Genomic DNA, 121,896 nt, shown 5'->3' with positions numbered 1-121,896 from the left:
TTGGATTTTTTCCACCTATTTTAGACAGGTTTACTCAGTAAGATAGATAATACAACAAAAGATTAAAGAGGAAGGAGAATAGAATAAATATATTATACACTGCCTACTGTGTACCAGCACTATGCTAACTGCTTACAAATAAATATCCCTTCATAAACAGCTCCTACCAGCTGTCTTCTTTGACCTCTCCCCTCAAACTGTTTTCATCATTCAAGGTTCACAGATCACCATTTTAGAGTTAAGGAATCTGAAGAGACTTCAAGTGTCTTATAGATGAGAAAATTTAAGGCCTAAAGAGGTTGCCCATTATTACATGAGTATAAAGTATCACATCTAAAATTGAATCATCAGTCTTTTAAGTCTAAATCAAGGTTTCTTTCCACTATTCCACACTACCTTTCATTTGCTTTAAAGAAGGCTATAAGAGCAGGTAGGTGGCACAGTGGATAGAGCACCAGCCCTGAAGTCAGGAGGACCTGAGCTCAAATCCGAGCTCAGACACTTAGCACTTCCTAACTGTGTGACGCTGGGCAAGTCACTTAACTCTAATTGCCTCAGTATAAAAAAAAAAAAAAGAGGAGGAGAAGCCATCTACTATGACTATGCTTTGTATTTGTGCTTAGGGTCCCTTCTCACCTTTTCATCAATGGTCTATGATTATAGCTGAGATGGTTCAGCAAAGACATGTGAATAAGAGAAAGACTGGGGAAACAGAATGTCCCAACTTAAAAGCAGAATGGCATAATAAGAAAACTCCTTTATTTTTTGTGGTAAATCCTGGTTTGAGTTCTGGCTCTGACATTTTTTAGTTACGTGATCTTGGACAATTAAAACTTCTTTTTGAACTTCCATTCCTTCATCTTTAAAATAGGAGTACCACTCACAACTATCTACCCTAAGAATCATGATTGGTATTAATGATTAAATTAAAAATGAGGCGGTAGGGAGAATAAAAAAAGAAAAGGTGACATAAGAGATTTCCAGCCTGGGCTCAAAAGGAAAATCATGATATTATCTCAGAATTAGGGAAGATGGAAAGTGCCATGTTTGGAGATAAATGAGGATAAATAGGTGAAAAAATTGGAAATTTGTATGCACAGTCCTGGTTTCAAAACCTGGGCTTGCCATTTGACTTCCTTTGTGTCCATAGCCTGTTTTGACATCTGAAAAATAACAAGATCGAATCAGATGAATCCCAGGCCATCTAAATCTAAATCTGATGTAAAACCCTATAATCTGACTACAATTCCATGTTTAACAAAGTCAGGAACCAAGAAGATGATGCTTTATTGAACACTAAGGAACCAATGGTAAAATCAAGGAAAACTGAACCAGTCATAATACACAATACAATGATCCTATTTGAACACCTGATACTCACCTGTAACACATATGAAGAAAAGATATTTTAGAGATAGGTCCCACCAACCACTAATAACTTAGTTATTGTGACTGATACACCAAAAATAAAATGCTACAAGAAAATTTTGAAAACTTAAAAAAAATCATGAAACTCCAGTTTAAATTATGTTTTTATTTATGTGAAAATTCTACAAGTATTATTAGCATTTGAAAATGAGGTTTTAAAAAAAAGTCAAGTCACTATGTGACAAATTACAGTCATCTGACACATTAACTTAAGTAAAAGCCAATAATCATGCAAATTGGCAACAGGGGGGAAAGATTTAAGTAAAATTTTATTTTTTATATAACCTTAAAATTCATTCTTAATCTACCTTTTGTGAAGTATAACCAATTTCTCATCAAAATCAAACAAAACCTTAAGGAGTTAAATACTATTCCTGTTACATGCATACAGTACTCCTGATCATATTCAGGATATATAAACATTTAAATCATAAACTAAGGCCTCAATATTTTCTGATTCAGAGATTTAATGAAATGCCTTTGGGGGAAAAAAACTCACTTTAGTGAAATTTTCTTCAAAAGAAATTATGCTATAAAATATAATAAATAATTATATTAAAATCACAACATATTTTACCACAAAATCAGACACAATTATGATAGAAAACATTAATATTTTACTTTAATATGTGTCATCTGTAGGAAGGAAAAATTCAGATAAGTTATACAGCAAATTTGATCCAAATAAAGTTTTAACTTCAGAATATTTCAGATTATGGGAAATTTTTTGTAATTATACAGGGCTATTTCTCCAGCTGTGTATCACGAATATATTAAAAGGTGAAATACAGGCACTTGACAATAAACTATGCAAGGCATAAAGATCCTTACTGGTCACGGTATAACAGAACTCCCAATAAGAAGAAAAAAGTAATGGCATTTCCTGACCTCTCTCTCAGCTAAAGGATTGTTATACAGTCTTCAATTGAATCGATTCTACAATCTTGTATCAGTATTAGCTGAAAACATGTCAAAACACTGCTTTCCTGATCTTAAACTTTTTAAAATAAACTATGAAATAGATCTATGAATTATGGAATACATCCTTATGTGATTTTAGCATACACTGCTGCAAAGATGCTGGAAACAAAAAACAAATATCAACTTATTTACCTGAGGCAAATTATTTTTCTTTCTTAACAAGGCAAATTAGTATAGTATTTAAAAAGCTTTCTATTACACTACGAACAAAAAACCTAATTAAAATTATTTCATGTCCATTTTCAAAACAGCATCTTTCTGAATATTCTTATCAAAGATCATATTTTTCCTAAAATTCAATATTTTTTTGGAATTCTTTACATATTTAAGAATTTTACTACCAGACATGTTTGAATATTCCATGGAGATGTTAATTGGAAAAAGTCCACTTAAATTGAGCTGAACAGAACTATATTTGCATTGTGTGGTTTACAGGGTATAATACAATAATGTTGATAAACTGAATATTTTAAAGCATATAAGGGCCTCCTGAAAAAACCCCAAGGAAAACTATTCTTTACCAATAAAAGCTATGACTTTTTTCCTTCTCGAACAAGTTGGTAATTCAGATAAAAGAGATATCTAAGAATCCCTGGTGAAGTGGCATATTGCTAAAGACACCTGACATGAGCAAGCACATAGTTAAAGACAACAATAAAATTTAGAGATTTAAAACTTTTTTTTTTACTTCAAGAAATAACTTCATAGTGATAATAATGGATCAGCCACATAAATTATTTTTCTGCTAAAAATAGGCATTTTTTTAACAAGACAAGATATAACTAACACCCTTTACATTAAGAATATCATTTTGAGAATTAACCCCAGATCTGTGGTTATGATAGAAAAAGAGGCACTTTCAGTTTTTATATACAGTTTGAAATCTGTAATGAACAGAAGTATATCAATTTAATTTCCAAACTAAAATTAAAAGTACCAAGACATGTAGTAAGCACACATTCTTTTTCATTCCTTAGTTACCCTGACAACACAAAAACACAGTGACTTTTTAGAATAAATAATTTAAAAATAAAGATCAATATTTAAAGTCAAAAAGGAGAACTAAGGAAAAATAAAATCAAAACAAAGCCAAAATCATTACAATTTATGTGCAAACTAGAAACTATTTCTCCACAGGCACTGCAAGAATATATATATATATATATTTGGATATTTTTGACACTCAATTATAACTTAACTTTCTGATTTAACTGTTTAATCAAGTTTTTTTAAAGGTAAAGTTTTAATTTTTTGCTAAATTAAATAAATTTTAGCCTAACCTCTGGAAGACTTATTGACTGCACATTTCTAACAATGGAAGAGAATTGTACAACTGCTACAGTCTCATATTACATACAACATACAAACAGAAACAGAATGACTAATTAAAAAAACAAGGAAAGATTCTCAGATAATAAAATCTGGCATGAAAAAAGTTTTGTGGCAAATTACAAATCAACACTGGCTTTTTAGAGAAAGTTCATTCAAAATTAACATCTGTAGCTTTAGAAGTCTTGAGATTCCAAGAGCCTAGAAGTTTCTAGATAAGGCAGTCAACTTCAAAACCAGTGTATACATTCACAAAGGAAATACAGTATTTTTGGTTACTTCAACAATCTGACATACTGGAAAAATCCAAATGTGAAAAATAGGCACAAAAGAGGTTTTCTATTCTTTTTAAATGAAGAAAGCAGATGAATCATCTGTTGATATACTAATTTAAAATAATAGAGAAAATATTTATAAGAATCTGAACAAAATTAAGCATACAGGTGCAATATTGAGCAAATTTTGGTTTGACTATACATAAACATCAAGGTACATTTTCATTTATGTAGTATTTCAAATTCCTATCATTCTAATTCTTCCCAGTTATCAGTAAGATTACCTTTGCTTTGCCGTCTAATGCTGACCAATTTCCCAGCTGATTTGATACTCCATCTGGAACTGTTTCCTGAGCTAGTCAGGTTGGTGTATTTTGTGGAACCTTTAGTCTCATCTTCCCAACCTGGCCAGGAGAGATGGTCCCTAGAAGAGTCACCTAAATCAGTGGCTGTATCTTCAAGTGTAATCTGAGGTGGCTCCCATCCCTCGATCTCATCTGGTTTCTTGGATTGCATATTCTGTTTTAAAACCAAACTGTCCCAAAATCCAGATTTCTTTTCAGTCTTCATATCTTCTTTTATTCTTAAATTAGTTCTGAGATAGATTAAAATGTTAAATATTGAAAACTGTCCTCCAAAAAAACTTTTGATATTTTTAACTTCCAATTAAACCAATTTTTTTAAATTTAGACATATAAAATATTAGGTAATTTTTAACTGAGGGAGCTACTAAAACCATTTTGAAAGCATTCTTCAAAAGTTTAATTTACAAAATTAACATTCCCAAGCAATCTAAAATCCAATACCAAAAATTAACAGTTTATCAAAATTTATTAAAGGATTCGTAACCAAAAGATTAATAACTAGGATAGAGAAAAGCAAAGCAACTCATGAAGAAAGACTATTTACTAAAGTGTTGAAAGATCACAACCTGCATAGACAGAGGGAGTGCCTACTTTGATTAAATTGTTTACAACTATAATAAAACTAAGATAAATTGTCATGAATTTAGCATTTTCCTTATTAATAAAATTAGATTCCCTCCTATGACTTAAAAAAAAATGTGAAAGTAACTGGACTTCCAATTACATTTACAAGAAAAGAAAATAAATATATTTTAAAGTAAAAGAACTATGGCTCCTCTAAGTTAAAAGATAATGGATCAAAGGTCAATTTTAGGATGGCAAATGGAAGATAGGTTAAAAACAACAGGAGAGGTGTCAAATACATGTTCCAATACGGGTAACAATTTTGGCCCTAGTTGGATTAAAATGTAATTGGAAAATAGTAAAATAAGAATGCAATAGAACACAGATAATATTAATATGGCTTCTTCCAAGCCAATATGTGATCCATGAGGACCTTTATGTTTAGTTTAGTGATCTCTGTTTCTATTTGACTATGAAACCATTACCTTTATATAATTCACTTTAAAGGACTTAAAAATCTAAATCAAACTCCACTTAATTTCATTAACAATTTCCATGAAAAAACACTGGGGGCAAAGAACAGGGCATGGATTACATAATATTATGGTACAAACTGATAAAAACTTATCAATAATTTCAAAACACTATTTGAAGAGTCAGCTACATGGCACAGTGGATAGGCGCACCAGCTGTGAAGTCAAGAGGACCTGAGTTCAAATCAGACCTCAGACATTACTTCTTCCTAGCTGTGTGATCCTGGGCAAGTCACTTAACCCCAATTGCCTCAGGGGGAAAAAACACTATCTGAAGTATGACTACAAAAATATAGATTACATATAAGACTAATCAAGAGGTGAGACTATACAATTTTCAAAAAGGATTTGCAGCTAAATGTCTTTAACTAGGATTCTTCCTCAGCAAGTTTTATAAATGGTTTTATTTTCTTCAAATGCCTAATTCAGGAAATCATCTATTCCACAAAGTAAACTATAATTAGAATTGGGGAAAGGTTCTATGACATAAAGAGATTAAAAGACTTAAAAATTATTTATCATCTTGCCTATCAACAGGACTTCCTGAAACCAGCTCATACAGAAAGGTCAAATCACCTTAGCCAGATAAAGTAAAGTCAAAGAACAAGTAAAAGTCATTAGAACAAATAAAAGTACTTCCAAGTAATTAATCTTTTTAAAATGTACCTATTGGTATTACCAATGTAATATACTTATAATTTTTTGTCATTAAAAATCAATTTAAAATTATATATGCATATAAATATATCTATAAAGCTACTAAAACTTAAAAGTGCCTAATTCCTAATGTAGTTCAACTTATTTTCTGATGCTCATTTTATGCTTGAGTATTACTCTTGTTGCTTAAGTTAAAATTCAAGTTTAATAACTAACTTCAGGAAGTGACTTTTTTATAACAAGATAAAGTTTTCAAAATGATGTCAAACTGAATGCAATATTTGTTTAAAATACCAAGATTTTTTAAATAGTCCAATTAGTTAATTTAAAGAAATATGAGGCAAAGAAATTCTGAATGGCTTACAGTAAAACTACTAATTATAATATCATAAATGTAGCTAATTTGTTGGCTTATGCAAAAATAATTCCTTAATTTCTTAAAAATAAAAAAATACTACCACTTGTAAAGAGTTAATAGGAGGCACATGGATAGAGCATCTAGCTTTGAATCAGATAGATTTATTTTGATGAGTTCAAATCTGGCCTCAGATATTTTTTAGCTATGGAATCCTATTTAAGTCACTTAATTCAAGTTTGTTCTCAGTGTCTCATCTGTAAAATAAACTGGTGAAGAACCATAGAAGAGTCAGATATAAACTCAAACAACCAAACAATAAAAATTTCTTCCAAAATGCTTGAAAATTTAATATGCAAATACATTTTACTATAATTATACTAAACACAATAAATCATTTTCTTTATTCATTCAAGTTGGTTTCCCTGTCTTATTCTTTCAATGTTCAATGTTTTTTGACAATGTTTTTACTACTTACCCTTTAAACTTTGGAGATTTGCATTTTTCTAGTAGTTGCTGTTCATCATCTTTATTAAACATTGAGGTCACTTCTTTCCAACCTCGGAAACTGGCTCCCTGAACCTAGTAAAAGATTTTTTAAGAGACAAAAAAATCCTATAATATGAAATAATAAGCGAGCAGGTCAAAATTTTACACATGCTTTTCTACCTTATCCTAAGTTTTATAGCATAATAGTGACAACTAAAGTCATATTTGAATGCCTCATCATGGCACAGAGTTCTGATGGGCTATGTCTGTAGAATATTGGTATGGTTGAATGAAAAAAGTTTTTACAATGGGAGCCAAAGTATAGACAATTTCTATTGACTGAAGACCAAACTTAGCTAAATTTGAAGATACTTAATAACAGGTTACCAACTATTGATTTGGGAGATGGAGACTTTAGCAACTTATGAAAAACTCATGGAGGCAAAATCAAGATGGCAGAGTAAAGGCAGCAACCTAAGTCAACACTTACAACATTCTCCTCCAAACAACTTTAAAATTACATCAAAAATTGAATGTTGGAGTAAAAGAAGCAACAACAGGTCAGGATGAAACATTTTTCCAGTTCAAGACATGTCAGGAAGTCAGCAGATGAGGTCTATGACACATGGGTGAGAATTTGGCCTAGAGCACACACAGGGACACAGCATCAATTGTGGGCCTTAGTGATGGCTGCCATTGTGGCAACAGCAGCTTCTAGGGCTCTCAGCTCAGAGACAGTAAAGGAGGGATGAAGCAACTGGTCAGATTTCACAACTTAATAAGGAAATGTTTAACATTATTGTACATGTATAACCTATATCTAATCACTTGTTATGTTGGAGAGGGGAGAAGAAAGGGAGGGAAGGAAAAAGCATTAAAGCTCACAATCTTACAAAGATGAATGTGGAAGATTATTTTTACATCTAATTGGAAAAAAATAAAATTCTATTAAGTTTAAAATAGAAAATTACAATATATCCTAAGCTGACACTGGGCACAGAATCGGGTTGCATTGTCCATATGCAATTCTAAACATCAAGAAGAGTATCAGTACTTGAAAGAGCACAAAAACAGAAATATAGCACAATTTCCAGGCAGAGGGGAATACTAGTCCCTATAGCTGCAGAAAAAAAGGGACTTTTTCTTGATAAAGACCAGAGAACAGGCCAAATAAATAGTGACAATACCCAACCCTAGATTATACCATTTTGAAAGCAACAAAAAACATACAGACTCTCAGAACTAGCTCTGAAAGCATTAGCACAAAAAAAGTCTAAAGCTTGGAACAGTGCTCCACTTTTAATCCAGGAAAAGCTCAACTTAAATATAAAGTGAAAAGTCAAGAAATAGGCTGGAAAAATGAACAAACAACAAAAAGGAACCTAACATAAAAAACAACCATGGTAACAGGGAAAATCAAAAGAAAACAACAATGTGAAAACAGCTACATGCAAAATCTCAAGGGGGGGGGGCGTGAGGGGGAGTGGTGAATGGGGAAACAGACTGTAAATTGGGCATAATGCCAATAAGAATTCCTGGAAGAGTTAAAGAAATAAAAGTAGCAGAGGAGAAATTGAGAAAAGAAATGAAAGTAATGCAAGAAAGTTTTGAAAAGAGACTCAATAAACTTGATAAATACTAAAGAAAATAATACTTTAAAAAACAGAATTGGTCAAATAGTAAGAGGGACAAAAATTCACCAAGAATATTTATAGCAAAATGGGTCAGATGGAAAAGGAGGTACAAAATTTCATACCTACAGTAATCTCCTTAAAGATCAGAATTGGAACAAATGGGAAAAATATGTATAAAAGCTCAATGGAAAAATAATTCCTTAAAAATTCTAATTAAACAAGTGGAAGCTAAGAAACAATGAAACAATCAAAAGAATGAAACAATAGAAAAAGCATGAAATATCTCATCGAAAAAACTATAATAATCTAAAAAACTGAAGCTAGAAAAATTTTAAATTATTGGAATTTCTGAAAGTCAATAATCAAAAAAAAAAACACAATAACATTTCAAGAAATTATAAAGGAAAACTGCCCAGATATCTTAGAATCAGAAGGTAAAATAGAAATCAAAAGAATTTACTGATCAACTGCCAAAAGAGATCCTAAAATGAAAAATAACAAGAATACTACAACCAAATTCCAGTGTTCCAAGGTTAAAGAGTAAATATGTCAAATATCCAGAAAGAAATCATTCAGATATCACAGAACCAAAGTAACTAAAACTAGATTTATTAACTTCCTGTTAAAGAAGTGGAGAGGTTACAATATGATATTCAAAATCCAGAGGAACTAGGATTAATCTTAATTTACAATTAAGAATACCCAACAAAACTGAGGATAATCCTTCAGAGAAAAAAAAAAAAAATGAGTGTTTAATAAAAGAAGCCTTTCAAGCATTCCTAATGAAAAGACCAGAGTTGAATAGAAAATTTGACATCTAAATAAATACATGACACAAGAGAAGCATGAAAAATCAAAATGTAAAAAGTCTTTCTAGGGACAGCTGGGTGGCGCAATAGATAGAGCACCAGGCCTGAAGTCAGGAGGACTTGAGTTCAAATCTGGTCTTAGACACCTAACACGTCCTAGCTGTGGGACCCTGGGTAAGTCACTTAACCCCAATTGCCTCAGCAAAAAAAAATAAAAATTTAAGTTTAAAATTTAAAAAAAAAAAGTCTAAAGTTAAAGTGTTTACATTCCTATATATGGGAAGATGATACATGTTAACTCTTTTTTTTTAATTTCACACTTAATAATATTTTATTTTTTTCCAATTACATATAAAGATAGTTTGCAACAAAATTTCTAAGATTTAAAGGTTCCAAATTTTTAGCTCTCCTAATTCCCTACCCTCTCCCCAAGACATCAAGCAATGTGATATAAGCTAAACCTGATATATGTAACTATCACTGTGAGAGCAGTTAGAAAGAATCTATATAAAAAAAGGGCATGAGTGTGTGGGTTATGTTGAGATGATCTAAAAAAATTTTAAAAAATGAAGGGGTGAGAAAGATATATACATGAGAGACGAGGAAGACAAAGGAAAATTATCTCACATGAAAAGGGTATGCAAAAAAAAAAAAAGAAAAAAAAAAAAGCTTTGATCTAAGAGGGGGAAATGGGAGGGAGATGACTGGGCAACAATGATCCTCACTCTCATTGAAACTGATTCAAAGATGAAACACACACACACACACACACACACACACACACACACTCCTTTGAGTATAGAAATATTTTACCAAAAAGAGAATCAGGAAGTAAAGGATGGGAAAAGGTGACGGACAGTAGGAGAGATGACAAAAAAAGAGGGCAGATTAAGAAAAACCAAAATAATGTAGTAGTTAGAAGCAAATTAGACTTTAGAGGAGAGACAGAATAAAAAGAAAGAAAACAACAGATAGGGGTAAAAATAGGATTGGAGGGAAATATACACTTGGTAAACACAACTGTGAATTTGAATGTGATAAACTCATCCACAAAACAGAAGCAGCCAACAGAATGGATTCAAGACAATTAAGTAATAAGAAACATATATAGCCCAAATAGCAGAGAAGCCAAATTCTTAAAGGAAAAGGAAAAGGAGTTAAAAAAAAAAAAGTTAAAAAGTTAAATGAGTACAAATTTATTAGTGGAGGATCTCAACTTCTCTTTTAAGAACTAAGTAAATCTAATCAAATAATCCCAAAGAGATCATTAAAAAGGGAAAAGTTCCTATATGTAGCTCTTTTTGCAGCTCTTTTTGTGGTGTCAAAGACTTGGAAATTGAGGGGATGCCTATCAACTGTGGAATGGCTGACAAGTTGTTACATAGATTATGATGGAATGCTATTGTGCTATATAAAATGATGAGCAGAATGGTTTCAAAAATAACCTAGGAAGGAAGACTTTTACAAACTGAAGCAAAGTAAAATAAGCAGAACTAGAACATTGTACACAGTAAAAGAAATATGATACAATAATCAACTGTGAAAGACAGCTACTCTGATTAACACAGAGATCCACGACAATTTTGAAGGATTTATGATGAAAAATGCTTTTCATCCAGAAGGAGAACTGATGAAAGCTAAATGCAGAATAAAGTATAAAGTTTTCACTTTTTTTTTTCATTTTCCTTGATTTTTTAAACGTGGCTAATATGGAAATACATTTTGCATGATTTCACATGTATAATTGATGTCAGGCTGAAGGAAAGAAAAGAATTTGCAAATCAAAAAAAATTTTAATGAAAATTAAAAATAAATGCACGTCTGAAAATTTAGGCATAGAAGAAATGTGACAGTATTTAATTAGAGCATAAAATGTGACTTAAAAAATGATTAAAGGAAAAAAAAATCACTGTTATGTACCCTCCTAAGCTGTAAGTATTTTAAGGACAATACCATATTGGATTCAGTCCTTTGCACACAAGGATTATGAGAACTGTCGATTCCTTTGGGGAAGGGGCTATGTCTTATTTCATCTTTGACTCCCAATTTATTGAATACAATGGCTGTCTTACAATGTTTTTAATAAGTTGTTCATTTAATTGAATTAAATGTTCATCATTGAATTAAGTGAATTAATTGAATTAAATTGATTAAATTTGTAAGATAAAGCAAATAATGATTACTAATCTTTCTGAAAGGTTCTTGCAAAATAGAACCGTTCCAACAAAGTAAGACTACACAAGTAGGCTTTGATCATTTTGAAGATTTAAATGATAAGCAAAATTGTACTTCAGACATTATTTGGGGGAGACTTTTTTCTTAAGTAGCTCCTGAAATCCACAAATAATTCCGCCCATAAGTGTATGGTAGTATCATTTTCACTTTTATGCAAAATTTATTATAAACAAAATTATAAAACCAAACTGGTTGGCATTCTGAAGTATAGCATATCTCATGGTGTGTATTAGAGTCTAGGTATACAATACAAACTACACATACTTGACATTTAACACAAGAATGACTAATATTTTATTTATATGTTTACATGTTACATGTTTTAGTATGTTGTTAAATTTGTTCTATATTAATTTGTTTTTATTATTTATGTTATAATTTATAAGTAATTATCTTACTCTTTGGCTCTACAGATACCATTACTTTTCCATGACTGATATCAATAAGAAGTAGCCACCACTTCATATAAGGGGCTTACCACATGGCATAATTAATTGAAGAAGATCAGACTTTAGTTAATTTTTCAAATACTTAATGAGAGCAGTATACATCATTGTATCACACAATTAACTATTCATTCATTCTTTCTTTCTTTCAAAAAGTTTAAGAGACTACTACTATGTGCAAGTCCATGGTGGTAAGAATATACCCCTAAAATAGTTCTTGTCCTCAAGGACCTTATATTATTTAAGGCAAACAACATGAACACATATGAGTATTTGGAAAATATATACAAGATAAACAAAGAAAAAATGTAATGGGAGAAGAATTGCACAATAACATAGCAGGGTCAAAAATTCATCTTATAGCAAATGACACTTTGATGATATCCGACATGGCACAGATGAAAGGGAAGTACAATCTAAGCATGGAAGATATGTTATGCAAAGGCATAGAAAAAGGAAATGAAATGGAACATGAGGAAAAGCTCCTTGAGTACCTTACATTCAAATAAGGAAATAACACATCTTTAATTATATTATAATTCAAGGTGGAGGGATAGAGCACTGCTGCTGGAGGGATAAATAAAGGTTCCATGTATATAGTGACATTTGAGTTGCGTTTTAAAGGAAATGTAATTCTAAAAAGCAGATGTAATGCATACCAGTCATGGTAGAGCACAAGGGCAAATGGATACAAGAGATGAGATTAACACATGAAGAATAGCAAAAAGGTTAGTTTGACTAGAGCAGAGTACAAGAGCAGCAAAATACAAGGTAGAAGGTATGTTGCAAAACCAGGTTATGAAAGATTTTTAAAAATAAAAAGTTAACTATAGTATATTCGATCCTAAAGACAAGAGAGATACTTCTCGAGTATGCCAGTATCTTGGTAAAACCTCTAATTTTAAAAAATCATTTTGGCAGCTATGAGAAAAAAATAAATAGGGATGAACTTGAGATATGAAACTCATTAGAAAGCTACTATAATAGACTAAATGAAAGGTGACAAGGTGCTGAAAAGGATGTTGATCATGTGAGAAGAGAAAAAGGAAACGAAGCAATTTTAAAAATAAATATATAATAAAATGAAAATATGTTAAAATATAATAAAAAAATAAAATTTAAATAGCAGTATTTGGCAACTGATTGTATATGTGGGATAGAGTGAAAAGTTGAGGACAATATCAAGATTGTAAATCCGAATGCTTGGAAACATGGTGGTATCCTTCATAGAAAAGAGGTAAGATTTGAGAGGATATTTTTCCTCTCAATGAATTTTGTTTGGGACATGTTGAAGTTTAAAGGTCACCAGGACATTCAATTTGAAATGTCCAACAGGCAATTAGAAGTATGTGTGACTGGTATCAAGAAGACATTTGAGGAATAGATTTGTAGTCCCAAGAAGTCATCTGCATAGAAATCATAAGCCCATGGGAAGTAATGAGGTCACTAAGTGAGATGAGTTAGAATGGTCTTTATTGTTAATTTCTACAAGTATAGTCAAGTCAATTATTTATTAAGTGTTTCTATGTATCAGGAACTGTGCTAAGCACTGGAAATAAAAATACGAATAGAAAGGAAAAGCAGTGGCTACCCTTGAGAAGCTTACAAACAGAAAACTGTGAGGGAATATTATTATACTGTAAGAAATAATGAATACAATGAACATAGAAGTACGGAAAGATTTAATATAAACTGATGCAATAGTGAAGTTAAACAAAGAAAAGAAAATAATATTCAAAATTCAACAATGTAATGGAAAAACCATTGAAACCACAATGGTAAAAAACAGCATGAAACAAATAAAAACTGAATATTATAATCATGAACTCAAACAAATGTGAAAAGAGATCTCTTCCCACCCAAATGAGATATTTATAAGATATTTAGGAGTAGGCACTTAATAAATGCTTATTTCCTCCCACATTGCAGAGGTTATAGGCCCAAAGCTGTGAAACACTATGTTTTCAGAAATGTTTTTGATGTATTTATTGGTTTGACAACTTTTTCTTTAAAAGAAAAAAAAAATCAAACACATCTCTGAGAAAGGATATTTTGGAGAAAATGTAGGTGACATAAAAACAAAATCTATCACTGTAGTTTTATAAATAAAAGAAAGCAAAGGTTACAAAATTACAAAGAACAAACGTAAACTCCAAAGAAGAGATATAAGAAAAATCAGTATGGATTCACAAGTATCAAACTACATATATTTTCCATTCATTGATTGGTTTTCTTGGGAGTTTTTTGTCTTCCTCTTTTATATTTTCTTAAAAAAAAAAAAATACTTTTTGTTATATGGAATGGCACTCTGAGAAGGCAAAAACAATTTTAGATGATTTAAAATTTAAAATTTAGATGATTTAAAAACAAAATATATCAATTTAGTGTTTGTGATATTCCAAGATCTCATAAACAATCCTAAGTGGAGTTTGTGAGGGCAGTGTCATTGCTGTTCTTACCAACAACCCTTTTCCCCATCCCAACTCTCTGAGCTCTGCAAGTTATTGAGTTGGGTTTGGGTCTGAGTAATAGTAGACTATCATTAGAATTAGCTACTTAGTTCACTGTGATAGAAGTCTAGGTTTTTGTTCTGTGGTTTCTTCCCTGATTGTTTCTATAGGATTCAGGATGGGTTAGAAGCTGTAATTGATATCCTGCTCTGTTCCTGAGGACTGAGTCACACTGCTGGTCCTTACTTCCAAACTTGCTCCTCTTTAGATATATTGCCTAAAGCCTTCAGTAGCTGCTTACATCAAAAATCCATTAAGAAATGAATAATATGTGTCAGAGTTGTCAGTAGCTAACTCTTCCCACTGTGGTATCCCAGGATGGATCTGGGACCTCCTATTGTCCAAGTGCCCATCCTCTCTCTGGACATGAGTGCTTGGAATGGTTTTTCCTGACCAGACTCTAACCCCAGGGTCTACAGACCTCTGGCTTTTTCCCAAATAGCATTTGGTTCGATTTATTTTCTAGATCTTTTTGGAGTGGTTATTTTAGAAAAAGAGAAAGTGGAGAAGCTACAAAAATATAGCAGGAAAGAAGTGGATCAAGTCAGACGGTCCTTGGCTTACATTCTGGATCTGCCAATTACTTCTTAAGTTATTATAGGCAAGTCATTTATGCTTTCTGTACCTCAGTTTCCTCATCTGTAAATGAAATTGTTGGACTAAATGTCTTTAAATATCTTTCAAGTTCTCAATCTGAGACTCTGATTCCTAATGCTAAAACCAATATATAAACACTTGACCTTCTAATGTACTAAGTCATATGGGGCATCATGATCTGCATATATACAGCAATGAAATTATGTTCTCCTAAAGTCAAGTAGATACAATGGCAACACCTTCAAGACTTCTTCCAAAATCATTTATTTAAAGGAAAAGAAAATCAAATTGGGTTGTTTTGTTTTTGTCTCTTAAATCTCTGGCATTATCAGTTTCCTACTCTATAACATAAGTATAATAGTACCAACCTCACAGGGTTGTTGTGAGAATCAAATGAAATAATATGTATATAAAGCACCTTACAACCAAATTGATTTGGGAGTTCCCTGACAAAGAGTATCTTGCAAGGAATTTAACAAGATGATCAAGGAAGTCTCAAATCAATTTGATGACTCTCCAACAAGCAACTTGATAAGAGCATGAATCTTTGTTGGGAGAAGACTAGTATCTTTTGATTGTGATGGGATTGATTGGTTTTAGCCCTTGCCTTGTACATAGTGTTTCACAGCTTTGGGCCTATAACCTCTGCAATGTGAGAGGAAATAAGCATTTATTAAGTGCCTAATCCTATTTAATCTTACAACAAATAATGGTTCCCTGTAATGGGCTGAAGCTCGAGTTGATGCACTGAGATCCCAAGCACATGAGGCTAAATAGTAATTGGACCATACTCTATTAATATATATGCTTGGAGAAAGAATGGCCCCGCCCACTCTTTGTGCAAGTCCTGATGTGTGGTATAGGAAATGACGATTTTGGTCCGTGGAGGCAGAGGGGCGGCTGGCTTCTGGTCTGGCTGGCTTCTTGAAGCAGCTGTTGACATTGCTAATCCCCCTTCACCTCTGATCCCCCTTCACCTCCGATCCTTCTTCACCTCTACTGAGAATAAAGATTGAAGATTTTCCCTTAACCTGAATTCCTAACTCAGGCTGATTTTAAAATACACAGTCATCACAGTTCCCTAGTGATATAATGATTGGTTTATACTCAGTATACCATAATGATGTAATTGTAATAGAGCATATAAACAGGGGAGAAACTGAGCCAGACACAGACTTGTCTTGGTGGCTCTCCTATTTCCTCCATTGAAACAAAGACCCATTCCAAAGGGCCTCTAGAAAGCTAGCCAAGTTCCAGGTGAAGGAGACAGACTGTGAAGGAGACAATAAAGACTTTTGGACTTTATCCCTGGCTATTCTCGAGGTGATTATTCTGCTGAAAACAAGGCTGGTCCCAAGACCTCCAGAAAGCACACCAGAACACTACACCCTTCTGTTATATTCTTTCTTTTGGAATTCCAAAATGGAATACAGTAGAGAATACTTCCAAATTATTAAAAACTGAAACTTGCAAAAAAGAAGCACCTGACTGAGTAAACTGAGTTTAACCAACATTCCTGAATATTTTCTGCCTTTTTCCTTTTCTAAACGCAGGTCAGCGACTAGTAATCATGATAATATATATTTTTAGCCATGTAGTCTATCTAAATGTGTAATTCCAAAGTTAAAGAGTTCCTGAGATCAGAAGTTCCTTTCTCAGAGAAGTGAAAAGATTTCAGTCAGCTGATCAATAAATATTTACTAAAACTTGAAAAATTCTTTACAAGGAGAGAAGGAGAGGGGAGGGGAAGTCAAACAGGTTGTTTGAATGATATGTATTTTTCTATTTGCTCATGGGTATTTTTCATCTGAAACATTTGTTGTGATACGTGAAAATAAAAAGGTTGTCCCGTACATGATACTATATCATACAATGAATACCTGTACTGTACTAGAAATATGGTAGAACCTGTTATCAACATCTGAGAAAATATAAATTTTATCCAAATTTCCACTAAGTTTTATTCTGTGAACAAAACACCAACCAAAGACAGAAAATGTCTCTTTGGATCAGGTCATCAGGGTCAAACCTAGTCTATGTGAGACCAGAAGTCTAGACATGAAAGGAAAGTGGAACATCAGAAAATTAGAAATGATCTGATAACCTCCAAAAATGTTCTATAATTTCCTTTAAAATTAAAAATGTTTCCAATACATGTTATTGCATTTTGCTGGATCTGCTTTCCTACCCCCCCCCCTCTCTTTTTTTTCTTTATTAGAACAGCTCTCTAGGATTGTTTGGGGAAAAGAGACAGGATAGAAAATGGAAGTGATATAAAACAAAAGTTATCAGTGTCTTGTTCTTTTTGAATAAAACACTTCATTTTCTATCTATGAGCATTTTCACTGTCTCCTCCCTCACCCCATTTCCCAAACCCACGCCTGAAATGTTTTCCTTCCTGTTTTTTCCTCCTTAGTCTCAGTTAAAGTCTCAGCTAAATTCTTCCCTTCTACAATGTTTTTTCTCTTATTTCCAATTTATTCTACATCTATTCATAACGATAGACAGATGTGTACATTTTTTTGTACATAGTAATTTTTACGTCTCTCAATCAAAATTAAATGACTTTGCCAGGTTCACCCAGCTAATAAGTGTGAACCCAAATTTGAAATCAGTTCCTCCTGACTGCAGGGCCATTGGTCTATTGACAGAAACTAATTAGCTTTCCCTTCTCCCATTTAATTGTGAACAATTTTTTTTTCTTTTATCTTTATGTGTATGCTTAGCCCTTAGCACACTGCCTGATACATAAAAAGTGTTTAATAGATGTTTAGTGATTAACAAAAAGCAAAATGTAATTAAAATATCAAATGACACAACATAAAAACCTACAGAAATAAATTTAAAATATTCATAAAAAATTCATTCATTTTATTTTAAAAGTTATGTCCTTACAAAAAAGTTTTAATTTTTTATAATTCTCCAAACACCTGTAGATTCTGAAAATGCAAGTGGAACATGGCAAGTAAATAAATGTTCTCTCCCTCCACAGAGGTGGGCAGAGAACTGGCAGATAAGAATGGGAGAAAATAAGAGGGGAAAAAAGGGAAATGACTGGATTTTTAAAAATCTAAGCCCTTCATTTTTCAGATGAACACTAAGGCCCAAGAAAATAATTTTATTTGCTGTAAAATAATTTTACTTATTGTGCCTAAGGTCATATACTTAGTTACTGGCAGAGGTCAGACTTACATGCCACGGTTTTTGGCTTTCAATACAGTGCACTTTCAACCATACCAGATATTCTTCCTCTTCACTGTAAGAAGTCAAAACAATTGAGGTAAAAATGAGAACTGTTATCACTGGTTGAAGTCTGAACATTGCACATAGGAAAGTAGGATAGCCTAGGGCTAGGATGACTTGAATTTTCAATTTAGTTCATTTAGCATTTAAGCACCTGTTTACTAAATCCTGGGCTAGATACTGAGGATATAAAAACAAGATTGAAATAGCCTGTCCTCAAAACAAGCTCACATTTTCACAGTCTACTGCAAGTAAACAACATATATATGGATGAATAAATGCAATGTAATTTCAGGACATAGGAACCACTAATACTAAAGAAATCAGGAAAGACACCTTTAAAGGGAGCAGTATTTAAAATTGATCTTGAAGGGAATTTGTAGTATTCTAAAAGATAGACTGATTGGGGAGAACATTCCTGACATATACAAAGGCATGGAGATAAGAGACAAATTGTATATGAAAAATAGCAAACAGAACAATTTAGGTAGAGTACATACAAAGTAACATGAGATCATTCAGGAAATGGCTTTAAATGCCAGAATAGTCTGAATTTTATCTTAAGAGGAAAAGAGACATTGAAGCTTCTTGAGCAAGGGAGTAATATAGTCAAACCCATGCTTTAAGAATGTCAACTTTGGCAGCTGCATGAAAACAATTTAAAATGGCAAAGACCAGAGGCAAGGAGACAAATCAGGAAAATTCATCTAAAAACTTGTATTGGGTGATTCTGAAAGAAATCCAAATAATAATAGCTCACAATCACTTTTTATTTTGGCTTTTCTCACTTAAGTTAATATACAAAGATATTAGCAAATTTTCAATTAGGGTCATGTTTTGAATTTACACTATTAACTCAGAGCATCCACTTACTTGAAGAGCAATCACATTTACTTTACTGCCAAGAAATGCCACCAAAGGTTTAGATTCTTCAATTTTGCAAGTAAGTGTGAATTATAATAAATTAATATTTACCAAAAAGGCATCCAGTGTCAACAAATATTTTACCAAATGATAGCTCTAGGTTATTAGGCCAAATCTTTCATAAGAGAATTGTAAAAATATTCCCAAATAAATAAATTTGCTAAGAGCTTTTCTGTGAGTCTAAATTTTAAGACTACAATTACTTATACATACAATCTTTCAGTATTTTAAAAATAAAATTTCCATTTGGACACAAAATAATCTCTCCTATTTAGAACCTTGGGGTTTAGGAATACTGAAATTTATCCAGAATATTTCAAAGACACTTAAAGACAGAGATAATTTGCCATGCCTATCCCTCCCCAAATATTTTCCCCATGCACTCGTAACTGTCCAAGTTAGTTTTCTTCAAGGACTTTTTCTTTTTTTTTTTAAATAGCTTTTTATTCTCAAAATATATGCAAGGATAGTTTTCAATATTTACCCTTGCAAAACCTTGTGTTCCAGATTTTTCTCCTTCCCCTACCCTAACCTTTTCCCATAGATAACAAGCAATCCAATATATGTTAAACATGTACGATTCTTCTATACATGTTACCAACCATTTATCATGCTGCACGAGAAAAATATCAGATCGGAAAGGGAAAAAAGTGAGGGGAAAAAAAGCAAGCAAACAACAACAAAAAAGATGAAAATATTATGACGTGATCTACATTCAGTCCCCACAATCTTCTTTCTAGATGCAAATGGATCTCTCCATCACAAGTCTATTGGAATTGTCCTGAATCATCTCAATTTCACACACAACTCTAAGATACCACTACACACCTGTCAGATTGGCTAAGATGACAGGAAAAAATAATGATGATTGTTGGAGGGGATGTGGGAAAACTGGGACATTGATTCATTGTTGGTGGAGTTGTGAACGAATCCAACCATTTTGGAGAGTAGTTTGGATCTATGCTCAAAAAGTTATCAAACTGTGCATACCCTTTGATCCAGCAGTGTTACTACTGGGATTATATCCCAAAGAGATTATAAAGAAGGGAAAGGGACCTGTATGTGCACGAATGTTTGTGGCAGCCCTTTTTGTAGTGGCTAGAAACTGGAAACTGAATGGATGTCCATCAGTTGGAGAATGGCTGAATAAATTGTGGTATATGAAAATTATGGAATATTACTGTTCTGTAAGAAATGACCAACAGGATGATTTCAGAAAGGCCTGGAGAGACTTACACGAACTGATGCTGAGTGAAATGAGCAGGACCAGGAGATCATTATATACTTCAACAACAATACTAGATGATGACCAGTTCTGATGGATCAGGCCATCCTCAGCAACGAGATCAACCAAATCATTTCTAATGGAGCAGTAATGAACTGAACTAGCTATACCCAGAAAAAGAACACTGGGAGATGACTAAAAACCATTACATTGAATTCCCAATCCCTATAGTTATGCACACCTGCATTTTTGATTTCCTTCACAAGCTAATTGTACAATAATTCAGAGTCTGATTCTTTTTGTACAGCAAAATAATGTTTTGGTCATGTATACTTATTGTGTATCTAAGTTATATTTTAACATATTTTAACATCTACTGGTCATCCTGACATTTAGGGGAGGGGGTGGGGGGGTAAGAGGTGAAAAATTGGAACAAGAGGTTTGGCAATTGTTAATGCTGTAAAGTTACCTATGTATATATCCTGTAAATAAAAGGCTATTAAATAAAAAAATAAAAAAAAAAAAAAAAAAAAAAAGTTGCTACACATACAAATGAAAAAAAAAAAAAAAAGAGTCACACAGAACTTTTTCTACAAATAATATCAATAATATACTACAGATACTTTCTATAAATAATACTAATATAATTACAATTATATGTGATACTTTAAATTATCAGAATATTTAAAGACAAGTTCCTAAAACATCTACTTAAAGTATCTAACTACTCTGGAATATCAAAAAGTGTCTCCCAGGGCAGCTCAATAAAAAAAATTATTGCTTCAAATCTACCTAGCAAATTGACTTCTTAATATGAGACCGAAGATCTGGTATATTTTTTCAAAGTCATGTGTGAAAGGCAGATCCAAGATAGTGCTAAGAAGCAATGTAGTGAGATCTTCTCCATAAACAAATCTAAACAGAGCTAGAAAAGACACAAGACTGAATCTTGATGGAGAAATAAATGAAGCAGTCTTTTGGACACTGAAAATGGGGTCAAGCCAAGTGGATACTTCATAAGTACTTCAGCTCCCAGGCAATGGCTATACACCAAGGCAAGTAGAGGTCTCAGACCCATGTTTGGACATCTCTTAATCCACAATGGAACACTGTGACAGGGAGAGAAGCCAAATGATAGTTTTGTTGCCCATGATCAGAGAATGATAAACTGCTTAATATTAATGTATATGAAAATGAAACTTTATCACTATCAGGTCTATTTTATAGAGGGAATCGAATTAGACAAGATCTATATGTAGCTCTATTATGTCTTGATGTGTGACATACTACAGAATGTAAAAGGAAAAAAAGGAAAGGAAGGTTAGAGAAAACAACTAACATAATTAGAATGTTCAAACAGACATTTATATAAGGAGGGGAGGGAGAAGGGAGGAAGAAGGGAGGCATGGCTGACACCTGAACCTCATTTTCACCAGAACTGGTCACAATATGGAAGAAATGCAAACTCATAACTGGGTACAGAAATTATTTTCACTCAACAGTGAAATATGAGGGAAAGAGAAAAGGGGGAACTAGGAGGAAGGCAGATTAAGGGATAAATTCTAAACAAATTTTAAAGATGTATTAAAATATTTATAAACTTTTCGAGGTGGCAAAGAATGGGAATCTGAGCTGCTATCCACAAAATCTGAGGATGAATGAGCAAGTTATGGTTGGTAACAAGGTAGAGTATTATTGTTCTGAACTTCTATCAGCATAATGACCAACCAGGATTCCAGAGGACTAATGATGAAACATGTTGCCCATCTCCAGATCCAGGTGAAGAACTCAAAATGCAGAATGAGACAAACTTTTTTAAGATATGGCCAAAGTGGAAATTTCTTTTAATTTAATTTAATTGGTAATGGGTATTGTTTTTCTTACATTTTCAAAGGGGATGTGGTGGGGTAGGGTGAGAAAGGTGAGAAAGCTAATCTTGGATGATTAAAATAATTAAAAAAATAAAAAAAATAAAAAACACCTGAGGAACTCTGCTCCACACAATGACTAATCACAATTCCTGAGAAATAATGTTGAAAAATGCTGCTCACATCTTAACAGAGAGGTGCTAGACTAAGACTTCAGAGCACAGATTTAGATGTCTTCTTTTTTAGATATATAGCCAATGAGAAATTTTGTTTTGCTTGAATATATACGTGCTTATAAAAAGATTTTTGTTTTGCTTGCTTTCTCAATGCTGACAGGAGAGAAAGAGGGGACAGAACTTAAGAGAAAAAGTTCATCTTTGAACATAAAATGATAGAGCTTAAGTGCAAAAATGTAATGGATGTTGCATAGTTAAAAGATTTAGTAAAACTCAAAAAAAAAAAAAAAAAAGAGAGAGAGAGAAAATTCCTGAACTGTCTTCATAGTGTTATTCCTTTACCCTGCCAAGTTCAATTCCCTTGGAGCCCATCCTTAAATTCAATCTCAACTGTGTATATGAGGTAAAAAATACAAGACATGATAGAGACCATGAATAATCTATAATAAAGTATCATGAGAAACGTCAGTCAAATCAATGAATGGCACACAGTTATATATAAACTTTATCTCTGGATATATTAAGATAACATTACAAGCATATAACTGGGTTTTTTTAAAACAGGTTTCTGAATTTATCTTTCTATGAGTCTTAATCTTAGTTATTAAATAATTTGTGATTTAGATGTGACAAGTTCAAATCGCAGTCGTACTGTTTATTCCATGTGACCTTCAGACCAATCACTTCACCTTTCTGGGTCTCATTTTCTTCAACTGTAAAATGATGGGGTTGGATCTAATGACCTCTAAGGTCCCTTTTAGCTCCAAATCTTTGATGCTAACCTTAGAAAATAGAAAAATGGGAACAGAGAGTACCTCACTAAATTTATAAGGGCAACAAAAGCTACCTAAAAAATCAGGCAAATGGTACATGTGGCTGATTATATCAAGTTTGAGCAAAGTAATGCAAAGGCCTTTTTAATGTTTCTCTGCCCCATTCTTCCATCTGATAAACACCACTATTTGCTATGAATTAATGAATTAAAGCTATACTGAAATTCCAGAAGCACACAGTAAACCAATATATAATACAATAGACTTAGCCATTTACTTAATTAAATTTAGAAATGGAACAAAGTTGGGAACCCTAGCAATTTCCACCTTGCTTCATTATCCCCGAATACTAACAAACAGTAAAACCAATGTTTGAAATTGTAATATTGGCATTAAGCTCTAAGTTCTGGAAAGATTGCTTACATTCAGGTGGAAGAAGTTTGTACCACAAGTCAATTTTTAAAATTTAACATTCTGCACATAATTTTTTCCCATGAAAAACTCAGGATCTGGGAAACTTCAAATGAACTTCAAACTAGTTGGAAAAGGATAATGAGACTGTTATGTAAAATCATTTTGAAAATATAAATGCTAAACATATACTTTAACATATTTAAAAAAAGAAAATATAAATGCTAGTTACTAACACATTGTTATTGAAAAACTACATAAAATTCACAAAAACCAAAGCAAAGACATCTTTGTGTAAGCACTGAAGTGCATTATACCTCAGATATTTGTTCATTATAATTTTCACTAATACTTAATCACTTTATTAATTATTCACTAGATACTTTTTTCTTATAAATACTACTAATTGACTTATAATTGCTTTAATTTTTACACTAAGGAAAGTGAACAAAAACATGCATGATTCAAAACTAACATATTATACAATACAGGTTTGATTTAATAATCCAATAATTTACTTCAAGCACCTACAATAATTACTAAAAGTCAAATCCTTCTAATAAGGCAGGTGGAAATATTTTTTTTTTTTTGCATTTTTACTTGAACCCACAGACCTTAATTAGTTTCCATGGCTAAGCACTTCCTAGCTGTTTGAAAGCAAGCCAATCATTTGCCCTTTCTAGCTTCTATTTCTCCTTTTGGGAAATAAGGATAAATATTCTTAAACTACCTATCCCAGATGTGGGAAGGAAAAATACTTAGAAAACTTTTAAGAGATTATATAAATAAATGTACAATTTGTATTATCCATGTCACTTAAAAATCCTGTAACACTTCTCTATGACCATGGTCAGAGTCCAAACCTGCACTCTCATCTCATTTCATCCCACTAATAACACTAAAACATTCTCAGGCTGACTATTTAAGCATTGTCATGAGCATTCTGGAGCTTTGTTTAAATGTTTTCATTTTAAACATCTTGAAATCAGCAAAACAAGGAGAAATAAGTGTCAAGAAAACAAGTACCTAGCACTCTCAAGACCAAAAAGAATATTCAGGAAAAGAGATTGAAAAAATGTTTTAAATAATTCAACAGCCCAGAAAATAAAGGATGGCTTTGGCTTTAAAAAAAAAAAAATCGTCTTTTGATTAAAAGGGAAAGGCAAATTAAAGTACAGAAATAACATGAAGCACTCACATTTGGAAATTGTTTATAATTTTCTAAAACAAAGTACAAAATTTCTATCAATGACCATCAAAATAAGCAAGCTTCCAATTTTATAATCAGCTCTGTGCTTTGTCTTCTTAAAAACAAAAAAATATTATTTTGAATAATAAATATCTTACAAGTCTACAGTGAAGGAAAAACGTACATGGTTTTAAAAGATATATGGAACCATCTTATTATTCTAAGTTAAAAAAAAAGTCTTCCAAATGAATACTGACAAAAAATTTCAGAAATCCTGAATCACCAATTATTGTATCATATTTTAGACAAGGACTATAACAAACATTGAAATTTTCTGTATATTTTCACCATCCCTAGGTAAGACTCATCTTCAAACTAGACAGAAGATATTTATTTTATATTCCTTATTTTAAAGCAAAAAAAAAAAAATCACATATTAGCAAGTTTGATTTTTAAAAAAAGTAAATCCACATCCCATGATTTGCAACAGTAACAAAAATTTTTATTCTACATGTAAAATTCTTCTAAAGCTTAAAAAAAAAAGTTCATTTCAAAAGAAATGGATAAACTATACCTAAATTATAATCACAAAATTTCAAAAGTGAAAAAAATATTTGAAGAGGGGCAGCTTTGGTGCAATGTGTACACAGAGCACTGGCCCTGGAATCAGGAAGACCTGAGTTAAAAACTAGCCTCAGATATTTATTAGGTGAGTGACCATGGGGCAAGTACTTAACCTAACTGCCTTCTCCTCCGTTTCTAAAAACAGGGTAAACTAAGGAAGTATACATTTCCTTAAATAATACCTTCATTGATTTTAAAGATGTTCCACAATCATTTATTTATATCATAAATATAAGAATATATTTCTTTCTTCCATTCACTTACTAACACTTCAAACTTAAAGAATGTTTTTAGTTGTATATTAAAAGATTAAAATTTTAAAAACCTACCATTAATTTGAATTGTATGCTTTGTTAAATTAAAAACAACAAAAACAAAAACAAAACCTCAGTTCAATATAACATTGTGGGTTGTTATTTTTTTTTTAATCCAAGGTCATAATTTTACGTTTTACTGAACATAGACAAGAAAATATTTGTAAAGGAAAAAAGCTGGAAGAGGCTTTTAATGAATGTATATTAATTTAGTAGAGGTAAAATAATTATAGTTAGTTAAATATTTAAGTAAAATAATTAAAGTTAAAAATAATTATAGGAATTAAATAAGACCGACATTTTCTCCTTGAGAAAGACTGCTTTCTATGACACTTCTATTGTACTGGTACTCAAATTGATAGAATTTTTAGAAATAGACATAATCTTAGAAAACCTCTAATCCTACTCTAAGAATCCCTTTTTTCTTTCAAATCTAGATCCAGAAATACCTCAAGACTTTCCTGATCATCTAGGAACTAATGTCTACTAGCATCCACAATATTATCATTTATTTTTCATAATTTTATATATTTCCCCAGTTGAATGTAAGCTCTTTAAAGACAGGGACTCTTTCTAACTCTGGAGACTATTTACTTAGCACAATGCCTAACACACAGTAAGTACTCAAACATCCATTAAGTATCTACTATGTGCTAAGCACTCTATCGGGTACTGGGTTTAGAAACTACAAAACAATTTCTATGAAACTTACATTCTAATGGAGAAGACAGACGAGAGACATACAGAGAAAGAGAGAGAGAGAGAGAGAGAGAGAGAGAGAGAGAGAGAGAGAGAGAGAGAGAGAGAGAATGTGCAGCCTCAATATAAAGTGAATAATTATAGAAGAAAATGAGGCCTATTGGGATTAGAAGATCCAGACTTTATGACTAGACATTAAGGAATGTTAATGTTACTTGACTGGCACATTTTATTCATGTAAAATAAAGGGGATAAAATTTCAGGTCCTTTTTATCTATAAACCCTGTGGACCCCAAAGGCTCTGCTACCACTAAAAAACATGTAATTACATTCTAAGGTCTTTATCTAAGTTCTCTATTAAATTTATAATAACTACACAATATCATTTTTAGATGATGCTTTAAAGTCTGCAAAATGCTTTCTTCATAATAACCCTATAATAAAGTGTAACAAAGTGTTAAGTATTATGATCACCAATTAATAGAATAAGAAACAGAGGCTGACAAGAGTTAACCCACTTTCCCAGAGACATGATGCCAGTAAGTATCCAAACTGAGATTTGAACTTCTTTCTTGTATCAATACCAGGACTCTTTGCACTAAACAATACTCTCTTTCCCTAAAAACCAAGTTGCTGCCAAATTCTCACTTTTTCTGACAAACACTACTGATAGATAATGGGCTATACATAAAGACAATATAAAAAAAAGTAAACTATTACTTTAGAACCAGTATTTACTTCAGGCATTATTATTGAACAATGAAGTAATAAATTGAAAGAATTTTCAGCCAACTCTTCTGTTTTGCTTTCAGGAAAAAGTTATGTCATTTTGGTCTTAATTGTCCAGAAAATGCTACAATTTCCCACTTTACTTTGCATCTGTAAACATGTCAATTAAAAAAAAAAATACTGTTTGGTAATTGTCACAAAGTGAGTCAGATATTTTGCTTGCACTATAGCAAATTATTCACCTCTCAGCACTGATTTTTTATTAGAAAAAAATATATGATATTGATAACTATATTCATATTTACCTATCACTAGAAACATTAGAAGTAGAATGATTACAATGTACTTTAGGACTTGATAAATTTATCTTTTCCCTCTTCTACTTTATTTTGATCAGTTTTCTCCATTCTTGCTAAATTAAAAAATGCAAGTAAACTGCTATAAGCAGAGATAATCAATTTGTTTCAGTATGAACCTGAATTCCTCATAAAGTATAAAATAAAAATGAAGACCTATACAAGAAGTATCATGTGAAAAGGGAAAAGCAAATATGCAAATACTTACTTTTGTGGCAAGTTGAGACACTGAGGAGGTAATTTCATCTTGAAGTAACTGTTCCTTGTTCTTAAGAAAAATAAATTTTTAAAAATCAGAAAATCGAATAGGAAATAGTTTTTCAACTAAAAATATTAAATAAAAACATTTATTAAATCTACTAAACTTAATGATAGATTCTATCACAACAATTCCATGGGAAATTCTACTTTTGTAATAGAAATGTTTTAATCAAGACATTATTTTAAAAAAAGCTTAAAACACAGTTGTGATCTTAATATTCACAATGGATGTAGAATTACATAAAATTCATAAACATGCAACTTTTCCTTATGTAGTCAGGAAATTTCACTTACAAATATAAAAGCAATCTTTAATTTACAAAAATAAAGGAATACAATGGTCTTGAGAATCAGGATACTTGCCTCCCTGAATTACCACTCTCAAGGATATGATTTACCCCTAAAGTTAGCTCCTGATATCCACAACAAACAAAAAGGAGGCCCACAATTAAGGCTGCACCACAATACAATATAATGTATTCTCAAGGTAGTGTAGAGAAATTATAGTCCTACCTCTTATTCTAACTCATGGGCTAGTCTCTCAATTAGTCTATATCCTACAAAATGAGGAGATTTTACTTCTTAACATGGGTAACAAAGAAGAGGCACAACTGGACAGCACTTGTTCTGAAAATCTAGGGAATAGCTGAACACAAATTCATAAGAGTCAGCAAGCATATTGTGGCAATCAACAAAGCCAATACAATCAGGACTATGTTAAGAGTCATCAATTACAGGATCGGGGAGATTATATTACTTCTGTACTGTCTTTTATCAGACCTCATTTGAATTACTGTGTATAATGTCCTATCTGGAGGCAGCCTTTTGTTTCAGTTCAGTAATCACCAAAGAGTAGCCAGGTGATAAAGTCCAAATCTTTTATTGTCTCTTTCAAAGTCTTGTCTCCTTCATTGGGGCTCAAGTAGTTTTTCTGGAAGCCTATCTCTCTCCTTGGTTCCGAGAGCTTGAGCTCCCGCCTGCCTTTTCTGGCTTCTGAATCTCCCTGTCTCCAAAGGTTTGTGCTTTAGCCTCCAGCCACTACAAAAGTGAACGATGGAATGAATCTGTCTAAGCCTCAGAGAGCTTCTAGTGCCTTGTCCAGAAACTGGCTCTGGGAGCTTTTTGCTTATATGCTGTAAACTGCATACTAACCAATCATTACATCACTAAGAAACCATTATTTGTTATAGGATTAAATCAATGCTAAACTGGATTTAACCACTGTCTCCTCAATTCCATTTAGTACCTTGTTTCAAGTTCTGGCCCATAACATCTCCTTGTAGGATTAAATCAATCATACTGAATCATGCTAAATTAGATAACTATTGTCTCTATCAATTCCACTGGCTTAGTATCTTTTAAGAATCCTTTGTTTCAAATTTAGAGTTCTGGCCCATAACAACTCTGTTCAGTTCTGAATGCCATAGTTTTAATAAGGATATTGATAAGCTAAAGAATGTAATAAAGGAAAAGGAATCCAAGATAGTAAAAAGTCTTGCACTCATATTAAATAAGAATTGATTAAATAAAGTGAGTATATCGAACTTGATTAAGAGAAGACTCAGGACTGCCTTCAAATTTTTCAAGCCTAATAACAGAGAAATGATTGCATTTTTTTTTTATTTTGACCTAGATAGCAAAACAAGAAGAGTAACTAGACTTTAAAAGAGGTAAATTTAGGTTTTCAACCCAGAAAAAACTTAACAATTAAAACTAACAAAAAAGTAGAACTGGGTGCCTCTACAAGTGCTAAGTTCCTCACATCTTGTATATCTCTTTGAGCAAAAGCTTAAAAGAACTTTTTATGTATGTTATGGTAAGAATTCCTTTGGCAGGTTGACTGAACTCCATGGCTACTGAAATCTCTTCCAAGTGTCAAATTCTGTGATTTTAAGACTTGATAGTTTGTGAAGTCTTTTTAAGAACTAACATCTAATAATACTACAATGCTTTAGTAATCCCTACAACTGAGAATAAACATAAGAATTCACGAAGTCAGTTTAACAAATAAGCGGGTGTCCAACCAACATGTACATACAAGTTATTGATAAAGACTATGGGGAAATCCAAGTGTAGACTGTAGATTGTCCCCATTATTAACCAACATACCTTCATATTCACTTGTACTTCTACTAAAAAAGAAAATATACATGGTAGTAAATTACTTTCCTTTATCCCTTGTCTGCAAAATGAATTTTTTAGACTAAATGACTAACATCCTTTCCAATATAAATGGATGATCTACGAATTGACAGTGATTTCCTCAATCTATCCATGACACACAATCATCTAACATGCATGTTATAAAAAATATCTTGACTTTACAAACCATCAAATCATGGAATCACAGAATTTGAAAACTCAGAAGGGATGTCAAGTAGCCAGAGTTCAATCTATAAACTTAAGGAAACAATGAGGTTCCCCAAAGCTGATAGTAATACTTTCATTCCTTCAACTGTTTTTTGTATAATGCAATATACTTGCACTACACAAAAAACAAAGTTTTTTCTGGGCTGAAAATACAGTTAAATGTATTTATAAATTATATCATCCAGTTTTAACAAAATTAATCCTAACAAAATGGACAAATGGTTTAAAAGACTCCCATGCAGACAGAGTGAGTTGAGGATAATTCCATCAATATGAGCACAAGACAATAGTAGAACTGACATTTTTCCTAACCTTAGTACAAGTTCTTCATGAACTATATTATATAACAAAAAATTAAGTTTAACATAGTGACCTGAACTGTACGAGTCAAGTCCGAGTATCCTTAGGAAAAAGCCAACAATGATGAAAAAGACTGCCAAAGGAAAAAAAGATTCAATAAAATTGGAGATAAAATAAGCCTATCTATTCAGGCCAGGACTGCATAAGACAATAGCCAGACTACTGTTTATTTTAAGGACCTTTAAGAAGATCTGAATCCATTAAGCCATATAACAGGGTACAAAACTAATTGCCAGTAGGTGAATTCATAAAGAGGCAGAAGGGCTGAGGAACCTGGTTCTAACTTGGGACCCTCTAGGAAGCCTGAAATCAGTGCAATCTCTGGTTAGAGAGCCCTGAAACCAGCATAAACTCAAATCAGGTCCTGCTGCCAAGGGACATAGATAGCTCCCAGTAGGCTACTTTGAAAGGAGACAAAAGGTCTAAGGCTCCTGGGCAGCCTGCACCTGGAGTACCTCCAGAAAGCCTGATGCTAAAAAGAGTAATGATTAAAAGGAATAAAATTAATTCTTGAGCAGAAAATGAGAGCTAGGAGGAAGAGGCCTGTTCTTATATCGGTCCAAAATCAGACATAAGTAAAAACAAAGGATTAAAAGGGTAGGGAAGGGGAACAAGAACCCAACCAATCCCACTGTATCACGGTATATACTTAGTCATCCCATCCAAGAATCTGGGAAAGGATATAAAGTCCCAAATCAGAAACAAGGCTGAGACAACAAGTAAAAAGACAAAAGAGGTAAAATCAAAAAGTAACTCCACAGTAAGTATAAACATAAGCTAAGGAGGAAAATAAAAATTTGATTGGTCAAAATGACTCCAAGAAACGATGACAGACTCAAAGGAAAAAATAAAAAATACATAACTATAAATCTTGAGGAAAGGATAAATTGAAACAGAAAGTAGAAAACTTCTCAACAGTGGATACTTGAAAAACAGAATGGAGGAAACAGAACTCAATGATTCAATGAAACATCAAAAATTATTAGGATAAATTCAATAGACTAGAAAAGTCTAAAAATTTGTAAAGTATTCACTACAAAAACTTACCTGGAAAATAGGAAAAGAAATAATTTAAGAATCACCAGGATTCCTGAATTGTGTGACGAAACAAAAAATATGGATATCATATTTCAAAGGCAATAAAAGACTACCCAGAACTAATAAGAGCCCAGAGTGCAAAGTAAAAATGTTTTTAATTCACTGGCTACCTCTTAAAAGAAACCTCAAACTGAAAGCACCCAGAAATGTCATTACCCCAAATTTTCAGAGCTTCCAAATTTAAAAAAAAAATTCTATAAGCAACTAAGACGTTCAAACACCAAGGAATAAGAGGCAAGATAATGCAAGATTGTATTGTAATGACAACAAAAAAGAGAAATTTTTCAAATACTCAAAAATGTAAGGAAATAAAGGTTTATAAGCAAAAATAGTTTATCACTACAAAGATGAATATAACTGTCCAGTAGGAGAAATGGATCTTTAATAAACAGAAGACTTTCAAACATTCTTAATTAAAAGGTTAGACCCAGATAAAAATCAGTCAGTTAACAAGCATTTATTAAGCATTATGTTCCAAGAAATGTAGTAAGCACTGGAAATACAAAGAAAAATGCATTCCCTGTCCTCAAGGAGTGATTGTCCTCAAGGATTCAACACAGAAATAACTGGGTATATAGAAGACAAATGCAGAGTAGTTTAAAGATAACCTGAAAGAAAAAGAAGTTTCAGCAACTGGTGGGGGAAGACAAGGAGAGGGGAAGAATAAGGAGAATCCACAACCACAAATCTTCTATGGAAGAAGATAGGTTTTGAGTTCAATATTTAAAGAAGCCTGAGAAACTAAGAGGCATTAGTGAAGATGCAGATTACTCCAAACTTGGTATAAAGCTGGTGAAAAGCCATTGAGGTAGAAGGAGTGTCCTATTCAAAGAACTGTAAATAGGCTGGACTATAGAATATTTGGAAGGGAAGTAAGGTATAAGAAGACCGGAAATGTAAGAAAGGGCTAAGTTATGAAAGATTTAAAAGACAAACCAAGTAATTTATATTTGATCCAGAGGGTAAGATAGGGAAGCCAATTATTAGGCAAGAGGGATAATGTGGGAAAATTGATGCTTACCTTCACAGCTAAATCCAAGGTGGATTAAAGCAGAGCTTCTTAAACCTTTTTTCCATTCAACCCTTTTCACCTGAGAAATTTTTACATGATTCTGGGTACATAGGTATATAAAAAAGGCATAATAAAACATTAATGTTCATTCTGCATACCTCCACATTCAGTTATGAACCCCATATGAGGTCACAATTTACAGTTTAAGTGGTTTGGGATTAGAGTACAGAAGAAACTTGAAGCAAAGAGACCAAATAAAAGGCTAGTGCAGCAGTCCAAATGAAGTATTAAAGAGTTTGAACTAACTAGACAAGGCTATATGAGTAGAAAGAAGGGAATGTATTATGAGAGATAGTGAGGTAAAAATGATTCAGAGACAGAATGGATACATAAGGTAAGAGAGGGTAGAAAGGATGAAACAAATCACAGCCTTGGGTGACTAAGGGGAAAAGTGGTACTCTTAACAGTAATAGGAATCAGAAGAATGTGAAGAAGGGGATACTATAAATATGAATTCCATTTTGGACATTTTGAGTTTGAGATGCAATAAAACATCCAGTTTAACATGTCCAGGAAAAAATTAGAGATAGGTAATTATCCCTCAGCAGAGATAATTCAGCTGGATAGATAGATAGATAGATAGATAGATATAAATATATATACAGAAAAGAGGGGGCAAGGACAGAACCTTGTTAGACACCCACAAATAGGATATATGATATGGTTTAAGAATAAACAAAGGAGACTGAGAAGAAATGGTTGAACAGAGAGGAGGAGCTGGGGAGAGTAGTGCCACAAAAATCTAGGAGATAGTGATCAACAGTGTCACAAGCTACAAAGGTCAAGTAGGGTAAGGATTAAGAAAAGACAATTACTAATTTTAAAGCGGATACTTTCAGTTAATTATAAGGTCAGAAGTCAGATGGCAAAAGGTTTAGAAGAGAAATGGAAACACCAACTTTAGAAGCTTTCTGAAAAAGTTTGGCAGCCAAAGAGTCAAGATACATATGAATAGTGGGCTAGTTCCAACCAAGTAAGGACTTTTTTGAGGATGGGGAGAGACAAGGGCAAAATATCTGAAATGTCATCACAGGAGACCAAAAACAACAACAAAACCCTAGAAGGTAAAGAAAGTTGGAACAAGCTATTCAACTTAGTCATTTTGAAGAAACTAGATGATTATTAAGTACTCACATTCTAACAGACAAATGTGTCTTCAGAAATCTCATTCCTTTCAAGGGTCATAGGTATGGGTATGATTTTGTTGTGTTTCCTTGATGTTTTTTCAATTAATCAATAAGTATTTTTGTTAAGCATTTATTACATGCCAAATACTTTCAGTTATAATATACACTAAAACCAAGTTAGAAAAATATAATAAACAGAATTTAAAGTATTAAATCAAGATTTTTTAAAATAATGAAGTTACTTAATCACACTACTAAAAAGTATTTCATCTCATCACTTAAAAATGTAAATTTTGTGCATTTTATAATACACATATTAACATAGTACATTATTTAATCTACAAATTAGCATATACATATTAGTGATGTGGAACAGGAACTTTAATCAGTCCTGCCTCTATGGTCAGACCTTTAATCCATTCATTGTTACACATAGACCTAGGCCAATAAGTATGTCTTGTTGAGCATACTTAGGACAGAATCATGCATCTATGGCAACTGTTCTTACCTTCTGCACAAACTAGTTTGTTCTCCATTAGTCCTTTCCTTGGTCCCTCCCTAACTCTTCCCCAACTCCCTACACTCCACCTTTTCCCTGACTTTAAAAATTCACATCCCTCAAAACATAGTTGCTTAATCATATTTGATTTAGTCCCTCAGCCATATCCTATCAATAAATGGCATCCTTTGTGGACTGTGATAAACATTGCTTAAATCCTTCACATTTCAGACAGCTCTCCCATCCCTGGTACCTGGATACTTCATATACCTCATACTCTTTATTAGGGATACAAGATTTTTTTTTAATTACTAATGAAGCATGATCTAACCAAGGCACCTAAAATTATCCCTTTCCTCAAAATTATTTTATTTTTCTATTGTGAAAATGAAATTTAGTTTCAAACTTAAACGTAAACGTTCATGAAATTGGTGGAAATAAATGGCTGCTTTAAAGAAATTTTGCTTTATAGCAAACATTGCTGGAATGTATATCTAAAAAGCTAAAGATGGACATGGCTTCAAAGTATCATTTTGAATAAATTCAGCTTTTGAAAAAAAATAATAAAACATTCTACAAATATTAGTACTCAATGAATAAAAAGAAGTTAACTTGTGACCAAATACAAATGTATCAAGTTCTAGAGGTAAAAGTCAGGTTCTCCTTACCACAAGGCCCCAACTGAGAGTTAAAATACTGAATAAAGTAAATCTAACTTTACTAGTAAATACTAAGTTTGGATATTTTATCTTTGTACATAATGACAAAACTATTGTCATACAACATTTTCCACTAACTCACAAACTAATAGTCATAGATTTTTTTTTAAATATCTAAAATGGAAAAAAAAATAAGGTTACATTCCTTTTGAAAAAGCCCAGCCTATTATGACTTATACTATTCACATAGAATGTAAGATTAAGGGTACTCATTATTTAGTTTTTAATCTTGTATCCTCAGGGCCTACTCAGCATATCATCTGAATATGATAGGCATTTAATAAATACTTGCTAACTAATACTTAGCAAGAATTAACATCTCTTGAACCAGACTATTTTCATGTACTTTCCAACTTCCTTACATTACTTATATTATTTTTGTTTCCAGATAAATAAAAATGAAATGCAAATTGTCAGTCAAGACATATAGTACAGAGGAAAGAGTACTGAATTTGGAGTCACAGGACCCAGGTTAAAATTCCCCTTATGATGTTTACTAGTGTTTGACCTTTGGCAAGCTATTTTACCTCATTTCCTCAGTTTTTTCATTTGTAAAACAAAGTAGTTAAACAAGACAGTCACTGAGATTCCTTCCAATAGTAAACCTATGATCCTATGACATCACATAGGTTTTCAAAATACTATACCATTTTATAAAAATCCTCACTCCCAATAATTATCTTTCTAAATGAAAGGGCAACATTAGTAGTAGTGACATCCTGGGCAAGGAGAATGATAAAAATAAAGTTAAGAGAATTTATTATACTTTGTTTCATCTCCAGTTCACTAAAATTTCAATAAGCTAGAGAGTTTTTAATAGTACTTGACAAATATAAAGCAGTAAAAATTAAATCAGGTGGAATTTTACAAAGAAAAAATTAGCAAATAAACCCAAGGGCACAGAGAGAACAGTACAGAATGCGTGGCCTTGTCTGGCAAGGAAAAAAAAGATTTGAGAATTTTTATTTTTTATGAATGCTGAAACTTTCTCCCACAAGCAGTGTATCACTAAATAGCTGTATGACCCTGAACAAATCACTTCAATTCCTTTTGAGTCTCTGTTTCATCATCTATAAAGTGAGAGAACTGGATAACCAAGATTCTTTAGGGTTCTATGATTTATGACTATTCTAAACTTAACACAGATATGGAAAATATCATATCTATATAATGTGGTATATGAATAAAATGTAATCTTATAGTAATGCAATATATATAATAATTTGTTTCATAATAATGAGAAGTTTGATCTGCAGATCTTGTAATTAAATGATACCAAATAAACTTTTCAACTATATATATGTATCATCTATAACTTTTGGTAGGTTTCAAAGAAATAAAATTCAATTCACAAGCTTGATGATGGCATATATTGTTACTAACTTTTACCAAAAATAGTGTCACTTACTCATTCTGTTTTTTTTTTTTTAACAGGCATCACCTTTGGGGTACCACAGCTGACAAAGCCTTTTAAATTTCTTCTTCACTATTTCTTAGTCTGAACACTTCTCAATGTTTAATAAGACAAAGTTTCTTTAAATAACAAATGGGGTGAAAGACTTCATTTTTAATATACATTATTTAATATACATTATACATAATATATTTAATATATTTTTATACATTTAATAATGTAATTAAATACATAATATATTAATATACATTAGACTCAGGGATGCCATAGAAGAAATTTCCTAAAATTCTTCTGTGATTTACATTTATTTTCAGATTCTGATTTTAAAATTCAAATCGTTTCACTTGTCTTTAAAAAAAAAAAAAACTTTCAAATTGAAATTTTTTTTTAAATTATACTTTTTTATTCATCCCATTTTAAAGTTCAGTTTTCATGCAATTTAACAGACTAGTTTACCCAAATGAGTATAGTTTGGAATGTTTCAAAATTTAGTACACAGAATAATTTTCATCTTAAAAGTTACAAAGTTGGCACAAGTAACTGTCCTTTGAATATATTTTTTGTATCTAGGTAATAGAAATAAAAAACTTAAAAGAAATGCCTATTTTTAAAGTACCTAAAGCAACCTAGCCATAACATTCCTTAGGAACACACAAATAAATGTTCTTTTGTTTAAATAAGTCTGTAAAGTGATTTTAAAAAGGACTAATTTAACAAGTGCATTAAAAGTTCTTTATAAATCTATGCACGAGTGTTACTACTGGGATTATATCCCAAAGAGATTATAAAGAAGGGAAAGGGACCTGTATGTGCACGAATGTTTGTGGCAGCCCTTTTTGTAGTGGCTAGAAACTGGAAACTGAATGGACGTCCATCAGTTGGAGAATGGCTGAATAAATTGTGGTATATGAAAATTATGGAATATTACTGTTCTGTAAGAAATGACCAACAGGATGATTTCAGAAAGGCCTGGAGAGACTTACACGAACTGATGCTGAGTGAAATGAGCAGGACCAGGAGATCATTATATACTTCAACAACAATACTATATGATGACCAGTTCTGATGGAGCAGGCCATCCTCAGCAACGAGATCAACCAAATCATTTCTAATGGAGCAGTAATGAACTGAACTAGCTATGCCCAGAAAAAGAACTCTGGGAGATGACTAAAAACCATTACATTGAATTCCCAATCCCTATATTTATGCACACCTGCATTTTTGATTTCCTTCACAAGCTAATTGTACAATATTTCAGAGTCTGATTCTTTTTGTACAGCAAAATAACGTTTTGGTCATGTATTTATTGTGTATCTAAGTTATATTTTAATATAATTAACATCTACTGGTCATCCTGCCATCTAGGGGAGGGGGTGGGGGGGGTAAGAGGTGAAAAATTGGAACAAGAGGTTTGGCAATTGTTAATGCTGTAAAGTTACCCATGTATATATCCTGTAAATAAAAGGCTATTAAATAAAAAAATAAAAATAAAAATAAAAAAAAAATAAATCTATGCATGTCTAATTTTGACTACAAAATCAGATTTTTAAAAAAATGCAGTTTCATTATGCAGACTCTCCTATAAAACTCAGATAAACAAGGAAAGGAAGCAGAGATGAAAAGAACACTTTGACTTTTGGAAAATCATCTTTTATCAGAAGTCTCAAGAAATTTCAAATAAAATTCAAGTTTCTCAATATATTACTCCTCATTGGTTATTAGTAAGTTAGAATTTAATTATTGGCAAATATTGCTTAAAGCAGTAGGACTAACATTTTGGAAGTAATGAAATCCCTCAAATAAAGTAGATCACTGATAAAAAGAAAGACTACATATATATCAAAATATTTATAATATCACTTTTTTTGTGATAGACAAGCAAAAAAGCAACAAATATTTATTAAGCTCTTGCTATGTGTCAGATAAAGTACTAAGCACTGAGGATATAAAGAGAGTGTAAGTATTCAAATGACTAAATAAAAAGTCCCTATTATGAAAGAGAACTAAAAATGTTTGTCTAGTACTATTCTCTAGTTCAGCATTAAAATACCAACCAGACAATTTCTTCTAGTGTCTCTGTATTCTTTCATTTGGTAAGAAAATCAACTTTCATGCATGATTCTGAGATAACTCAGAATCCTGTCTTTAAGGAGCTTATAATGTAATACGGGAGATAACATGCAAATAAATATATATATGTATTATACATACATATATCAAACACATATAATTATACTGCATAAATCAAATAATATGGCAAGTTATATTATAGGATGAATAGGAAATAATTAACAAGGGAAAGACATTAGAATTAAGAAGAGTTGGGAAAGGCTTCCCATAAGTGAGGGGATTTTGTAATAATTTAAAGGAAGCCTAGTCAGTAAGGCAGAACTGAATAGAGAAAGCATTACAAGAATAGGGAATGGCCAGAATAAATGCCTGAGCCTGGAGATAACATAAAAGGAGGTCAGTGTCACCAAATGGAAGAGTACATGGCAGAGAGTAATAGATGTAAAAAGAATGAAAAGGTAGAAGGGGGCTGGGTTAAGAAGGATTTTGAATACCAAAATGAGCATTTTCTATTTAATCATGAAGACAATATGAAACTAATGAAGCTTATTAAGGACTGCAATGTCATGGCTGAACTTGTGTTTTAGGAAAACTAATTTGGTAGCTAAATGGAGGATGAATTGAAATAAGGAGAGACTTGAAGCAGGCAGACCTACCAGCAGGCTATTGCAATAATCAAGATGTGGGGACTGCTAGGTGGCGCAGTGGATAGAGCCCCAGCCCTGAAGTCAGGCCTCAGACTAAATTCAAATCTGGCCTCAGACACTTAACACTTCCTAGCTGTGTGACCTTAGGCAAGTCACTTAACACCAATTGCCTCAGCACACACACACACACACACACACACACACACACACACACAATAATATTGATAATAATGATAATCAAGATGTGAAGTGATGAGCACCTGAACTGGAATTGTGGCAGTATCAAAGAAAAAAAGGGAGAATATAAGAAAGCTATTGCAGAGGTGAAAACTTTAGACCTTAGAAACAGATTGAATATGGGGAGAAATGGAGGTAAGAGATAGTGAGGAATTGTAGATAATTTCTAGATTGTAAACCTGTCAGACTAGAAGGATGATATTGTCCTCTAATATAAGATGTCTACTGGATAGCCAGTTTAAGATGTCTTAAAGGAAAGCCATACCTGGAAACAAAGTTGATGTCCCTTCAATTGGGGAATGACTAAACAAATGGTAGTATATGAATAAAATGTAATCCTACAGTAATGCAAGAAATATGAAGAATGACATAGATGAACCAATGTATGTGAAATAAGAAGTGTCAAGAAAACAATACACACAGGCTATAACATAACTAAATAACAGAAAATGAATATTGCAAAATTATAAAGGACAAGTATGGACCCAAAGACCTTATGTTTATATGAGAAAAAACCTTCACTTCTCTGCAAAAATGCAATTAATGGGGGATATATACATATGTGGGTATACACACACACAAATATATATACATAAATAGATATATATCACACACACAAACATATATATTTATATGTAACACAAATGTATATAGTGTGGGGGTTTTTTTCAATGTAATTAATGGTGAGTTTTGATTTTTTTCCCCTCTTTTCTTAATTATCTATTAAGTGAATGACTTTCTGAAAGTGGGTAGATAAAGGGAAAACAGCAGACATGTAGGTGATATAAAGACAATAATCAAAAATTTATTTTTAAAAGCAGTATATATGTAAGACTCAGTCAAATGTTTGTCATTAACAAGTAAAAAGTTAAAAGACTTCAAACCATCTTAGCCCTGGATCCACTACTGATTTATATTATAGCTGGGCAGGTACTTTAATCTCTCTAGATTAGGCCTCAGTTTCTCATATGTACTATGAGGAGATTGGGCCACACTAACTCTCTAGTGATAAAATTGCATGTTCTAGAAACCTTACATGGTGAATAGAAATTAACACTTTTTCTAGCACTACTATTTTCTTATACATTTTGCAACATTAATTTTTAAATTTTTTTGGATTTTAACCTATTTTAAAAGAAATGGGAATATTGTTTTTCACAGAAACACCAAACAATAAAAGTATTCTACAATGAGACTTGTATTCAAATGACTAAATAAAAAGTCCCTATTATGAAAGAGAACTAAAAATGTTTGTCTAGTACTATCTCTAGTTCAGCATTAAAATACCAACCAGACAATTTCTTCTAGTGTCTCTGTATTCTTTCATTTGGTAAGAAAATCAACTTTCATGCATGATTCTGAGATAACTCTAAAAGCTATATATAATCTTGGATTTTTTTTCACCTGAGCTACAGGTGTATACATTTCCAAAGAACTTCGGAGCAAAAGGATTGAAAGTTATGGTAAAGACAAGTACAAGGTTTAGAATTGCAAAATGGAAAAGCTATAAGAACCATAGATTAAGATCAGTTAAAGAAATTTAAGAGTTTATATAAATGAATGTTGAACACGACCATCTCTGTCATATGAAGGAGATGATTATAGGAAAGCAGTAAATGGAGGAATTAGGCAGTGAAAATGTTTGAGGCATTAACAATTATGTTGACATATCTTATAGGATAGGAAATTCAGGAACAGATCAAGACTTTGGGCCATACAATGAAATGATTAAAGGAAAAAACTCGTCCCAGAGGTCTATAGAGAGCAAAATCTTGAATGCTTAATAAATATGAATTGAATGAACTCCAAAGAAGAGGTTATTGAGTAATAGTGGTATAAGGAGAATCTGAAAATGGTTAATAGGGAACAAAGAGTATTCCAACTATTCAGTTACAGGAGTGGAAAGGTATGAGTCAAATTTCTGATTAGGGTAGCCAACTAGACCGTATCATCAGGAGATAACTGGGGTCCTCCACTACAAAATGTTTACCTTAAATTTATTTTGTATGCTTAATTATGGATTTATTATTATCTCTTACCACCACCCCCTTACAGAAAGAATAAAAGCTCTTTGAGGAGAGATATGGTTTCATTTTTGTCTTTGCATCTTATGCATCTACTACATAGTAAATGCTTAAAAAATGTTTACCAATGATTGACTATAGATTTTCATATGTCCCATTTCCATGTAACTTGGAATTCTTTCTTTAGTCACAGCAGAGAACCACGCACTCACAAAAACAAAAGATCTCTTCATGCTCAAAGAAGCCTAGGCAAAAGAGGATATGAAGAGAAATGCAAGGATTAATCTACCCTCCTCTACAAGATCTATAATTTGGCATTGAAACAGTAGAGAAATCACTAATTAAATACTAATATTTTCCAACAAAAAAAAAAATCATTCTTAACTACTGGCTCTATCGTATAATTACTTTTTAATTTTAAGGCGGTTTGTTGTAAATGCTAGGCTAGGATGTCTGAATTGCAGAATTATAGAATTTCAAATTTGAAGAGACCTTGAAACCTATCTAGTCCAATATGTACCCAAATAAGCATCCCCATTAAAATGACCTGAAAACTTTATCCATCCTTTAAAGTCCTCTACTACTACTGAAGGAGAATACACCAAACTCCCTAGTTAGACTGTTCCAGTTTTTGATAACTCTGATTATTAGGAAATATTTTCTTATATCAAAGCTTTGTAATTTTTAAACATAATTTCTTATTTTTTTCTCTAAAGTCAGAGATTAAGTTTAAACCCTAGTCCGAATTTTCTTTTCTCCAATGTAAAGACCTCCAGTTCCTTCATCCATCATTATATGTAATTTCATGACCCTTCACCATTTTTGTTATCCTTCTTTCAATATTTTTAAGTCTTATCTAGGTGAGGTAGGAAACAGTGAATTAGGCCTGGAGTCAGGAACCTAAAGTTCAAATCCTGCCTCAGACAATTGGTAGCAACTGGGAAAATCTTTTACCCTCTGCTTCAATTTCCTCATCTATAAAATAGGGATAACAGCACTCCAGAGTTGTGAAAATAAAATGAAATATTTGTACAGTATTTGCAAAATTTAAAGCAATGTACAATGCTAGATGGTGGCAGTGGTAGCAGTAGTATAAGTAGCAGAAATAGTATTGCTAGTATTCTTCCTAAACTGTTACTCTCAGAAATAAATATAATGCTTAATCAGAGCAGAGTACTATGAGACTATAACTTCAGTACATAATGCTTCTCTTGCTGGAGTCTAATACTATATCAGAGTTGACTCATATTATACTTGCAATCCACTAAAACCTATTAGGTCTTTTTTAGATTAACTGTAGTCTAGCTGCAATCTCTATCTTGTACTCAAGAAGCTATAATATGTATAAACAAAGCACTTTTAATCATTTCAGAACTAATATGTCCTGACAAGCACAGGATAGGTGCTCAACAAATAGTTGTGAACATGAAGTGGCAGCAGTCAGTAGCTGTATCACTTTGGTCCTGCAATCAGATGGTTTCTTTTAGCAGTGTCTGATAAAAGCCAGGGAGGGCCACACTCAGCAACTAAGTATCTGGTCTCTTTCCTTAACACTTCTCTGATCTCCCTTTTCCTTTTTCTTTGGTAGTTAGATGCTACAGTAGATGCAGCATTGGGAGGCAAAAAAATTCAAGTTAACATCCTTTCTCTGACATTTACCAGCTGTGGTTCGATCAAGTCACTTAATCTCTCTAGTCATCAGTTTCTTTATCTGTAAATAAGTGAGGGGCGAGAGTGTGGGATTGATAACCTCTACAATCCCTGCCATCTCAGTCTTTAGTCCTATCATTCCTCCATGTTACATTTCTTCTTATTCCCTCTTCCAACTTATTTTCTTCCTATCATTAACATTACACATATGGAATATTTTCCATTATTGCTATGGGGTGAGAGACAGGAATCTTCTGAGTAATTCTATTTTCTAGTAACTTTAATATTTTAGATGTAGGTCATAATTAAGAAGGAAAAGAGGCACAGGAAAGAAACCGAAGAAACTAGAGAAGATTAAGACACACACACACACACACACACACACAAATGCTGAATAAAGATACATGAAAAAACAAGAAGCAAAGAAAGCACAGAATACAAAAGGAAAGGCGGGTATGAGGGACAAATTATCTGGTTGAGTTTTTTTTGGTTCTGCTACCAATAACTATTCTATGTTCACCATCTTAGTTCACATTAATTATTTCTCAATATAGATTACCAAAATAACTATGGGTCATGGCCCTATATGGAGCCTATTAATTCAGTGTAGGAATTGTAAAATTGATTTATTATGAGTAAATGTGTGATTTGCATACCTACTTTATACACCCATATACCAAGTCATGCAAAAATTTCTGGGGTGAAAAGGAATCATGAGTGGAAAAATTTTAAACAGCCCTGTTCTAAATGAACTCCTTGATTTTTATGTCCTCCAATTCAATCTATAGATTTTCTAATATTTCTAACATATATATCCTTGATCAAAAATCTTCAAGTTGATACATACTGCCCACTGCTACTCTGTTCTAATTTAGAGCCTTTCATAATAGTGGTCCCAAACTACCTACTTTGTATTACTCTCTTTCAGTAGCTCTACTGCTCTAAGCAAACTCATTTCCCAAATCAGCCTGCCCTTTCCTGCTTCCTTGACTTTAAAGAAGATACCCCATTAAAATTGGCTCAGATGCCAAGTGATATTTCCTTCCTCAGAGCTTTCATTGCACTTACTACTCTTCCTACATATTTATGTTCTGATTTATACTATTTATCTATTTCCCCAACTAGATAGTAATATCCTTTATGAATTTTACTCATTTGCACATACCCCCACCAAGTCAAAAGCAGAACAAGAAATAATTTATACTAATTAATTTCTATGGCTCTTTTTCCAACTGTAAATGCCATGATATAATCAATTTTCTTAGAATAATAAAAACAACTGAGTGGTAAAGGTTGTCAAAAGTTGTACATTCAATGAAAGGAAAGAACACTGTTACCTGAAGTGACCAAAGATCAAGTAGATTATTTGACTTATTTTAGGATTATAGATTTGGAGTTGGAAAGGATCAAAGTCATCAAGTCTAATGCTTTCATTTTACAAATACAAAAACTAAGACCCACAGGGAATCAAGTGATTGTCCAGGATTGCAAAGCCAATAATTAGAATGGGAAACAAATCAGGACTTCCCAACACCAAGTCAAATACTATCCACTATACCACAGTGGGTCAAGAGGCATGAAAAAGGGTAGTGAATTAGGAATCTAATTCAAATGACATTTACTGACTACCTATTATATGTAAACAGCACTGTAATACTAGGCAGCAGGAATGGTATAATATTTATATAACACTGAGAACTAGGGAGTGCACACAGGACTAAATGAATGAGTATAGAAAGATAGACTGGAACCAGACTATGGAGGAATATGAATGTTAAATAATAATTTCCAAGTAGGGAAATAACATAATCAAAGCAGCATTTTAGGAGCATTATGTGAAGGCTCCACATAGCTGCAAATTGATTTTCCTTAAGTTCAGGCCTGATCCTATACTCAATAAACTCTAGTTTAGTTTCTCTAAGTTCTCTAAACTCTAGTAGTTTTTTACTACCTCTGGTATCAAGTACATATTTATTAGTTTGGCATTTTATGTCCTTTATAACCTGGCTCCAACCTCCCTTTCTAGTTTTATATATTACTCCCCCTCATTTACCCTGCAGTCTAGCTAAATTACTTCTTCAACCAGAGTAGTCCACTACCTTTGCAATGGCTATTTATTCTTCATGCTTACAATGAACTTCTTCCTCATTTGTACTCTAAGGATCCTTAATTTTCTATAAAGCTTAGTCAAGTATCACCTACATAAAGCCTTTCCTGATCTTCATATCTGCTAAAAAATTATCTTGTGTCCATTTTGTTTATATTAATCTCCCTGAAAATAGAAGAATTTCTAATTCTATTATTCTACAAACTCCCTTTCACTTATTAATAAAAAGGAATTGTGAGACAATAAGATTTTCTCCTGTTGCCCCAACTAAAACCTGGGAATAGAAGTAAAATATTTGATTTTTTAAAAATCTAGTGAATACACTTTCTATAAAAATTGTTATAAAAATACTTAAGAATGTCATTTAATGTAGTTCACTCCACCTTCCTTCTCCAGAAGTGGCCCTCTTCTGTGCAAAAGCCACAATCCTATTGACCCATATGACCTTGAATCAGCCCTTTCAGAACCTTGCTCCAAATAGGACTAAGCACAGATCTCACTATCAAAACAGGGGGGGGAAGAGGAAGGAGGAGGAAAGGAAAGGTTGGGAGTACAAGTGGGGGATGAAAGAGGGAGCAAATGAAGGATGGCTCGGTCCTAGCATGTGCCCTAGCATGTACTGTGTTCCAAACCATCCCTCTGACTATTAACCACAAAGAGAGGTAGTAACTGAGGTGGGGAGCATACCATGCCTTAAATTCTCATCATTTTAGCTCCAGAACAGTAACTGAGAAAACCTGGCCAAGGCACCAGAGCCCCAATCCAAATGGAGAGTATTATATTACTACCTCCTTCATATACTCTGTTCTATAAAAATCATTCCCATATTTTTATTTCTATATGTAATTTTTCTTCTCAAGTTATATTTTCAAAGGCCTGATGGACATCATTTAGATCACCTAGATGTACTTACTACAGGTACTTAAATTCAACGTCCAAAGCCAGAGATCATCTTTAGCCTTAAACTCATATTAATTAGTCTCTATTTTAATTTTAATTACCCTATCTCTATCAGGGCACCACCATTCTCCAACTAACTGAAGCATTCTGTTATCTTTGATTCAATGATCTTCCCTCTGACATCTAAATAGTTACCATGGCTTATAGATTCTATCTCCAAAATGTCTCAACTGTTACCTTCTTTCCATTTCCAATGTCACCACAATAATAATTCAAGTCCTTCCTACTTCTTCTCAGCACTATTCCAATAAGTCTTTCCACCTCCAGGCTAATCCCTTGTCTCTGTATTTCATTCTAAAATTTGTTGCCAATTTAATCTTCTTAATGCAGAGTTCTGATCATATCATTCACTGAAAACAGTTCAATAGCTCCCAACTTAAAGTATGAAATCTTAGCCTAGCATTTAAAACTTTTATAAAATCAATCAAAAAGTATTTATTAAGTACCTACTAGGCCCTGTGCTATGCAATGGAAATATAATAAATGAAACAATTCCTACCAGCAAGCAGCTTAAATTCTGATATAGGGGAAATAAGTACATAGAAAAATATAAATCAAATATTTGTAAAGAAAATAAGAACAAAGTAGTTTGAGAGGGAGAACATATAAATTGCTTCTTAAAGGGAGAAAGAGATTCAATAAAGCAGAGGCAACAAGGGAAGTACACTCCATGCATGAGAGATGGTCAAAGCAAAAGCATAAGAGATGGAATATTGTGTGTGAGTAACAGAGCTCATTTTGTCTAGAATGCAGACTTGAATACAAGGAAACATTATGCAATAAGCCTGGAAACCAGAAGCCACTTAATAAATGTTTGTTGACTGACTGGAAAGTTATATTAGCACAAGTTTGTAGAGGTCTTTAAAAACCAAACACAAGAGTTTCTATTTGATCCTAAAGGTAATATCCTATCAATATACAGCAAGTTGTTTATGTTATCTATATATCTACACTTCTATAATGACATAGAAATATGTAAAGATATAAATGTGAGTCATCAGAATAAAAATTATATTAACCATAGTAATAGATAAGATCCCTGAGAAAGTAGAGAGAACAGTAAGAGGACTTCACTCACATTTAAGGTACTTCAACAGAAAAATGATCCAGCAAAAGATACTGGGAAGGAGCAAAGCAGAATGATGAAAGAGTGCTGTCACAAAAACTCAATGGAGAGGTATATAGAAAGAGATGGTGATAAAGAACAGACAAGTCAAGAAGGATGAGAGTTCAAAAAAGTCCATCAAATTTTGCCATTAAGGGATCATTGGTAACTTTGAAGAGAGCAGCATCAGTTAAGTGATGAAATTAGAAGCCAGAATTCAAAGGATTAACAATAAGTGAAAGAAGAGGATTTATTTGGAGGCAGCTTCTAGGAATGTAGCTGAAAAACATAGTGAAGATACAGGTTTTAATGAGTGTTTTTGTTAAGGATGGAGGAGAGTTGAACATATTTGAAGTTCATAAAGAACTAGTAGATAGGAATAAGGAGGCAGAGCTGAGGAAGAGAGGGAAGGAGGAAGGATTGATTGAAGTTGCAATCTACTAAAAAAGACAGGAGAGGATGGGATCAAGAGCACAGTTATAGGGATTAGCCAGGACAAAGAGAAAGATTATCTCACTGTGAGAGGAAAAAGGGAAAGGAAGAGTTATTGGTGATATCTAAAAGATTTTGAGATTTAAAAAAAAAAAAAAAAAAAAAAGGAACTTCATTTTAAACAATCTCAGTTTTCCTCAAAGCAAGATCTTCAATTAAGAAGAGGGCAAGCAAAATATGAATCGAAATTTAGAAAGGATTTCCTGTGAAACAAAATAGGGAATTAGGAAGTTATATAAATAAGAGAACTGACTTTCTGTAGAGAGGGTCCAGTTGAATAAGTTGTATGACTTTCTTTAGCTCCTTTTAGGAACAAAAATAGGAGCAGAAGGACACAGATGATAGCAGTAATCCAGGACTGAGGTTTGCTGAGTTGTGAAAGGACATCACTAAGGATTCAAAAGGGGGATAGGGAATCACAAGTAGTGAATGGTATACAATTGAATTGGTTAATGATAGGATCAATATTAATAAGTAAAGAAAGTGAATGAAGTCGGAGCAAAGGTAATGGCCTAAAGAAAGTACTTTATGGTAAAAGAACTAGCAATTTCAGTAAGTCTGAAAAATAGGTTTAGAAGGCAGAGAGAGGAAATGATGAGATTATAATCCAACAGAGAAATGTAAGTATTTTAAATTAGAGAAATGAAACACACTTTTGGGTAATAGTAAGATCCAGCATATGACAATCCCTGAATGGAATAAATGTTAAAGGATTTAAAAGGAATAAGAATTTGGAAGTTTTGGGAGTTAGAGGAAGAATCAATCTAACTATTGAAAAACTCTTAGTATAAGGTGAGGAACAGAAGAGAGGAAGATGAGAGAGATGCTAAAATTCTTGAGAAAAAAGAATGATCTGGAAACTTGCATATGAATATTCTTAATTCCGTGAACTTCAAAGAAAGAGCAGTTGCTAGGTGATGGTGACAAATCAAAAGTATGAAAGTGGCAGAGTGAGATATAAGTATTCTGACACCCCCTCCAGGACGAATGTTAAGAGAGGGGTGTGTGTATGTGGGTATGTGGGTGTGTGGGTGGGTGGGTGTGGGTGTGTGTGTGAAAATGGGTGAAGATACAGTAAGTAATAAAGAGGAGGATTGGGGATATAGCATGGTCAGGGGCAAAACAAGTCGCAAGGAAGAAACACAAATAGAAAGAATGTAAAAAAAAGTCAAGGGCCAACATAGATACTTGCTTACTTTTTTTTTTAATACACACAAAATGTAAAATATTACTTTCATACCTTAATATATTATTCCAAAAATTTTTGCTCACATCATTCTTTTCAATTAGAAAATTTTTCTTCCATCCTATTGAAAGTCAATTCAAGAAACATTTAATAAGCATTTTCCATGTGCCAGGCATTGTACTAAGTGTAGTTAATAGAAATATAAGCAAGAGAAAGCCAGTCCCTGCCTTCAAGAAAATCATATTTTTAATAAGGAAAGACAACACATAAAAAAAGAAACTGGGAGAGGGACAGCCAAAAAGTGAAGAATGGGCCTAAAAGAGGAATGAAGGAATGAACAAAGCAAGCCTACAGATTGACAAGGTTGCTATATACTGATGGAGAAAGAAAGAAGTTCAGAAAGTCAAATGCGGAGCTCAGAAATCCTACGTCTCCCTTAAGATAAAATTCAAATGACATCTCTGCTATGTTCATGAAGGATCTTTTCACGCAGTTTCTTATAAAATAATCCCAAGTATCCATAATAAAAAGAGAAAAAGGGAAGAGCCTAACCTATACTATTAAATAGCTCATCTCCAATTTCATGCACAGTATTTGTATGAAAAAATAAAAAAATCACAGCACATAGAAAGTTTAAATTGGTAACACCATGGGAAACTTAGATATACTCAGTTTTCATTTAATGAGAAATCATTTTTATTGAATTCTTTGCAAGTTCAATTTCTAACAGGTTAAGATTAGTCCAGTTGGTTTGGAGTTAGTTATCTTAAGTTTTATTAATCTTGTGAATAATACATATGATCTTATGCATGCTGGGTAAGTAAAATTTACATTAAACAAAATTACTTATGAATTTTTATCTACATCCAAAATTTCAGAGCATACATAGCAGAATCTGTGACAAAATTGTTTGCCAATAAATAGTTTTTGAAAACCAATAATCTAGATGTTGATCCTATGCAGGCAACTGAGGAAAAAAAAGTAATGTCTATTCCAAAAGATGAACCTGGAGACCTCAATGAAGCTTACGTTAGGATGTATGAGTAAATTAAAAGAAGTAAAAAGATTGTGGAGCATATGTTATTTGAATTAATACCTGTATTTTAGTCCTAGCTTTAGTTCTATAGCTATATCTATATGGCTTCACTTTGCTGGACTTCAGTTTTCTCATCCATAAAATGAGTTTTCATGTTGGATAACACATACATATAGAATACACACACATGTATATTTGGAAGGGGGAAGATTGCCTCCTGTTCCTATTGAGATGCTCAATCTTCCTCCTCCCAAATCAACAAGAATGTCCAAAATACATATATAATCAGAAATGTAATTCCTGCATATCAAATGTAAATGCATACCTGCATACTGATTCTCCTTTGTAGTCTCTAGAACCCATGGGAAAAAGTAAAACAGGGATAGCTAGATGATGCAGTAGACAGAACCAACTCTGAAGTCAGGAAGCCTGGGACGTTTAAATCAGACCTGAGACACTTAATACTTACTAGCTGTATGACCAAGGCAAGTCACTTAAACCCCAATTTGCCTCACAAAAAAAAAAAAAAAAAAAAAAGTAAAACAGGATTATATTGGATGCTAATACATAAAATTCTCAAAATGTAACAATGGAATATATCTGTTAGGAATAGGTATTTATTGGGGATAGGTATCCCATGCAATAAAATCTCACTAATTCATACTAAATGGAATAAGATCAACCTACACTACAGAAAATTTTTGAAGTAATTCATTTTTAAAACTATTTCAAGGCCAGAGTAACAGTTTAAAAGGTATTTATTTCCTCATAGAATTCTTGGTAGATAAGCTTCACTATTATCTAGATAATTTATAATTAGTGATTGTTAATACAAATAATAAAGTTATTTAAAATCTTTAAAATAGTTATTCATCAAATTTTAGGACTGGAAGGGACCTTAGACTGAGTAACCAAGAAGAGCAGTGGATAGAATACTAACCTAGAATCAGGAAGACTTATCATCTTCCTGAGTTCACAGCTGGCCTCAGATATTTACTAGTTGTGTGACCCTGGGCAAATCATCTAACTCTGTTTGCCTCAGTTTCCTCATCTGTAAAATAAGCCAAAGAAAGAAATAGCAAACCCATTTCAGTTATCTATACCAAGAATATCAAATAGGGTCATGAAGAATTGGACATGACTGATTACCCTATCTAAAAACTCATTTTATAGATGAGAACACCACTTCTGAAGTCCAACAAGTGAAGCCATATTGCTATAAAACTAAACAGGACTGAAACACATATACTCCAGAATCTTTTTATTTTTTTGTTTGTTTTAATTGTTTATAAACTTGTTCCTCCTCTATAGCATTCAAAGCAAATTTCAGCCTATCTGAGTTTATGTTAGAGACTGAATTATAGTTTTACTATCCTGTGACTTACTTTAGTTCTGATTAACAAATAACCTGAAATATCACCCCCCCCCAATACCTTCAGGGCATATCAAAAGTTCTTTTTAATAAGTGTCTATCTAAAGATTAATTGTAAATATTCACAAGCATTAGTTAAATTGACATTGACCGTGTACCTATTGCTTTCTTAAAGATCAGAAAATATTTTTTTTTTAAAAATCAAAGGACAGTGATTCAAATTTAAAGATTTAAAAGCCTATTAAAACGTTCTGAAATTGATTCGTTTTAATTTATATGCTGTTGTCCAACCTTCCCCACCACCAGTTCTCATTAAACAACTTAAAATTTTTAAAGGTTCACATTTCACATTCACTTCTGTTCAACACTAAATCACTTTCTTGCTTTATAAAATAAATAACCATCCTTGAAAAGTCAGTTCAAAAAGTTAAGCATAACAGATTTTATTTCAAACTTAAGTGCATTTCTAGCATAGACTACTTAGCAGGGGGAAAGGAGAGTTATGATGAAGAACTATTTGAAAATTAAGTAGAAATGTAAATTATACACATTTACTTTCTTTTTTTGGTCTGATTTCTCTAGTACAGAAAGAGAATTGTATAAATGTTTTTATATATTGGATTTAACATATTTTAACATGTTAAATTGCTTGCCATCTAGAGGAAGGGGTAGAGGAAAGAAGGAGAAAATCTGAAATGCAAGGGTCAATGCCATCAAATTATCCATGCGTGTTTTGAAAATAAAAAGCTTTATTAAAAAAAAAATAGAAAGTGATCACTTTATTAAGACACTAGAGAACCTGTCATACTGTAAAAGGTTATTTCAGTCTTAGGTATAATTCTTTATCAAACTTAAAATTTTGTGGGCAGAGATTTCATGTTTGAATTCCAATATTTAAAGAATTTGGTGTTGTGATAAAGATTAAGATTTTTGGAAGAGTTGACAATACTAAATTTAGTGTATGACTAACCTATCAAAATTAGTAGATATTTTCCTCCTCATCTCTGTCAGCATAAAAAACATGAAAATTTTTCCCCACAGTTACCTTATAGGTAGTTTTAATAATATGACCCAGATATTTCAAATTATTTAAATGAAATCTTAATGTTTTAATAATACATAGAATACTGACAAGCTCTTTTAAAAATTAAAGAATCTTTAAGATGATGGGAGAAATAGGAAAATGACATGAATTATGATAAAGCTTAGGATTTTCCATTTGGTATTTGGTCATTTCAGCTACATGTGACTCCATTTGGGGTTTTCTTGGCAAAGATATTGGAGTGGTTTGCCATTTCCTTCTTTAGCTCATTTTACAGATAAGACAGAGGCAAATAGGGTTTTTTCTGAGTAAGGTTCTGAGGCCACATCTGAAAGCAAGAAGATGAGTCTTCCTAACTTCAGGCCTAGTACTCTTTTCACTATGCTCCCTAGCAGCCTTGGGCTTTTCCATAATTTATTCAAAATGAAATACTGGTAATTTTTTTTTGTCCTTGAAAAATAGAAGCATAAAAATGTAATAAGATTAAAGTATCAGTTATTTCCAGAATCTGAGGCTGTGAGAGGTAATGAACATAAGAGGCAGGTGAATCCAAGTTCTCCAATTATCAGGACTGCATTTCCTATTGTCTTACCCATGTCCTGTGTGAATCTCCTTTCCCATTTCATTTGGGAATTTCATTGGCTCACAAGGATTCAGTTATTATTTCTATGCTGATTCTCAGACCTATTTCCAACAATTACTTCTTTTCTAACCTCTAACATCTTACAGTCTCATATCTCTATTAAATATTTCAAACTAATATACTATAAACATCTCAAATTCAACATATCTAAAACTAAATTTTACGTCCCATGCACTCCAACAAACCCTTGCCTTTTCCTAATTTTTTTTTTTTATTAGTATCAAAGGAAGTGCCATCCTACATGAATCCCTGGAACATATCTCCTTCTTTGACATTGCAACCACCCCTAGTGCAGCCTATCATCGCCTTAAGCCTCAACTTTGCAGTTTGCAGTAGAGCTTTCTGGTTGATCTCCATGTCACAAGTCTTTCCCCATACCAATCCATCCTCCACTTAACTATCAAACAGAACTGATCTTCCTAAAACATGGGTCTGATCTTGTTATCTCATTACTCAATCAATACCAGTGACCACCCCATTGCCTCTAAGAGCAAACGTAAAACATTCTGTTCAGCTTTTCAAATCCTTCATAACTTGGTACCTTCTTACTTTTTCAATCCTTATACTTTACTCCTCTGCAAATTTGGCCCCCTTGGTGTTCCTCTTAAAACAAGACATTCCATCTCCTCATTGTACAATTTTATTGGTTGTCTCTCATGCTTAGAATTCTCTTTCCTCAATTAGGTTCCATCAACTCCAGGTAAAATCTTATGTTCTACAAGTTCACCTTAATGCAAGTCTCTATCCTCAGCAATTATCTCCAACACAGTCTATCTATATCTTATTTGTATGTAGCTGTTCTCCACCATTAGATTGTAAATTCTTTGACAGTAGAGATTATTGTTTGTCTTTCTTTGTATCCCCAGTGTTTAGTGCAGTGTTTGGGACATGCCAGGCACTTAATAATTGTTCAATTGATTTACTCCAAAGACAATGTTCAACTGTTCATTCTTTATGATTCTTAAAGAAAAAAAAAAGGCATAAAATCCCACTGGATATTTAACCTAGTGAGCTATATAAAATAGAAATTAATTGAGATGGTGCAGTGTTTGGGACATGCCAGGCACTTAATAATTGTTAATTTGACTTACTCCAAAGTCAATGTTCAACTGTTCATTCTTTATGATTCTTAAAGAAAAAAAAAGACATAAAATCTCACTGGATATTTAACCTAGTGAGCTATATAAAATAGAAATTAATTGAGATGGAAAGGTAGAAAGGAGCTGTGAAAAGAACTCCTGTGGGAAACTTTCTACTGAAAAAAACAGTTTAAGCAGGATTCTACATTTTAACATCAATGCCTTTGTGGTCTTCAGTACACAAGTATATATTTTTCTCTTATGCTTATTTTACAAAATAAAGCTTATTTTAAAAAAAGAAATTCTTGTAAACCAAATATCTATTAAAACTTAAAATTCATCAATATCTGTATTTCAATAATTTCTTAATCAATAAACATTTGCTTATTGTTTTCTTGAGTCAAACTTTTCTTTATTACACCAACATTCAATGTAAATGCAGCATGACTGGAACAAAATTTAAGATGAAAATGTTCTCTCAACATTTTATTTAAAGAAATTTGTACCATGAAGTACAGTAAATTTATGATAGAAAAGAGTAATAATGAAAAAGGAGTCATTCCCATTTATAAAGTGCTTCTCAAAGCAAACATAAGGACAAGTACAATTTGAAAATACTAAATGAACATATTGTTAAAGGACACAAATCATATACTATTAACATCATTTACCTTTCTTCCCCAGTTTATTAAAATGATATTTAAAAGAAAATAAACAATATCCAAACCTGTTATTTCATACAATTAAAATCTGCAAACTTACACACTAGATCTGGCCTCAGGTTCTGATAATCTGACCATTCCAAATTGTGCAAATTAGATAGAAAAGAAACTTAAAACTATAGTTATTTTAAGGTCAGATATCTGCCTGATTATGCTTAGAGTTTAAATATAATGAAAGGAAAAGTTTAAAAAATTAGGCAAGGTTTAGAAAAACAGACAATTGAGTATAGCATGGGTATTCAGGAAACATTAAATCAGAAAATGCCTCCAGCACTTTATTTAGGCAGATTCTTTATAGATAATTTGTGGAACAACAATGTACAAGATGAGAATATCTATGCATGGATTTTGATCTGCCCCTGAAAGATATTTCAGGAAAAAAAGAAAAAAAAAACTTTTTCATAAGTTATATATCTAACTCTACTATTCCTAATTATGTTATGCTAGAATTTTTCTCCATGTTTGGGGGGAAAAAAAAAAAACTACTCACTACTCTTAGGAAAGATTTCTTTCCTAAAGATTATTTTTTTTTGTTCTGATTTTCTTTTTGATCCAAACCTGGACCTGTGATTTCAATGGACTAGGGAGCTCCAAATAAAGAAAACTCCCCTAATCAAAGTAGATCTTCTGCACTTCTGCAATTTAGGGGCTAAGGAGAAGTGCCCAGGGCATTGGGGGGGGTTGTTTGTCTAACCCGACGTCAAACAGAAACTTCAGAGTCACCAAAGAAACTTGTCCCAATAGCGCAGACTCTGAGGTTACTACTTCCCTAGTCAATAAGGCAGGATTCTCTTCACCTTTTAGCTTAACTGCATTATATTCTATAGGATCACAGGATTTGGATCTGGAAAGAAACTTAAGAGATCAACTAGTCAAACCCCTTCATTTTATAGGTGAGGAAATTACATTATGTAGACTTCCTTGGCAGTGGGATTGTTTTAGGCATAACAAATTATTAAAGGTAGAAAGCATTCATTAAGCGCTTCAATAAAAACATTATTTAACGCAGTTTCAGAGTCTATGCCGTACGAAGAGCAGCAGTATTAGGAGTAATTACAAAGTCATCGGGGGAAAGGCTTACTTAGTTAAACTAAATCCTCCTCTCCTCCAACTCTCCCTACAACAAGGGATAATCCCTAAAGAGGCAGGTATCAAATTTAGGAAATTATAGGCTTTTAGGAGCAGGGGCCTCAGGAATCATCCGAGTCCAAACAGATTAGTACAGAGGAGAAAACTGAGGTCTAGGGTGGTTTTAAAAAAAAAAAAAAAAAGTGTGATGTCCAAGGTCGGGCAAACACAACTCTAAGATTAGCCGCAGAACTAAGGTTCAAACGCCAAGTCCAAAGCTCTCTCCCGGGTAACCACGGGGGTTCGTAGGCTCTGCTCTCACTCCCAGGGGCGGCGGGGAAAGAGTCAACGGCCGATAATGCGGCTTGCCCCCCACCCCTACGGGCAGACACGCATTGAATGCCGAGGGCTTCACTCGGTTCCCCCACCCCTCCGTACCTGCGAAGAGGCGGCTGCTGAGGCAGCCGCAGGCGGCGGCGGCGGCGGCAGCGCTTTTCCTTCTCCCCGGCTCTCCTCTTCCTCGGGGGAATCATCCAGAAGCACTTTGCTCTTGTTCAGTTTCCACATGCTACAGTAGGGTTGGGGGCGTTCTCTTCCCCACCCCTCTTTTTAAAAAAAAAAAAAAAACTTGCCGGATTTCGGTCGACGTGACTGGTTGAAGACCTATAATATTTTTTTTTTTATGATTTCTGTCCCAAGACAAGGAGAAAAAAAAGAGAGACAAACTTAAGTAGCGAATACTAACGGGGGGCGGAGGCGGGGCGGGAGGGGGCGGCGCCCCCCAACCATGCCGCCTTGTCACACCGCGGCCCCCTCCCACTATTCCTCCAGTGAGCCCCGGCCCCAACTCGAACCCTGACTTGGGCCAATCCCTCAGGCGAGCTCTCTTCAGCTTGAGAAGGCGGTATTCGCCCATCCAGGGGTCATGACTTGAAGGTGTGCTTCCCTCAACAACACCCGAGGCTGCCTCAGTCCCATCTCCCTCAGAATTTACCCTTCACCCTCAGGGCCGACCCAACTTTGTCCTCCTCAGGCCTGAGGCCGCCTCCGCGCACTCCCTCAGTCTAGCCTCCCCCTCCCCCGCTCCCGGAGTCGCCTCCGTCCGGTCCCCGCGGCCCTCCACCACCGCCCCCCTCCCCAGGCCACCTCAGCTTCCGACTCCCTTGGGCCCCAGGGCCGCCTCAGTGGCTTCCCCTTGGCCCCGCGAGAGCCGCCTTCTCACCAGTGAGGGGCCCCCACCCCCGGCCAGAGCCCAGAGCTGAAGCAGAAGCCGGAGCCACGGGAGCCGCTGCCGCCGGCCGGGGGGCTCGGCCATGTTAGTTTCAAGCAAGCTGCAGCGCGCCGGGTGCCGGGGGGAGGGGAGGGGGGAGGGAGCAGGGAAGGGGGAGGGAGGAGAGGAGCCGCTTCCCAAGGAGAGACGGGCTTTACGGTTACCACGGCAACCGGTGCCCCGGCCTAGACCGAGAGCGGAGAAGCGGCACAGCAGCTGGCCACTGAGCGGGCGAGCTGCTCGTCCTTTGCGCATACTCAGTGCGAGTTTCTCCCTCTCTTCTTAGGAGGTTCGGGGGTGCTGCGTCGGGAGTGCGGGCTTTGGAGGGAGGTGGTCCAGGTTCGAACTGTGTGCCTGCGCGCGTGAGACCTTGGGCAAGCCCCAAGGACGGCAGAGCTCCCGAGTTCTCTTCCAGCCCCGACCCTGTCACGTCCCTTCCGTAAGGGAGAATTGGGAAGAGCGGCCTTGGGAAGTCATCCCGCCGTTTACTGAGAGGTTACCCAGGTTTCACCAGACTGGTCCCTACCTCAGCCTGGTCTCCAACGCCCGCCACCGGGCTCGTCCCTCGTAGCAACAAAAATGCTCCGAGGCATGCGCCGTGTTTTGGCTTTACTTAAAAGCCCCAAACTGTTCTATTGTGAAAAGTAAAGGAGGTGAAGAATGGAGGAAAGCAGCGAAAAATGCCCTGGGGTGATTAGCGGTTGTTCCTCGCTGCAAGGGAAAGTTTCCAAACAGACAAAACAACGAAGATCGATCGTAGAATTTTCTTCTTCCTTAAAAGAAGGAGTTTTCTTTTAAATCAAGGAATTGTGTCCTTTTATACTTGGGTGGAAAACAAAGCTTAAGAGCAAAGGAACTTTCATCCGACCCTGTATAATCTCATTAGTCAAAACCATACATGAGCAATTAAGCCCCCTTGAGCAGTTTGTACAGATATTATGCCCATTTGATAGGTGAGGGAAATAGGCTTGGCGACTGAACCAGCACCAGTATTTTACCAGCGTGCACCCGATAGGAAAAAGAGGTAGGTTGGGGGTGGGGAATATCTTGAATTTCTAGCGTCTTAAATGTATGTTTTGGGATGAAAAAAAAAAAAAAAAAAAAACAATCATACTCATCTGGGTCATACTAAATATACACTCTACTTTAAAATGCTTACCAGCCATTTTTGCATATATTGAGCACTTACCTGTTTAAGACACTGTGAAAATTAAAAAGTACAAGAAAAATGCTAGGAAAGCTACAGAAATAATCTAATAGCATTGTGCAAAGTGATTTATCCAGGAGGCGGGGAGGAGCTTCAGGAGCGACTATTATAATTTTAGCCTGAAATGGTAGCTGTGGGCCTGGAAAGAATATAAAACATTACAAAGAAAGAATTTACAGGAATTAGTAACTGAATATGGAAATCAAGGGAGAGGAAACGATGCCTTCCTCTAGCAGAGATCGGGAGAACACAGGTATCATAGCCAAAAATGCAGAGATCTCTAAGTGGAGCTAGTTTGGTAAGGGAGTGGAAAGAAGAGGTGGCAAAGAGACATATTCAGTTTGAAGGAAAGTTGGACTTTCAAATGGAAACTACCACCAGACCTTTGGAAAAGGGGATTCTAGTATAGGAGACAGGTCACTTTAGAGACATGGGCCAGAAGTTTATTCACTTGTGAATAACAGACTGGGTTTCTGAGTCTCTTAATTCCCCAAATTTTGAGAAATTATTGGTGACAGAATTTCAAATGCTTCAACTTCTACTTCGAAATTCAAAAGCAATAATGCCAGTATTAAGTCTGTAAGAAAAAAATGCTTATTGTGTTATTTTAATTTTAGGTGAAGAAAGAAGAACTTAACTATTCTGCTAAATTATAGCAGTCCTATCAATCTGCCCTTTAATTGACCTTCCTAGTCCCACTTCCAGCATCCTAACAATTTAAACAAAAAACATTTAAATCACCTAAATCACCATTACAAATCCATCCACTATTACAAAGTAACAAATTAAATTTCAGGAGTTTGGAGGGGAAAGGGCATGTTCATGGCACCTCCTTCTTTCTTCTACTGTGTTCAAAGTTCTTACTTGCTACCAAAATAATCTTCCTAAAGCATAGTTTTGACCATGGTACCAATTCACTGGCTCAAAAGCCTTCAGTGGTCTCTGAAGATTACCTGCACAACAGGGGTTTTTAACCTGGGGTCCATGGAGGCTGGATAGATTTCAAAGGGTCCAAGAACTTGGATAGGCCATAAACATTACATCTTTATTTTTACTAATCTCTAACCCAGTGGTTTTTAGCTTTTTTGTGAATCACTGACCCTTCTAACAGCCTGGGGAAATGGACCTCTTCTCAGAATAATGTTTTTAAATGAATAAAATAACATATATGGGATGACAAAAGAAACCAATTATATTAAAATAAATTTTCAGAATAGTACCATAAGCTGGTGCTAGTGAGTTCCTTTGAATTCATCTCTATTTTATACTATCTCTATCTTATTTATCCAGAACTGTTTACTTGTGACAGTGAGCTCTTTGTGAGTAAGGACTGTTTTTGCCATTCTTTGTATACCTATCCTTTGGCCCAGATCCTAGTACATCATAGGTGCCTAATAAGTGTTCATTGGCATTACTTGATTTAACCACAGGTTAAGAACTTCTGTTTCAAACTGCAATAAAACATTTCCTTATATTCACAAGATAAGACATCAAAGCATTATTCTGAGAATGAGTCCATAGGTTTCACTAGATTGCTAAAAGGGTCCACACACACAAAAAGGCAATAGGGTAAAATACAGGTTGTTTAGACAGGCATTTAAAGCCCTCCACATTCTGGCCCCAACTTATCTTTTATAGTACTCCCTCTCCCACACTTCTCATTTAAACTAAATTGTCTTATCTTTTTCCTCGCAGACTTGACATTCCACCACCCACCTATGCATTGACAAACTGTCTCCTTATGTTTAGATTTTGCTCCTGCTCTATCTCCTTTCAGAATCCTCATCTTTTAAGGTTCAAGTCAGGTGCCACTTCCTGCATGAAATCTTCCTTCTTTCCCTTCTCAAAGTATCTTTATGTCTATGGATCGTGTCCTCCCTTCCCGATAAAAATGTCTGCTCCTTGAGAATAGGAACTGTTTAATTTAGCAGAATGCCCCACACCAAATTTTTGCTAGGTGCTAAATTGAATTGAATTGCTAATTTAGCTCTGTGAAGTTCAGTTTGAGTTTAGTTTGAACCTAATCCCAAAGAACAAGGATGATATTTCTAGCTAAATTCACTAGTTTCAAACAACAAAACAATCAAAATATCCCCTGAAGCCATCAAGGATTTAAAAAAAAAAAAAAAGGTACTTGTATTGATAATTTCTGGACTATAAATTATATCATTTACCAATAACAACGAGCAAAATGACATTTTTCATTATATCCTTAAATCTTGAGGACCTAGAACACAGTGTCTTGAACATAATTAGATTTTTAATAAATGTTTGTTTATCCAGAACAATGGAAAAGTACAGAACTGGGATAGAAAAGACCTGAATTTTAGTTCTATTTAATAACTGGCAGTGTAACCTTGGAGAAAGTACTTCATATTTTTGAGCCTTGGCTTCCCCTCTGTAAAATGAGGGAATTAGACTAAAATATTTCCAAGTTTCTTCAAGTTCTAATCTTTTGGGCCTTTGACCATTGTAGCACATTGCTTCTTCTTATCTGTTTTTCTATTACAAAGAAAGATTGTTCCTTGTAAACCTGTATGTTTATATAAACTGCCTATTTCCCTTAGTTTGTTTTTTTTATAACCTTAGCCACCTTGGGAGGTTGTGGGTTCCCCAAAATTGAGAGAGTAAATTGTAGTAGGAATCTTACTTGAAATGGGAAATGGTACTACATCACCTCCAAGTTCCAGATCCTTTGAATTCCAGAATTTCATGAATCCCCATAATATTCCTATTCCATTTTGATAAGAAAAAATGGATTCTTACATTAGTTCTGCCACTAATTAGATGAGCAACCATAGTCAACCACAGTCCCTTCCAACTCTAAGATTCAGTTTTCACATGAGGAAGTTGAACTATATTTCTAAGGTCCTTTCAGTTATAACATTCTATATACCTCTAACTTATCTGTTCTATTATTTCTATCATTTCAGTTTCTAATATTAGTGATTTTATTTCCTTTCCCTTTTTCTTCTAATCTGCTCAAATTTGAGTCCTTCCTTTTGAATTTTTAGATGCTCACACAAAGGGCCCCACCTTCCTCAGAAGAAGAATTAGAGACAGAAAGTCTATATTTTTTCTATATTCATCAGCCATCCACAATCAAGTCAAACAATCTAATCCCAATCCCTTCACAAACCAATAGAATACATCATCAAGGTAGTGGTACAAAAGTCACAAGCTGAATTGTCAACAATTTATCATTCAAATTTAATAAAGTCACATTCCAGTAAGCGTCAGGCAAGAATATACTTAATATTATATGTCAGAAACAACTCCTATTTCCCAAAAATTAAAAACATGCCTTACTCAGTGGATCCAAGAAGCTGTTTCACTTGCAGAAGTACAGGTACACACACCCCCACACCTTGCCTTTGCAGCTACAATACTTGAGCTGCAAGGATGTAGTCTTGGCAGTTCTCACCTTATTCACTACAGACTCATAATGTGTTTGTATCCTATACCTCACTACAAGCCTGTCAAAACAAGCACACTCTAAACCCCAAAACATTTATAAAAGCCAAATGCCATAAAACAAAGGATACTGAACAAAGACAAAATGCAAACAAACACATTACCAACACAAAGACAAATATTTCAAGAAATATGCCCCAACAATTCCAAAGTGCAACCAAAATAATACTTTTCATTGAAGCAAGTGGATTACAAGCTCTATCACAGAGCACTATTACTGTATTAGTAGAATGTTGTTTCATACTGTACTAGAAACTATTTAAGATTAAGCATTAATTATCAATAATTTGGGGAAATGGATAAAATTGACCTGACAAGGGTGGAACTTGAATTCTAAATTTTTCCATCTTCTAAGCCAGTGCTTTTTTCTATTGCACTATGTTGCCTCTCTAAATACCTCATATCCATAAAATTAGAAAATGTGATTTAAAATGGATAAAGTTTAATGTTTAATTAGGCAGGCTAATTCACTGCTGATGATAGAGTTTTGAATGGATTCTATTGTTGGGATTCAAGGAGACCCCAAAAATGTTGGGGCTCCATATCAGTACTATGAGGTATTTCAAAAGAATTTACAGGCTTGGACCCATCTCCAAGTCAAGGGACAAAATTTATTGTAATTGTGATGCTAATTAAAGCGGACTAAATTCTAAAAAAAGTTAGCAAAGACTCGGGTGCAAGAAGCTAAATTTATAGGGAAAAGTTAGAGAAACCAGGTGTATCATGTCACTGATATGCTAATTTTATGGCTTATAGATGGAATTGATGAATGGTCTAATCCTGACTTTGTGGCAACCATAGTTCCCTGGGCAGAACTCAGGGTTGGGGTGGGGAGAATCTTCCAGAAGTGTATTTTTAGACCTGAAAACAAGTAGCAGGCCTCCAATTTTGTTCTACCCCTGCATTAACCTCAGGTCTCTCATTATTGAAACTATTCAGAAATTCCTTTAACACTGACCAACAGGCTGTTATCTGACAGGCAGCACTCTTTTGGAGCATCCTGACTGAGTAAACTAAGTAAACTAAGGCAAGATAGCCTAAGGGAAAAGATACTTTCTTTTATGGTGCTATAAAAATACACACATGAATCATATAAGGACATTTGGAGAGATTTATATGAATTGAAGCAAAGTAAGATTAGCAGCATTAGAATTGACTGATTAGTCTAATACTCAGATTAAATTGTGAATTCATTCATTTGGCTGTTTCTAATATAACCCATTCATGCTTACCTATTATGTGCAAATTCCCATGTCCTTTGATATATTCAACAAAGAGGGTCTACCAAACCTTCTGTAGTTCTTTATTTCTTTCTCCCAATAGTAAAATAGCAGTGGAGCACTCAGATCATTCTTCATCTTTATCACATGACCAACTCATCTTAATTTTCTATCATACATTTTCCTACCAACATCCTTTATGTCTATTCTTCTGGGTAAATACTATAGCCTATTCATATCAAACATAACTGAATCACGAGATTTTATGGCAACAAACGAGATTTTATTGCCCTCTTTGTGATATCCTTTTTAATTCAGAGAATGTTGTGTGCTATGTCACACAGCCATACAACAACATTGGTACAAAATTAGTGTTAAAAAGTTGAGCCTTTGTTTCTGGAAGTCTGAGGTCATTAAAGGAATTTTGAAATTTCCTAAAGACAATTTTGTCTGGTTTTCTTCTTTATAAATGACCCAAATGGTCATTTGTGTAGTAGGTCCTTAATGTAAAAAACAATGATAAAATCTATAAATTACCAATCCAAATGATTGTCATAATCTGAGCAATAAATTCTTCATCCACTTGATTATTTCTGTGTGGATAGATCAATTTCTTTTAAGTCAAATTCTTTTAAGTGATTTCAAGTCTCATCTGGAACCTCATATCAGGTCTGATAACATCCCAGAAAATATAATTTGCAAATAGGATCTGGAGAACCTCACCACTCATAAAGAATCCATCAGCCCCTTGGACTGTATGCTGGTTTTCCTCTAAAACAATGGTGAATATCTTTGACAAACATCTCTTTCTCCATTTTATGCTTCTGGCTGATATTTGAGAGGGTCTTGGGTATTTAGGAAAGACTAGTTCCTAGTCTAGTATGAGAGATGTCCAGCCCTGAAAAGGGTCCAATTTTGAGGTCCACCTATCACTCAACTCACCTATAGCTCCAAAAATCTGTAGCATACACTGTAGGTACATCCCAATAAAACTATCACTGCAGACAGACCAAAGCAGATCAAGAGTAACTGACAAGCCATAAGTAAATAGGAGAAAGTCTACTCAAAGCATATGAAGAATTCCCTCAGAGGGGAATGGGTGAATGAGAATATTTTTTCCAGTTGGCATGAAGGTAACAGAGGCAGATATTGTGGAGCTTAAAAGTTGGTCAGACATTGACGAAGTCAAGGTCATCACTGTTTCCAGGGCCAGTAAGTTGTCTTGATTATTGCCTTACTTACCATTGGACTTCAATGATTCTAGAAGAAAGAGTGAGGCTAAAAATTGTGTGCAATTCTGTCTCACTTAAATCTAATTCTCACACAAGTCAAGACATCATCCCGTGATGTCACTGATCCTCTTCAAAAATGAAGGATGAACAACAAGAAAGTCATGTTGTCATTTCTTTCAAGAAATCTTTAATGATTTTGATACATGCATGGATGAGACAAACCTTGTTGGAAAGGAACCTTTAAAGTGTCATTTTGTTCTATTAGGTACTTTTTCATAATAAAAGAAAAACAATAAACATAATGAAATCTTGTACTCTTTGTAGACTTCATTCATTTTCAACATGATAAAGATGTGGAAATATCAAACTGAGGATTTGATAAGAGATTTTCTTTTTTAAAGAGTCTCTTAAAGAAGGAAAGAAAAAGACAAAAAAAAAATTTAATGTAGCAAATATCACTTACTTTTTATCTATTTCCTCCTAATAGCCTCAACAAGAGTAAGTTCAACATATATGTATATAATTCACATAACTGTTTTACATAGATTGAAAATATAGGATAGAAAAAATATTGGATTGTAGTACTGATGTTTTCTCATTTGCTTTTTGAGGAGTATTAATAATGTCCAATTTATTTCCCCACACTTTCCTATCTTCCTCTCTTTTAGATATTTTAGCATTGATTCCTCAGAGTGACAATTCTAAGCATAGATTGCTCCATGTACATTTAGTCTAATCTAGCTACTTTTGCTATCCTTGTATTATCAACAAAGTGCCATTTCTACCTCCTCTATGATTGTCTAGAACTGTAATGTTAGGATCAAAATATGATAACTGTACCAATGGTGAAAACCATATGTTATTAAAAAAAAAAATGTTTCAGGTCTTTTCCATTGTTCTTTTTCCTACTTTCATTTTTTTTTTCTCAAATGTCTCCAAGTTTTTATTTGGTGTTACTGAAAAGTGCAAGTCTGATCTTTTCTCTGTGTGAGAGCTTCAAATATTTCAAGACAACTATCATGACACCCTTTCCTCACTGCCTGTAGTTTCTTCTTCTCTAGGGTAAACATGTTTAATTCAACTAATCTTCATATGACATGACCTTAAGGCCTTTCATCATCCCAGCTGCCTTCCTTTGTATATTCTCCAGCTTATCAATGTCTTTTTTAAACTTTGGGATTCAGAACTGATCACAACACTGTAGAGGGACTGCTATCTCTCTATTTCTGAAACCTGTAAGCTGGTAATATTTTCTATCATGCTTTGCTGTAAGATTTTGGAAACAAGTTTATATTGTTGAACCAATGTTGTCATTGGATGTTATCTATTTCGATTTGACAACTCAAAGATTTCTTTATTAAGACACTTTTAGGGTCTTTTGATCTTTGTTTCATGGAAATAGATTTATATCAATTAAACTGCTTTATAAAATTATTGTAGTTATCATTCATATTCTTTATTTCATTCATGTCCCATTTTCCATTATCAGCAACTTATTTTAATTTATTAGGATTAAGTTGTCTCAGCAACAGAATTAAAGTCATTTTTGAAAGTTTGAACTCATCTACCTGTCATGGGAACACAAGATTTAGATCCACTCAGGTCCCTTGGAGACCATTTTGTTCAACTGTCTCAAAATTTTGCAACATTTTACTCATTTAATTCATCCAGGATCTTTGTGAACATCTGACTCTGAATAGAGAGAGCTGAAAAAGCCCTGGAGAGATCATCAAATTTGTCCTTTCACACCTCTCCTATCTCTCATTCTTTTATGGATGAAGATACAGGGTTGCAAACTATTAATACTATCTTAAATATTCCTTATAGCTCTAAAATATTATTTAATTATATTTACCTGCTTAGTCAGCAAAATGATTTGAAGAGTTAAAAACTAAGAAATTCAATTCAATTCAATTCACTAAACACAATGACTAAGCAAGGTTTTGTGGGAGGATATATAAAAGCTAAACAGTATCTGCCCAGCAAGAATTTATATTTTACCAGTAGAATGTAATATGTTTTCAGTTAAGTAAATACAATTAACTTGAGAAGAAAGCACTAGCTACATCAGAGTTAGCAATGATGAGGGAAGGCTTCATAGAGAAAGTATTACATGAACCAAGTCTCTAGAAAGCAATGATGAGGGAAGGCTTCATAGAGAAAGTATTACATGAACCAAGTCTCTAGAAAAATAAGATTTTAAGAGAAGTTGAATTCCAGGCATGGGGGGGGTGGGGGGGTGGAGCATAGCCTATCTGAAGGTAAACACATGAAACCTAGAATGTTGACTTTAGGGAAGAGTTCACATTCTGCTTTGAGCAGAACACAGAATACAGTATGTGACAGAAAGCAATATGGAATAAATTGCAAAGATAAGTTGGTATCACATTGAGTGGCCTTTGAATGACAACATAAGAAGTTTGCAAAGGGGAAAGAGTCATTTTTCCATTAGAAAAATTCACACAATCGTGGAATATATTATTTTCTTAAGATTCCAAGAATATTTTTAAATAGAGAAAATATGAGGACAGAAGATAAAATTGCCTTCAGTTTTTAGAAAGCTTGTTACTTTTCTTCTTTTCTCAGTGACAAATTTCTCCTACAAAATGGAAATGCCACCAATATTGCATGCCTAGACATTTGAGCTGTAGCAGGAAGTCAGATGCTTCAGTTACTTCTTCGGAGTCTGACATGGAAAAGCTTTTGAGTTAAACAATTTGAGGAAATTTAGGTATTCCGCCAACAATGGTACTGGTCATTCATAGTGTTTTTGTTTTTTTGTTTTTCCGTTCTCTTTTGAAGGCTATGGCAGCTTTAATAATGAATTTCCTGCCTTTGGTTGACTTGTCAGAACATTTTTTACTCATGCTGTTAAAGGAATTTTCTTGTAAGATTTACTAACCTTTTTCACTTAGTAAAATAATCAAGTTATTTTCTGTTGATGTGACTAAAATAATGCATTTAAGTGACAATATGGGAAAGTTGGCTTTCTTATGAAATACAACAAATCTCTTACTACTACTACTACTTTTCTCTCACACAACTACCAGCTTAATTTAGGCTCATATCTCCCTTTACCTAAATCATTACATTAATCTCCTAATTGTTTTCCTACTTCCATTTTCTCCCTCTCCTATCCATCTTCCATATGATTGCCAAATCAATATTCCTGAGATATAAGTCTAACCTATCACTTCTCTGCTCAAAAAACTTTATCACTACCAGTTGCTTCAGTATTTAAATCCCTGCCTCATAATTGGTTCCAATTCATATTTCCAGATTCATGTGTAAGAGAGATTAGATTTATTCTGTTTATTCTCAGAGGGCAGATTTAAGAGCAATGATTAGAAGCTTAAAAGAGACAAATTTAGTCTTGAGGTCAGGAAAAACTTCCTAAAATTAGAGCTATATATAAATGGAATAGACTGGTTTTGTAGTTCTTTGTGGTTTCCCTTTACTAGAGATCATTAGATAGAGCTATATGATCATTTGTTAGAGAATGTTGAAAGGAGTCTTCCTTTTCAGATATGAATTGGGTTAATTAATCCCTAGTATTCTTTCCAACTTTATTATTCTATCATTTTATATTTAAACAGCCCCCCATTCACTTTACAATTTTACCAACCTAGCCTACTTGTACCTCATATGTGACATATTACCTTCCACTTCCATGTCTTTGCATAAGATGTCTTACCATACTTGGGTTACTTTCTGTCTTGGAATTCCTGATTCTTTCAAGACTCAGTTCAAGATTTATCTCCTCTATGGGATCTGTCTTGATTTTCCCAATTGTTAGTTTCCTCCCTCCAAAAACAATAGTAATGGAGATATGTCTCTATCTCTGTGAGATATAGCCCTATTTCGTGTGTGTGTGTGTGTGTGTGTGTGTGTGTGTGTGTCTCAGAGCAAATACAATTTTCCCTGATGGTTTTAATCCAGTGGGTAGAACTTTAGAGAGTCATCTGGCCATGAGTGATTGAGGAAGTAGTTTGATGGTATTGAGGAGTTTTCTAATTAGCTTCAGAACCTGAAGAACTGTTAACACAACCAAAATTTAATTTACACACAAAAGGATTGATAGATTCTTCCCAGTGAAGGCCCATGCCAGAATATAGAGGTGACCTACATTCCCAAGAACTCTATCAGAACAATCCAAATTGCCATCAACAACCAGATTTCTGGAAAAAGTGACAGCAGTAGTGGAATCTAATGAGGAGATTGCACAGCAGCCCTGAGGACTGACCTCCTTGATCTAGTCATCCCAACTTTTCAAAGAAGCAACTTTTTCATTAGCTTCTTCATGCCCAGAAGCAAAGTTGAGGACTCCTTGAAGGGAAAAAAAGTCTCTCAGGAACAGGCCCTTTCCCCCCTTATGTTTGTGCATGTATATGTGTGTGTGTATATGTGTATGTGTGTGTGTGTGTGTGTGTGTGTGTGTGCGCGTGCGCACACCTGCACATGCTGAGATATTAAGTTTTGTTGCAATCATTAACTTTTGAATTTACACTTTTCAAGATCCATTGTGGTATACATTCCCTCTAGCCCTTACTTTTTACTTAGCACATTATTCCTACATTAAAATTCTTTACTTTCTCTTAATCACTTAATAAACCAATTCATTCTGCATATTGAATCCCTGCCTCCTTGTTCTATCACCAGTCAAGCCTTGAAAAATGCCAAACTGGGATCATTCCCTAAATTTTTCTCTTTCACTTCTATTCATCCGTAGTTGAAGAAACTTGGAGTAAATAATGAAACTGCTAACTCAGTTCAATGCAAATTTATGTTATTTCATCTTAACTGGACCCTTCAGCACAATAAACATTGTATTCCTTTCTAATTGATTTTCCATCCTTTAAGCTGTTGTTTTAAATCTTCTTATCTCTCCTCAAGCCTTCTTGGTGATACCTCTCCTCTTATCCTCTTAGCTAAGAACTTCCCCTCATCCATCATCAAAAAAACTGGAGACCACCAAAAAGTTTCCCCATCCCACTCCACATCTTACATCATCCAGACATCTTGCCCCAATATCTCCTCCTTCCTACCAGTCTCAGATAAAGAGAAAACTTTTCTCTTTATCAAAATCAACAATTCTACATATATTTGTATATTCCTTCTCCACTTCTCCAGCATATTCTCTCTTCTGTCATCTCCACTCTCTCAGTAATATTCAACCTTTTCCCATTTGCTCCTTCTCCATTGCCTACAAACAAACCCAGTTCTCCCCATTCTTACACACACACACACACACACACACACACACACCCTCACTTTATCCCTTTTATCACCAAACTATATTCCCCTTTACTTCCTGGCTAAACTAATTGAGAAAGTCAACTACATTAATATATTTGACTTATGCTCCTGTCACTCTCAAAATGATTTTTTACTTCATCATTCAATTGAAACTCCCCTTTCTTACTAACAATTTCTTAACTGCTAAATCAAATGGATTTTTTCCTTAATCTTCATTCTCCTTGATCTCTCTGCAACATTTGGCACTGTTAATCATCTGCTGTTTCTGAATCTCTCTCCTCTCTGGGTTTTCAGGACTTCTCCTAATTTCCCTCTTACCTATCTGATCATTCTCCAGGCTTGGTGGATATTAAGAGTCTGTCCAGGGCCTCTTCTCTCTTTAACACTATCACACCTGGTGATTTCATCAGCTCCGAGAGTTGCAATAATCTCTATACAGATGATTACCAAATCTATTTTATTCTGAATTATAGCATTTATATTCATGCATCTCCAATTGTTTGGTAAACATCTGGAACTGGATAGCTTATAGGTAATTAAACTCAACATCTTCAAAACTCTTTATCAAACTTTCCCCTTTCTGAACTTTTCTGTTACTGTCATGAACACCATTATTCTTTCAGTCACTCAGGTATAATACCTCATTCACACTTATCCTACATATTCAATCATCTCAACTTTCATGCCATGACTCTAGTGCAACCACCTGTACTACTATGGTAATATATGCCTATACTACTCTGGAAACGTTCTTCCTACCTCAAGTCTTTTCTCACTCCAATCTTTCCTTTACTTAACTGCCAATGTGATTTTTCCAAAGAGTAAGTCCAATCATATCACTTTACTCTTCACTAAGTTCCAGTAGCTCTCAAATGCCTTCATGATAAAATGCAAATTTCTCTGTTTGGTATTTAAAGCTCTTTCTATATAGCTTGGATCCTTTTTACCTTTCCAGGCTTCTTTTACCCTACTACCCTCCATACATTATTATTCAGTTATATTAACTCATATACAATTCTTTAGACAGAATTTTCAATCTTCCAAATCTTTACCTTGTCCTGGCTATCACCCATCCCTAGCATGCTCTACAACATCACCTCTGCCCCTGTTTTACTGGCTTCCTTAAGTATCAGCTCAAAATCTGTATTTTTGCAAGAGGACTTTTCTACTCCCATAGCTACTAGTTCCTTCTCATTTCAATTACCTTTATCTACTCTGTATATATATTTTAGGAGCCTAATTATTTACATTTTGTCTCCTCCATTAGAATACATACTCTTTAAGGGAAGAGACTCTTTATGCCATTCTTTGTATCCTTAACCTTTAGCACATTGTAAACCTTTTAATAAATGCGTGTTGGTCTGGTTTGAAAATGCAAACATGGATAATTGAAATACACAATATAGCATGATTAAGTACATTAGTTTTGTACAAAATGTTTTGTGAGGTCTAGAAAGGTCATTCCTTACTCTGGGAGATTATGGAACACTTCATGGAAAAGTTTGATTTTCAACTGGGTTTGAAAAGATGTTGAGGAATTCAACAGAGGGAGGGGAGAGTATTCTAAGATTTAGGATTAGAATGAACAAAGGCACAGAGGAAGGAAATTTCAGGGAATGTTGGGGGGAGGGAAGAGAGCTATAGTCAGCAGAGAGTAGATTGGTTTATACCATAAAAAATGTAGAAGGAAGTAATAAAAATTAAAAAGTAAGGGAGCATATACTTAGAAAGAATATTTAAATTTAGCTAAGCTAGAAACTTAGATATTTTTTCTTCTTTTTTAAATTTTATTTTTCCCCAATTACAAGTAAAATTAATTTTTAATCGTTTTTAAATTTTTTCTATTCCGAATTTCCTCTCTCCTCCCCTTCTTTACTTTTTTGAGATGGTATGTTGATTTTTCTCTTAATAGGAATAAGAAGTTGTGAGGTATTATCAGACTTTTTACTAATTTTCTAATGTGGCCAAGAGGTAAGCTAGTTAATTTATCAATGAATTCCAACTTACTATTAAAGCTCTGATCAGGGTTGTAGGTGAAGCCAGAATAAAGCCATAGATGGGTATTTAGGAACAATATAAACTAGATTGAAGAAGCATTCTGAACTCTGTGACCTTAGTCAATTTACTTACAATCTCGGAAAAATGAAGGCTTGGGCCTGATGATGACTAAATTCACTTCCAACTCTTAATTCATGAGTCCTTTTAAGTTCATTTCACCTACAGGGGAATAGGTCTTCCCTAGAATATAGGCTGTTAAATCCATCAAAGTTAGTCAAAAAAAAAAAAAAAAAACAAAAAACCCAAAGAACTGTTAGTTTGTACTGAACAACACTAGACCAACTGGAAGGAAGAAATCATGTTGAATGTGGGTGAGTAGGGAACAGTTAGAACATCAAAGCCCAGATGCTAAGGTAAAAATCTTCCCCATTTTTACCTTTGAGTGGTAGAAGCAAAGAGAAGTTCGAACATCAATACATCTATTGACAGGGTGAGGTCATAGACAGCATGCTGAAAGGTACCTTAGAGCTAGGATTTGAATCCAGATGTTAATTCCAAATCCCTGCCCATTATATTAAGCATTGATATCAGCCATGAGACATTTAGTAAATCACTTAACTTCTCTCAGCCTCCATTTCCATGAGGGTCAAATAAAATAATATCTCTAAAGCTTTGCCTCAATTTTCTTTTCCGTAAAATGATCTGGAAAAGGATATGGAAAACCACTCCAGTATTTTTGCTAAGAAAAACCCAAATGCTGTCACAAAAAAATGAACACAACTGAATAGCAATACACTGGATCGTATTTCATTTTGTAAGGAAACTTTCTGAGCCAGAACAAGAGCCTGAGGAAGATATCTAACTCCTCCTTCTTACCCACAACTACTAAATGATTTGTGATTAAAAGACAGTTGTTGCCCCAGTGGTTTCCTTTGGCCTTCTAGATTCTCAGGCTCAAAGAAAATTTCCTAGATCCAAAATTCCAGGTTCTGAGTTGAGTTTTTGTTGTTTTGTTTTTGATTCCATTAATGATCAGCAAGAGAACATTAACTTGGTCTGTTTCTGCCTGACTTTAGCAATCTGATAATCCTTGATCCTGGATAGAAGAAATGGCAATGGATGGGTGGACAGTGATGTGTCATCATATTGAAGCAACTGTAGTATGGCACCTAGTCATAGCCCATCATACCATCAAACTCCCAAGCTCAGGAGATACAGCCAGCATTAGCTTTAGATTACAGGCATAGACCTTATACATAACTAATAGGTTCTGAGTTTCAGACAGTCAAGCACAAAGAATCACTTCATGAATATCCACAAGATCACTTTATTAAGCTATTGTCATTTCCAAACTACCTTCAACAGCTTCCTCTAGATGTGATCATCTACAAAGCAATAAGATCTTCAGTTTGTGTTTTTAGCAATTAGATATTTTATCTTCTGAGCTCTAGAGAAACCCTTCCTGAGAAACTTTCAGTGATATTTGCCCTACTAGAAAAAAATGAAACCATCTTGGTCAAGTTAGGAAATTTGGTGATCTCAAGCTCATCTATGAGAGATATTATAGCATAATGAATATCTCTACCTAAGAAATCAAAAAGAACTAGATTAGCTCTATTTTGTGACTGAGCAAGTCATTTGGATGCTCTGAGCCTTAGTTTCCAATTTGTAAAAAGATAATTTTTGCCCTACTGACCTCACAGGATTATTTTAAGGAAAGCTCTTTGTAAACTAAGTACTATAGAAAAGGAAGTTATATAGGGAAGGTTCTGTCTGGTCAGGTCTCAGATTAGCTTTGTCCTACCCAAATTATAATGCCTTTGATGTTTTTGTTCCTGGCTGTCACTGATGGAAAGATTGCATCTTTACTAACTCAAAAGTCTGCAAAAACTGAGGGTGAATCATGTTTCTCTTCTTAGTAGAAGGATGGCAGTCTACTAGTGCAAAATAAGCCATGTTTGTCAGAGTAGTTATTGGTATAGCATAGTTATTGGTTTTACTCCGTGACATAAGGGTGAGTTCTATGAAGGTAGGAGTCATGGGAATATGAGAGCAATATTAAAAATAAAAACATCAATAAAACATTTATGTTTAAGAATATTTGCATACAAAGCATGTCTTTAAGGAGTTCATGTACAGAATGAGTATTTGTTGTTATAGAGGTAGATAATGAAATAGAAAGAAATTAAACTCTAAATTCAACTGGGTAGAAACAAAACAAAAACAATCAACTGAAATATAAATCAAAATCATTTTTTCCACAGTCACAAAATGCCTGACATATCACTATATTTGAAAGTGTGAGCCAAGCTTTAAAAACAATTTTATAGACTAGTAAAAGACTTTTATGAGCTGACTGATTTGGGGGATTTATCTTCAAAGCAACGCATAGTTTTAGTGAAGTGTTATAGATAACCATAACAATAAGAAATACACAATCAACCAAAAAATAAAGTTTACCATGTAATATGACAACTTCTAAAGCACTTGTCACATCGTATCTAGCTGTCTACCGTAGGGTATAAATGTTGAGATCATGCATTAGTATAGTTGGAAGATTCAGTGGCCCCGAGTCCATCTGTATTTGCTCAATGACCCTCTATTTCTGAGTCTATAAAATGGAGATAATTGTCTTTTAAAACTCAACTCAGTTTCTGCCTATCCTATGGAGCCTAACTTGATCTTCCCAGTTATTTCTCCCTTCTTATATGTTTTTAGATCTCTGATCTCCTCTTTGCCATGCTCAATCTCTTCCTTCTGCACATGTGATTTCTCTCAAGTAAAATGAAAGTTTCTTAAGGGCAGAGAGAGTTTCAAGTTTATCTTATGTTATTTACCCTGGTATAGTGCCTCTCATGTAGTAGGGACTTAACAGATCTTAATTTCATTTTAACCACTCATTTCCCAGGTAGTTGTGAGAAAACAAATTTATAATCTTGTAAAAAAAAACGCTGATGTGAGTTATCATTAAATCATAAAATGTTTCTAAATTTCCATCGAATACCTAAAGATACTGTAGAGGATCAGTCATCAATAAACATTTTATTAAGTATTCACCATGTGCCAGGGCCTGTGCAAGGGCCAAAAAAAAAAAAGCAGGATTTCTGCTTTCAAGAAGCTTACATTTTAATTGCAGAGACATTGTACAAATCACTATAAACACAAAAAATGTATTACAAATGAAAAGCAGTCTTAAAAGAGACTGAGAGGTTGGGGGCAAAGAGAGGTGGGGATCAGAAAAAAGTTGCACTATGAGCTAAATCTTGAAGGAAGCCAGAGGAGTTAGGGGCAAGTAAGGAGGAAAAATAATCCAGGCATTGGGGTCAACAGGTGAAAATGGGGAGCTGAAATTTTGTTTACGTGTGTGAACAAAAATAGACCAGTGTACTTGGAAGGGAGTAAATTACGAAGACTAGAAAAGTAGGAAAGAGCCAGGATCTGAGTGACTTAAATGACAATTAGAGGATTTTAAATTTGGTCCTGAAGTCATAGACTTATGGAATTTACTGAGGAACTGGGGAACAGAATGGAGCAGGTTACATACTCAGATTTACTTTAGGAAAATCACTTTGGCAACTAAGTGGAATATAGTTTGTATTGAACCAGAAGAGGAAAGTGTAGAAAAGACATATATCTGTAAGCAGCATGATTGTTAGTTAATCAAGTGTACTACCATTTTAAAAAGTAGGAGATTTGATATAATGACAGAAATACTGGATTAGGAATTAATTAGGAATTAACTCAAGTTTGAATTCTAGCTCTATTTCTATGCTGGACAAGATCCCATTTCCTCCTTGGATCTCAGTTTCCTCATCTATAAAGTGGAATTAGACCTTTAAAGTGTCTCTGGGCTAACCACAACGGCTATTTGGGCCATAGGTTTACTTGTCCCTCATGTTCCATGGTGAAACCTGCATTCACAGAACAAGGACTGCTTGCAAATGTTTTGTACCAAATCTCCACAATGTGGAAATGTTTAAAGTATGCTTACAAACACCTGAAATGAAAGGTTTTCAGGGAAATGCTGAAATAACCCTAATTATAATAGCGTGAGTTTGCCAATGTGATGAAGTTGCAGCTGGTCTGGTGGTGGGAAGGATGAGCTATGAATCAGGCACCAGAGAGAGAGAGAGACCCTTCCTTTGCTCTCTTTGATGTGAAATCACAAAGTGGCTATGTTCTAACATAATTACAGTACTTAAAGAAAAGTGTAAAATCAAGTCTATTTGCAGTTTACAGCAGTTACTCTAAATATTCCCTTGGTGAATATAAAAATCCCCATGTAGATTTATTAAAAAGCCAACTGGAATACAGCTGTAGATCAAACACTTGGCCCTCTTGTTTTTAAAAACTCAAATTATTTCACATCAAAGAATTTTGGGTCACCTTAGTTTTAAGTATTCTGCATTTGTATTCTATGCTTTATGGTTAAAAATTTTGTTACAAAGACAGGTTTTTGTTTTGTTTTGTTTTGTTTTTAAGTAGTAAGTTTAGCTTTGGATCATGGAAACATGCTTTTTCTTTACTCAATTCTGGATTAAATTTATTGTCCAAATCAAGACAGTTATTATGCCAGATAGTCATCTTGATGGATTTAATGGATTGTCCATCCAACTGGATATCACAATTTGGGCATATTGCCCAGATTTTAAACTTTTTTAAATTTTTTTAAATTTTTATAAATTGATTTTATAAAATCAATTATTTTTGTGATTTTATCATTTTTATATTTCTATTGAATATCATGCCATTTTTATTGAATGTTGTCAATTACTGAATTCTTTCTGCTAATTTACTTTTATTCTTAGCAAACTGTCACTTTAATATTTTATATTGGCCTATCTACTTCCAGATCAATGTTTCCATTCCAAATGAATATTAATGCCAACTGTATTCTCCTCTTATTTAAAATGAGTCAGCTCTCATTTATATCTAAACAGAATTATGTATATGAGAGAAATATAGGTATTTAATTCATACAAATATGTATTTATCAAGTGCCTTCAATATATATAGCACTGTATTAGTAACTGGGATAAAAAGACCAAAAAAAAAAAAAAAAGTCCAGCCTCACAAATGGATAGATGGATAGATAGATAGAATGAACATATATATATGCATATACACGTATACATATTTATATGAATACTTTTTTGTGTAGCAAAGAACTAGAAAGTAAATACCTACTATATAAGCAATGGCTAAACAAATTATGGTACATGGATATAATGGAATATTACTATGTTGTAAGAAATTATGTATGTAATAAACACTAAGAAGCATGGAAAGAGTACATGAAGTGATACTGAATAAAGTAAGCAGAGTTTTAAAAAAAACTATACACAATGACGACTAGAATGTAAATGGAAACTACACTCCAAAAAATAAAAAATGAATGTAATAACAAAATTATAAAAATCAATCATGACTTGCATGAAAAGGTATGAGAAGATATGTTCAATTCAATCCTTCTTGGAGGTAGGAAGTCCACAAGTAATGTATTGATAAGATATGCTTATTTTTTCTCTCAAAAAATACAATTTGTTTCACAGAATTGCTTTCTGGAAAGAGAAGGAGGTAGGGAAATGGGGGTAGCTATGATGATATATAAAACAAAAGAATCAAAAACTTTTAAAAATTAGGTGGGCTGGTCCATGATCAGCAGACAAATATATTGTTGAAAGTAGCTGAGATCTTTCTATATGAGAAAATGTAATATAGTTGAAAAGTAATATAGTTGGAATTTTCCAAGAAATGATCACATCTTGCCCTGGCTCTTCACTATCTATATTACAAATAAAAAGTTATTTAAACCCTTTGGTCTACAGTTCCCTCATCTGTAAGATGAGGAGGTTGGTATCTAAGGTTCTTTCCAGCTTTAAAAATCTACTGATCTAAGGATCAATAAAAGGAACTATGAATGTTTAATTTGGAGATGAAGAAAACTTTAAAAGAACAAGTGGAAAAGACATAGACTTTGGATTATTTGTTCAGAAATAGAAGCAATGCATAAAAATACTCAAGATAAAAATTTAGATCATGTTAAGAAAAACTGCTTAGCATTTAGAGCTATCTGAGAATGGAATGGAAATCCTCTGGAGGTATCCTGGCAAAAGTTTCATAATCACTTGTCAATAATAACAACAGGAGGTTCTACTTCAATCAATCAAGAACCAACATTTATTTAAAATGTACTATGTGACTGTCACTGGAATGGGCACTGGGAATATAGTCCTTTCCCTAAAGGAATGTGTACACCTATTTAGGGAAACCCTAGGCAGCAGAGTAGATACAAATTCAAATAAATTCAAAGTAATGGTAGGAAGGGAGAAAACCAGCAACTGGGAGATTTAGAAAAGGACCCAAGTTGGAGGTGACATGACCTGAAGATAACAAATGAGTCTAAGAGACAGAAGTGAAGAGGTCTTTTACAGGTATAGGTGACAATCCTGTAGAGACATGCAGAGAGAAAATGGGATGTCATGTGTGAGGAACAACAAATTAGCCAGATTGGCTGAATCATAAAATGCATGAAGAGGACTAAAGTAATATGTAATATATCTAGAAAGGTAAAGTGGAGCCAGATTATGGGGAGCTTTACATGCCCAAACTTTTTTTTTTTTTATTCTAGGGCAAAAAAAAACCTTTTTGAATAAGGAATGACTTAGAGACTAGGGTTTAGGAACATCATTCTGGTAGTTCAGGTTACTGGCCTAAATGACTTCACCTTTCTTTCCAACTCTTAGATTCAATATTAAGCCCTTTTCTATGTAGATAAAAGAATTCCTTGTGAAAAATGCAAATCTTAGGAGCATACTAAAATAGAGGTGATTTTTTTCTGGGTTAAGAATATCTAAATGAGGAGTAGCTTTCTCACCCCAACACCTATCTTTGGAGAAACTTTGATTCTAAGGCTAGGGAGACAGAATTGAATATAGAAAAAATAACTTAAATGTAGAACTTGGTTTCAGAAAGACTTTAAAGATTTGGGAAAAGAGTAATTTAGATAACATGCTGGTCACTTCAGTCCAAGAAAAATAAAGATTCTTAGAAACAAGAAAAGAAACAAAGATGCATAGGCAAAAGGTTAATAGTCCGATGACCAGCTGTTCCCTCTTTATGGGATTTATATTTTTCATTTAGGAGCAGGGACATTTTTCTTTTCAACACATACATGTTTCTCTTCTATTTCAAAAGGTAAATTCCATCACCAGAGAACTGAATTCTTGTTCTTGTTTCTCTTTCCCCCTTCAATCACATTAAAATAAATGAAATCTTTTTTGAGGACTTTATTACAAATTCTTTTAAGGCATTATTTTTTTGGTTTGACTGTTAAAAATTAGGATCTCAGCAGCTTTCCAGAGTTAAGATTTTATCCAAACTTTTTATCTGACTCAAAGCCTTGCATACTCATTTACACATAGTAGGCACTTTTAATAAATTTTTCTTGACTTGAATTTAATAGAATGACCAAGAAATATTCCTTTCATTATCTACAAAATTATTTTTATTCATATACCTATATATATGTGTATATGTATACACACAAGCACACACACATATATATATTGCTCTGAGGTTTGCAAAACATTTCACATGCTATTTCAGTTACTAGCATGTTGATTTACATATAGTTTACACTTTACTTTTTTCCTTTTCAAATTTTTAAAAAAATTTTTCAACTGCATATAAAAATAATTTTTATATTTTTAAAATTCTGAGTTCCAAATTCTCTCTCTCTCCCCTCCCTCTTCATTGAGAAGGCATATAATTTGATATGGCTCATACATGAGTAGTCATGAAAAATATATTTTCATATTAGTCATGTTACAAAAGAAAACACAAAACAAAAATTAAAAAAAAAACAAGAAAAATAAAGTTTAAAAAGTATGCTTTGATCTGCATTCAGACTCCATCAGTTCTTACTCTGGAGGTGTATAGCATTTTCCATCATAAGTTCCTCTGAATTGTCTTAGATCATTGTATTACTGAGAATATTTAAGTCATTCACAGTTGATCATTTTACAATTTTGCTATTACTGTGTACAATGTTCCCCTGGTTTTGCTCACTTTACTTTGCAGCAGTTTATGTAAATCTTTCCAGGTTTTTCTGAAATTCACCTGCTTCTCATTTATTATAATAGTATTCCACCACAATCATATATCACAGCTTGTTAGCCATTCCCCAATTAATGGACATCCCCTTAATTTACAATTCTTTGCCACCACAAAAAAAGATGCTATAAATACTTTTGTACATAGAGATCCTTCTCCTTTTTCTTTAATCTCTTTTGAGATATAGACCTAGTAATAGTATTGCTGGGTCAAAGGTTAGGCAGTTTTATAGCCTTTGAGCATAGTAACAAATTGCTCTCCAAAAAGCTTGGATCACTTCACAATTTCACCAACATTACATTAATATACCAATTTTCCCATATTCTCCCAACATTTGTCATTTTCTTTTTATGTCATTATTAGCCAGTCTTAAAGATGTCAGTAGGTATCTCAAAGTTGTTTTAACTTCAATTTCTCTAATCAGAAGTCATTAAGAACATTTTTTAAATATAACAGTAGATAGCTTTGATTTCTTAATTTGAAAACTACTATTCATCATTCATACTATCCATTTATCAATTGGATAAAGACTTGTATTTTATCAATTTTATTCAGTTCTCTATATATTTGAGCTATTAAATTCTGCCCCCTCTTGCCTAATTTTCTGGTTTCCTTCTAATTTTAGTTGCATTGGTTTTGTTTGTGCAAAATCTTTTTTAATTTAGCGTAATCAAAATGACCACTTTTATGTCTTGTTAGGCTTTCTGTCTCTTGTTTGGTCGTAAAGTCTTTCCTTGTTCATAGATTTGACAGGTTCATCCTTTGTCTAAATCATGTAATTCATACTGTTAGCTGTTTCCATTTTATGGGTGAGTTTGTAGCTCTCACATTCACAATTAAGATTATTAATTATGCATTTTCCTCTATTCTACTCCCACTTTTTTCTTGTCTCTTTCCTTTCACTCTATTCCTCCCCAAAAATATTCTGATCATTGACTCTTCCAATCTATCTCCCAAGAATTTCATCTTTGGGAAACTTCTTCATCCTGTAACATCAAGCCAGCTTTAATACTCATAGTACATCATAAATCTTTAGCCTTCTGATTGGAAGGTAGAGACATAAACTCTAAAACCTCCATTTAAGGAAGGATCTCAGGACAACATCTCCCCATATCCCACCCAGCTAAACTATTTTGAGAGTTCTCTGATTTTTCCACCATGTCTCTGGGTCAGATACCTCCCATAGCCCCTTTCAGTTTTCTTTTGTGTGTTGTCTTCCTCCCGCTCCCTATTTGTATACTCCTGGAAGGCAGAAATAGTCTTTCTTTTTGCATATTTGTATCCCAAGAACAGTGTTGGGTATGTGTAGGCACAATAAATATTGATTAAATTTTACGTGTACAGAGTTTTAAAATGGCAAATTATTGATATATAATTCTTATACATGTTGTCAGTGGTAATCACAGTTGGAGGTGTTTTATGTAATTGTTTTTCTTGTTATAGGAGAAGATTAAAACTGTAAGGAATTGGGGAAAAGAAAAGGCATCAAAAAAGTTAGAAAAAAACCTAAGAAACTGAATTAGATGACTTCTAAAGTCTAGCATATTTAGATGTAAAACAGCAATAATTCTCAAACTCCATACAAATGGATATTAAATAGTTGTTGCCATACATTTTTTTCTTTTTTTTATTATATTGTAGCTTTTTATTTACAATATATATGCATGGGTATTTTTTCATCACTGACAATTGCAAAATCTTTTGTTCCAACTTTTCCCCTCCTTCTACCCACCCTTTCCCCCAGATGGCAGGTTGACCAATACATGTTAAATATGTTGAAATATAAGTTAAATACAATATATGTATACATGTCCAAACAGCTATTTTGCTGTACAAAAAGAATCAGACTCTGAAATAGTGTACAATTAGCCTGTGAAGGAAATCAAAAATGCAGGCAGACAAAAATAGAGGGATTGGGAATTCTATGTAGTGGTTCATAGTTATCTCCCAGAGTTCTTTCGCTGGGTGTAACTGGTTCAGTTCATTACTGCTCTGTTGGAATTGATTTGGTTTATCTCATTGTTGAAGATGGCCAGGTGCATCAGAATTGATCATCATATAGTATTGTTGTTGAAGTATGTAATGATCTCCTGGTCCTGCTCATTTCACTCAGCATCACTTCATGTAAGTCTCTCCAGGCCTTTCTGAAATCATCCTGCTGGTTATTTCTTACATAACAATAATATTCCATAACATTCATATAGCACAGTTTATTCAGCCATTCTCCAATTGATGGGCATCCCCTCAGTTTCCAGTTTCTGGCCACTACAAAAAGAGCTGCCACAAACATTCTTGCACATACAGGTCCCTTTCCCTTCTTTAATATCTCTTTGGGATATAAGCCCAGTAGTAACACTGCTGGATCAAAGGGTATGCACAGTTTGATAACTTTTTGAGCATAGTTCCAAATTGCTCTCTTAGAATGGCTGGATGTATTCACAATTCCACCAATAATGTATCAGTGTCCCAGTTTTCCCACATCTCCTCCTTGTTGCCATATTTAAATCAACTAACATTTATGTACTTAATATGTACAAGGCCTTCTGATAGGTACTGGGAATACAGAAGGCAAATAATTCTTATATTCAAGGAATTTATATATTTTAAAAATTAATTAATTAATCCCCTCTTCAGTTTCACATAAAAACAACTCTTTTTTTATTATTATTATACCTGTATATTCAATTTTTTCCTTTTTAAATAGGGAATAACCATGAGAGAAAAAAACAAACAGAAGAAAAAGAAAAAAAAAGTGAACATAATATGTGTTGATTTGCAATCAATGTCCATACTTTTCTTTCTGGATACAGTTGTCATTTTCAATCCAAAATTTATTAGGATTGCCTTGGATCATTGAACAACTGAAAAGAACCAAGTCTGTCATAGCTGATCATTGCACAATCTTGCTGTTGCTGTGTAAAATGTATTCTTGGTTGTGCTTGTTTCATTCAGCATCAGTTAATGTAAATCTTACCAGGACTTTCTAAAGTCAGTTTGTTCATCATTTATTATAAAAGAAAACTATTCCATTACTTTTATATGCCATAATTTATTCAGTCCATGAGTAGATGGACATCTACTCATTTTCCAATTTTTTGTTAGCACAAAAATAGCTGCCACAAACATTTTTTGTACACATGGGTCCTTTTCCCTCCTTTATGATTTCTTTGAGATATAGACACAAAAGTGTTGGATCAAAGAGTATGCACAGTTTTGTAGCCTTTTGGGCATAGGAATTTACATTGTTATGGGAGGCAGGGGACAAAACTTGTTCACAGATAAGTAAATATGAAATAATTTCAAGAGAGAAAACATTAAAGATGACTAAGGATTGGTGGATTAGGAAAATCCTCAGAAGGGTTGGTGAGACATAAATCGATTCTAGAAGGAAAAATTATAAAAAGTAAAGATTGACTGGCTGACTGGAGAGTGATCGGACAGGAAGAGACTCAGAAGTCAGGAGTGTCATGAAAACCTTGAAAAGACAGTGTCCAGAAAGAGAAATTAACTAACAAAGTCAAATGTTGCAGAGAGTGATCAAAAGTAAAATTGCAAGGGGGCAAAGTCAATGGGGTGGGAAAATTCAGGTACTTGCCTGAGCTCTTCCAAATTTCCTTCAAACAACTTTAAATAACTCTTCAAAATGAATTCTGGAGCAGAAGAATCCACAAAAGAATAGAATGAAATAATTGACTCTCCCAAGACAAATTAGAAGAACTTCAGGTCCAGTGCTGGTACTGTTTAGGCAAGCCAGCAGGAGACTCTCAGCCCAACACAGGTTAGCAAATGAGGCCCCATGGTCCTGGTGCAGCAGCTACTGCCATAGTAGATCAGCTATTAGGCCTCCAATCTGAAAGACAGTAGTGTCTATGAAAAGGTGCTCTAAATCACTATTGATCAGAGAAATGCAAATTAAAACAACTCTGAGATACCACTACATACCTGTCAGATTGGCTAAGATGACAGGAAAAGATAATGCTGAATGTCGGAGGGGATGTGGGAAAACTGGGACACTGATGCATTATTGGTGGAGTTTTGAACAGACCCAACCATTTTGCAGAGCAATCTGGAATTATGCTCAAAAAGTTACCAAACTGTGCATACTCTTTGGTCCAGCAGTGTTACTACTGGGTTTATATCCCAAAGAGATCTTAAAGAAGGGAAAGGGATCCACATGTGCAAAAATGTTTGTGGCAGCCCTCTCTGTAGTGGCCAGAAACTGGAAATTTGAGTGGATGCCCATCAATTGGAGAATGGCTGAATAAATTGTGATATATGAATATTATGGAATATTATTGTTCTATAAGAAATGACCAGCAGGATGATTTCAGAGAGGCCTGGAGAGACCAACATGAACTGATGCTGAGTGAAATGAGCAGGAGATCATTGTACATGGCAAGAAGAAGACTATATGATGATCAATTCTGATGGATGTGGCTCTCTTCAACAGTGAGATGATTCAGACCATCTCGAAAGATCTTGTGATAAAGAGAGCCATATACAACCAGAGAGAGGACTGTGGGAACTAAATGTGGTTCACAACATAGTATTTTCACTCTTTTTATTGTTGTTTCTTTGCATTTTATTTTCTTTCTCATTTTTTTCCTATTTGATTTGATTTTTCTTGTGCAGCAAGATAATTATATAAATATGTATGCATTGGGTCAGCTAGGTGATGCAGTAGATAGAACATCAGCCCTGAAGTCAGGAGGACCTGGGTTCAAATCTGGTCTCAGATACTAAACACTTTCTAGCTATGTGACCTTGGGCAAGTCACTTAACCCTAATTGTCTCAACAAAAAGAAAAAAAAAATTATCTATGCATATATTGGATTTGACATATATTTCTACTTCTGCCATGTTTAACATATATTGTACTACTTGCCATCTAGAGGAGAGGTTAAGGAAAAGGGGGGGGGGGGAATTGAAACACCAGATTTTGCAAAGAACAATATTGAAAAATTATCCATGCATATGTTTTGAAAATAAAAAGCTTTAATTAAAAGAAAAAAGTGAACTTGAAAAAAAAAAGAAATAGTTGTCAGATCTATGGAAAAGGGAAGCATTTATAACCAAACAAGATATAGAGAACATTACTAGATATATAATGAATAATTTTGATTATATGAAATTAAATTAGAAGTTTTTATAGAAACAAAACCAAGATTAGAAGGAAAGCAGAAATGTAGGAAGAGATTTTTATAGTAAGAGTCTATGATAAAGGCCTTATTTCTCAAATTTCTAGAGAAATCATTCAAATTTATAAGAATACAAATCTCTAATTGATGAATGGTCAAAAGATATGAAAAGTAGTTTTCAAATTAATAAATCAAAGCTATCTCTAGTCATATGAAAAATGCTCTAAATCACTATTGATTACAAACTCAAAACAACTCTGAGGTACCACCTCATATCTATCAGATTGCCTAATGTAACAGAAAAGGGACATAGTAAATATCAGAGGAAATGTAGGAAAATTGGGCACTAATACATTGCTGGTGAAGTTGTGTACTTATCTAACCATTCTGGAAAACAATTTGGAACTATGCCCAAAAGGCTATAAAACTATATACCCTTTGATACAAAAATAGCACTACTAGGTTCCTATACCAAAAGAAATTAAAAAAAATTTTTTTTTGGTTGGGGAAGGAAGAAGACCTATTTGTATAAAAATATTTATACCAATTCTTTTTGTAGTGACAAAGAATTGGTATAAAAATATTTATACCAATTCTTTTTGTAGTGACAAAGAATTGGAAATTGAGGAGATGCTCATCGATTTATTGGGTATAGAAAAATATATTAGAATATTAGTATTCTAATGGAATACTAACACAAGCTATAAGAAGTGATGATGAGCAGGCTGATTTCAGAAAAAAATAGTGAGGAATGATATCATATAATAGCTAGCAAAAACTCAGTCCAAACAAGTATTTCATTAAAAAAGGAGGAAACACGGGTTTATAATAGGCAGCAGAGAAAGATGGGAAAAGATTGAAGATTAGTGAGTGAAGATGACAGAGTGTGAAATATACTGGTGAAATTGGGAAGGAATGAAGATAAAGGTGTACTTTAAAGAGTTGCCTTAACAAATCGAAAGGCCAGAGTCAAGGAAATATTAAGGAATAAAATTAAAATTAAATAAATAAATAATAATAATAATAAATTAAAATAAATAATAAAATAAATAAAAATAAAATTAAATATCAAGGAAAATTAATCTGTGATTGGGGTTTGACTTGAAAGGGTCAGCAATTAGATAAGGACATAAAGAAATCAAAGGTGGAGTATAGTATAGAGTTGAGTTGGCCAACAAAACAAAAGGAAGAGAGTGTAATGAGTGTAGGTATGGCCTAGGAAAAATTGAGTATTGAAGGGAATAGATGTCACAATGAAGGTGAAGACTAGGGGTAGGAAATCATAAGGCACAGAGAAACAGGTTACAGAATTTTGAAGTTCATAAACATGAAGGGGAACATTTGTGAGTAACTACAAGATCACATTTCTGCAGATAGCTGAGACAGAGTAGAGGAATAGGTCATGGGAACTGAGTAAATTGAGAAACTAGAAAGTTAGGCTATTTGAAAGGGTATCAATATGTTTTTTGAAATCCACTAATATGAGAGGATGAGATAAAGAGGAGAGAAGTACTATGCGTCAGACTCTGAACTCATTGAATAAGAGGGGTAACTTCCTAAGGGGTAGGGTGGATGGTTTTTAAATCATGATGTTGATTAGGATTTATAGATTATGATCTGAATTGGGTGACATTTAGATAACATAAACCTCAAAGAAAAAGGTTTACTGAAGGAACTTGAGGGAAGGTCAGGAAGTAGCAATGGAAAGCAGCTCCCTCACCACAGCCTATGAATTAGATGGTATGATGAAGAGTGAGACCAGTACAATGGGAAGGGCAGTAAGGAAATCAGTGTTGTTAGGAAGAGGCCATATTTAAGTCATTCGAAAGATTGAAGAAGTGATAAAGAAAGAAGTTGAAGATGAAAAGGAGTTTATTCAATATGAAGCAGGCATTCCAGAAAGCACAGTAGCAGGGTCAAGAAAATCTGGAGGAGGACCCTCAGGGAGAGGGGAATAATGTGGTTGATGTAGATAGGTGTAAGAAAATTGAGCATAGAGAACCAGGTTTGGACATTGGCAATTAGGAATTTAGAATTACTAATGAGTATAAAATATTTAGAATATGCTAACCACTGGGCAATAAGTTCAGGGAGAATATTGGAAAGTTCACTGAAGAAGACAGGAGATTGGACTGTTTCATATCCATTCTTGAGATTTATCTTTGCCGGTGGAAATGGTGTATTTTGTGAGACCCAAAGAGGTCAAGCAGAAGCAAATAAAAGGAAATATGGTAGCTGAATCAGGAGTGATGCCCTGATTATGTTGGAGGATTCCTTGGGGATTAGAAGAGGTCTTGTCTACATTGTGCCAGAGATGGTCCAGGAACAGGGCTTCACCATAGTAAGAAGCAGACATAACCCAACCCCACTGCCCTCCAGGTGAAGGTCAGGGAGGAGATAGGGACTCCTGTTACCTTTCCTATCCCCATTCAGGGCAAAGTTTGCAGAAGTTTTCCTAGCTTAAGAATTCCATGCTAGAAAAAGCAGGCAGGGCTATGGAGAAGGTGGGGATCTCTTTTCTGTAGCCTCTTAACTCTAATATGGGCAGTTAACCTCTTCAGAGGCTTGGAGATGGAAGATGGCATGTCCAATTTGGTCAGTTTGGCTACTATGGAGAATACCCTAAAGGATTAGTATAAGGAGTAGAAAGAAGGAGGCAGATTGTAGAAGCTGAAGGGTTGGCATTTTATTCAGAGGCAACATGGATTAAAATGTTTCAAGCAGATTTATTCAGTTCAGTTCTAAATTCACTGATTTATTTTCTGCTACAATGTTAACATCATTTTAAAACTAGGAAATACTAATCATGCTTTAGAGATTCTTTAGAGAACTGAAACTTCTTTCCTGTCAATATATTAGTAATAAGGCTAAACTTAATATTCTCAAACAATCTATATTAAAAGTGCCAAATGGAAAATACAAAATCTCAGTGTCTAACTTGATTGGCAACAAAACAATGGGAAAAATTAATTAAAAGTATATTAAACACATATTTAAGATGAATATTGTATGGCTTTGAAAGAGGCATGGATCTTGGTGCTTGCTGAAGTAAAATAACAAAGGTAAAGAGGTTATAAGGTATAACAAATTCTGAAACTCTGAAATCCTGGCATTTTTAATCAACAAAATGATGACCCTTCTGGAGACTGTACCTTCAGACTCCCATGCAGGTCATTTTCAAAGGGAAAAATCATTTTATTCCTGACCTGTTTCATCATCTGTAAATTGATGGAAGTTGAGCTATTTGACTTCTAAAGTCCTGGTCAACTGAAGGTATCTAGTTAACATTCAGAAACTCTCATTTGAATAAAGAATGTAAGACCAGAGCAGCCTGGGACTGGAGAAAGGGGCGGCTTATAACCTCCCCAAATTTGCTAAATATATCCAGGAGTGGGTTAGAGTTGCTGAGACCCTTCAAACTAGCTCCTAACTATGTGGAATAGGATGGTGAAGATGGATCAGAAGCTTGAAAGGAAGTGAGGGCACTGAGAAGTCTGTGAGACCTATTTCAATCTGGTCTTTAAAAAACCTTCTTACTATGATGAATGACTGAAACAATAATGATAAGCAGCCAGTAAACAGATTTGGTTTCCCACCATTTATCTGAACAAGTATTTTATAGTTTTCAGAGAGTCTTCCTTCAATTTTTTTTTTTTTAAAGGCAGTGATAGAAGGAAGAAACAAATTGAAACAGAGCCCAAGACATGAAATGTGATTATGGGTCTGTAACAAATTCTAGTTCAGAATCTCCCCTCTAGATTTGCTTTTGATCAGACTCTTGTCTGGAAGGTGCCTAAAAAACCTGGCTGAAGGTCTTCCTGGGAATTTAAATGTACTTGCCAGTACTTTTGGAGTAGGAATAGGTTGTGTGATAGGTTAAGGATAGTCAATGGAATCAATCAAATAAGAATTTTTCCAGGTAAACAAAAGACTTTATTCTGTCTTTAATTACTGAATACTTCAGATCACAGAGACAAAGCTTTTAGGATGACTCAGAATTAGAAAGAAAACTATAGACTCATTTTAGAAGTATATGGACCAATACCTCTAGAAGGCAAACAATTCTAAGTTAAAATGGGGGTGGGGGGAAAGACTGTAAGCCAGAGAAACTCCTAAATTTGGCATGTACTTGAATATACAACAGGGACTATGTAGGTCCCTGAATGAATGGCTCAGTAATATGTGGCATTTTTTTCTAATGTTGTAAGATTTATTTAATAAGTGATTTTGCTTTTTCCTTTTTTTTTCCCCTGAGGCAATTAGAGTTAAGTGACTTGCCCAAGATTACACAGCTAGGAAGTGTCAAAGTGTCTGAGATCAGATTTGAACTCAGGTCCTCCTGAATCCAGGGCTGGTACTCTATCCACTGCACCATCTAGCTGCCCCTAATAAGTGATTTTGGAGAACAATTTGAAAAACAGTAAAACCTCAGTAATTCAGACTGAAAGCTTATCTAAATCAATTATTTTGAATTAGTCATTAAGTAGATGATAATGATGATGATAACTAATATTCATGTACTACTTTAAGGCTTACAAAGGACTTTGAAAAATCTCATTTTACCCTCATAACAATTTTGGGAGATAGATACTAATATTATCCCCATTTTATAAATGAAAAATATTGAGGCAGAGTTAAGAACTTGTCCAGATTTACACAGCTGCTAAAAGTCTGATGCTGGACTTTAATCCAGATCTTCCTGATCCAGATTCATTGCTTTCTTCCCATCATACCACTTAACTGTTCTGGCTCCTCATTGCATTCAGCAACAATGATAGTTATAGTAACAGGAACACATACATGCCTAGGTAAACCTAGGAGCTTTCCTGCTTTATGAGCATAGGCCAGATGTCAGCAATCCTGAAAAACCCTACTGAGTTGAAGAGTTTCTGACTTAAGTGCTGGTTGCTAAACATAAGTACTATTATGACTTTCACAATAACACCACTTCTGACAAGAAAAGCACCTCTTCCAGGAGAATCTTATAACTGAAGGATAAAAATTAAACCTATTCCCAGTAGGCCAAGAGAGCCAGACTACAAATTGTTCAGGAAATAAAGATCTAAAGTAAAATTGAAATCTCTGTATTGAGGTCTTACAAGTTGTCTTTTTCTCCTGGGAGAAAATAATGAGTAAAACATTGTTTTATGTTTTTTGTATAATTTCATAACATGCATTTCTGAGTCTTTGAGTTTTAACTCTTTTCTGTGGTAGAAGAAATAAATAGCTTTCCTATACCTGATATCCATATTAACAAATGAATGCCTTTTCTTGAAGAATCTTGTTTTATACTTTTTGGGAAGACCCAAGATATGAGTGATTCCTAATAATATCTTTGAGAATAACATTTCAAAGATCTTTCCCAGCATTAGTTCAGGGTGAGGTCAATGAGCCAATGAGTATAAGAAAAAATTTATCCCCTTCTTTGAGGTCAGGATGACCCTCCCCTCACTCTCTTCATGAATATGAGGGCCAAAACCTTTTGTGGAATGAGAAACCTGGGAGACAGGTCACAAAAACATGATTTTATTATTTTCTTTACAAAGTCCTACTCTAGTGCCTCATTGTAGTCTTCAAAGAAATGTATGATTAAAAAAAAAGAAGAAGATAATTTGGTCATGTGGCAAGAATAAGACTGATTTCTATTCTGTATGTATCTCATATGCTTGCAACATTAAGAGATATTGAAAAAGAACCCCAGAAAGTTGGGTGTTCTCACTATGGGAGTGGTAGTAAATTATGGGAAGACATGATGTAATCTACCTCAATGAAATCTTAGACCCCTTTGAATATTTGAGTAGGACATCAAACTAGGCTAGCAAAATGTAGGGAAACAGTGGATTCTTTAAGGTACCTGCTTCGTCAAATAAATCAGAATCATTTGTAGTTAGCATATTAATTATTTTATCAGAATCGGTGCTCTCTCCCTAATGGCAAACTGCAACATTCAGAGAGCTGGAAAAAAAAGTCTTTGAAATCATCTAGGTCCAACTCCTCCATTTTACAAATGAGGAAACTTTGACACTCAGAGAAAAGGGACTAAAATCATGTACCTAGTCAGTGCCAAAGTCAGGATTCAAATTGATCTTCTAACTGCAAATCCAGGATTCCCTCTATTATACCCAAAAGCTTCCACTTTGAAGTTGCATTTATTTAAGTGAGCTTACCTGATGACATAGAGTTCCCTGGAGAAGGAGGAATGTTTTTATACTTGTATCACAAAAATGATTATTGTGTCTGGCTGAAAATATGTGACCAGCCTTACAATTACGAACCTCTCTGAACTCTAGGATGGTCCTCAGAGAGCCAATACCATCTGTTGTTACATAATATTCAAAGTTTTTCCAGTTTGTCAGAGCCTTCAAGAGTTTATGCTTCATTTTGCATAGTTTTTTAGAACCCAAGATCATCTCTGTTCCATCTTAAGTATGAATATCTACAAATTTAGAAGTAAATGGGTACATTTTAAGTCCATAAACATTGTTACTTCCTTCCAAGAGTTTTGCATTTCTCATAAAATTTTGTTCTATAGGAATATTCTCTTTTCTTTCTTTCTTTCTTTCTTTCTTTTTTTTTTTTTTTTTTTTTTTTTTTTTTTTTTTTTTTTTTTTTTTTTTTTTTGCTGAGGCAATTGGGGTTAAATGACTTGCCCAGGGTCACATAACTAGGCAGTGTTAATTGTCTGAAATCAAATTTGAACTCAGGTCCTCCTGACTACAGGGCTGGTGTTCTAGCCACTGTGCCACTTAGCTGCTTCTCTAGGAATTTTCTTAACAAATTTTTTCACTATAACTGGTATAAAGATTAATCCAAATAAAAGAGCATAGGCTCTGAATTAATAGGATCTGAAAGGACATCTTTTAGCCCTATTCAGGATTCAACTGTGCTAACATTTTCTCTCACCTTTCAGTATGTGGAAGGTAAATTATGCTTTCTTGACTGTTACCACAGTCTGACCTTTCCACATACCACTATTCTCCAGTCCCTTATAAGTTCTCAGCAATAAACTCTTGACTCTGACAGAAGGAATTAAGGAATTTGTCAAACTTGGTGCATAGCAAGCAACTTATTTTCTTTTTGTGGATGGTAAAAGGAAGTAGTAGAAACATTTTTACTTTTGATAGAAGTAAAACTGAACAAGGAACACTTTTAATACAACTATTCTTGATAAAAGTACAAAACGTCCTATTGCCTTTCTGATTTATATGAATTTACTTAAATAGGTATAACTGAAATGGAAGCTTTTGTAGTTTAATGAAGAGAATATTGGATTTGTAATTAAAAGATCTCAGTTTGAAATTAATTCTGCCATTTATTATCTGTATTATTTTGGGTAAGGCACTTCCTAGGCCTTATTGTTCTTATCCATAAAATAAAGGAGTGGGATAAGATGATTTCTAAAGTGTTTTTTTTCCCCTTACTCTAAATCCAATAATTCTACTATTTTCAAATATAAAGTATACTAATGGTATACATCTTTACCATGAGAATTTGTTGGGAAATTTAACAATAGACTATTATTCCCCTAATGATCCAAAACAGTAACTACCTTATTATAGCTGATCCTTATAATTTAATAGTTATACATTGTTAGAATGTGTATAGTGTAACAATTCAGTGACTATGTTCTTGAAAGACAATTAGATTTGAGTTTTTGAACTTCTAGCAGAAAAGCAGAAAGTTATTAGCAGCCATACTGATGAAGAAGGAGAAGATAGAACATAAACATTTGGCAATACTGATTTCACTGACTGTTGTCAAATGTTCAACAGGAAATTGGATGAAGTGGTAACTATCAAAGAGAGACCTGATGTCCAACTGGGAAATAAAGTGGTTTAGAGAAAAGAGTATTGGATTTGAAGTCCAAAGGCCTGGGCTTGAATTCTGGCTCCATTACTTACTATCTTTATGACTTTAAGCTATTTTTCTAGGCACTTTTCTAAGGTCCCTTAATAGCTTAAACCTGTTATCTATGATCAAACTTAACTGAAACGCTACCCTGATTCTGAGGCTGCCCAAGATAGTGCTTGGAACAATTGCTAGGGTAATTGTGCCTTTTTCTTTGAGTCCAAATGATTGTTACAATAGTAGTTGGAACAAGAGTAGAAGATAAAATGGTTTGAGTGAATAAAGGCAAGTTTAGCTTTAGGATCTCAATATGGAGTCTGTGATGATGGCAAATAAATTGTGAGGGAGCAGGGAAAAGGACCCACATGTTTGCTCTAGCTCTTTTTGTGGTAGCAAAGAACTGGAAAATGAGTAGATGTCCATCAACTGGGGAATGACTGAACAAGTTGTAGTATATGAAGATAATAGACTATTACTGTTATATAAAAAATGATGAACAAGATCATTTCAGAAAGGCCTGGAAAGATTTACATGAACTGATGATACTGAGCGAAACAAGCAGAACCTGCAATACACTGTACACAATAACACCTAAAATGTATGATAATCAACTATGAAAGACTTGGTTCTTCTCAGTGATTCAGTGATCCAAGGCAATCCCAATAGATTTTGGACAGAAAATGCCATCTGCTTCCAGAAAAAAAGAATTAAGAAACTGATTGCAAATCAACACATGCTGTGTTCACTTCTTTTTTACTATTTTTTAATCTCTCCTATGTTTTTTTCCCTTTTGCTCTTATTTTTCTCTCCCAAGATGATTCATAAAGTAATATGTTTTAAAAATAAATAAATGAAATTATCTAAATTAAAAATGAATGAATGAATGAATTGCGAGGCAGCATCAGTCATCTAATCAACAAGAATCTGTTGAGTGTTTCATAGATGCTCAACACTGACATTATTTTTATAGAGCTGGGAAGACTAGATCCATGTCCTGCTTCTGACACATACTGACCAGGATCTAGGCAACTTTCTAAGATACAGAAGAGATGCTGGCTTGAATCAATAAAGTATTCTTATCTGAAGTTTCTCTAGATGAATGAAATCAAAGATCTAATCCCTATGCCTATCATTATCCTTATACTGACTTCAAAGACCTGATAATCTTTTTCTCCCTTGTTAAGGAACAGATCAATTCTCCGAGAGCTTCCACAGCTGTGGATCATAATATCTGAAGGAGATGCAGGGCAGCCTTTGCTGACACAGGTGTTGCGGACTGGGAATGAGATAAATTGGAGGCAGAGGGAAGAGGAGAGAGGTCAGACAATACAAGGCCTCTCAGTAGAGACGTCAGAGAACAGCAACTGCCTCTCAGTCTCCTAGTATCATCCTCTCGCAAGAGGAGATCCATTCTGCAGATCTTAGTTCTCCAGCAGCGACTGTTAGGTGGCTCCCGTGTATTTCAGAAGCTTTCCCATGAATTCCAACATCCCTTATAAGAGGAAGAAATATTGCCTTTATAGAATAAAACTCCCCCCATTTCTTACAATTTATCATATGAATATCTGAATTGCTATATATGAATTTATTTAAATAGAAGGTTTAGTGGTATAATATAGTTTCTCCCAATAATTCCCCTCTAGCAAGGGATCCTGAAAGCAACAATGCAATCAGACTTGTCCCCCATTATAATAAGGAAGAAGGGAGATATTAATATACAGACTAGTTGATATAGGACTATGTTTTCCAGAATTCCTGGTCTCTATATATTATAGAAGACCCTAAGTATATATTTTCTATGAGACCATGTGCTAATCCCTTCAGCTGGGAACTGCAGGTAGAGGACAGTGGATGAGACTTAAGTGGAGATTTTCTGCTTGGATTGTTAACAACATAGAATTGAACAGTTTTTGAAATTTCAGTGATAGCATCTAGGAACTTGGGAGTCAGTGTCCTTGTCTCTCCACAGAGCAAAGAAAGAAGATATCTGAATTAAGACTAAAAACTTGTTAGATTATAAGCCCCAAAGAGGTAGGAAACATTTTAACTAAACTAAATCTCTTCTATTGGAAAGTATAGTGCTAGGCACAGAGCAGGCATTTAACAAATGTTTTCTGAATTCAAATTAGTTTAATTTATTGTCCCATACAGGTAACTAGTTGGCAAACTGGGTGGAGTTGCAAGGCTTACTGTCTGAGGCTTGAGTTCAAATTTAGTCTCACATACTTACTTTTGACCCTAGGAATGTCATTTAATCTCTTCCTGCTTCAACTTTAAAATGGAGGTAATAACAGTATCTACCTCTTAGGATTGTTATGAAGATAAAATGAGATAATTTTGTGAAGCATTTATGACAGCACCTGGCACTTAATAAATATATGTTTCCTTCCTTCTTTCCTTCCCTGCTACCTTAGGCTATTTAGCAGTTTATTGGTTTTCCTAATGTTTACCAAATGAGAAAGGTAGTTATTCTCTTATTCACTAAGATTAGGCATAATATATTTTATCCAACCAAAGAACCAGGATAGGATTCTTCCCCCCACTACCATCCTTCCCTTTCTCTTTCCCTTAGACAAATGGAACTTGACTTATGAAAACCTCAGGTTTACAACTACTGCATAACAGAAATAGTACCTTTGTAACAAAGGGGCTGCTCTCTACTCCATGATTTCAATGTTAAAATATACATATGAGGTTGTAAGTGTTCTTTAGTGTTTCAAGTATAAAACTCTAGGAACTTATCTATGAATATATTTCCTAAAGTAATTTCCTGATATGTCACTCCTTTTCTTGATCTAGAGATTGCACATGTTGTCTGTAACTGTTTCCTATCTATTTCCCATATAGTGAAGAAAATCTTTTGATTGATTGCTGATCCAGAATGAACATGCATTCAAAAAGTACTAATCACCCAAATCACACCTTTTCCATTATGGCATTCAAGAGAGTAATTAAAAATAGTATGATCCTCCATATAAGGGAGTCTTTCCATCACCTATTGCCATGTGACCTAAACATATAGCATTTTTGGTTTTCTTTATCTGTTGTTTTTCTGTTCTCCTCTAAGGTAAATGAGTATTGGAGGTAAAATGACATTGTAAGTTTTTAAAGTTTAAAGAACTACCTGAGGACCAGTTGCTGAGCCCAGGAAAGACCTAGCTCTGAAGAAATGAGGAACGAGGCTATTCTAGGCATAGGAGGTAGTTAGTGAAAATCCCTAGAGTCAAGGGACAGAGCTTAAATGACTTGTTCCAAGATATACAACTAGTAAATTGTAGTTCTTGAATGTGAACATGAATTTCCTTGGCTTTCTGTAAGAATAACTTACACCATGGACATCATGTCTGATAAAACCTATTCACTCCTCAAAATATTTTATTTTTCCCCATTACATGTAAAAACATTTTTAACATTCTTTTTTCCCTAAGTCTTGAGTTCCAAATTCTATCCTCTCCCTCTTCTCCTCCCCCTCCCTGAGGCAGTAAGTAACCTGATATAGATTACACATGTAAGACATTTCCGTATTATTCACTTTGTGCAAGAAACTTGGAGTTGCAAGCAAAACACAAAAAAGAAAATGAAAAATAGTATACTTCAGTCAGTATTCAGACATTAGTTCTTTCTCTAGCAGCAGATACTCTTTTCATCATGAGTTCTTTGGGATTGCCTTGAACCATTGTAATATTGCTGAGAACAGCTAAGTCATTTGCAATTGATCATCAGGCAAGAATTTTTTTTGTTCCCTTGGTTCTGATCACTTCACTTTATATCAGTTTGTGGAAATCTTTCCAGATTTTTCAGAATAGTATTTGTAAATGTACAGATCAATAAACAAACATTTATTAAACACCTGTTTACTATGTGCTAAATTTGGGGGAAACAAAAAGAGGCAAAAGATCGGCTCTGCCTTTAAGGAGTTTACAATCTAAAGGGGAAGACACAAATAAGTTATATACGGATTATAAAAAAGCAAGCTATATGTTGGGGGAAGTGATGTCAGAAGGAAAACAATGGAATTAACAGAAGTTGGGAACATCCTGCCTGAGGGCCATATAAGGCCTGTGAAATCATTTGGTCTGTACCTGCCAAGGCAACCACCGAAGATGATGAGCTAATGCTAGGTACAACCTCCCACTGCTTTTATTTTTAATTTGATAATTTCATATGGCCCACGAATGATATTAAAAATATCCAAATGACCCTTGGTAAAAAAAAAAAAAGATTCCCCACCCCTGTTTTAGAAGATAGGATTTTAATGCGGATTTATAGAAAACCAGAAAAATAAGATAATAAGGAAAAACAATTAAATAGAAATACAGTCATGATTTTTTTTTTAATGTTCCTGGACTTCAGGTTAAGAATCTGTTCTAAAAGTTAGGGCCAGAACTAGAGGATGAGATAGCCTGAACAATTGCTATTCTAAGTGTCAGGGTTCTAGTAAGCATTTAATATATGTTTATTGACAGGTAGATCTAGAACAAGGGATTCCAACACTTTCATAAGAAGGAAAAACTCTCACTTTCCCTTAAACTTTGATGGAGTCCTATATGAGGACAGTAAATGCCTAGGGAAGAGATATCGGGTAATCATGTTGGTAATACATTTTCTGAACACACTGGGGAGGGGACAGTGCTAGTGACTGTATCCTTAATTTTTTAAATCTCAGTAAACTTCAGAGAGGGTTGCATGGTGGAAAGGCAAGTACTAGTGCTACCTAGCTTGATAAATCTAGCAGGTAGAGCAATGAGTTAATGGTATAGTTTTTGCTGATCAGTTACTAGCTAAGTGATTTTACTCAAGTTATTGAACTTGTGTGAACCCATCTATAAAATGATGTACTAGTGAAATTTGACTTTTCAATCTGAAGTTTATTCTAAAAATCAAATTGTGTACTAAATTGTAAAATGACACCCAATATAATAAATAATCAGCATGCATTTATTAAACTTTTACTAAATATCAGAAAGTGGTACCAGAGAGGCAATATGGCAGAGTGGATGTGGAGCTGACTTTAGAAATGGAATGGTCAAAGTTCAAATCTAACCTACCTTTGTTTGGTATTTGTTGTAAGGCTCTGGGCAGGTCACTTAATTCATGAATACCCCAGAAAACTCTCTAAGTCTGTAAGTTACAGAGAAGGTGCTGACTCAATTGAGATGAAGTTTCTTCATTTGGGAGTTGCTCATCCTAATAAAAACCTATTACAATATGGGAAAGGTTCAGTTTCTATGCCCTATCTCAATGAGACAAAAACTGTGTTGGGTGCTGGAAATACAAAGGAAAAAATAAAGTTCCTCCCCTCAAGAAATTATATTCTGTTGAGGGAGATGACATGTCTATAATCAAGACATTGATTCACACATAAATATATGTATGTATGTTTGTGGTCAACCATGTCATCCACAGCCATCTCCAATCATCCTGATCTGTATCTTGTCACTGGCCCCAGTTGACTCTGGGAGGGAAAATGAGGCAGGTGACCTTGCCCAGCCCTCCCTCACTTAAATCCAATTCACTTGCATGTCATGGCATTATCTCCCTGATGTCCTGGTTCTCTGAGAATGAAAGACAAATAACAATATATGTGTGCATGTATGTGTATGTGTGTGTAGCAGACTAATATACATGTAGTATCTTCTCCTGGACATATCTTCTTTTCCTGCTTGTATTCATCCCTAGGCAACTGGCTATCCTTGACTGAAGGTATTCTGTAGGTCTTCACTGCTAAAAATACAGCTTATAAGCCCTTTTCAGTGTGCTTGCTTTTAAGAGTGAGTTTTTTTAAAAAAGAAAGAAAGAAAGAAAAAACAATGCAAAATAAATGTTTTTCTCAAATGGCATTATAAGACTGATAATAAAAAAATTACACTCCACATGCCCCGCAAAACCTCAGAACACACTTTTCCACATGAATCAGCAAGAAGAGTTCTCCCCCTTTCTCCCCATCTTGTATTTCTATCCCCTCCTTTCCTGATACTTTAATAGAAAAGCACAGGCAGGGAACACATGTGAGCCTGGGCAAATGACTCCTTTGACACTATGAATCCCCAGAGTTCTTTCTTTAGGTGCTATACCTCTGCTTAGCAGGTCACTCAGCTGGAGTTGAGCTTGTTCTTCCCTACTACCTAATTCTCAATAGGCAATACTGACTCTGTTCATAGAGCTTACATTCTAAAGGTATCTTTCAAAATTATGACTAGGTACAGCATAAAAGATTTTTTTAAAGTAGACTATTTTGACCATGTTAAAAAAAAAATTTAAGTAACTGGGATAAATAAAATCAATGAAGATAAAATTAGAAAATATGTGCATCAAATATCACCAATAGAAATTTAATACACAAAAGATATAGAGAAATAACACAGAAACATAGTATCAAGAACCATTTCTAATAAGTAAGTGGTCAAAGAATATGAACAGTTGATCACATAAAAAAAATACTCCAAATGACTAAAAGTAAGAAAAATGCAATTTATCATTGTTTTGAGTATGAAAATTAGCAACAGTGACCAAAAAAAAAAAAAAAAATGAAAACAATACATTTTGGAATTGCTGTGGGGAAACAAAAAAAGAATATACTCTTGGTGGAGCTATGAATTAGCCCAACCTTTCTGGATATCAGTTTGCAATTATGCAAAAAAATCTAACAAACTGACCTAACAATCCCATGATTTCATATACATATCCACACAAACACACACACACACACACACACACATTAGAAAGTGAAGGCATAAATAGCAAAATATTCATAGTTGCACTTTTTGTGACAGCAAAGATTAGAAACAAAATAGGTGCCTATTGATTGGTGGAATGAATAAAAAGATCATGTTATATGAATGTTATAAATAGTATTGAAGACAGCCAGGCATTGGAACTGAAGCCAGGAAAATCTGAGTTCAAATCCTGTCTCAGGCTTACTTACTTACTTACTAGCTAGTAAATCTGGGCAAATCACTTATTTCTGCCTGATTTCTTCACTTGTAAGATGGAGGTAAAAACAGCACCTAATATCCAAGGCTGTTGCGAAAATTAACATGAGGAAAGATTTTTAAAGTGCTTTGCAAACAGTTAAGCATTATATAAATGGTAACATAGGAGAAATTACTTTTAAAAGGACTTTAGAAAAACATGGTAAGATATGAAAGAACTGATGGAAGGTGAAATAAATAGAATAAGAAGAAGACCAGTCACTAAGAGTAAAGCAATATAAATGAAAGGCAATTAAAAGAAACAAAACTGAGTAACTGAGAAATCAATGAAGATCCTAGAGAATGAAGCATAACTTCTTTCTCAACGCAGTAAGGCAGAAGACTTCTAAGTCAAAGGATTGTATACATTATCAAATTGGAGACTGTCAAATAGCCTAGCTTAGTAGTTTTGTTGTTTTGTTTTGCTTTTTATCACAACAGTCTTAATTTGGGAGGAGGAGGAGGAGGAGGAGGAGGAGGAGAAGAAGTCATAAACAAAATAAATGCTTCAGGGTTATATAGCAATCATGAGAAATGACCAATGAACTGCTGCTGGCCTCTGTAATATTCTTCTTTAAAATGTAATATTCTCTATTATGGAATATTATTGTTCGGTAAGAAATGACCAACAGGATGATTTCAGAAAAGCCTGGAGAAATTTACACGAACTGATGCTGAGTGAAATGAGCAGGACCAGGAGATCATTATATACTTCAACAACAATAGTATATGATGATCAATTCTGATGGATGTGGCCATCCTCAGCAATGAAACGAACCAAATCAGTTCTAATGGAGAAGTAATGAACTGAACCAGTGAAAGAGCTCTGGGAGATGACTAAGAACCATTACATTGAATTCCCAATCCCTATATTTTTGCCTGCCTACATTTTTTGATTTCCTTCATAGGCTAATTACAATAATTTCAGAGTCCAATTCTTTTTGTATAGCAAAATAACAGTGTGGACATGTATACTTATTTTGTATTTAATTTATACTTTAATATATTTAACATGTATTAGTCATCCTGCCATCTAGGGGAAGGGGTGAGGGAAGGAGGGGAAAAATTGGAACAAAAGGTTAGCAATTGTCAATGATGTAAAATTACCCATGCATATAACTTGTGAATAAAAAGCTATTAAAAATTTAAAATATATACATAATATTCTCTAGGAGCAGGTTTTTCGGGGGGGCTTCTGGAGGCAGCCTTAGTTTCAGTTCAGTATAATCACCCCAAATGCAGACAGGAGTTAAAATCCAAATCCTTTATTGTCTCCTTCAAAATCTTATCTCCTTCACTTGGGGCTCTGCTAGTTTTCTGGAAGCCTTCTGGATCTTGGTTTCAGTGTTCTCCACAGGACAGCCTGCCACCACTTTTCTGTCTTCCTTCTTTCTGTCCTACTGCCTTCTCTGGCTTGTGAATCTCCTCAACTGAATTCTGGTTTCTGAATCTCCCAAAATGAATCCTGGTTGAAGCTCCTAGTTTATATATGCTCTCTTAAAGGTGTGAATCTTGTAGAACTCTAGTAAGTACTAAATACATAATCATTGTCTCTATCAATTCCAGTGACTTAGCGCCTTGTTTCAAGTTCTGGCCCATAACATCTCCTTGTAGGATCAGATCAATCATACTGAACCATGCTAAATTAGATAATTATTGTCTCTATCAATTCCACTGTCTTAGTACCTTGTAAGAATCCTAACAGGCCTCCACTGTATACTGCTGACATCAAAAGAAAACAAAGAAAGACTAAAGTATTACTTTCTAGGATTTGACAAAATTAGAAAATTAATTTTATTGAGAATCTCAAAAGAAACAATTAATAAAGTAGGATTGAAGGTGACTTTATATTACCAGATCTCATACTTAAGGATCAAAATATTTATTCAGGATTTTTTTTTTGAAGAAATGTTCTTGAGTACAGAACTAAAACCAAGGTAAGACAACAGAGACCTCAAAGTGCCAAACGTAGAGGACACCAATAGTTGCAGTGCTTCAGAAGTATAAAAATTAAAACTTGACACTTAGTAATAATCAATTAAAGTAGGAAGCTACTAGATGGTATCATGGAATGAGCCTCTTTTCTAATCTAACCTGCATTTACCTGTGACATCATAAAAAATGACCTTGCGCTGGTATTTTCCTCTTTGCCATGTGCACATTTTATTTTTGTTCTGCCCTTTGAGGTCAAATAAAATAGGTCTAATATGTCTTCCACGTGATGGCCCTTCAGATACTTAAAGAGAGCTATCATGTCTCACTTTTGTACTGGTCTGTCATCCTCACGAAGCACTGATTATTTGCACCTTTCCATCCCTGAAGAATGGGTTCCACAGTCTTTCCAAAAAGACAATATGCTTTGCCTTACAAAAAAGTTGGCAGGATAACTTCACATGTGGTTTCTTAATTGTGGTGAGGATAAGGGAGAAACCCTTGTGTGGTGTTCTCTTCTTTTTTATAATATGTGATGGTTCTCTGGGAGAGCAGGTTTCTTGGGGAGGTTTTCTGGAGGTAGCCTTCATTTCAATTACAAGTAATAATCACTCCAAATGCAGCCAGGAGTTAAAATCCAAACGTTTATTTTCTCCTTCCGAGTCTTGTCTCCTTGCCTGGGCCTGGGAAGCTTTCTGGAGAGCCTTTCAGACCAGCTTTGGTTTCAGTGGGGGGAGTTCAGGAGGCCAGCCACCATGGTGGTAGTGTGAGATGAAGTGAATGAATCTGGTTCTGCCTCCGAGAGTGGGCTTCTTCTGAACTGACTCGCTTCACTAATTCAGCTCCTTTTTATGCTCTTTTAGAGGTATGAACACAAAGGTTGACTCCTCTTCTAAGAGAGTGGGATTGTGGGTTTCTGACTTGTGAATCTCATACTGAATACTGACTTGTGAATCTCCCAAAAGTGTGAACTCCAATGAGTACTTAGATACATTAGTGAGCTATAGAATTTGCTAAGTACCATGCTAAATTAGGCAACTGACATCACTTTGTAAGGATTCTAACACCCTTGTAAAAACCAAAGTAAAAAAATTATTTTGGATGCAACTGGAGAAAATATTATTAAATAAAAAATAAGTTTAAAGGAAAAAAAGTTGACAGGAACACACCTCTTTTATTAATTAAGATACTCTTGTATCACTGATATTGCTGAGGGAAATATTAGATAGTGAAAGACAAAGTCATTTAACTCCCTCCACAGGCCATGGAACTATGAAAAAGGCAAGAAAAATGGGCTGTCCAAGAAATCATACAATAACAGATTTTCATACTTAGAAGGCTCTTTAATCCAACAAACACCCCAAAAAAATTTTTTTCTTCCAACATCCCTAACAAATAACTATCTGACTTCTACTTCAAAACCTCTAATAAGGGAAACTCTAATACTTCCAGTGGTAGCTCATTCAATTTTTGGATACCTCTAATTTATTAGTGTTGGGACAGTTAGATGATGAAGTGCATGGTGCTGGCTGAGTCAGGAGGATCTGAATTCAAATTTGACCTCAGAAAATTACTAGCTATATGACTCTGAGCAAGTCACTTAACCCCATTTGCCTCAGTTTCCTCATCTGCAAAATAAACTGAAAAAGCAAATGACAAACTACTCTAATGTCTTTGTCAAGAAACCCCCAAATTTAGTCAGGAATAGTTGGGCATGATTATTCAACTAAACAATAATGATAAAATTGATTTGGATAGCAAGGTGGTATAGTGGCAGAGCACTGCTTGTGGGGTCTCCGTATCTGATCTCAGGCACTTACTAGTTGTGTGACCCTGACATAGTCACTTATCCCTGTTTGCCTCAGATTTCTCAACTATAAAATGAGCTAGAGAGGAAATGGCAACAAAAGTCCTGGCCCTTAGCTCTTGCCCCCCATCCAGGAACATAATGCACAGTAATAGCAACAGTTAGAAACACAAAGAAGTTTCAAGGACACTTAAAACTTGGTGAGTGGTAAGTGGTAAGTATTGTTCATCAAATAGCTATAAAATCAGGAATTAAGAAATAAAATGAAATAAAATGCACAGCAGAGTAAGTTCAAAACCCCTGTTAAATCTTGGAAACAATTGTTCCATATCTGGCATGGTTTCTGAATCCATCACATCTCTTGTAATTCGTTTTCATCACATTATTGATTATTGTTTTTACTCCTAAGTGTGCTCTCCAGGACAATTGGAAAAGGGAGTGAATTAGAGCATTTATCCAGAAAGGAACATGCAATCAGAGCTGCCTAGTAGCTCAAGGTTACCCTGCCAATAAAGTGACCTTAGATTGCTTCTGCTTTCTTTAGGGCAGATCCATTTACCCAGTTAGAGTAACAAGTAGCAGTTTTATTAGGGGCCGCAATAGGCCTGGTTTATTTGGCAACAGCTGAGACACACAGGATATCAAAGCTAAAAGGTATCTTAGTGATTACCTATTTAATATAATATAATATTTAATTTAATCACCTCATTTTGCAGAGGGGGCAACTGAGACCCAGTGCTCTGATAGTTAGGAATGACTGTGTAACTATCATCTGCCATGAGTAGAAAGACACGAACTGGAATTGAGGGTGGTCTATACTAACTGTAAGCTTGGACAAATCCACTTAACCTCTCTAGGAGGCTGTTTCCTTCTCTGTAAAATAGGAAGGCACAAAGGTCCCTTACAATTCTTTTTTTTTTGTTTGTTGGTTTGGTCTTTTGGTGAGGCATTTGGGGGGGGGGGGGTTAAGTGACTTGCCCAGGTTCACATAATTAGTAAGTGTAAAGTGTAAAGTATCTGTGAGGTCACATTTGAACTCAGGTCCTCTTGACTTCAGGTCTGGTATTCTACACACTGCACCATCTAGCTGCCCCTGCCCCTTCCCATTTCTAAATCTTTTCTCAATACCTTTATCAAATTTGGGAAAACAATGAAATTTCTGTGCATGTGTCCCAGCCCATCACTAAAAACTGTCAGTTCCATAAAGGTACCCATCTTTCAAATATTCAGTACACTGGTCTGTCCACGGCCAATAAAAATTTAATCACAGAGTCGTTTCCATATAAATAGTTATGTGCTTCTCTTAGGATACTGCCCAACCTGCTGACATGCTCTTCTTAATGCTTTTAAGCACTGACTTTTAAATTTTTTTTCTGGTGACTGAGTGAGTCCACACTCCATTCACCATTAAGAAAGTTTTCTTTGGCTCTGATTTACCAACAACTGCTTTTGTTCTCTTAAATAGGCTTTCTAGGCACTTGTGGTTGATTGGATATGCTTCTCTGACTTCTATTGGCTGTTACTACTAATGAAAATTATGTCAGAGTACTTTAGGAAATGTGAGAAGATTTCACCAGGAAATAAAATGGGGTCAGAGAGAATTTGCTAGATTTGGTATTAGAAGATCTGGCTTGATGGTGAACAAGTCACTTCCTCTCTCCGTAGATTTTCTCCTCTGTAAAATGCCAGGATGAAATTAAAGTTCCCTGAGGTTCCTTCCAGCTCTAGAAACTAACTATTCTATGTAAGAAAATCAAGTTTTTCTGGGAATGTTTAAAAAAAAAAAACAGGCTCTTCCATAGAGCTTTATTGCAACATAGTTTATATTCTGAGGGCATTTTTAATTATTGATATACTTTACTCCCTGACATCTTTTTAAGAGACACTTTGCTGCCTAGCCTATGAGACTATCTCTAGAAGATTTTCACTCTTTTGTCTCCAGAAAACTGCCCTACTTCTTGAACTCTTTCCCTTCTTCCCCAAACATGCTCCACTATTTCAGGCAGGTTCCATCATACTTCACTTCACTCCTTACATCCTGGAGCCAAATTTTTGGGAATTACTTTGATACCAAATGAGTATCCTCTCCCTACTAACCAACACCTCTAAGTTCCTGAACCATGACCAAATCAATTCTGCCATTGTTTCTGAAAGGAGTATATCAGTCTCTTCCCAAGTGGACTCACTCACCATCCCAATGACTTTTTATACTAAAGATCTGCTCCCTGGCTACCAATATGTTATCTACATTGTCTCATTAGAAATGTAAACTCCATCAGGTCGGTGACTGTCTTTGTTTTTGTATTTGTATACTATACCTTTTTTACATTTTTACACACAGCACAGTTCTTAGTGTATAGAAACTCCTAAAGAAATGTTTTTCCCCCATACTATGATAGAATAAATTACAGATGGACCATACGTCTAATGATAGAATTATTTTCAGTTGAAAGCTTAACATTGTACATTTCCAAAAACACTCAGTATAATGGGTCATAGATTCTTTTGCAGAATGTATGAGCAGTCAATGTTAGTATGACTTAAGTGGAAAATAATTCATTAACAAGCCAGGGCTTCTGGTCTTTCCCAAGTAAAAGGGTACATTTCCTCTTGTTAATTACTTGCATTTAGTATTCCAAAGCACTGTTTGGAAACCAAGCAGCTCATCCTTGTTATAGATGAGTCTGTGGCTAAAATTGCCAGTATATCTCTCCCCAGGCCCTTGTTTAAACCCAATAAGCAGTATTCAATGTATTCAACCCTACTGGAACAAAAGCCATAGCTATTACTAGGACTAAAGGGCATCTAGGAAGGGCATGGGCACCAAGTAGTCTATCAAATGTAAACAATATGCTCTTAGGACTTAGGAGGAATCCTATTGGAGTTGCTTGAGATACAAATAACTTGCAGTTTCTCTATTACCCTGCAAGCCCAAGGGCAAACTTGAAATTGGAAGAAAGCATCATTTAACTTTATGTTACATTGTTACTAGATGACTTGGAGTCTTCCTGCCAGCAAATGATTGCTTTTAGCTTGTTTAAAGAAAATGAGGCAGAGCACCTAATGAAAACACTCCCCTTAATCAGTCACAGCCTTCTAATAACCTCCTGGAAAAGGCTGAGCGTGAGATACAGGAGAGCATCTGTGCCATGAAAGGCACTATTTTTTCCCAATGACCTTTCCCCATTTCATCTTCTCAACAATGCTGCTTTGTTGAGGTTCATAAGGAAAGTTTTCAAGGGATCTTCCCAGCTCCACTGCCACAAAGAGGTTAAGGCTACAACAGGTATGCTGTGTAATTATAAATATGAATATACTGAATTGTGATGATTAAACCCAAGTAAGGGGGAAATCCCCACTATAATTTATCTTCCATCTAATGATTTTTTTTTTAAATAAATGAAACCTTAGCCTTTAATCAAGTTAATTTTTCTCTTCCTGGTACAGCACAGGTACTATATATAGCTCTTTTGGAAAGGTAAAAGTTCTATCATACCTCATCATTGGACTACAGTAAAACTTTCTAGAATGAAACTTTTTCTCCAGATGAAGTTTCTTATCTTATTTAAGATCTTTGGATCACAGAGCCAGTTACCCTATACATCTATAACAAGGATGAGCAAGCTGCTTGGTTTCTAAATAGTGCTTTGGAATACTAATGCTAGTAAGCCTTTAGGCTTGATTTAATTTTATTTTTTTGAAACTATTTCCTGTTCACCAAGGGTGAGATGGGCCTGTGTCTCACTAAATTGCAGTAGTCAGCATCCTTTTAGATTCTACACTTACAGCAAATTAAAGAGACAATGCATTTGGAAGAGAGAAATTTGCTGCAAGGATCATACGGTTTTTTAGATCCATACAAATGAATGGGAAAGTTAAAAGCTTTAGAATATTTACTAAGTCTTGCTGCATACTTGAGCTTTTCTTTTGTGCACATGCACAAAAAAATATTCCAGCAAGGAGATTTCTTTACATATATTACTCACATATGCATATCTTCTACTTTGTCTTCTGAAATTCAATTTCTTGCTAAGTATATTAATTAGTATGGTCAAACTCAACACGACCCAAACAGAAGTCATATTTTCCTTCAAACCCATCCCCTCCCCCAAACTTCATTATTTCTATGCTTGATATCCCTATCTTTCTATTCATTTATCTTCACACATTTTCTGGACTCTTATTTTTTCCTCAAACCCACCACAAATCAGTTGTCTAAGTCTTGATTACTTACCTCTGCAATATCTCTCCTATTTAATCCCTTTTCTCTGGTCAAACAGCTTCCACTCTACTCTAGAAGTCCTACTCTAGTGAAATATGTGTGTGTGTGTGTGTGTGTGTGTGTGTGTATCTATATTTCACCTCCATCTGAGTATATGGACTCCTTGATATAGTAGATGGATCTCAGGTTAAGAACCCTTGATTTAGACTACAATAGCTTCCTACTTGATCTTTTTGCTCATTCTTCCTTCTCCAATACAATTTCCACACAAATGTTAGATCAGTATTCCCCAAAACAGAGATTTTACCTACTCTTCCTCTAAAAATATCCCATGGAGTCATATTACTCTAGGATAAAATACAAATTATTCAGCCTGGAATTTAGAACCCTCTTTCTAAATCTATGTCCCACTTACTTTTCCTTTTTTTTTTTTTTTTTTTTTTGTATAATTCTCTATTTGACCACTTTGTCTTTCTGTTCAGCTAACCTACGGGCTCTTCCTCACACAGAATATGGCATTTCCTAACTCTATGACTATAAATGTGGTTCTCCATATTTGGAATGTACTCCCTATTCCGTTTCAATTTTTTCAGAATTTCTAGTTACCTTACAAGTATGACTCAGAAATTAGTTTGATCAAGAGGTTTTTTTCTGATCCCACCAGTTAGCAGCATTCTCTTACCCTTAGGAGCCATTTCCTATTACTTTTTGTATGTCAATTATATTTGCCTACTTATGTAATACCATATTTTCTCAGTAGAATGAACACAGATTCCTTTAGGAAGGGACTTTTTTTTTTTTTATTTGTATTCTCTAGCATTTGGCACAATGCTTTGCACATAGGAAAAAGTAATGAATATTAACTGAGCTAAAAAGAATTGTAACTTAATATTTAATCTTATTTTTCCTACACAAATCTTTCTTTCTAGCTAAACTTTCTTTCAACCAGATTCTTTTTCATTATGGTCGTGGTTAAATTGATACAAAATCAATGGTAATTACTCCTAGCATCAACCCATGTAATCATATAATTCCCTGAAAGTTTTGCAATAAATATATGGTGGCCCAAGGTTAATAACCAGTTAGGAAGCTTATTTATTTAACTTTGAATGTTCTCTAAAAACAAAATAAAACAGGTTGTTTTTGACTTAAATATCATTTAATTGTTTTTAGTGGGCACACAGAGTAGAAATTATAGTACTAGTTAAAACTTTAGACTGCTCTGTTTTAATGGACCTGTGAAATAAACTAATTTTATGTAACATTTGGAAATTACTTTTATTTTATGTCAATCTTCATTGCATTTGGAACATAATTTGGTAATTGCCAAAAGAGATACAGTAGAAGTGAAGCAGGTTGTGGTCCCTTTAAGAAACTGTATTTCCTTTGGATCTGTGATCCCTTTCAGATTCTCAACCATTCCTGGGGAAGCCATATTCCCTCCCCTTCTCCCCAGATAAGTTATCTTTCTAGGATGCCAGGTCTTTGATTCAATTAGAAATCCTGGTCAAAAAGCACCTTTCTGAAGTGTCCCAGCCCCCACTAAAGATACCCAATATAACAGCTTCTCTCCACTAAGGTCTTTGCAAAAGGACCTAGGTAGCTCACTCAGTTGCCAAGACCTTCTGCCCACTGAGAAAGCATTCTCAGTGCAAAACTCCATTTTCCAATAGATCTGGCACTATAGAAATCAGTCTGTTGGCAAACTGATTTCTATCCAACAATAAACTTTCATTTTGCCACTAAGAATTCAGGAATGAGTGAATTGTTTCACTCCTAAACCTGTGGCCGATTTAAAGGGGATTCTTAACAACTCTCTTATTACCACTAACCTCTAGACCACCAGGAATTGAGACCACTTAACCTGAATCAGAACATGGAGCTGAATCAAAAAAGATCAAGGAGTCTCCAAAGGCAAAAGATTTGAACTTAGTAATATACCCTCTACATGGCAAAAAAAAAAAAAAAAAAAAAAAAGGTTAATTGACTTCTTGAGTCTAGAGTGGGCTCAATAAAGAAAGCAAAAGCTGTAGAGATCTAAATGTCTTTCTTTTCCAGCTAGAGAAACCTGAAAGTAATATAATACTGGCAGGAGACAGAGGGGAAAAAAACTAATAAGTAAAGCAGAATGATGACTTAAGGAGTATACTTCCATTGCCACAATACTAATTTGGGTCCCTATTAAATACACTTAGTACACTGTAATTGACTTCTATACTAATAGACTCCTTACTTCCTGCCTCTATTCACTCCAACTGATCCCAGAACCCACTATCAAATTAATCTTCCTAATATTAGGTGTATTACCTAATCACTTACAATGACTAGATCCATCACTTACTTGCTATGTGAAATTGGGAAAGTCCACTTTCTCTGAACTTCAGTCTCCTCACTTGTGAAATGAAAGGGTTGGGTGAAAAGATCTCTAAGATTTCTTTCCATTCTAAGCCCTGCAATTCCCATTGTCTGGTGCCTAAAGCACAATCTAACATCTAAAGCCTTTCTTTTAGTCTTTTCTCTTACTGCTCTTTAATGGATTATACTACAGCTAAACTAGACAATTCTTTAAGTCTTACAAACCCTGAACCAAATTATTTCCTCTCCATCCCTAAATATTGTTCCAAAACCCACTACCATTTCAATCTCTTCCTGTTGAAATTCTACACATTTCTTCCAGTTCACCTCAAATGTTATTTCTTCTATGAAGTTTTCCCTAACATACTGTTCCTTTTTCTCTCTTGGCCTCACCCTATCAGATACCAGAAGTGATTTTTTTCAACTTATTTCATAACTCCTCTCTTCAAAAAAAATTATTTTATTTTTAATTTATGAAATAAAACAAGTATTTTCATAAATAAATTATTACAAAAAGATGATTGTACATGAAACTCCAAATCTTTTATGTACAACTTTCTATTCCTTTTAAATACATAATAAAATTATTATATACTTTTTTCTTTCTTCCCCCATCTCATCCCACCTGAGAGACAGTACCATCAGACACAAATATGCATAGATATGTAAAATTATTCTATGCATACTTCTATTTGTTGGTTTTTTTCCTATATGTAGATAGCATCTTCCTTCATATGTCTTTTGTAGTTAATTTGGGAATTTATAATAGTAAAAATTACTTATTTACTCAAAGTTGTTCTTAAAACAATATTGCCATTACTATATACAACATTCTTTTGGTTCTGTTCATTTCATCCTTTATCATTTCATGCAAGTTTATTGATGTTCTTCTAAGATCACTGAGCTTATCATTTCTTGTAGCACAGAAATATTCTATCATAACTCTACCTAGAGACTTTTTATAATTTTGGATCTAAATTATTTGTATAACAATCTCTAATTATAAACTTTAAAGCTGTCAAGGACCTTAGAGATTACCTCACTCAATACTATCACTTGACAAAAGAATAAGCAGAAGCACAGAGGAGGGAAGTAATTTGTCCAATGCCATATAGGGAATAATTAGGAGAGTTGGAATTGAAACTTAGGTATTCTGTCTCCAAATCCAATTCTATTTCCACTAATCCAAACAGTCCACCTCTACATGATTATAAGCTCCATGAGAATGGCATTTATGATCTTAGTTATTCTTTCTTTTCCATCTATTCCAAGGAATGTATATCCTAGGATAAAGGCAGCCCTCTTTCATTCTTCTATCTACCAATCACACTACACTCTTTTTTTTTTTTTTAAGAAAAAAAAAAGGAAGCTACTTGGGAACAAGTGACATCTCATTTATCATGCTTTTCTTGATTAATATGCTGGCTCTAAAAGCAAAGTTGAAAGCTATGAAATATTGTTAGCAAAGTTGATCTTTGTAAGGATTACATCATAGTCATTTCTTGCCCAGTCCTTTATATGGAAAAGATAGGAAGCACATCTGAAAGCATGGCTAGGTTTTTCAGTTTTCTTGTTCCTTTTAAAATCCTTTGGTCTGTCCTCTGAGAGAATTCAGAATAGAGAAGGGAAAGAAACCTGTAACCAAGGATTTAAGAGCTGTAGAATTACAAGGCTAGTAAAAGGAACCCTAACTGATCTGATAATCAGATTATATGAGAGCACAGACTTGGAGACTGGAAAGAATTCTACTGGAAGGATATTTACCCCAGCCTTCTCGTTTTATGAAAAAAGAATCTAGGCTTATTGGAGGGGAAATGACTTACTCAAGATCACACAGGGAGCAATAGCAGACAAGGTGTTCTAAACCAGGTTCTCTGACTCCACATCTTTCCAGTAAATCATACTGTTTCACTCCTACCCAATCTGATTGAGTTGGGAACCTCCAAATTCGGAAGATTGGGGAGAAAGCATGAGGAGGGATGGTGGAGAAAATTCTCACCTTCTACTTTTTGTCTGCCTGAAAAGTTCTCTCTAAATAAGCATGTAGAGAATCAGGAACAGACAGAAAAGAGGACAGACTGACAAAAGATAATCATGAGTAAGAAAAAATTGGGTAAGGACTATGTTGATAGATCATACAAATCACGTCAAGTAAACTACCACTTGGAAAACCAAGACTGGTAGAACCTCTCCTTGGAGACATAACTCTTCTCCCTAAGCCTTGGCTGTCCTCCATGAATGGAATGTTCTCTCTCATTTTCCCAACCTGAGAATTCCTGGCCTCTTCCATTAATGGAAAATCCTTGAGGGCAGGGGCTTTTTTTCCTTTTTTTTTTTTTTTTTTTTTTTTTTTGCTTTCCCACACCTAGTGAAGTGTGGGATACATGATAGATGCTTAATAAATGGTAAGTAGTTGCTTTAGAAGCATGTGTTCCCTAGGGCAAAGGAAGGGGTCTGAGAGAAAGAGAGTTCATTTAATCAAACCTTGTTTTTAACAAATGAAATAACTGAAGTCCAAGAGGTTTATTCCAGTTCATATGTGGAATAGTGGCAAACCAGAGAAGAGACTAATCTGGTGTGATTATTCTTTCTCACCCTTCTCTTCTCTGATCCCAGGATCATTATCTACCAATTGGGGTAGGAAAGAGGCCTTCCTACTTGTGATTCTTTTAATTGGGGGAATTCCTGTTATGAAAACTTTGTCAGTGCCAACAATTATTGCCTGGAGAAGTGAGAGCTGATATATTGAAAAACACATTGCCTTTACAGTTAAAGGATATGGCTTCAAATTCTGCCTTCCTTGCTTTCTATCCGAGTAGGTGACAAATCACTCATCCTGGGCTTCCATTTTCTCATTTGGAAAATGAAGAGGTAAAACGGACTAGATTAGGGCCCTGACATCCCTTCTAATGCTATCTAGGAGTCTATGACTTGCCCATTATCACTCAGCAAGTATATATATATCAAACATAGAATTTGAATTCAGATATTCCAAGGGTTCCAAGCCCTTACAGTCATGACAAGTTGCTTTCTTCCTGTGTCATCAAGTTACAATAGTTAATATCTGCTGGTTAACCTTTGTTGTGAAGACCTTTTGTGAAGATTAAATGAGATCATAGTATTACAGACTTAGAGGGACTTTAGAGATCATCCAATTTATTTCTGATGAGAAACCTGACTCCCATAGTGATTTGCCCAAGCATGTGAGCTGGGATTCATTCCTGAATCCATTGCTCTTTCCTCTATTCTTCACTCCTGATATTCTGGGACAGCTAGGTAGCACAGTGGACAGAATTCTGGGCTTGAAGTTAGAAAGATCTGAATTAAAATCCAGCCTTAGACACTTATTAGTGTGACCCTGGGCAAATCACTTATTATATTTGTCTATTTCTCATCTGTAAAATAGGGACAGTAATAGCATCTATCTGTCAAAGTATTGTAAGGATCAAATGAAATAATAATTGTAAATAAGTACTATCTACATATTAGCTATTTATCTATTTATCCATTTATCTCAATCTATTTATCTCAGTTTCTTCATCTAGAAAATGGGGATGATAATGATACCTTGCATAGTTATTTAAGGCCTAAATGAGAGAACATTTGTAAAATGCTTAGTGCATAGGAGAAGTTTAATAACTGCTTGTTTTTCCCTTCCCCGTATGGGAGTGGCTATGGAGGAAAGGTACACTATAAATGTCCAGTATTACTGATTGTGTTAAAATTGTATCTTGCTGATTTCTTAAATCTGCATAAACTTGTCAAGGTGGTCTGATTCTCCAAAAAGGATAGGATCAACCTTCTCATTGCAGTCAGGATTGCTCTTAACCCAGCCCAGACAAATGAATGTTTTTTCCCTTTATAAATGGCTATTCAGAGAATAGGAGTCCCAATATGCTTCCCTGAAGGGACATCATTTTAATATTTAATAACTGTTTGAAAGTCCTTCAGATGTATAATCAATTATTTCCTGCAATTTTAAATCTGTTCCCTCTATTGGTATCAGTTCATGGGGAAAACAAGTCACTGAATAGAAATCATTCTGTAAATCATTTTATTTTTTAATTGGCACATAAATTCACAAGGTTTATGGTTTGATTGGGTGGTGGCCCATGTGCCACCAGGAGAAAAATAGCAATGCTACCAATTACTGCCCCAAGATAGCTGCTTAATGATATATCTTTGAGGGGAAGGAGATTCGGGGAGGGGGGGAGGGTGTATTTTAAATTGTCCAAAGCCACTACTGTGCACTGACTTTTATCTTCATACTTGGCACAAATTAACGTGTATGATAAATAGCTAAACTTTCTTAACTAGAGAGGGGGGTCTGCAACTCTTAATGTTTATTACCTCTCTTTTAATGGTTATCTTAAAAGTTGCATTGTACTCTTTCTTTGTGGCATAGATATATAGAAAGATATATACTATAATGAAGTTTATTTCTTAGGAAATGCACTGAATAATGTATTTTTTCCACAGTGTAATATAGGGTGGGGAAATGCAAAAGAAAATGTGTATTTTTGTAAGTAGCCTATCTTCTGAAACAAATAAGCACAAATATTGCAATGGATCCAATTAATCCAATTAGGTTTTATAGATCTACTATTTAGGTTTTGCTGTAGATTGTGTTAATAAGTAAAAAAAAAAAAAAGTATGATTCACATGTTGATTATTAATAATCAAATTGTTGCAAAGCTTTGTCACTGGTTATGAAGTCCAGACATTTAACAATAACATTAATTAATTGTTCATTAACACTTGTAAAGCCAAATGTTTCATGAGGAATTTTTTTTTTTTTTTTTAACAGCAGAGACAACATTAAAAACTGTTAAAAAAAAAAATTGTATCTTGCTCTGGTCCTCCTTACTTTCTAGTTAGCATAATAAATTTTTAAAAAGCCAATATAAAGCAATAGGGCAGTTAAGAGGGGCAGGATAGGAGTCAGGAAGACTCATCTTCCTGAGTTCAAATATGGCCTAAGACACTTATTAGCTGTGCAATCCTGGGCAAGTTCCTTAATTCTGTTTACATTATTTTCCTCATGTATAAAATAGAGAAGAAAATGGCAACCTACTCCAGTATTTTTGCCAAGAAAATCTCAAATGGGGCCATGAAGAGTTGGGCATAGTTGAAAAAATGAATTAACAACAATTGAAATAAAGTAACTATAATAGGAAGATTGAAAAGGGGAACCTAGAAGTCACTTAGAGATTGTTCCATAGATTAAAGGAACATAATGGTTACTTGCAAACTGTATCATGAATTAATTACAAGTAATATCCTGAGACTGTATCTTAAATTAGGAAAAGCCAGCCTGGCCTTAACTGTAAGGGATAACTTTATAACTATGATCTGTAAGCTTCATATAAACTACAGGTGTCCATAGTAAGACCAGCAGCAGAACACCAAATTTTACTAATAACTTTGATATGATGTGGATATGTTAATGTACCAATCCCAGTTATAAGATATCACACAGATAAGAATTAGTCTGCTTCCCGTCAAAATCCAATACAAATGAGATCCCAAATTCCTGCCCCCAAACATTGTTCCATTTCCTAATGGTTCATTCTGCTCAAATGTTCCCAACTTCAATCTCTCAGTTTATTTCTGTACTTTCTGTGCCATTTGCCCTTGTATCCTCTGTACTTATTAAAGTGTGATTCAAGCATAACTCTCCACTGCCATTATGATCTTTACCTGTGAGTATCCAAAGAATTAGATATACTTGTCCACATAGGACCCAGAGGTTTGCTCTCATGGTCCCATTGCCTTATTCAATTAATAATTCCATAAATAAATTAGCAATTCATTGACAAATATGGTCAGTGTTTTAGACTGTTTCACACACAGTCATTATTAGCTTTATGTGATTTTTTCCTTTGGCATAATATGGGTTTTATAATTGTGGGCAGAGTGAGGGAGAAGTGTTGGGCAATGACTAAGGTATAAAATAACCAAAGGAATGAATAAAACTTTTTTTTAAGAGGTAAAGAAATCCATACTGCCTCATTAACAATGTGATTGCCTTACAGTCCAGGTGAATACTCTGCCTTCACTAAACAGATGGTGTTCTGAATAATTAAGTTGGGTATTTTGAAAACAAGGTTTTAATTTCCACTGGGTATTTATCAATCACCTGTGGTAATGATGATTTTATTAAAATGTCATAGTATCTATTGGGGCTCTTTGAGAAAAGGTTTCAGAAAAACTCTTGATCTCAAGAAACTAGAATTAAAACTGAGGGGGAGGAGAAGGAATTCTTTATCTTCTTCCATTTCCTACCTTCCTTAAAGGCAACTGCTGATAAAGGTGGCATTGTTAATGAGCTAGCCAGTTCCCATGTCATCTGCTCTGGCTGTGGACCATGACTAACAAAAAGACTAGATATATCTCTCTTTGAACTACCTTTTAAACAACTACATTTAACTCTGTCATGACTTCCCTGAACTCAACAAAGCAAGAACTCCTAACTTTACCTCTCCAGATCAGATGCCTTTGTGGAATCCTGTTTCCAATTTGGAAGTTTGTCTCTGGAGTATCTGTATTTTTTATTTTTTTAAATAAATTTTTATTCATGTCTTTGGTTTTTACACCACCTAAATTTCCCTTTGGATCTTTCCCTTCTTTCTCCCAGAAAGCATTCTATATAACAAAGAACTTTTTTTAAGGAAGAAAAAAAAAAAAAAAAAAAAAGAGGAGGAAAAAAAATCACCCAAACCAGTCAATACATCATAACAATCTGACAACATATGAGATGTTCTGCACCAGTGGACCTCCAACTTCTTCAAAGTCATGTAGAAGGGTGTTCTTTGCACGAAGCTTGGTACTTTTGCAACTTCTTTTTATTTTATTTATTTACTTTGATCTTAAAGTGTACAATTATTTTATTTCCACATTTGACAGCAAGAACTTCATTTACACAGGAACCTGCAACTAGTACAACAACTGACAAAGAGGTGTTTCCCCATCAGAGGGGACAAGGTTTCCAACAAAGCAAAGATGGACCTAAATGGCTCTTCCCTCCCTCCACCCCCCCCCACCTTCCCCAGAAGACAGAACAATAATCAAAACTGACAAAATAAATCAGGACCCAGAACTTTCTAAGCAGCAGCTTTGATGAATGAATACAGAACAACAGAGTGGAATTATCAACCATCTATGTGTGCACAAGAGCAAGAATGCTTATCTCCCTCCCCACTTTCCCCAGTACTCAGAATGGTGGGATTTAGGAATGATAGGGAAGGTTCCCACCTATAGTTGAGAATGTTTGCAGGTTAATTAAGTCCAGGGCAGATAGGGCTTCTTGTTCTGCAGTAAAAGGTATCCAGAGAGAAGCTGGGATAAAGATTCTCCATAAATTCAGCTTAGTGATATATCCTGCCTACCTTCCTTTCCAAAGTCAATAGAAGTCACATTCTCTTAGTGATTTCACTACCACTGGGAAATTTCATTAGACAGTAGAATGGAAATTTTTTATTTTAGGGTGCTAATGTCAAACAAGCTTTCTCTTTGGTCCCCAGGCCTGGCCTTCCATTTAGAAGGACAAGAAGGAAACATCACATGAGACAGAGATGCAAGCTCCTAGCCCAACATCTCCATAAAAGACAAAAGGAACAAACATTCTCTTCTTATCTCCATACTCCATGTCTTTCTGTCCTTTTAAGTAAAGTCTGGAGATATATATATAAGCCCAATAAGCCAGGCAATAGTGGTTAGAGCTCTAGAGTCATAATCACCTCCGAGAATGATACTTAAGGATATTGGGGGAGGATAAAGCCCGCAGTAGGACTATGGAAGAGATGTAGCCAAGGAGAGATGATAAAAACCAATGTGGTCAAATACTGGGGTAGTTATAGAGCATCTTCTTCTGGCTCTCCCACCCACACCCCTCCTACCAATGTGTCAAACTGGGTTTCCCACCAGGGTAAGAAAACTGTGTAACTGTGTAAGGAAGTCCTCCCTAAACAGACGATCCAAAAACAATCTATCACTCCACCCTCCACAAATGACCCTTCTATCCAGCACAACAAAGCCTAATTTTGCAGGCTGGGAAGAGGGCAGGAAGGAGGGGTGCCATCCCCATTTCCCAATCATACATGTCGAAAACTTCCCTATCCAATCCAGCAGCTCTGTCCTGCAATGCCTTCTTCTTCCCATGGAGGCTATCATCACTGTAGGCAACATAGAGAAAACAGTCTTCCTCATGGTTGTCCTCATAAAGTTGGTCCACAATAGCACTAGTAGGAGGGATAGGGTTGTTAACGAAGACGAATAGGGCGCTTTCTGGCCGAAGATGGATCCGTTTCCCAATTAAGAAGTAGAAGTGACCAACTGTTAGGTCAGAGGGTACCAGGTACTTCCTTTTATCCAGGTCAGGGACTCTGGCTGTAGGTGCCTTCTCCACAATCACAGGGACTCTGTCAGGGTATTTCTTCCGAATCTTCTCCCCTTCTTTTTTCCAGTACTGGAAAGGATGATCTTCCTTGTATTGGAATTTCATGATGCTCTGCAGCATCTCAGATCTCCCTGGGGGGCCTGGCTTAAAGCAAGCAGATTGATTCTCCAATGCTGCGTTCCCCCGTGGGAGTCCAGTTAAGAGATACAAAGGACCTTGGTGCAACTTCTTTTTATTATTTGGTGGTGGTTGTTCTTTATATTTACATTAATTATTTGTGTAGGTTGTTTTCTTGACTGCTTCCTTCACATCATTTCAGATGAGTCATTTATGTTTTTTGGAAGGACACATGATAGAAGCATTCCATTATCTACCCCTTCTGATTCATTGCCCTAGCATAGGAATGACCTTGGGTTCTCAAAGGTCAAACACCAGCAGTCCTGGTAGGGACTCCAGAGCTAAAAGAAGTCTAGATTTGATTGTTATTGTTTGTCCTTTGTTCTTGAAGGGGACCATGACATCAGGTTGATAATGCCATGACATACAAGTTGAATTGGGTTTAAGTGAGGGAAGACTGTGCAAGGTCACCCTCCTCACTTCTCTCTCCAGAGCCATGTGGGGGCCAGTGGCAAGATACAGGTCCACGATGACTAGACATGGTCCTGGATGAAATGGGACCTTGTTAAGCTAAGGTCTTCAACAGATCTCAGTTTCACTGAGGCCACAACTATTCAGTGATTAAGTAGTTATTGAGGCAAAGAATCTCCTCTTTCATCTAATCAAAAAGAAAAAAAAAAAAAGGTAATCTAAATAAATAAATCTGGAAGGGGGAGACCCTCAGGGTTTCAGGCCAAAGCCAAAAATAATTGTTTTTACATTCAATTTGAGTCAATCAGAACCCAAACAATGACCCAATGGAACTTGGCCTGGACCTATCGATGGCCAATCAATGAGAATCAGGTAGGTTTTGATTTAAAGCATGGTTGTTAAGAAAGAAATCTAGACAGTAAACTTCAAGATATCTTGGGAGGCTTCAGAAATCCAAAAGAAAAAAAAAAAAAAGCATGTAAGAACATCTGTAGGTAAAGATATGATATCCTATGTGGACAGAGGCAGGGAAGGGAAGGAGGAAAGGTTCAAGTTTGGTAAAAGAACTGAGTTACTCTGATTCCAAAGCCACTGATTTTTCTACAATGGCTTAAGGGAAAGAAGATAAGGTGTTTTTGGAATATAAGATTAGAAAAGTGGATCTCTTTTCTCTTTGTAGATTTATCCCTGATTAAATTACATTGTTTCCTTTTCTCTGATTTGGATATCTCTCAAATTAAATTTTTTCCTTTCTTTTTTTTTCCATTTCCCTTTGACTCTTCCTTTTCTTCTTTTTCATCTCTTTTCTTTGTCCCTTCTTCCACGTTCACCTCTCTCTCTCTCTCTCTCTCTCTTTCCCCTTCTTCTGCCTCTGTTCTGTAAGTCTCTCACTGTGCTCTGTTCCTGACCCTCCTCCCCATGTATTGGTGGCAGCTTGGAGCTCCCCAAGGAAACCCTGAGCTTGCTGCTTTTGCTGAAGTATAATCAGGAATTGCTCTGTCTGTGGAAATTTCCTTCAACAAATATATTTTTTTTCCAGTTAGTCTTTAAGAAGCTTGAATATCTGAAGGTCATAAAAATGCTCCCAAAGAACACAATCCTTTACTCATTTGAAATGCATCTTTGGAATGTACAAAGATTTCCTGGTTACCTCCTTCATTGTGAGATCTAACCAGATTCAAACCAGGGAGAAGGAAATGGAACTAACTCAAGTCACTTCTGCCCTGAATTACACATTCATGAGGCTGGTTTGGAGGTTCTATATAGGCATATCTGTTCCTTGGAATTGTCCTCTTAAAAAATTAACAAAATTGGGGAATTAGACATAAGTATTTCTGTAGGGAATATCATCTGAATCTGGAAGTAAGGAAAGAGACTTTAGGATGCAGAGGTGAGGAAGATCTTCCCAGGCATGAAATAGAAAATGTGTAGAGACACAGAAAGGAGAGATAAAGCACTATATATGTGAAACAGCAAATAGGCCATGTTAATTTGAAACATGAAATATGTGAAGTGAATAATATGAAATTAATCTAGAAAGTTAAATTGGAGTAAGATGCATTTTATCCTATAGTCAATAGGCAGTCACTACAACTACTTTAGAAGAGCTACCTGTTCATATAAGTTCTTTAGTTATATCATTTTGGCTACTATGTGAAGGACAAGTTGAAGAAGAGAAAGACTGTCAGTGAGTTAGTCAATAATCACTTATTAAATGCCTACTATGTGTCAGGTACTGTACTCAGTGATGGTGATACAAAATGAGGCAAAACACAGTGCCTGATCTCAAGGAATTTACAATCTGATTACAACAAGCAAATTAATATTTATGAACAGGATTATAAGCAGGATAAAAAAGAAATAATTAAGAAAGGGAAACCCTAGTAAGAAGGGTCAGGTAAATCTTTCTTCATAAGCATTGCATCAAATAGAAATGGGGGCCACTAAACCATTATAAGGGTCCTTGTGGGCACATACTTAGAAAACCATATAGTAACATTATCTTTGTTCTATTATATTTTTATTTATTTTGCTATATATTTCCCAATTGCCTTTTAATGTAGTTCAGGCAGCCTTCAGGAATGTAATAGGCTGCATAGTATTTGACACCTTTTCTGTTGAAAACTGGATTTTACTTGGGACTTAAAGGAAGGTAGGGAAGCCAGTAAGTAGAGATGAGGAGATGGCATGTCTTATTTGTGGAATAGAAAGGAAAACAGTGTAACTGGATCAAAGTGGTGGGGAGTAAGGTTTAAGAACACTGGAAAGGGAGGAAGGTCTAGATTATGAAGATCTCTAAAATCAAAAAGAGCATTTTATATTTGATCCTGGAAGCTATATGTAGTTACTGAATTTATTGGGGATTGGGAGGGTGGGATGCCATGACTGGACTTGCACTTCAAGAAAATCACTTTGGTGGCTATATGGAGAATGGATTAGAATAGAGACAAAAAGACAGAGAGACCCACTAGCAAGCTGTTGCAATAATCCAGGCATGAAGTGATAAGGACCAGCACCAGAGTGGCAGCAAAGTCAGAGAGAAGGGGGTGGAGATGAGTGGATATTGGAGAAATGTTGCAAAAGCAAAGTCAACAGGCCTTGGCAAAAGATAGGTTATGGGGGAAGAGATGGTAGGAGTTGAAGATGACACCCAGATTGTGAATTTGAGATATTGGGAGAGATTGTTACTCTCAATAGTAAGAGAAGTTAAGAGGAAGGGAGGGTTTGGGGGGAAATTATGAGTTCAGTTTGATGATATATTTAGTTT

General features: G+C 34.5%; 1 protein-coding gene and 1 pseudogene across 5 annotated transcripts; both read right to left on the bottom strand.

The window, feature by feature from the left end:
• Positions 1-1,695: 1,695 nt before the first annotated feature.
• Positions 1,696-57,714, bottom strand: TDRP (testis development related protein). Of its 5 annotated transcripts, none has more exons than XM_031951154.1 (6): positions 57,533-57,714; positions 56,537-56,787; positions 27,947-28,006; positions 18,400-18,463; positions 6,966-7,069; positions 1,696-4,608 (listed from the first exon to the last, which is right to left on the bottom strand). In XM_031951154.1, exons 2-6 carry the CDS (start codon positions 56,629-56,631, stop codon positions 4,263-4,265), a joined length of 669 nt encoding a protein of 222 aa, XP_031807014.1. In that variant the 5' UTR covers positions 56,632-56,787; positions 57,533-57,714; the 3' UTR covers positions 1,696-4,262. The 5 variants fall into 5 exon arrangements, with proteins under 5 accessions (XP_031807014.1, XP_031807013.1, XP_031807015.1 ...); XM_031951153.1 differs by lacking the exon at positions 57,533-57,714 and adding an exon at positions 57,321-57,495; XM_031951155.1 differs by lacking the exons at positions 18,400-18,463; positions 57,533-57,714 and adding an exon at positions 57,321-57,492.
• A 60,507-nt stretch (positions 57,715-118,221) lies between these two features.
• Positions 118,222-119,025, bottom strand: LOC100930407 (annotated as a pseudogene).
• Positions 119,026-121,896: the final 2,871 nt, after the last annotated feature.

This window comes from Sarcophilus harrisii, chromosome 2, assembly GCF_902635505.1.
Source record: "Sarcophilus harrisii chromosome 2, mSarHar1.11, whole genome shotgun sequence".
NCBI lineage: Eukaryota > Metazoa > Chordata > Mammalia > Dasyuromorphia > Dasyuridae > Sarcophilus > Sarcophilus harrisii.
The sequence above is the reverse complement of the archived record's forward strand: the minus strand, read 5'-3'. Positions and strand labels throughout refer to the sequence as shown.

Bases quoted from the DNA above. Each gene is read 5' to 3' on its own strand.
- TDRP (XM_031951154.1), bottom strand. From the start codon at position 56,631: ATGATTCCCCCGAGGAAGAGGAGAGCCGGGGAGAAGGAAAAGCGCTGC. The intron at 28,007-56,536 runs GTACGGAGGGGT...ATTTTTCTTAAG, and splicing joins CAGCAGCCGCCTCTTCGCAG to AACAAGGAACAGTTACTTCA. The intron at 7,070-18,399 runs GTAAGTCTGACC...ATCTTTTACTAG, and splicing joins AAAGCCAAAAACCGTGGCAT to GTTCAGGGAGCCAGTTTCCG.